The sequence below is a fragment of the Prionailurus viverrinus genome, chromosome B4 (genome assembly GCF_022837055.1).
Source record: "Prionailurus viverrinus isolate Anna chromosome B4, UM_Priviv_1.0, whole genome shotgun sequence".
NCBI classification, from domain to species: Eukaryota; Metazoa; Chordata; class Mammalia; order Carnivora; family Felidae; genus Prionailurus; species Prionailurus viverrinus.
The window spans coordinates 97,513,843-97,658,021 of NC_062567.1; the positions used below are offsets into that span (position 1 = coordinate 97,513,843).

Below are 144,179 nucleotides of genomic sequence, written 5' to 3' on the forward strand. Positions count from 1 at the left end.
ACATTCCACATAGCTGGGCACCCATGACACATTCTTTCCTGTTATCTATGCCTTGTCTCTATGTCACTCTCCCCAATTCAATATCTTCTTTATTCCATCTTCTAACTTTTTCACGATTTTTTACTCCTATCTTCTATTTCCAGTAAATCCAGGAAAAGGAGGAGCAAGATGAAAACTGAATTGCTGAAGTAAAAATTACTTCTGTCCATGTTAAAATGCATCTAAAAGCAGTTTGGAGGTCCAAAGGGAGAACCCTAATTCTGTCTAGTTAGGCATGCTGGGTAAAATGATCAAACTAAAAATCTTGGTTTGGGCTAGGACCAAAAAGAATAAAAATCAGCTCAGACTGAAATGAGAAAAAGCAGCAGGCAGTGCCTGGAGGGCAGACAAGCCAGCTGCAAAATTAACAGAGAACCTTGTTCTTCCCACAGCCATTCAGCAGCTGTAAAATGCTCTGTCCACCTCTCATACTGCTCTTTTACCAATGATCCCCAGGCTATCTTAGCTATTTAATAGCTATTATTAGCTATTTTTATTTTATTTATTACTGGGTGCACCCAATTAGTGAACAGCCCTCTCCTCATGACAGCATCCAATCCTTGGTTAATCCCCACTTTTCCAAATCCCACCTCACAAATAGCGTCCAATCCAGAACTGATTCCCGCTCTCCCCAGACCCTCCTGACTCCCTTTGGCGGGAACCTAAAACTTACAAAAGACATTTCATCCTCCAATTTCCTGGTTTCCACGCTTCCTCTGGAGTGCCCTTACTCCTGATTTACAAATAAATCTGATGTTAATCAGATGGCAGTCTTCTTCCCGGTGGTTCTTTGGCTGATTTGGCTTTAACAGGAAGCAAGTTAGTATCAGGATCATGTTTCATTACTTCTGCTAAATTTTCATCTCAGCAGTTAAGGTTTATAGTTTTTAATAGCTACAAACAAAGATACATGCTTTCTCTAATGGTTCCATAAGCACATTTCTAGGAAGGAATTTCCCGTATCCCCATCATACAGTCCTCTAATATCTGTTTAAAAATGGCTTTAGTCATTTTATCCGGTTCAAATTTCGGCGATTTCAGTTTAAGTGACTTCGGTTCTGAATTCCTGGGTTACATTAAAAGGTAGCAGATGGGGGTTGTTGGGCTTTGAGGGTGTAAATTTTTTATGTAGTTACTGTTAGCTCAATGAGGACGGGCTGGATCATTTAAAAAAGGCTTCTGTAAGAGGAAGCTCCAAGCTTCACCCGTGTTTTTCCGGGCGACCCCGGAGGCACAAATTGCCGGATGACCTTTTTGAATGTAGAGGAAAGGGGTGCGTCTGTCTTCTTCGGGAACGATGCACATTTGGATTCAAGCCTGACAGCCCAAAACCTTGTACCTGGAGCCGGGTGATGGTTCCACCCCGGGTCTCTGGGAAGGAGTCCCGAGGGTCTCTGGACAGGGTGCTCTTGGGCGTGGGCCGCCTCGGCTGCCCGAGCCCCCAGTTCTCCGCTGCGCGGCGCCGGAGCTGTGTCTTGCTCCCGCGCCGCCTCCAGGTTTCCCGCGTTATTGACTCAGTCCCCCCTTGGCAGCCTCCCTCGAGCGGACTGTGGCGCACATCTGCCTCGTGCCGGGGGCCCGCCCCCGGGCTATGCTGCCCACGCCCAGAGCCTTCCGCCCGTCTGGTCCGGCGCAGTGCAGCAGAGCGCGCTCCCGCTCGGGGCCGGCCCGGCTCGCGCGCACGCGCGCTGGGACCCCCGCCCTCAGAGGGGAGCGGGGCAGAGGGGGCGGTAACGGGGGAGGGGAAGGAGAAGGAGGAGGCGGCGGCCGCATCGCCTCCGGCGGGGCTCGAGCTCGCCCTCGCGCGTGCCCTCCGCCTCGCCCGAGCCCCGCGAGGGTGAAACGCTTTCTCCCGGCATGCAGCGGGAGGAGGGATTTAACACCAAGATGGCGGACGGCCCGGATGAGTACGATACCGAAGCGGGCTGTGTGCCCCTTCTCCATCCAGAGGTGAGGAACCGCGCCGAGCGCATTCCTCGCCCTTCGGGCCCCGACCGTTCTCCCCCGAACTTGCGGAGGGCTATGGCCTAACCGTGTGGGGGTAGTGGAACGTGCCGAAGTTGGGGAGGGCGGGGAGGCAAATCCAGGCCCGAGCGCGGCTGCGAGCGGATAACGGGGTGGAGATAGCGGGGCGGGCCTGGTCGGGGCGGGCTCTGGGACGCAGTCCCTGGCTGTGCCTAGAGGACAGAGGTGGAGATGTTGATGGTTCTGCTCTGTCGCCACGCTGCTCGCGGGTGCACAGGTGACGGGGGCCTAGTGCTGGCTTGGAACCGCAGCTTACGCCCCTAGTCCTGCTCCAAGCTTCTCGGGGGCGAGGACAGAGCGCGTCTGGTTTTGATTTCTTCCCCTTTGCTTCGCTGTGGTGAATGGTGGTAGCTCTTCCTCCCATTTAGCTCATCACTGTGGGTAGTGCAGGGTAAGAACACAGTTTCTGTATAAAGTGATGTCCTTCCAGGTTATGCCATAGGCAGCACCTCGGGCGCCTTGTGTCCGATGTCCTTATATGAGCGTTTGTCCTTATGCGATTAACGAGAGAGGTCAAAACTTTTGGGAATAGAGCCACGCTTACACTAGCTTGTCAAAGTATGGGTTGTTTTGGTTTGGGTTTTTTTTGGTTTTGTTTTTTGGAGCCAGGGGAAGTCAGTGCAACACGTTTCCCATCACAACAGGAGTATCTTCCCATGTAAGTAAACAGTGTCCCGCTCCAGGATCTGTCATATTCTGTACTTGTTTACTTCTTAATTTATAGCTGAGCTAGTGCTAGTTCAGTCCTGGAAGCAATTCGTGATGCATTCCAGTTTTCAATGATTCACAGTTAGGTGTGGGTCAGGTAGCGGCAAAGCTTACTGAAGAACTGTAGTTTTTATGAGGTTAAGGGATGAAGACAACCTTTGTGTTGTAGTGAGGGGAACCAACATGGAAGTGTCTATCTGGTTACTTTACAGTAGAATGATTCTACTTGTTTCTGAACTTTGGGCTATATTGCATGCTTTTATTATTTAGTAAAATGTAAATAAAGATACACACTTAAACATGTTCTGTATTAATACTCAATCACCCTCTTACTCATCACTTTGCTTTACCACAAACAGATGGGACCGTTTCTTAGGAATATGCCTGAGCCACTGTCCATAGAAAAGGCTTCTCTGGATTTCTGAGAAACAGAGCTGTCCAGTAAAACTAAATATTTTTGTGACCAAGGTAGTAAGGTTTTTAGAACTGTCATTGGAGCTTAGGCCTGAAAAATATACCAAGAAACAAAGTAGTTTTCAGATGATGCATTGAAAATAGTGCTAAGGAATATTTATTATTCGTCTATTCCTGTGAAAGTTTCAAATACTTAAATATTGATTTTATGTATTTTAACATACTGTTCTCTTGGTAAACCTTTGCTTTGTAAAATAGTACATTGTTTGGTACTTTGGTAATTATCCAGAGAGAGATTGCTTGGTATAATGAAATGGCCTGTAGGCTTGAAATTTACAGACCAGTCTTCCGGGTGCCATGTAATAGAATGTTATTAGAAAATCGATTGAAAGTGGAAGTTGATATCAATATCTACCATTCCTTTTCACCTAGCAAACACAAAGTCTGATTAGCTGTTATGAGTCTTAAGCTTAGAATTACAAGAGCTAAGGTCTTTCTGCATTTTTCCTGTGGTTAGTGTTGTGTGCATACCTGGTAAAGTTCTGCTTCCTTGCAGTATGTGCTCGGGCAAGCTACTTCTGAGTTCTAGCTTCATCGTTTATAATACTGGTTTGGAATAATAACTGATAGGCTATTGTGAGGATTGAGAAGATGTATTCTTTTTTTGTTAAAATAAGCAGTGTTTTCACCTTCTTTTGGAAAGAAACCCATTCTCTGCCTTGGTAAGCAAATAAAAATGCTTTTAACTTCTTTTAGAAGAGAACATAGACCTTTGGTCAGACAGACTTAGGTTCCAATCTGTATTTGTAGTAATTAGCCGAGGGACCTGAGACAAGCACTTAATCTCTTTAGGTCCCAATTTGTTCATCAGAAATGGAGATGTGGGCTAGTTCACTTAGCTGTAAGGGATTAGGTGAAGCTGTACGTGTTGAGGATTAAGAATTGGCACATTGTAGGTGCTCAGTTAATGTTACTTCTTTTTCCTCTACCAGAAGAAGGAGGGAGATGTTACACATTTTGGTTTTGTTAAATGGTTTAGAGACTTGTGTGGACTTTAATTTGTGGAATAGAATCTTGTAGGAACAAGTTTTATTTTACTTTTTATCTTAATTTAACACTGTGTCACAAAAATAGTTTCTCACTTAATATTTGTTGAACAGACGTATTATTATTTGTAGGATAAAGAAATAAGCCATTTTATAAACCTTCTGTTAGTATGCAAACTGTGCACTCTTAAAACCATTCTCAAGGGATTACGTAATTAGATAAACAGTGAAACCTTTTTAGAGATATTTCCTGTGAGAGAACCTTTTTAATTAAGTGATCCATTCATTAAGTCAGTCTTTTAAACATTTGTTTATTTTGTTTGGGTCAGGTACTGTGCTGGACTCTTAAGACTTTGGGATTTTTGTGTTAAATTCAGTGAGAGACAGGATAGGGTTAAGAGCCACTGGTGATAAGCAGAATTTGGGTTTTGCCACTTGCTATTATCGTGGTTCATTTACATTTGTAAAATTGGGTCAGTATCTCTTAGAGTATTTATTGTGAGTATTAAGTAGTATAATAATGTTTTTAAGTGTTTATATAATGTTTATAAAGCAGTCATCCCAGACTGAGGCTGCCAAACAAATCTAACCTTCTGAAAGTCCTGGCATGTAGCGAATACTGGTGCTATTACTTTGTTTTCTGATGAAATAGGTGATTATTCATTTTATCATAATGGAAGAAATTAGAGGTTATTTGGGAAAAGATGAACTGATTATCATGGGATTAGGGTGCTAATCCTAACTCTTGACTTTCGGCTCTTGTACCTTTAACTACTCTTAGTTTTTTTGCTTTGAAGATAAAAGAGTTAGACTAGATGATCTCTTAAGATTTCTTTAAACTCTAATGTTGTGATTGTATGTTGTGAGTTTTCAGAATCAGTAGGTTTGAGCATCTACTACGTGCATAGCACTGTGCTAGGTTATATGGGTGAAAATAAAATAAATAGGATAGCTCCTGCTCTCCAGAGTTAGTGATCTAATTGGGAATATATACGCTGTTAAGTGTGAAACACTTAACAGAAGGCAAATAAGTGCTGAATTGAGTAGTGTAGCCTGCAAGCAGTGTCAGATTTCTGTCATCTAGAATGGTTAGAAGAAAGACTTTAGCAGGGACATAGAGACCATATGTTGGTCTACAATCCAGCTGACTTGCTATCATCACTCTTCCGTTTCACCCGCTAGTATATCCTCAGTAAGCCTTCCTAACTCTTTCATAGAATGAGGCCACAATACCCCCCTTTGCCAGAGTATTATTATAGGGACTCTCTGTTTCATCAAGATCTGACTCAGAGCTTTGAACTGGATTGCCTAGATTATCTAGGGCTTTCATCTCTTGTTTTCTTTTTTTCTCAATTTAAGAACTTCTGTCACTGCCTTTTCTTTAGTTTCTCTTTTTTAAATGGTATATATATGGGTTTTTTTGCTTTACATTAATTTTGTCCATATTCATGTCTCATTTTTTTGTTTAAAATTTTAAGGCAAAATATTACTACGTCTCCTGCCTTCAGATTTAAAAAAAAAAAAAAACTCTTTTTTGAAGTTTTCTTTAGTGAAAGTGATTTTGCCTTTTTCCGTTACTATTTTTTTGCCCTATCATGTAGTTAGAGATACATGTGTACACATAAGTAAATTAATTCATTTGCTTTCAGAAAGTAGATAGAAAATTTCTTTGAAAATTGCTTTTCTTCTTCTGTTGGGTTACCGGCACACGCTTTCCCTTTAAAGTATGTCTTTCTGGCCGTCTTTAGAATCTGATGCTATAGGTCATGTAGTTGTAATTTAGATTTAAAAACACTGTACCTCAAGCATAGTAATCACTGAATCAATGTATATAAAATACAAATGCAACTGATTGGTGACCTCATAGATTGTGGCAAAGCCAAAGTTGCAAACTACTGACCTATAATTTAGCTGTGAGAAATTAAGCTGTGAGAAATGCCATTTTACAGTTTTGACTTCTTTGTTTTATTTTGCTCATTATTTTTATTTAGTTTGAGAGAATCATTCTAAAAATATTTAAGAACGGACTGTGGAGTGGATAGATATAAGATAGAGGTTAAAAGTGTGAGTACTATTGTATGGCTGCTTGAGTTAAAATTCTAGTGTTGCCACTTACTAGCTATGTGACCCTGGGCAAGTTATTGAATTGTGTCCTAATTTTCCAGATTTAAATGAGAGTATAATAGCACCTACCTCATGAAGTTGTTGTGAAAGTTAAATGAGATAATATATGTAAAGTTCTGAGTCTGGTGCTTAATAACACGATACATGTTAGCTGTTAATGTTGTGGTAAGAAATTAGTAATTCTCAAGCAACAGTAGTATACATTATTATTGGGTATGGAGGCAACTAAGTAGGTAAGAAAATTAAAATTGGGGATTGAGGAGAGGATAGGCAGAGGACTCTATTTTAAGCCTTTTTTATATTATTTATTTATTTTTAAATGTGTGCTTTGATATGAGGAGTGTTTGTTGAGCATCTAAGTATGATCTTGATGCTTTGATAGTCCACAGAGTAATGGGGAATATAAAATAAGGCATTGCAGAATAACAAAAGATTAACTGTAGGCCTCCAGATCCCTCACACTAGATGAAAGTGAGCATGTTAAAATTTTGTTAAAAGTTAAAAACCCAGGGGAAACCTCTTTTCCTCTAGAAAGTATCCTAAGGTTATGTTAGGGTAATTAGGATTAGTTAGTTAAGGCATCTTGATATAGTGTACTTTTTTAATGGAACCTCCTACAATCACACAATCCAAAAAACATTATTTCAATACAAGGTTACATGAAATTCTCTTTCACAGCATCATCTAACTCTAATATTATTTTGTAATTAGATTCTGTCGCCGATAGGTAATTTAAGAATAAAATATCAAATACTTAATTTTTTTTTTTTTTTAATGTTTATTTTTGAGGGGGAGAGGCAGAGAGAGAGAGGGAGACACAGAATCCAAAGCAGGCTCCAGGCTCCGAGCTGTCAGCACAGAGCCCGATGCGGGGCTCAAACTCGGGAACAGCAACATCATGACCTGAGCTGAAGTCGGATGCTTAACTGACTGAGCCACCTAGGCGCCCCAAATATCAAATACTTTAAACTTTGGAATTAGAAGAATTGATTCAAGGCAATATTGTATTTATAGAAAATGAAAGTAAAATTCTCACCCAATGTAATAATTTTCTAATTGTAGGATAATATTTTCTATTAAAATATCCTTAGAATAGAGCTACAGGCAACTAATTTGAAAGTACAGTGAAATTTAGCTTTCTGTGAAGGAAATATTGCAAAGAACTTAATTTCCTGAATTATAGAGGGATAAACAGAATATTTTTGTCTTCGGTTTTAATCGGTGAAAATTTGCCATATTATTCCATTTTCTAGGGTTGATACATACTAAATATGGTAGAATCTCAGATAAATTGCAATATTATAGTATCTTAAGCTTGTCTTTGTGATTATCAATGATTATTGAGGAGATGGAGATGAGGGGGTTAAATGTATCTGAAGGGTTTTTTTTTGTATATATGTTAGATAGCTTGTATCTTTTTTTAATGCTTATTTTATTTTGAGAGAGTGAGAGAGAGCCTGTGTGCACACGCCAGTGGGAGAGAGGGAGAGAGAGAATCCCAAGTAGGCTCAGTGCTGTAAGCGCAGAGCGTGACATGGGGCTTCAATTCACGAGCCCGTGAGATTATGACCTGAACTGAAAGAGTCGGACACTTAACTGACTGAGCCACCTGGGTGACCCTAAATAGCTTGTGTTTTTCAATTGGTTATTTAATACTAGGAAAAATCAAGTGAAAAAATAGTAACCACTGATTGAGAATTTACTGTACTGTACCCTTGTGAATTAAAAAAAAAAAATTTTTTTTTAACATTTATTTAGTTTTGAGAGACAGAGACAGAATGTGAGTGGGTTAGGGGCAGAGAGAGAGACACACACAGAATCCGAAGCAGACTCCAGGCTCTGAGCTGTCAGCACAGAGCCCGACGTGGGGCTCAAACTCAAGAGCTGTGAGGTCATGTCCTGAGCCAAAGTTGGACGCTCAACCGACTGAACCACGCAGGCACCCTTACCATTGTGAATTTTTAAAAATGACTTTTTGGATTACCAACATTTGTTAATTTATGAAGGATTTAATGAGGGATGAACAAACCTATCCCTGTTCTTATGATTGATAAACAAATAAGTAAGTCCTTCACTGAAAAGAGAAGTTATTTGTTGTGTAAGAATCCTTGAGTTGCAAATGTCTCCAACCCTTTAAAAATTCTTTTTAAAAATGTTTATTCATTTTTTGAGAGACACAGAGAGAGAGAGAGAGAGAGAGACCAAGTGTGAGTGGGGGAGGGGTAGAGAGAGAGAGGGAGACACAGAATCTGAAGTAGGCTCTAGGCTCGGAGCTGTCAGCACAGAACCCGACATGGGGCTCCAACTCATAAATCATGAGATCGTGACCTGGCTGATGTTAGAAGCTTAACTGACTGAGCCATCCAGGAGCCCCATGTCTTCAATCCTTTTAAAACTAACTTGGGCAAAAAGGAAGTTACTGATTCCTATAATTCTAACTTAGGATAGCAAGAGACTCAAGGATCCCTGGAATCTGAGCCAAGAATGTCAACAAGACTGTTTTTCCTCTATCCTCATCTCTGCCTTTCAGCTCTATTTTCTCCTAATGTAGGACAGCTGCTTCTCTGTAGTGGCGATATGGATGTGGACTTTTTTTTTTTTTTTTTTCTTTTTGCCATATGTCTCAAATATCAGCTAACCATTAGAGGGGGACTGCATGTTTTCCCTTTTCCACATTGGAATTGGGTTTTCCTGATTTAGGTTTTTTTCCATTCTTACAGCCATGAGATAGGACCTGTTATTTGCTAAGATCTCTTGGTTGGATTTGGGGGAAGAACAGTTTCCTTAAGGAATGCTAGCATGTGAAATTATTTCTGTCCTCTATACTCTTAATTTAAAGAACTTTTTGTTTGCTTTGTTTCCAGCCATCCAGTTTTGTTGTTGTTGTTGTTGTTGTTGTTGTTGTTGTTGTTGTTACGCTTTAAGAGATGTTGTAATAACATCGAACTCATTCTTAATGCCAAATGTTCTAGTTGGGTTACTGAATAACAAATAACCTAGACCAGGGGTTGGGAAACTTTTTGTAAAGTTTCCAGATAGTAAATGTTTTCAAGTTTGTGGGCCATATGAGTCTCTTTGGCAACTACTCAGTTCTGTGGTGGTCATATGAGAGCAGCCAAAGACAATATGGAAATGATTGGATGTGCTGCGTTCCAATAAAACTTTATATATAAAATCAGGTGATAGGCCAGATTTGACCTGTGGGCTAAATTTGCCGGGGCTATATTTGTCCCTTATCTGGGCAATGCATAGGTACTCCAAGAAACTTACATTAAAATATAGATTTCAGTGCATTGAATCCCATTAATCACTGGTATTCAGTAACTTTATCACAACTTGATTTGTGTGGGAGATGGGTTAGGTGAAGTAAGAATATGAGTGTGTGTGTGTGTGTGTGTGTGTGTGTGTGTGTGTGTATTAGAATCTTACTGAGAATTTTGTTAGAATACACTTATTTCCGTGCACACCACTCACAGTTTCCAATTTAGTATGTGGGTTTGTGGTATGCATATTTTGAAAAAGTTCCAGAGATGATTCTTATCTTATAAACTCTCATATTTTGTTCCCCGTTCAGTGATAAATACTTGATATGTGGGAAAACTTTTACTCCAGGAGGAGGAAGGAAGGTAACTTGACATTTAATATATGAGGCATTGTACTTATTGCTATTCATGTTATCTCTTTGGTTTGATAGATCACAATAATGGTAATTGCTAACATTTATCAAATTATAACCATGAACTAGTCACTATCCTGAAACAGTTCTGCATATATATTCATTCATTTAATTCGTACATTTTTTCATACCTATTTTATAAATGAGGAAATAGAGGCAGAGAGAGGGTAAGTAACTTGCTGGTAAGTGGCAGTACTGAATTTGAATCCAGGCTTACTGTTTGAATTTGGTTGCTCCTTTTTAAAAGTGCAGCACAGTGTGATAGTGATAATACAGTCATAGAGTTGATTGAATATTATTATTTGCCAAGGCACTGGTTAGCAATGCCCAGGGATTACAGATGCCCTCATTTACTTTTCAAAAATTCTTAAAAGTTTTTTTTAATAGACTTTATTTTTTAGACTAGTTTTGAGTTCACGGCAAAATTGAGCAGGAAGTACAGAGATTTCCCATATACTGGCTGCCCACACACCTGTACCACCCTCCCCATCAATATCCTGCATCAGAGTTACATTTGTTACATTTTATGAGCCTACATTGATACATCATCATCACTGAAAGGCCATAGTTTACCATAGGGTTCACTTTTGGCGTAAATTCTATGGGTTTTGACAAATGTATAATGCATCCTCTATTACAGTAGTATATGGAATAGTTGCACTGCCCTAAAAATCCTCTGTGCTCCACCTGTTCATCCCTCCCTTCCTGCTAACTGGCAATCACTGATATTTTTACTGTTTTCATAGTTTTGCTGTTACTGTAAAGCCACGTAGTTGGAATCATGCAGTATGTAGCCTTTTCAGGCTGGCTTCTTTACTTAGTAATAGCATTTTAGTTTCTTCCATGTTTTTTCATGACTTGACAACTCATTTCTTTTTTAATGCTGAATACTGTTTCATTTTCTGGATATACCATAGTTTGTTTATCCACCTACTGAAGGACATTTTGGTTATTTCTGTGTACTGCTCATTTACTTTTTACAGTTCTGAAAAGTAGGTATTATTGAACTGTTTATAGATTAGGAAGCAGAATCAGAGAGGTGAGGTAATTTATTCAAGTTCACATCATTAGCAGTTGGCAGAGTTTATATTAGAATCTAAACTCTGACTCCAAATTCATAATCCTCGTATATACTCTGCCATATAATTTAATAGGCCAAAACACAAATTAGTTTTGATTATATAATAGAAAAACTATCAGAGTTACTATCAGCTTTTGTTATTAAAGAAGTTAGGGGAGGACTCCGTTTTGGCAGTTGCTGTAAGGCTACTTTTTTGAATAATTGACTTGAAATCCTAAAACTAGATTTTTGTAAAAACACTGCTTCAAAATTTTTGTTAATTCAATTGATTTTTTTTTCTTTCTTCTGCTTAGTCTAAACTCATAAGGGAAAATATGTTTTCATTAATAAAATCCCTTGAAAGGAAATGAAATAACCCTAGGTATGGATCAGGGAAGGCTTTGGAGGGGTTGGAGATAAGTATTCTTAGCATTAAATCTATGGTAGTAGCTGATGAGAGGACAAGTGCTGGCTTGAGTCTAGGCACCTCCGGTGTAAAATTTTTTGAAGAGTCACACTATCATTTGTGTTATCACCCTTCACTGTAATTATAAATATTCACTACTCTCCATTTGCAGTTCTGTGACTATGGTCATGAATAAACTGTAGACATTCTTTCTAAGGGAATTTTCCTTTCTGATTGAACACTCATTACGAATATCCAAGATCTTTCAACTCTTTGTGTAAGAAGTTAATTAAGTTGATTTCATAAGTTTCCATTTTCTAAACTTGTTTTTTCCTTATTTGTCTTCTTTTTTTCTGTGGATAGTTGAATGTAACCAAATCCAAAAAAAGTCACACTTGGGGGGAAAAAAATTGACAAACTAGAATCTAGCACTATAAGATAGCAGACCAAATAAAAACTTAAAACTTTCTGAACTATCATCCTAACATCTGATTTATTCTATATTGTTGAATAATATATGTGAATTTTCAAGGTATCAGAAATTTAAATTCCAGTATGGATTTTTGGCTTTTAAGAAACACGGCACATGATTATTGTTAAAAATTTAAGGAGTACAGAAGGTGTATAGTAGAAGGTAAAGTATATAACTGATGCATTTTTTCTTAATACACTTAGGACATAGTTCCATCTTAGCATATAATTATTTTTACCATTCTTTGTAATATCTAGACCTGCCTTTTTTTTTAAGTTCTTATATTTAATGCAGTTTTATAATATTATTTGACTATAAACAGATAAGTTAAAGTGTATATTATAAACACAGACAAAGCCTGCTGAGTTCTGTGGTTCAGGTTGTGCAGATTATTATGTTAATCCTCAAATCAGTTTTCTAGGTGTGCAGGATGGTTTAGTGTTGATCTGGCTGTATTTCATGGATGTGATACACAAAAAAAACTTCCATGCTGTTCTGTCATCTTGGTTTCTCCTAGACCTGCCTTGTTAATGTGGTAGCTACCACCAATGACATGTGGCAATTTAAATTTAAACTAATTAGAATGAATATAATAAAAAGTTCAGCTTTTCAGTCACATTAGTCAGGTTCCAAGTGTTTATTAGCTATGTGTGGCTAGCAGCTACTGTTTGAGACAGCACAGAAATGTAGCATACGTCCATAATTGCAGAAAGCTCTATTGCACAACACTGGTCTGGATGGGTTTTTTGTTTGTTTGCTTTTTGTTTTTTTTGAGAGAGACGGGTGCACAAGTGGGGTAGGAGCAAAAAGCGAGGGAGAGAGAATCATTTTCAATTAAAAAAAATTTTTTATATTTATTTTTGAAAGAGAGAGAGAGAGAGAGAGAGAGAGAGAGAGAGAGAGAGAGAGAGACAAGCATGAGTGGAAGAGGGGCAGACGGAGAGGGAGACATAGCATCCGAAGCAGGCTCCAGGCTCTGAGTTGTCAGGATAGAGCTGGACAGGGGCTCAAACCCACAAACTACGAGATTGTGACCTGAGCCAGAGTCGGAGGCTAAACTGACTGAGCCACCCAGGTGCCCTGAAAATCTTCTTTTTTTAAAAATTTTTAAAAGTTTATTTATTTATTTTGAGAGAGAGAGAGAGAGAGCGCGAGCAAGGGAGGGGCAGAAAGACAGGGAGAGAAAGAGAATCCTGAGCAGGCTCTACACTGTCAGTGCAGAGCCTGATGCGGGGTTTGAACCCATGAACCGTGACCTGAGCTGAAATCAAGAGTCAAACAGTTAACCGACTGAGCCACCTGGGTGCCCCTGGATGATTTTTTAATCATGTGTATGTTTTTTAAAAATATTTTTTTTTACTGCAGAGCCATTTTTGTTGAGGTATATTTTATTTATGATAAATTGCATAAATTAAAAATTTTTAAGTTGATAATTTTTCTTTAACTTAAACTTTTTATTTTGAGATCATTTAGATTCACATTTGTAAGAAAAAGTGCACAGAGATCTTGTGTACCCATTACCCAGGTTCTCCCAATGGTAACACCTTGTAGAATTATAGAGTAATATCACAACTGGGAGATTGATATTGAATCACTGAAGATATAGAACATTTCCATCACCAGAAAGATCGTTTGTATTGCCTTTGTATATCATGCTCATCTAGTATCCATTTCTGTAGTTTTTGTAATTTTAAGAATGTTATTTAAATGGAATCATAATTGTTTGTAACCTTATGAGCGTGGCTTTTTTCAATCAGCATAATACTCTGGAGATTGATCTGGTTGTAGCGGACATCATCACTTTGTTCCTTGTTATTACTGGGTAGTATATGGATATACTACAGTTTGTTTAATCATTTACCTATTGAAAGATATCTGGGTTGTTTACAGCTTTTGGTTATTATAAATGAAGCTACTTTAACCATTTGTGTGCAGGTCCTGTGTAAACATAAGTTTTCATTTCTCTGGGATAAATGCCCAGAAGTGCAGTTACTGGGTTATATGGTAGTTTTATGTCAGTCTTTTTAGGAAACTGTCAGGCTGGTTTCCATAGTGACTGTACACAACCAGCAGTGTGTGAGTGATCTGATCTCTGTATCCTCACCAGCATTTGGTGTTGACACTTAATGATTGTAGCCCATTTTAATACGTATATGATTATAAGTCATTGTGGTGTTAATTTGCATTTCCCTAATGGCAAATGATGCCAACTATGTTTACATGTGCTTATTTGCCATCTTTATATCCTCTTGGGTGAAATATGTCTTTATATCCTCTTGGGTGAAATCTTTATATCCTCTTTGTTTGCTAGGGCATACAAACACCACACACAAGGTAGCTTAAATAATGGACATTTATTTTCTCATAGTTCTTGAGACTGGAAGTCCAACATCAAGGTATTAGTAGGTTTGGTTTTTTCTGAGGTCCCACTCTTTAGCTTATAGATGGCTGCTCTCTTGCTGTGTCCTCACATGGTTTTTCCTCTGTGCTCACAGTGCCCCTGGTGTCTGTGTCCAGATATCCTCTTCCTTTAAGGACACCAGTTAGATTGGATTAGGGTCCACCCTCATGACCTCATTTAAACTTAATTCCTTCTTTAAAGGGCCTGCTCCAAATACAGTAACATTCTGAGGTACTGGCAGCTAGGCTTCAACAAATTGATTTTGGGGTGACACAGTTCAGCCCATAACAATGTCTTGTGCCAGTTTTTTTTCAATTGATTCTTTATTTTACTGGTGAGTTTTGAGAGTTTTTAGTATGTATATTAGACACTAGTTCTTTGTCTTAGTTTGCAGATATTTTCTCCCAGTCAATAGCTTGTCTTTTCAATCTCAACAGGGTCTTTATTAGAGGATAAGTTCAAATTTTGATGAGATCCAGTTTATACATTTTTATTTTTATGGGCTGTATTTTTTTCTGTCAAGTCTAAGATTCTCCTTGCCTAGCCATAGATCTCAAAGACTTTCTTTTTCTTGTTTACAGTTTATAGTTTCGTTGAAATATTGAAGTTCAGGATCAGTTTTGAGGGTTTTTTTGCATAAAGTGTGGCAATTAGGTTGAGGGTTTTTGTTTTTTGGGTTTTTTTTTTTTTTTTTTTTTTTGGCCTGTAAAGGTCCAGCTGCTTCAATACCCGTTGTTGAAAAGCTTACCTTTCTTCCACTGAATTACTTTTACATTGTTGTCAGAAATCAGTTGAACATATTTGTGTGTGTTTATTTCTGGGTTCTGTGTTCAGCTTTATTGATCTATATATCTATCCCTCAGCCAACACTATACCATCTTGATTACTGTAGCTATATAATAGGTCTTGAAAGTGAGTCACTGCTTTCTTACTTTGTTAATCTTTTTTCGGAATTATTTTAGCTATTTTGCCTTCCTATATAAATTTTAGAATAACCTTGTCTACATCTACAAAAATTTTTGCTAGGATTTTGATAGGAATTGCGTTAAACCCATGTATCAATGTGGGGAGAATTGGCATCTTTACCATGTTAAGTCTTCCAATCCATGAATATGGTATGTCTGTTTATTTAGATCTTTGATTTCTTTCATCAGTGTTTTGTGGTTTTCAGCATAAAAGTACTGTATATGTTTAGTTACACTGATTTCTATCCTCTCAGACTGACTTATGGCATCTCTCCAGCAGTTCTCATACTCCTACTTCATCAGTTTTTAGCTTTATCAGATTATATGTACTAGTGATAATTTCTCCCATCCTAAAAAAATCCCCAAACCAAACCATATTTTCTTTTTATCCCATTACCTTCTGTCTTCTGCCCTAATTCTTTGCTCTTATTTATAGCAAAACTCCTCAGAAAAGTTGCTTATATTTGCTGTTCCCAGTTCCTTTCCTTCCCATCTTATCTTTAATCAGTCCAGCCTGGCATATGCCCTACCTTGTCAAAGTAAAGCAGCATCTATGTTGCTAAATCCACTGGTCAGCATGAGGCCCTTATCCTTCTTGACTTTTCATTTCCATTGATACAGTTGATTTCTCCTGGATAAACTTTCTTCACTTTGATTCAGGGAAATGCAGATCAAAACAAGGTATAAGTTTGGTACCCATCGGATTTCCTAAAAATTAAGTTTGGTAAATCCAAGTATAGTGAAAGGAAAACTGCATTGCTAGTGAGAGTATAAGCTGGTACTACCACCTTAGAAAGCAATTTAATGAAGTTGAAGATACTCAAAGTCCTTTTATCCAGAAGTTCTACTACTAGGTGTTTACCACAGAGAAACTTTTACTGGTAAGCTCTGTGTAAGATTGTTCGTGGTTTATAACGGCAAAAAGTCTCAGGGAAATGTATGGTATTTATTCATCTAATCAAGTACCATGTAGCAGTTGCATTGAATAAACTAGAACAACATGTATCAGCACAGAAAAATCTAAGAAACGTGATGTTAAGTGAAAAGTACTAGGTATGAAAGGACAAATGCTTTATGATGTATTTGTATATAATAAGATATTAAGTGAAACTTTTCTTGTCATCTAAGCATGTTTCCTGGAGCTCAAAGCTGAGGACAGTAGCTGACAAAAGATCCCTGTAGTGTAAACAGAGATGCTGAACTTGATGGGAAGTGGCCATGATTTGTCCTGGAACTCTATTACCTCCAGCTTATACAAAATAGAGACTTTACTGGGAAGAAGGGCTCTTTGAAGAGTTATCAAGGCAAAATGGAGTGATGTAGTGTTTTTATTGTCCTTTGTGGGTTGCAAACAATTTCTTTGAAAGGCGGGCACTTTTCAGGAGGGAAAATGTGTCTATAGCTGGATGTCTGCTGGGTTGCAAAAAATAGGCTTTTCTTGGGATGCTGTCTTGTTAAAGAATTCATGGAAAAGTATGATTTGGGTCCCCTGGAGTTTTTGAAGGCCCAGAGATAGGGGGCTGCTGCTGCTTTCCTGGTGAAGTATAAAGGTAAGGGATACATAAAATAGCCTTGCAGTGGAAGAGCCAGAGAGAGGGCTTCCTCTGTGTGTGCAGTGATGTTAAGAGTATTTCCTTTGGACCAGGCAAACACTTTAGAGGCTAGATAGGCTAGAGCCATCATGAAATAAACTTACCAAAAGAAAGTTTTCTGCTTGGCATAAGCAACCCCAGGGTTATACCACTAGCATAAGAGCTGAGGAGGAGTTTTAGAAATGAGCTAGAGAATGCCTATTTTATACCAGAAAATGTTACAGAGGGAGGTTCTGTCAGAGAAAACCAGAGCTGGACAATAGTTAGAATGGGAAAAATGAATTTCATTCAGGAACTATTACAATAGGGAGGAAAGAAGCCCCTCAGTATAGAACTGGGCTTAGTTCTGAATACAGCAGGGACAATTGGGGATTTATAACAGAATGAGGGGCTCAGTGGATGGGAATACTAAAAGGAGACATCAGGGGTAGGGGGATTCTTGCTAAACTAACTTAACAGAATTCTTTCCGAAAGCTAAACTGTGCAGTCCTAGTAAAGTTATGGGGAATAAGGGCGAGGCCTAGTTGAGAAGAGGGCCCAGAGGACTCTGACCAGAGTTTGGTTAAGAGTTACTGTTTGTCCTCATGGGGTGAATTTCAGAAATCTCAAAATGCTCCACAGGAGAGAGCCACATTATCACCAATGATTGAGGGTATTTGATAGCCAAGAGAAAACTACAGATAGCACCAGTTTATGTAACATGAACTTGCCTCTGTCCTATGGTAAGCAGAATGATGGCCCCCCAAAGATATCAAGTCTTAATCCCTGGAACCTCTGTTACTTTATGAAGGGAAAAGAGCCTCTAAGGATAATTAAATAAAGGGTCTTGAGATGGGGAAGTTATCTTAGATATCCAGGCAGACTCTGATTATAATCACATGTATCCTTATAAAAGGGAGGCAGAAGGAGATTTGTACACACACACATGCAGAAGGCTATATGAAGCAGACTGGAGAGATTCGGAGATGCTGGCCTGAAATTGGAGTGATATCACTACAACCCAGGGAGTGCCAGAAGCCACCAGAGCTGGAAGAGGCAAAGAATGGCTTCTACCTTAGTACCTCTTCAGGGAGCATGGCTCTGTTGACACCTGTGATACTGATGTTTGATTTTGGACCTCTGATCTCCAGAACTATAAGATCATATATTTGTGTTGGTTTAAGCCACTAAGTTTGTGGTAACCTATTACACCTGCAATGGGAAACTAACACACCATCACACAGTACTGTAATTATTGTTTGCAGAACACAGAAAACTGGATCACTAACTCTGCCTGAGGGAAACAAGGAATGTTGTAATGACATTTGAATTGTGAATTGAAGGATTTGTAGAAGTTTGCCAGACCTGAGATGGGGTGTGCCTTCTAAGTGGAATAGCTAACATGAGCAAAAGGACACTGAGGTTTTCAATATACAAAACCTTGGAATGGCTGTTAAACATACGGGATGTTGGGGCGCCTGAGTGTCAGACTTCTGCTCAGGTCATGATCTCACAGGCTCTCTGCTGTCAGCTCAGAGCCCGCTTGGGATCCTGTGTCTCCCTGTCTCTGCCCCTCCCCTGCTCTGCTCTCTCTCTCAAAAATAAATAAACATTTAAACAAACAAAAACATGTAGGATGCTTGGAAGGAAATGGTGGATACCAAAGCTGGAAGAAGTTGGAGCCAATTCATGCAATTTTTCATGATTACTGAAATGTTAGCATTTTACCCTATATACATGATTATAGATTTTAAGCAGGGGAGTGATTGGAACAGCAAGGTAGACAGACTATTTGAGAAGGTATTATAGAGGCAATAACAGAAAAGAACTGATGAATTTGTTTGGAGAAAAATAGTAAGACTTGGTAGCTAATTAATTACACCTGAAGTGCACCTGGGTGGCTCAGTTGGTTAAGCGTCTGACTTTGGCTCAGGTCATGATCTTACAGTTTGTGGGTTTGAACCCTGCATCGGCTCTGTGCTGACAGCTCAGAGCCTGGAGCCTGCTTCAGATTCTGTGTCTCCCTTTCTCTCTGCCCCTCTCCTGCTCACATTCTGTCTGTCTCTCTCAAAAATAAATAAACATTAAAAAAAAATAATAATTACACCTGAAATTTTGGGAGACTAAATCAAGATTGAATGAGATTTAATATGAACATTTTGGTAGTTGGAAATGCCTTCTAGTAAATCATACAGGAAGGAGGAAAAATGTATTGTGGAGGTGGTGAGGAGGAAAAAAAAATGATTAGGTGATCTTTTAAAATTGTACATCTGATTGGCACGAAAACAGACACTCAGATCAACGTAACAGAATAGAGAACCCAGAAATGAACCCACAAACGTATGGCCAACTAATCTTTGACAAAGCAGGAAAGAATATCCAATGGAATAAAGACAGTCTCTTCAGCAAGTGGTGCTGGGAAAACTGGACAGCGACCTGCAGAAGAATGAACCTGGACCACTTTCTTACACCATACACAAAAATAAACTCAAAATGGATGAAAGACCTAAGTGTAAGACAGGAAGCCATCAAAATCCTCGAGGAGAAAGCAGGCAAAAACCTCTTTGATCTTGGCCACAGCAACTTTTTATTCAACACATCTCCGGAGGCAAGGGAAACAAGCAAAAATGAACTATTGGGACCTCATCAAAATAAAAATCTTCTGCACAATGAAGGAAATAGTCAGCAAAACTAAAAGGCAACTGACAGAATGGCAGAAGATATTTGCAAATGACATATCAGATAAAGGGTTAGTATCCAAAATCTATAAAGAACTAATCAAACTCAACACCCAAAAAACAAATAATCCAGTGAAGAAATGGGCAAAAGACATGAATAGACACTTCTCCAAAGAAGACATCCAGATGGCCAACTGACACATGAAAACATGCTCCACATCACTCATCATCAGGGAAATACAAATCAAAACCGCAATGAGATACCACCTTACACCTGTCAGAATGGCTAACATTAACAATACAGGCAACAACAAATGTTGGCGAGGATGTGGAGAAAGAAGAACCCTTTTGCACTGCTGTTGGGAATGCAAACTGGTGCAGCCACTCTGGAAAACAGTATGGAAGTTCCTCAAAAAATTAAAAATAGAACTGCCCTACAACCTAGCAATTGCACTACTAGGTATTTATACAAGGATACAAGTATGCTGTTTCAAAGGGACACATGCACCCCCATGTTTATAGCAGCATTATCAACAGTAGCCAATGTATGGAAAGAGCCCAAATATCCATCAATGGATGAATGGATAAAGAAGATGTGGTATATATATATACAATGGAGTATTACTCGGCAATCAAAAAGAGTGAAATCTTGCCATTTGCAACTACATGGATGGAACTAGAGGGTATTATGCTAAGCAAAATTAGTGAGTCAGAGAAGGAAAAATATATGACTTCACTCATAAGAAGACTTTAAGACACAGAACAGATGAACATAAGGGAAGGAAGCACAAATAATATAAAAACAGGGAGGGGGACAAACCATAAAAGACTCTTAAATATGGAGAACAAACAGAGGGTTACTGGAGGGGTTGTGAGAGGAGGGATGGGCTAAATGGGTACGGGACATTAAAGAATCTACTCCTGAAATCATTGTTGCACTATATGCTAAATTATTTGGATGTAAATTAAAAAAATAAAATTAAAAAATAAATTGTACGTGTAATCTGTAATTTTGCTCAGAACTTCCTGATTGTTAACTACTGAGCTAGGTACCTGAGTGCCTTTGTTCACAATTGAAGATGTGATTTGTGAATTTCTTCTTTTAGGCTTTTCAGTGTTTCTTTGCCATGATATTTGCAATTTGGTAATTAAATTTGAAACCTAATGTACACGTGCACTTGACTGACACATTTAAAAAACAAACAAAACAGCTTACAGTGCTTAAGAGGTACTTCCTCAGAATTTGCCACAGATAGGACATTTTGTGTTTGCCCTATAGTTTTCTGGAGCCAAATTGGAAGTGTGACCAGCACTTGAGCTTGGACTACTGATGAGAAGAGTTGGCTGTGGGTGTGAAAGGCAGGAAGGAGAGAAGGTGACTTCCATAAGATTTTCAGGCCAACTAGGAGATATATTAAAAGAATGCTGGTCCGAATCCTGTAGTTGGAAGATAAAATTGAGAATCTCTAGTGAAATATGAAATTTGACTTGTTATAGTTTACAGTCCAATGGTCAAGAGAATGTTAGGGGAGGACTAAGAAGGGAATGCCTAAGAAAAAAATATCTGAGTTTAGTTAGGAAATGTAAGATTAACCTAAATGTTCAAGTGACTAGGAAATGTTTCAGTATATCAGTTTAAGTATTTTGTAGTGGTAAAAAGCGTTACTTATAAAAACTACCTGTAATGGTATGAAGAAATGTAAAATGGAAGAATATAAAATATGAGTACTATAATTACAGACTACATAAAAGTATTTGGACAAATAAGGATTGTATAGTAGTATTGAAAGAAAATTTAAAAATTAGGTTAAATTAGAAAACATTTTCTCCTAAAAACACATAACTCTAGTCTGACAATGAAAAAAAATCCAGACAAATTCCAGTCGAGGGTCATCTGTAAAATACCTGACTACTCAAAACTGTCAAGATCATCAAAAACAAGGAAAGTCTGAGAAATTATTAAAGCCAAGAGAAGCCTAGGGAGCCATGACAACTTAAATGTAATGTGATATCTTAGATGGGATCCTGGAAGAGAAAAAGGATATTATGTAAAAACTAAGGAAATCTGACTAAAATATAGACTTCAGTTAATAATAATAATAATGTATTAATATTGGTTCATTAATTGTAGCAAATATGGCATACTAATGCTAGGTATTCATATTAGAGGAAACTGGGTGTGTAGAATATGAGAACTTTGCATTACTTGTAAATCTGAAACTATTCTGAATAAAAATCCAAAAAATAAAGTTTATTCCTAAGAAGGTAGGAAAGGGGGGGGCGCCTGGGGGGCGCAGTCAGTTAAGCGTCTGACTAAAGCCAGGTCACGATCTCGCGGTCCGTGAGTTCGAGCCCCGCGTCAGGCTCTGGGCTGATGGCTCAGAGCCTGGAGCCTGTTTCCGATTCTGTGTCTCCCTCTCTCTCTGCCCCTCCCCCGTTCATGCTCTGTCTCTCTCTGTCCCAAAAATAAATAAACGTTGAAAAAAAAAAAAAAAGGTAGGAAAGGGAGAAAAATACACATGAAGGCATCTATTCATCAAATGCCTGTGGATAGAAAAAAACAGTATGCCATATACATATGTATATAGTTACAAATATTTGTATACATATGGATTCCAGAGGGAAATAAAGTGAAAACCAGTTGTTTGTTTATTTATTTAGTTTTATTATTGAGAGAGAGAGAGCATGAGGGGGGAAAGGGCAGAGAGAGAGGGAGACACAGAATCCAAAGCAGGCTCCAGGCTCTGGGCTGTCGGCACAGAGTCTGAGCCCAATGAGGGGCTCGAACCCACAATCTGTGAGATCATGAAGTTGGACGCTTTAACTGACTGAGCCACCTCGCTGCCCCTGAAAACCAGTTTTTAAAGAAGCTAGGTGATGAACATTTCCCACTCTAAAGTTTGTTGGAAGCAAGCAAGGTTAATTTGATAGTTGGATTGAGGTGATGGTGGTAATACTACAGTATGAGAGAACCTGTGGGTCAAATTGGATTCTTTATTAGAAGCATCAATTGTTAAAAAAAAAAAAAAAAGAAAAGAAAAGAAAGAGAAAGAATCAACTATCATGTAGTGTTAGCCAGGGATCCAGGACCACAGTAGAATATGTAATAAATGGGACCTGTTGCTTACTGAAAAAACTTGATTTGAAATCTTTCCATTGTATAATCAAATCATTTTTGTCTAATCTGTTAAGAGTGCAGCAAAAAAAGTTAGGAAGAATTGTCTTGAGTGTGGTGCCATCTGCTGGCACTATTACCTAAATACATTTCAAAATCATTTTATAATCTTGTAATGTCTACTGGTTTTCCTTATTCATTATTCCCTTGGTTATATTTGTTTTGTTCTTGTGCTGTCTTTTTGTTATATATAATTGATACTCCTTTTTAAAAAATCCTTATGGTATCCATAGAATTTAATTCATCACTACCTCAGGTTTTAAGAAGTTCTCATGTTTGGCTTGTCAATTTTAGCTGGAACTTAAAAAGTAAGTCAAGTGTGCATGGACCTTTTTTCCTTTTATTTGTTCTTGTCAGAAACCCTTTATAGTGCTCTAATTTTATCTCTCTACATTTAATGAGATTAAATGTGAGCGACTCAAAATTATATAATTAAGTACATTTCACTTCTTGATTCAGAGTCTATCCTATTAGAATTATACCTGACAGCAGACATTTACACAGTGCAAGTCACAAGCATATACTTAATCCCTGCTGGCTTGCTAGTTCACTGTGTATGTGGGCTGTGCACCAAAGACAGGCAGGTAACATGTGCCTTGTAGGTAACGTATACGCCCTAGAATGCTGTTAAATTGATTTCTCCCTCTTTTTGGGGGGGGGGTTAGAATTATGGCATCTTTTCATCTCTCTTGCTCCCTTTCTCTCTCTCCAGCAATTGTATTTTGCTCCCTTTGAATTCTCTTCATATCCTTTGCCTATTTTGTCAAATGTGATGTTATTCATGCTTTTCTCAGAGCTTGGTATATGGCCAGAGAGTCCAGAACAGTCAGAAGAGTCCAGGGAGTGCACACACTCCCCAAGAACAGGAAGATGCATCCTTCTCTCACCAGGTGAACGATCATTCTTTCACATTGGTATATGTATGTTTTTATGGGGAGTGTGGCTGACCTGGGAAGCCTTCATTCATGCTGCCCTGAATTCTCTGTGTGGCCCTGTTATTTTCAGACACATTTCAGTATCATCTGCCATTAAGGAAACTATATCCTTGGCTGTATTTGTTAGCATCTTTATATCAAGCATATTAGCCTTTATGTTGGAGACTGCTAATTTTTTTTAAGTTTTTTTTTTTTTTTTTTTTTAAGAAAAAAAGATTATTTTGAGAGAGTGTGCATGTGCACATGAGCAGGGAAGGGGCAGAGAGAGAGGAGGTGAGAGAATCCCAAGCAGGGTCCGCACTTTCAGCATGGAGCCAGGCTTGGGGCTCGATCTCACATACCCTCATGTCCCCCACAGATGTCCCCCCTCCCACTGCCGCTTTTAAAAAATGAATGTAACCTAGGGGCGCCTGGGTGGCGCAGTCGGTTAAGTGTCCGACTTCAGCCAGGTCACGATCTCGCGGTCCGTGAGTTCGAGCCCCGTGTCAGGCTCTGGGCTGATGGCTCAGAGCCTGGAGCCTGTTTCCGATTCTGTGTCTCCCTCTCTCTCTGCCCCTCCCCCGTTCATGCTCTGTCTCTCTCTGTCCCAAAAATAAATAAACGTTGAAAAAAAAATTAAAAAAAAAAAAAGGAATGTAACCTAAACGTTTAATAAGTCTGGCATTTAAAAAAAGTTAACTAGATTGCACACAGACAGTTGGTAACTAGTTAGTTGGTTATATTCCATCTGGACATGTGAATAAACGTGTATTGTGGCATCTATCATCTTGATACACAAGCCAGCATTTGCCTGTACCTGCTGTGTGAGTTTCAGTTCTGTCATGTTGATTTCTCTTTGCAGCAGTGTGCAGCAACTGAGCTCTCCCAGCTCCTCTCAGTCTTGTCTACTATGTCAGCATTAGATTGGGGAGGTGCTTTCTCATTCCAGTTCTCTTCAACAACACCAGGGTTGTAAAAACCTTTGGCTGAGAACTAGGTACTTTAAGGATCTTCATATGGCATAATTTCTTTACTCCAATACAGAAAAATCACTGTGTTAGCCTTAGAAGGGATCCTGGAGGACTTGTAATCTAGTAGTTTTTAAACTTTTTTTAAAAAGCTGCTAATGTTTTTTCAATTAAAGAAATCTTATATAAAACCTCAGTATCTAAAAGGCAGGGTAGATAACAAAATGCTTTGTTTAAAGAATTGAGAGTAATGAAGCTCTTTAACACCTTGTTGTTGGTCCTTGAGGCACCTCAGAGAAACTCTGACCTCATTTTATTCATCCTTCTCTTTTTTTTTAAAGTTTGTTGTTGTTTGTTTGTTTTGTTTTGAGAGAGAGTGAGAGAGAGAGAAAGCGCTCAGGTAGGAGAGCTGGAGAGGGAGAGTGAGTATTCATCCTTCTCTTTTCACAAATAAGGGACCTGAATCCTACAGTAGTGAATTGCCTCACTGGGTGTAGCCTAGATAAGAAAATGGCAGACTTTGGATTCAGTAGCCTCTCAGTTAAGGACTTTTTCTATTACACCAAGCTGTTGCTAATGGAATTACTGCATTTCTCAGTGCTCATGATAATTGTATTCTTAATCCCCTTGACCCATTTCACCCTCACCCACCTCCCCTCTGTAACCATCAGTTTGTTCTTAAGAGTCTGTTTTTTGGTTTGTCTCTTTGTTTCTTAAATACTACATATGAGTGAAATCACGTGATATTTATCTTTCTCTGACTTATTTCACTTAGCATTATACCCTCTCTCCATCCATGTTGCTGCAAATGGGAAGATTTCATTCTTTTTTATGGCTAATATTCCACTGTACATATATACCACATCTTTATTCATCTATCAGTGGACACTTGGGCACTTTTATTCTTGGTCACTGAATTTTTTGGCACCCTCTTAAACTTTGCACTGCCCTTACCATGTTCTGGCCTGAGGTTGCAGTACATTGTATAGTGCTTTATGTACAGCAGGCCAAACATGCTCTGTGTTTTGTTGTCATATAAAATAAACATAATTGTATCTTGGTGCTGTGTTATATTGAGGAAGCTGACTATGCATGACAAGTTTTGTTAAATACAAAATTACAACATACTAGCTTTGAATGGGATGTAATATTCTGTAAAACTGTTTAAAATTAGGAGTGTTGACCTTTTTAGAACTATTTAAGTAGATTTACATTTTATAAGAGCTGCCCCATTGTTCCTTACTCATCTCAACATAGATGCTTAACAAGCCCTCAGCATGAAGGAGTGTAAGAAAAGATAGTATCTGAAAATAATAGAAGAGTAATCTCTGTTGGTTTGTTTCTTTACCACCTTAGAGTTTATTTGGCATGTGATGAAAATTTGAAAATTAAAAAAAAATTTTAAATGTTTGTTTTTGAGAGAGAGAGAGCGCGTGCACGGGAGCACAAGTGGGGGAGGGGCAGAGAGAGAGAGGGAGACACAGAATCCAAAGCAGGCTCCAGGCTCTGAACTGTCAGCACAGAACCCCAGGGGGGGCTCGAATGCACAAATTACAAGATCATGACCTGAGCTAAAGTCAGATGCTCAACTGACTGAGCCACCGACTGTGCCACCCAGCCACCCCTAAATTGTTTTTTTTTAAGTTTATTTATTTGGAGAGTGAGAAAGTGTGAGCAGGGAAGGGGCGGAGAAAGAGGGAGAATCTCAAGCAGGCTCTGCACAGAGCCTGATGCGGGGCTTGAATTCATGGAACAGTGAAATCATGACCTGAGCGGAAATCACGAGTTGGACACTTAACTGACTGAGCCACCCAGGTGTCCTGTGGCATGTGATAAGGGTTTTAGAGTGTTAGATATGTACAAACTTGTTGAATCACTATGTTGTACACCTGAAGGTACTGTAATATTGCATGTTCACTATACTCAACCAAATTCAGAAATAAAAAATAGACTGCTCAAGGTAGAGGTTTTGCTGCAATAAAAGACAAATTGGTCTGAGAGAATGAGAGTTGAAGTTCAGAGTTCTGTGGAGCTAAAGATGAATTTCAGTTACAAATTTGTCACTCATCTCTAGTCTGGCAGCTTTTGTGTTTTGAGAGTATGTGCAGGGGTAGATCTATTTGAACATGCTTTTTCTCTGAAGAGGACATATTTCAGAATAAGGTAACAACCATTTCAATAATGAACCTTCTTCAAACAGTGCAAAACTGGTAGTAAAATATTGAAATGTTCTCTGTGTCTCTTTTCTGAACTTTTGCCTTTGTGTAATTTACTCTTTAACAGGAAATCAAATCCCAAAGCCATTATAACCATGGATATGGTGAATCTCTTGGACGGAAAACTCATATTGATGATTACAGCACATGGGACATAGTGAAGGCTACACAGTAAGTTTTTTGTTATAGTTGTTTTCTTCTTTGATACCTATATTTTAAGTAAAATATGAGCACATGTATTTCTCCTTATTGATAATTCTCTATTTGGTGAGATATTGTTCTCATACTTTAGCTCTTTGTACAGATTTACCATGGCTGATTTAAAGATTTTGTCTAGTTAGTCCAATGTCTGGGATTCCTCAGTGACAGTTTCTGTTAATTGCTTTCTGTTCCCCTCAGTGGATTATACTTTCTTGTTCCTTTGCATGTCTTTTAATTTTTTTTTGTTGAAAACTAGACTGTTAAAATTATATGAGGTCACAGTTCTAATATCAGATTCTCCTGGGGTTTGTTGTTGTTATTTGTGCCATTTCTAAATTAATTCTGTAAACTGTCTTTGTCATGTGTGGCCACTGAAGTGTCAGCTCAGTTAGTGGTAAGTAAATGATTGGACAGAAACTTTTTTTCTTTTTTTTCTTTTTTTCTTTCACCTTTATGTATTTATTTTGAGAGACAGAGACAGTGTGAATGGGGGAGGTGCAGAGAGAGAGAGAGCAGGAGAGAGAGAGAGTCCCAAGTAGGCTCCTCACTGTTAGCACAGAGCCCCATGTGGGGCTCAAACTCACAAAATTGTGAGATCATGACCTGAGTCAAAACTGAGAGTTGGCTGCTCAACCAACTGAGCCACCCAGGTGCCCCAGAAACTTCTTAAATCCCTAGAACCAGTAAATCCTGGTCTTTGTTGAGGGACTTTCTGTATGGTTTGGACACTCAGTACTCTTCCAGGCAGTGTTCCAATGCCTTAGCCTTCATTGTTTGCTTGCCTGGAACCTCAAAGTCAATCTGATATGAGAGCTTAGGGTTTTCTTAGGTTTCTGTTGAATATATGCACATAACCTTATGCTTGTGCATGGCTTTCTAGATACCCAGGAATATGTCTGAGCTTTTCAAAGCCCCTATGGATATCTCATTCCTCAGCCTTTGTTTCTTTCCTCAGATTTGTCTGTTTGCCCCAGCTGTTAGACATCCTCTCAAGCAACTGTGATGTTAAAACATTGGCAGTCCCCAGACAGAAGCTTTTAATTAGTTTAAGTTAGGTTCAGTAGATAAGTCTTTCAAGTGGACTCTTCTAGGGAACCACCAAACAGGTCAAACAATGACCTCTCTTTTGGAAGAAGGCTTTGCAAGAACTCCATCCCTGTTCTGCTTACTCTGGTACTAGTGTAAGGGAACCAGTGTGAGTTTGCTCCTTGGTGAGTCACAGATACACCAGGTGGAGCTGTCACATTAGTTAAACTTTATTTGCAGCAAATGAGATCATGGGAAATAACTTGCAAAGCTGTGACTCCCTGAGCAAGGGTGGATGGATTCCTTTTATTTAGTGTTAAGATGAATATTTAAAAAGGAGATCCTTGTCATCATATGTAGAGATGGGCATACGGTTGCACACACACCTTAAGGAAAAGGAAACCTGCCTGTATACACATTGTATGTTATGTAAAAGAGGCATGTGCTTGGGGTGCCTGGGTGGCTCGGTTGGGCATCCAACTTCGGCTCATGTCATGATCTCACGGCTCGTGAGTTCGAGCCCCACCTAGGGCTCTGTGCTGACAGCTCAGAGCCTGGAGCCTGCTTTGGATTCTGTGTCTCCCTCTCTCTCTGCCCCTTCCCCACTCTGTCTCTGTCTCTCTCTCAAAAATAAATAAACGTAAAAAAAAAAAAAAAAAGAGTCATGTGCTCCTCCTTGGGCGGAGATTTTGGTCTTATAATACGTAAAGGTAGTTGTCAGTCACTCTAGAGGTTATGCCACAGTCTGTGCAGGTGCGATTCAGAGGTTATGCTCAAACTGGTCTGGATGGTCTGGACTGGCTGGAGGTCCTGTCTGGGCAGTTGCTATTGCTTGAGGGGTGGTTTTGGTTTCCATTTCTGAGTTAAGAGATAAGCTGGAAAGAAGAGCTTAAGGAAAAATGTGGGATGAAGGTTGGTGAGTTCAAGCAATAAAGGTCAGGTCTTGGAGTCTAGCTGGTGATGTTGGTACCAGGAATACAAACATTTTTCAAGGCTGCTGGGGAGCAGAGAGTCTGGGACTGGGACTCAGGGACTCTGGGAGTCTGGGACTCTGTGTTAAAATACCACGAAATTCTCTGTTCTTACTGAAATTCAGCTGTTTTTTTGACTGAATGCTCTTTGGATTGTTGAAAGCCTTTTGTTAATTTCCATAGTTCTGAAAGTGTTAATTTTGACAGTTTTTGCCATTTTTTTCGTTTTTTTTTGTGGAGAGACAAACTTTCAAAGGTCCTTAGTTCACTGATGTCACTCTGCCTTCTTGAATGTTATATATAGTCAAATATCAAAGCACATTGTGCCCCCTGTATTTAGCAAACCGATTACACTGTTTTACATTCATCTTTCCTTTTGAGACTCCTTTTGATATCTCCTTTCTCTCATTCGTGATTAATCTGTCTCACCCAAATGTATCATTTCCATCAGCAAATATACTCCAGTATCTTTGATCTTAAGAAGAAAACAACCACCCTTTTTTATCCCTTACATACTCTTCTAACTATTCAATTTCTTGAAAAGTATCTGTCTGTAATTTCTATCTTTAAAAACGTTTAAATTGTGAAACATTTCAATCCTACAGTGTAAAGTGTAGAGAAGAATATAACTGTCAGATTAATCAGATGCTACTAACATTTTGCTGTAATTGCTACAGGTTGCTCAGTGTACTACTCTCTTCCTTCTCCTCAAGGGAACCTCTCTTGAAAGTGCTGTGAATTATTCTCACGAACATTCTTGTACATTTATTTCTACAAACATCTATAAAAAATATGCTATTGTAATATATACCTAAAATTTATATAAATTGTATGTTATTCTTTTTTTTTTTTAAGCTTATTTATATATTTTGGGAGGGGAGGGGCAGAGAGAAAGGGAGAGAGAGAAACCCAAACAGGCTCCATGCTGTTGGCACAGAGGCTGATGGAGGGCTCAAACCCACGAACATGACCTGAGCCAAAACCAAGAGTCAGTTGCTTAACCGACTGAGCCACCCAGGTGCCCCTAATTGTATTCTATTTTACATATCATTTTGCAGCTTTTTTTTTTAATTAAAAAAGCTATATACCTTTAGCGATTTATCAGTATTGATAAAGACCTGATTTATTTTGCTTTGTTGTTTTTTGAGAGAGACAGAGAGCAAGAGAGGGACAGAGGGAGAGAGGGAATCTTAAGCAAGGCTCTGTGCTGAGTGCAGAACCTGGTCTGGGTCTCGATCTCCTGGCCATGAGATCATGACCTGAGCTGAAATCAAGAGATGGCCGCTTAACCAACTGAGCCACCCAGGTGCCCCAAGGACCTAATTTATTGTTTAACTGCTTTGTCTTATTCTATCATTCTACTTACTGAAGGATACTTACAACTGCTTCTACAGTACTTTGTTAGTATTACAAACATTGCATCAATGAATATCCTTCTTCCTGTTTTCCTGAATACATAAATAAGAGTTCTAGGGTAGAAAAATCAAGTGGAATTTCTGGCTTCTTCAGTATGTTCCTTCAACCTTACCAACTATTGCCAAATTGATTTCCAAAGTGGCTGTGCCAATTTGTACTTTAACCTGCAGCAAATGCGTTCTTCTTTGACTGCTTCTTGCCAAATCCTAGTTTTGTCACACGAATAATTGTTGTCAGTTTAATGGTTGTGAAATGGTTTTCTGGGTTTTTTTTTGTTTTTATTTAAAGAAAAAAATTTTTTAATGTTTATTTATTTTTGAGAGAGAGAGAGAGAGAGAGGCAGAATGCTAGTGGGTTGGGGCAGAGAGAGAGGGAGGCACAGAATCCGAAGCAGGCTCTGAGCTGTCAGCACAGAGCCTGACAGGGCTCAAACTCACGAGCTGTGAGATCATGACCTGAGCCAAAGTCAGACGCTCAACTGACTGAGCCACCTAGGTGCCCTGGTTTTCTGTTTTGATTGGCCTTTCTCATAACAAATAGTGTTGAATATATTTCCTATGTTTATTAGCCCTTTGGATTTCTTCCTGTGCAAACACATGTTAAATCTTTTACCCATTTTGAGTTCTTATGTCTTTTTTGTAATTGATTTGTAAAAGTTCTGTATGTATTTTGATGGGAGTCCACAAGAAGTTAGTGGAATATATGTCCCCTTAGTGCCCTTCAAAGTCCTATTTTGCTGCTGTGCCAGCCCCTTCACACCTCCCAGACATGCAGCTCACCATTCAGTACTCCTCTCCAGTGTGTACAGACTTCAGTTTTTTTTCTGCAACAATGTGGTAGAAGTTCTCCTCTGGAAACCTGGATTTCCACAAGGCTCTCTCATCTGTAGGAGGTTGTCTAAGACAGTGTTGTCCAGGGTCCCCAGACCATTGCCAAGAAGGACTGTAACCAGGTCATGGGCCACTGCAGGATCCGTGGCTGGGGCACTGAGGTCTGTATGCCTATTACCCAGCACATGGATGGATGAGACTTCTCATCTCCCTTTTAGTGTGGTACTGGATCCCATAACTGCCGCAGAGGCACTTTTGTCCATGAGTAGATGCCAAATTATTGTTGGAAGGGGGACAAAATGATGGATGTCTTATACTACCCTGATGCTGACATCAGTCTGGTCCGTTTCATCTTGTATAATATATATTGTTTTAATCATTTCTTAGTCTTCACAATTGACCTAGCTATTTTGGCCTTTTACTCTCACAAATGAATTTTATTTATTTTATTTATTTTAATGTTTATTTTTGAGAGAGAGAGACAAGCAAACAGACATAGAGTGCAAGTGGGGAAGGGGCAGAGAGAGGGGGAGACACAATCTGAAGCAGGCTCTAAACTCTGAGCTGTCCAGCACAGAGCCCAATGTGGGGCCTGAATTCATGGACCGCGAGATCATGACCTGAGCTGAAGTTAGACACTTAACTGACTGAGCCACCCAGGCACCCCCACAAATGAAATTTAGGTTCTACTTGAGAAATTCACGAGATATTTATTTGGGATTTTAATTAGAATTTCATTGAATTTGTAGATTAATATGGGGGAAATTGGTGTATATATTTGTCATAAGTGTTATTTATAGTGAGAGCAGTGTAATTATATGTGCTTTCTCATTATTTTAGATGATTTAACATTTCATATTATAATGATATTGGAATCTGATCCTAAATATATTTTACTTGGATACTTTGTTTTAATGAATTTTTTTTCTGAAAAAAGATAACCTCACAAAGATACATAATTTCCTGATGGAAGAATTATAGTCTATGCTACATTGACTAAGTCACAGTAATTACTTTTTCAGTATTATTCACTAAGCAAATATTTTACTGACTTTTAACCTGAAATACCCATTTTTAATGACAGTTCTTGCAACCTATTCAGGTTCTGGCATTTTTACAATGACAATAAATGGGTTTATACGTATATGTTAGAGAATTGTGTCAAAAATTTTAGCATATCCACATGAGGAAGTTTTCATAGGTGATATACTTAGATCTTTCAGAAACTATATTATGTAATGATGCAAACATTTTCAACTATACAGTTTTTAAAAACTGTTCTCTTTATAGCAAGTTTTCTTCTAAAGTAGAAGTAGTTATTTTCTCACTGTGTCTAAAATACCCTTTTGCCTTGAAGAGGAACAGACTAAATATCTTTATCCATTTTAAGCATATATGGTTGATAGTATACTGTGCATTCATTTGCTGTCACTACCCCTCTCAGCGCCCACCCCCCCTCCCCCCCAAGCCAGTACATTTGAAATACTTTTCTTTTTTGTTAGAGGGAAAATGCAGTTCACTTCTTTGTATGGTTAAGAAGATTTTCGGGTCATCTGGTTGGCTCAGTTGGAGAAATGTGCGACTCATGATCTCCGAGTCATGAGTTTGAGCCCCACATTGGGTGTAGCAATTACTTACATACATACATACGCTAGAAAAACAAAGATTTTCGTGGTCATTTATCTCATTTAAAATGTGAGGTAGATTCTGTTCTTCAAGGTGATGTGTCTAGTTTACTTAACTAAGCACTTGTAGGCAGTTTTCTGAAAAAGAACAAAGAACTTAAGATACCACTATCATCTCTGAATTGTGAAACTCTTGCTCTTCCCTTTGGTTGATTACGTTGTGCACGTGTGTGTGCACATGTACATATACGGTACAGAGCCAGTGAGGGCAGCAATGTGAAGGCTCTGTTAAATATTAGTGAAGCTTGATTAATTACCTATGGCATTAATATAGTTAGACATTTTAGTGTTTGTTTCTAGTGCCCCATTATTGCGCTACCCCTCCCCCAACCTCACCCTGTGGTGTGCCTTCCCCATTTTGGAGACCGCTCTAAGAAATACAACTATAGTCAAAGCTCGTTAAATTTGTTTTTGTGTCTCATATTTCCAAGGACGTGATATTTTGTTTAGAATAAAGCTGGTGGTTCTTGAGGCTCCATGGTGGATTCTTGGTAGTTTATTGTACTGTGCTCTCCATTTTTGCTTATGCTTAAAATTTTCCATAATAAAAAGTTTAAAAACTATGTAGCCAAACAGTATTCAAAAGCTGAAAGGTGGGGTAGGATCAGGCTCTCTGCAAGTGCCTATCTTCTTTATCGAATAAAAACATCTTTCCTAGATCTCTCCCAGTGTACTTTGTCTTATGTCTCAGTGGCTTGAACTAACAGGACTCTTTCCCTACCCACCCTACTTCCTGTCCCCACATGTCCTCTGTCCTCTTTTATTTGCCCTAAGGAATATCAAAGCTAAATTTGTAAACAAAGAATCCTGAGGCTTCTGAAATATCCTTTCTTCTTTTTGTTCTTTTAAATCATTGATGCTTTTTGTTACTGCTTTTTTGTGATTTAATATTTTTTTTTATTTAAAAAAATTTTTTTAACGTTTATTTATTTTTGAGACAGAGAGAGACAGAGCATGAACAGGGGAGGGTCAGAGAGAGAGGAAGACCCAGAATCCGAAGCAGGCTCCAGGCTCCGAGTGGTCAGCACAGAGCCCGACGCGGGGCTCGAACTCACGGACTGTGAGATCATGACCTGAGCCGAAGTCGGCCGCTTAACCGACTGAGCCACCCAGGCGCCCCTGTATTTTTTAATATAATTGTCTGTATTTTTATAAGCAGCCTTAAGTGTTTTATAGACTAAGAGGTGATATTGATAAAAACAAGCAATCACTAGACATTTTATTTCTGGTATCCTTTTCTCTTCCAATTGATGAGATATTGCATTCTTATAGATAAGACATTTAAAACTGAAAATGTTGCTAACTGGATTAGGAAAAACTGTTGGAATATTGATATTTTTAAAGTAACATTTTACATTGAGAAATCCATTTTAATTTCCAGGTATCATAATAGAGCATTATTTTCTTCTGGAAATGTTACTTTCAGCTTTACATTTGTTGTAAAATAGTAATAACAATCTTATATTTTTTTCTTTTCAAGATATGGAATATATGAACGCTGCCGAGAATTGGTGGAAGCAGGTTATGATGTACGGCAACCAGACAAAGAAAATGTTACACTCCTCCATTGGGCTGCCATCAATAACAGAATAGATTTAGTCAAGTATGTATTTTTTGTATTTTAAAGTAATTATTTATTATAAAATTATTCTAAATTATAAAAATTAGTAATTTCTAAAATTCATTGCTTTTACTCTTTATTTTTTTAATGCTTATTTATTTTGAGAGAGAGAGAGAGTGTGAGTGCAAGTGTGGGAGGGGCAGTGAGAGAAAGGGACAGAGAGAGAATCCCAAGCAGGCTCCTCTGATGTCAGCATGGAGCCCGGCACAGGGCTTGAACTCCTGAATTGTGAGATCATGACCTGAGCCGAAATCAAGAGTCGGATGTTTAATCAACTGAGCCACCCAGGCACCCCCCCCCCCCTTGTTTTTAAAATGTAGATTCTATGTACCTTTTTTTCCTGAAAAAAAAATAGTTTTTAACATACATCAAACACTTATTTGTACAAGGTGCTGTGCTGAGTGTTTTTCCATGTATATTTCCTTTAATCTTAATTCTTGAAATAACCCTATGTGAAAACTAACAACTTTCACTGTTGTCTTGATGTGGAAACTGGAGCATATAAATAGGTTAAATAGGTTACTAATGCCATGCAGCTAATAAGTTGGAATCAGGAAATCAACAATCTAACTTGCAGCTCATGTTCTAAATGTGAATTCTTTGGGAAACAGCTACAAAAGAAAAGGGAGCAGTCACAAAGATAGTAGGTAATAATAATCTAACTATTCATGCCAGCATAAGTAATGAATATTTACTAAGTATAAATGATTTTTATTACTTACTGATAATCTGCTTTTTTAGTTTTAATAAGAGGCAGTTAGATAAGCAAGAGGTTAATAGAAAGTCTTTTTAGTGAATCTAGTTTAGTAGTCTCTGACAATTTGGACATAAGTTCTTTAGATAAAGATATGAATCTGAAGTAAACCAGTTGCAGATGTGCAGTTATGTACAGCACACAGAGTCCAGAGACAAATAGGATATTAATGCCAGGTAAAAGAATTTTCCATTTTGAGTATGAAAGAAAGGATAAGCAAGTAATAACGAAAGCATTGAACTTGAATGCTTTCTTCCAGAGAGCATATCTCTATTTTATTTGTTCCTTTTGTATTCTTGTATATCTCATCTTCCCTCTGCCTTCGATATGGGTCTCCTGATATCTAATTCTGTTTTTGTTTGCAGAAAATGTTTTTATTGCATCTTTATTTGTGAAGGAAATTTTCCCTATGTATAGAAATCTAGGTTGGCAGTTTTTGTTTTATTTTTGTGTTTTACTCATTGAAAATATCATTCCACTATTTTCTGGCTTCTGTTACTATTGAGAAATCAGGCTAACTATTGTGCTTTTGTGGGCTTTTTTTTTTTTTTTCCCTTTTCTTCCCTTGGCTGCTTTTAAGTTTTTTCTCTTTGTTTCTGGTATTCTGCAGTTTCATGATGATCTAACTAAGTGTGGATTTCTTTTTATTTACCCTGAATGAAATTGCAATGAATTCTTGATACTTCAGATTGACGTTTTCATCAGTTCTAGAAAAATCCCAGCTATTATATCTTCAAATATTGCTTCCATCCCATTCTTTTTTTGCTCTCCTTCTGGAACTCCAGTTAAACATATGTGTGACCTTTTCATTGTATGCTCTGTGTCTTTTATCCTCTTTTCTGTGTGTACTGTCCTCCGGTGTGCTTCATTCTGGAAACTTCTTACTTACCTTCCAGTTCATTTATTCTCTGTGTGTAATTTGCTGTTAAATCTATTCAGTGTGTTCTTAATTTTATTTTTCAGTTCTAGCATTTTCGTCATTTTATTTTTTAAGCCTGTATTACTGAAATCATTTGTGGCTGAAATTTTCAATCTTGTATTCTTGAACATCGTAAATAATTATTTTATAATCTGTGAGAAGATAGCATTTGTAGTTTGTGTGGGTCTGTATCTGTTAATGTTGTTTCTTCATGTGCTGATTGTCTTTAAATATGTACCACACAATGTGTTTGAAAAATTATTTGTTGAATAATTTGAGGCCTAAAATGAGATTTCCATTTGTTTCTGCTAGGCACACCTTTAATTTAATTTCAAGGCTTTAGATTTTCTGGATCACCCACGTGGCTAAACACAGGCTAGAGCCAGGTTTATTTCTGGTTCATAATTACTGCTACAGTGCAGCTTTTTGGGGTCTCAGCCCTTGTTTTGTTTTGCTTTGCTTTTGTCTGCTTAGCTTGCTTCTTGGCCAGCTCTTCTGCATCAGCAAATTGTCTCCAGGGCAGATGGTGCCCAAGTAGTTTTCTAACTTCGAATTTTAACGTCTCCTGACTTTTGGCCTGGTTAATGCTCTTAATCTTGTTAGGTTTTACTCTTTAGGAAATGTTTCTTATACTTCATTGAACTTTTTTAGTTTAATGGGAGGGTTGATTCAAATTATCTAGTCTTCTAAACCTCTGTTTGTTTTTTTGGTTAATGTTATTTAAATCAAAGTAGTGTATAAACAATTTGAAGACTCAAATAGTACTTAAAGTCTTACAGTAGGAAATAGCAGTCACTCCCCACCACCTGGGTCCTATAGCCCAGAAATAACTATTTTCAGTACTTGAGCTGTTTCTTTCAGTATATATGCTTTATTTTATATATTTATGTTGCTACTTTTGTCCATAAATCTATTTTCTTTACAAAAATGACAGTACTTTTTCTGCTTTTTCATTTAATATATATGTCTTCAAGATTTCTCATTGTCAGTACAAATAGAGCTGCATCATTCTTTTTAAACAGCTGTACAGTGTTCATTTATATGGATTTAATGTATTTCATGGTTTTCCTGTTGATGGATGTTTGTATTGATTTTGATGTTTCTACCATTACAGCCAGTGTTCTGATTGCTAATCTTGGTCATATATCATTTTGTTTATTTTTATATATACCTGTAATATTTCTAGGAGAAAAAAAAGAAGAATTTTGATTTTTTTTTTATGTTTATTTATTTGAGATAGACAGGGAGAGACTGCATGCAGGGGAGGAGCAGAGAACAAGAGAGAGAAAGAGAGAGAGAGAGAATCCCAAGTAGGCTGTGCACTGTCAGTGCAAAGGCTGACACGGGGGTTGATCTCATGACCCTGAGATCATGACCTGAGCTGAAATAAAGGGTCAGACTCTTAACTGACTGAGACACTCAGGTGCCTCAGATTTTGAATTTTAATAAATATTGCCCACTTTTATGCTGTTATTTCTTGATTTATCAATTATTATCTATTTTGACTTTCTATTTTAGGATAACTAGATGTCCTAGAGCTCCTCACCACTAATCATTCTTCCATCCTCTATTTTAGTATTAGTTAAGTCACTGTGCATAGTGTAAGTTGTGAGAATGTAAATTCTCACTGCTAAGCTCAGAAGTGTTCTATGATTATTTGTTCTTTCCTTGCAGAATTTTGATTTTTGTCTGAAGCAGCAGTTACTTCATTTTATTTTCTTCACTTGTTTAATTTTCTCTATATTGTAAGTAATCCTTCCCGTATCCCATACTGTTACAACCGTAAAACCCCTCTAGCTGCCAACAGCATCACCTAATTTATCTGTTCCATTTTTGGAGTTGGGAGGGGGAGGAAATCATTCCTGGAATTCTCCACTTTTTTGCTCCAACCCAGATTATTTGCTCTTTAGAACTAACATACAGCCATTATCTTAAGACTTTGCTTTGCCATTATTCTGGGAAATCCTTTTGCTCCAATGTTGGTTTCAGTTTCCTGGATTTCCTGTTTTTTGTCTCTTTTGGGTTGCTCCCTGATTTTAGTAGAGCACAATTTCTGATAGCTTTCTGAGAGAGACAGCACTTGGGAGGTAAATGATTTGAAGTTACAATTATTTCTGTCCTTACACCTTATTGGTTGTTCGGCTGAGCATGGACTTACAGATTAAAAGTAGTTTTCTTAGAATTTTGAAGCATTACTTCATCATTTTCTTAATTCATATGTTACAATTGAGATTCTGTTGGTCAAAAAATTCACAGTTGTCTTACGTGTAAAAATAAAGTCTGAAGTGAGAAATATAGACAAAAAGTCTTGATGCTGCCTGCCTTACAAGTGTTCCAAGCCACTTGTGGAATAGTGAGGTTATAGAGTAGTCAGTAGTTGTAGAGTGGGTTAATAATTAGTATCTGTGTGTATTATATCTTCAGGTGGGTAAACTTAATTTTTTATAGTGCATAATCTAGCAAGTTACTTTCCTAAAACAAACATGGTGATTAAAGGCAGTTTTCGATAACAACTGGTATTTATAGCCTCAAAATTACTTTTTACTACCGATCTGGAATTATACCCCCACTTAAAAACTACAGCCTATTCCTACCACAACAAATAGCATGAGCATCATATTTGCCTAGGGTCCTTGTACACGTAGGTCTTATGGGAGTGGCTTGCGGTTGTTCAGATGTATACAGCACACATAGTGGGTTTGTATTGCATCTTGGGGAATTCATTGCTTTTATAATAAGAGCAGGCTTGCTCTTTGTTCCAGAGGGAGACATTACCTCATCTCTTAAGGTTGCTGGATACAAACACAACTCTGAGAAATGACCTATGTAGAAGTGGTCAGGGCCTTGTATTCTTCGTTTATACCTAGCAAGGCATATGGAAACATGAGATACCCATGGAGAAATGTCTCTCTTAACAGTTATGTTTCATTAGCATGTATTTAACTACAAAGTAGTCGGGACACTTTCATGATAATAAGAAATAAAATAAGTATAATGTGGAAAGGAGGAGACCTTCACCTTAGCCTGGATTGTCTATAGTTCCAATGTTTTCAAGCGAAAATCTTTATTTCTCAGCTTTACCCTAACGTAATAAAATAGAAAGGATTAGCTCAAGCTCTTGTGTTCAACAGTCTCTTGTTACCTTAAGATTCTTCGTTAAGAGTAATAATAATACTTGTAAATAATACTTGATTATTATAAATAGTCAAGTAAGTAATACTTGAGTTCAAGTCAGAGCTTTATTAAGGAACATGGGGCTTTATTAAAAAATATAGGGTTCACAATTTTTTGAGAATACATTGTATGTGTGGCTTATTCTTCTTCCCTGGGAACATGTACTTTTTTTTCTTTATCCTTGGCTTTGTGAAAATTCACATTATTGTGTATTTTATTTATTTATTTAAGCATTTACTTACTTTATATCTAATTTATGGCCATGAAGTGGCCACTTTTAATCTGGAAACTTGCCTTTTTGGTTTAGGGAGGTATTCTTGCATGGTGCCCTCAAGAGTGCCTTTCATTTTCTCTGTTCCGCCCCCCAGGAACTTTTATTGTCAGATAATGGAACCAACCAGATTGATTTCTTTTTACCATTTATCCCAAATACTTTTTATCTCCCAGTATAGCCATTGTACTTTGGGGAGATTTTCTTAATTTATATAATTTATCTTCTAATCCTTTCTTTGAATTTGTAATTTTACCAATTGCATTTTCAATTTGCAAGTGTTTTTTTTTTTTTTTTTTGATCTCTGTCTCCTCCTCCCCTTTTAAAAAATATTTTGTTCTTCATATCATGAGTATATCATCTTCTCTTATTTTTGGAGGACGTTAATTGTAATTTTTTGTTTTTTAAGTTTTGCTTTATGTTATCTGTTTATTTTAGGCTTCTTCTATTTATTTGGTCTCCTTCCATATTTGCAACTTTCCTCAATTATCTAATCATATTTAGGAGAGACATAACAAAGCTGATTGGAAATTGTAGAACTTAGATCACAACAGGAACCTCTCAAATGTCTACTTCTAGGAGTTTTTCTCTGGCATTGTTCAGTGTCTCTTAGAGAAGAATCTTCTAATATCTTTGTAGGAGGAGCTAAGTATCTATCTCTGTCTGCCAGCTGAACTGAGCAAGGAAAGGGGTTTGGGGTTGTAGTTGTTGTTTAGCATGTAAACTTTCATTGAATTGCTATGTTTTCAGTATAGTGTCTCATATGGTTCTCTGATTTAATTCCCTGAGTCTCAAATTTCTCTGATGAAGGTGCTCTGAATGTACTTTTCAGCAAATGCTGAGTGGTTGAGTGTTAAAATCAGTATGAGCCTGAGGCTGAAGCCAGAAGTCATCATCATACAATGAAATTTAGAGATGTAAGAATGAATCTGAACTTTTAAGAGTTTGAGGTATTACAGTAATTTTGAAATTTTGAGGAGTCACATTTTGAAATTCAACATTACAGTGCACAAAGAAGTACTTACCTAGCACTGTCAGCTGCTTGTTTCCATCCATGTCACTAAAATGCCTGTTTGTGGTGCTAAATACTTAACTTTTGGCAAGAATGTAAGTTACAAAACAATTTTTTCAGTAACTTTTATTAACTTACAGCCAGTGTTTTTGTTTATAGTCTAGCTTCTTTACATTCTACAGAGGTAACAGTTACCTTTAATCCCTTAGTCTTTCCAGGGTTTTATAAACTCTGGATTACTTCTCATTGGTGTTCCCTCTGGAGACATTTGAGTTTTAGCTCTTTACTTTTCATCTTTCAAATACTTGTTAATATCTCTTGTTCATTGATGGTCCTATCTCAAAACCTAGGGATCATTAGTTAATACCTGCAGGAACATTCCTTGGTAACCTTCTTGTAGTATACAGGAGGCTTAAGTTTAAAAGTAAGAATTAAATGATCTTCTCAGAATTTTGTAGTTTTGAACTAGGGTCTAATAGCTATAAAGAATAACATGTTATAAACATTTGGTACTTCTTTTCCAGTAGTTTACAATGAAAAGGCAATAAAAGTTATTCTTCTTTAGCATACAGAAAAAAAAAAAAAGTTGTACTTTAGAACCAGTCTGGAAATCACTCATTGCCATAGCCCTAGCAAGGATTTGAAATGTGAGTAAAAATAACTTTCATGAACAAATATATTGACTATAGAGAACATAATATAAAATTGCCTTAAAAAAACATCCCAGCTCTTATCAAAGTTGTTCTTTGGCCAAGCTGTATTTCTCTTTGGGCTCAGAAAATCATTTTCAGCTATTATATAGTTTAAACTTAAGAAACAGTTTAGGAATAGTTAAATGTTTGTATGCAGACTAATGTCTGATATTTTGGACTGGAAATATTTTAGTCTGGAAATATTTTGTTAAGTTACTTAAACTATTTAAGAAGATACGGTAGAGTTGGGCCCTTTATTGTGTAATGTTTTAAAAACACCAGTTTAACAAATACATAAAGCAATAAATTTCTGAATCAAACATATGAGTATATTAAATGTTTAAAACTGTGTACATTAAAAGTGAATGTGTTAGTGATCTAAAGCAGTAATCACTTAGAACAGTTTAAGAATCTCAGTAATATACACACATCAAGTATTTGACATCAGAGGTGTGAAATCACTTATATTCAAGATTCATTATATTGATCAGTTCAAAGTAAGCATTATGATAAGCAGCTAAGTCCTGTTCATTTCAGAAGATATCAAGATGTTATAATGTTAATATATTAAGCAGTGAGGTTGCTTTTTTTTTTTAAAAGCAACATACCTTTAAAGGCATAACAAGGCATTCTAAAGAACCTCTATGTTATACTTACAATTTATAAAATTCTTGCACGTAAATTGTTTGATTTAATCTATAGTAATTTTGTGAGGAAAATAAAGCTCTAAAAGCTGAGCTTCTACCAATGGTAGACTAAGTGGCCTGTTCTACAACTTTCTGTGCTGTTGCTCTTTGATCCAAGTCTTAATGGTTCTCTCACCACCTTCTTTTTTTATAGAATTGTTATTTGGTATTACTGTTCTTTTTTGTAACTTTGAAAAAATTATTTTCCTTTTGCTTCTAGAACAAAAGAGAGTGATGTGTTTGATATAAATTCTACTAAGTATATTTTTTAAAGATCACAAAAGATTGTTTATCATAGAGACATAAACTAGCATGAGATCTACAATGGAAAACATTTTTTTCTTTATTTTTTACATAATTTCATAAAATTGAAAATGCAAGTTGTCTAAATTATTTAAAATTTTGTCTTATAGATACTATATTTCGAAAGGTGCTATTGTGGATCAACTTGGAGGAGACCTAAATTCAACTCCATTGCACTGGGCCACAAGGTTTAAATTTGCTTCTGGATTATTTTTTTCCTTTGGTTTCTTTTTTAGTCTATAACTAAACAATTTTCTTTTTTTAATGATATGCTAAAATGAATGGGAGAACTTAAAGTAATAGTTAATACCAACAGTGTACTAACGTATTGCCGTATAGTGTTACGTGCATTGGCAGCAGTTTATTGTCCCAGAATATCTTTAGGGAATTCACCATGCTGATGTTAATCCAGTTAGGTTAAGACTGAGTTTGTAAATGTAATATTATGCAGCCTCTGTATATTTACAATTAAAGAAGTTGCCCAGTTTCTGAGATAATTAAGATAATATTTGAATAGGATTAATAGAATATAGTAACTATTTATTACATATTTAAAGAAGTTATAACTATCTCTAAAATTTAAAAGACTTATTTCAGTTGAGACTTAAAAGCCTTAAAATCCTAAGTATGTCTTGACATATGCCTATTTTAAAAAACTTTTTAAACATTTGTATAATCTTTTCCACCATTACCCTATTTAAAAAAAGATCTTCCCGGAGATCCTGTTTGAAATAACTTTATATATTTAAGTGTTTATTCTTTTATGTTTTAGACAAGGCCATCTATCTATGGTTGTGCAACTAATGAAATATGGTGCAGATCCTTCACTAATTGATGGAGAAGGATGTAGCTGTATTCATCTGGCTGCTCAGTTTGGACATACCTCAATTGTTGCTTATCTCATAGCAAAAGGACAGGTAAAAAAAATTACAATGGTGTGGATTTTAATCAGATGTTCTTCATGGTTTATTTTGAATAGTACTCTCTGATGGATGACAGTGAATAAATATATAGTTAGTTTCATATTGAGGTAGTAAATGTAGTTAAGTTGAAAATAAGAAAGATAATCAAGAACCAGATAATGATCTATTAAATTGCATTTTTTATTTCTGAGAATGATAGAGATGAATCCTGGAAAGTAAGAAAATTTAAGTATCTATTTTTTCCCTTAATTACATCTTTTGAATATATCCTCTGAATTCATTTAAACTTTTTTGAACATATTTTACTGGTTATTTTCTCTATTAGGTACCTCTTGGAGAAGGGGATAAATTGTTTAGGATCAGTTTCTTGGTTTCTGCTGTGTAAAATAATGCTGCTTCATACATGTCAGAAAACTTCTCATGTTTAAGGGGTTCTTCCTGACTTTTTGAGTGTGTACTGACTATAATCGCATTAAATAGGTACCAGTTTATATATACCATGTTTTTGTGATAAATGTATTTCATTAAAATTAATGTTTCTCAGTTTTTGTTTCATGTGTTTTCTCTGGTCATACTTAAATATTAGTTTTATAGCTAAGGATCTCATCATAAGAGTAAGACAAATGATTTTACTTCAATGCTATTAACATTTATTTTAGATTAAAATTTTTATGCAGATTCGCAATTTGAATAGCATTTATCTTATGAATTGTTTTAAGATATTTGTTGTTGGCAGTGCCAAGCACTGACCCTTGTGTGTTGTGCTTATAGCTTAAGGAAAGAGGCGTAGACCGGCTACTTGCTAGTAGGGGAGGGGTTTCTGTTATGGTATTGACAGACTACCCACAAAAGCAGTTCTGACAGCTTTAGAACAATATCAGCTATTCCTTGGGTTGACTGGTCTTGGCTTGGTGGTTCTTTGCCTTGTGATAATGGCTGGGGCTACAGTCGTCTGGGGGCTTTACTGAGATGGAGGATGGCTCATTCACATACCTTGTATCTTAATAGGAATGGCTAAAAGGCTGGGTCCAGGTGGAATGCTGAGATGACTAGTCCTCTCTCTTTTTCTCCATGCAGTCTCAGAATTCTCTCTCCATAGCACCCTCCACGTAGTCTTTCTAGCAGGGCAACTAGACTTCTTGTGTGTTGGGAGCTCCCAAAAGAACAGAAGCAGCTCTGCCTCTTTTAAGTCTTAAGTCTTGAACTGACACAGCAACATTTGTGCTCCATTCTGTCGGTTAATGCAAGTAACAGGGCCAGTCCATGTTCATTGGGGGGACACGTGGATGTGAATACCAGCAGGTGAAGTTTATTGGGGGCCATCTTTGGATACCAGCTGCCACAGGAGATTACTTTTGTTCTCCCAGAGTTCCTTCTAGGCTGGGGTTTGGAGCAACAAATGGTGCTGTAACCCATGATAGTGTTGTTAGTGGCTTTTTATTTTGCAGGTATAAATTTATATTTGCTTTTTTTCCTTTTGTTTTTTTAACTGGGTAAGAAAAGTGGTATAAATTTTAGTCTTTTTGTTAGCATATTGATTTTGGGTTTTGGATGTTTTAATAATCTTTTTAATTCTGGCATAGGATATGGGCTATAAAATTCTCGGGGCAGGGATTTCTACCTGTTACAGTACCTTTTGTATATAATAAATGCATGATGATAACAAATGGCAGTTTGTTTTCTTTTTCATGAGTAATTTTTTTGCTACAAAAGTAACACACTTACTGTAAAATATTCAAACATAAGAGCAGAGTATGACTTAGAAAATGAAACCCCATGTCTTCCCTTACCCGCATCCCAAACTGAGATCACTTTCTTTTAATTGTTTAGTATATTTTTCCAGAATTTTTTTCCATCTATACACTAATTATAAAAGTAAACTTCTGTAGTGTTCATTACATCATACTTTGGGGTCCAAAGTCCTTCTTTGGCCTACAGAACCATGGGTTCTCCAGCCCATCTTTTGTCATTTCCCCTCAGTCACTCTGCTTTGACACACCAGTCTTCCTCCTGTTCCTTGAGCAGCTCTGCTACGCTGCTGCTTTAGGGCCTTTGTGATTGATCTTACCTTCTGCTTGGTAAATCCTTCCCTCAGATAGTCACACAGTTCTCTGTCTGTTTTATTTCAGTCAGATGTTTGCTCAAATTTTATTAGTTCTGATTAGTTCCCAATTATAAGTAATAATAAAATTACTATATTTTCATTTTTTCTTTTTCTTCCCTTTCACTGACTTTAGTCTATAATACTGTTTTTCTTAGTGTTAACTTCTTTCTGGTAGATATAAGTACATTTCCATTACTAGATTTTTTTTAACTATAATTAATATCCTTTGACTCATAGCTATTACAGATTAGGCACTCTTCACACTTTCTTTCCAACCTTCTTTTTCCATTTTTGTCTTCATTTTTTTCTCTATTTTTTTGTTAATTGTATCAGTTTTACATTCTTAGGGCATATAACATTTCCATTTAGTTTGTCATTCTGTTCCTCACATTTGTTTCATTTTAGCTCTATTGTTAAAATATATTTAGTGTTCACTACCAATTCTTTTGGATGATTTTCAGGAGAAAAGGGAAAATGCTAAGTTATGGAGCCCTGTTGATCATGGAATCCCCATAAGCTTTTGATCTGGGCTTGTTAATTCTTCCTAATAGAGAATACCCATACGTCCAGGCTGAACTTGGAAAAGAAGTACCAAGTTTTAAATCCTGAGCCAAAGAAAGAAAAGGTTGAATTTCATTTTTCTTTTAATACTCTAGAGATGTGGCATTATTTTACATTTTTAATTTCACTTATATTTTTTAATACTGTCACTTTAAAAGGATAGGAAAAGACAACTAAGAAGGAAGAAGAAACTAAAGAATTTACATGTCTGTCTTACTTGGACATCAAATTTAGTTGAGCTATCTTGAAATTAGGACAGTGAGAGAAGTAAAATAAGTTACAGTGCTTGACTCATATAAGAAACAAGGAAACTTGTCATTTCTGAGAAGATTTTCGTAAAGATTTTAATTGAAAAAAAAATTGGTGTGTATATTGGAAGTATCGAATGAGGTTACATAGGACATTCCCACCCACATTTAACATGAATCCAGAAATGGATTTATAATGGATAAGGCATGCCATTTGATTACAGTATTTACTACGAGGGACAAAACTGATGATATCCAAGGATGCGTCTAGTTTGTCTAATGTACTGTTTCCTCAACATTTTTTCTGCCTCCATACCCTTGAAAATGTTCACATTTGAGGCATATTCCCTCGATATCAGTGGCTCAAGAGAATTGCTACATAGAGTTTTAAAGTGTTTTGCAGTATACTCGACTATGACTCTGTCCTCTCTGCATGACTGGTATACTAGATAACACAACTTGGATTACAGCTGCTACTTTTATATAATCCAGAATTGGGCGATGGGGAAGGGAAGAAGAGGAAACTTAGTATCTGTTGAATGTCTGTTATATTCTAGGCTATAGAGTGCTTTACACACATAGGTGTTATATGTATAACACATAGCCTGTTATATTCTAGGCTATAGGTGCTTTACACACATTGTTCCATTTAATCATCACAGGGTTCTTAGGAAGCCATTATATATTCACGTTTTTAAATGAGGAAGCTGAAGCTCAGAGAATTAAAGTGATTTTGCCAGTCTTCTAGCTAGTAAGTGGTAGAGCTAAGAATTCAAAACCATGTCTGTCTAAAAGCCTATGCCTTTTCCAAACAAATAGGTAGATAAACATGTCTTTTCACTTCACAAATGGTTTTTGATCACTACACAAATGGTTTCACTCTGCTGGGCACTGAGAATACAAAGATGAATTTTATAACAATTTTAATCCTCAAAGAACTTCTCTTTAGCTAATGGGACAAATACCTCAGGCATAGAGGATAATTAGTCCAGGTTGGAGTTAGGAGAGATAATTTTAGAGAAGTGAAACTGATAGAATCCCTGATATATCAGGATGTCTTGAAAGGAGATTTAGGTAACTAGGGAAGAGTTTTGGTTAAAGAAATGGTAGTTTTAATTCTAATTTGTCAAAAAACTAAGCAAAGGGTGGGGGGGAAGTACCATTAGGAAAGCAAAAAGTTGGGTAGGAGAAATAAAATAATCACTATTTTGCTGGGAATAGTATTCATATACATTTGTAATGTAAATATCAAATATTTATAGAACCAAAAATACAATAGATCTCTTGAAAGAATAGAAAGGTGCATATTTGTTATGGGGCAGGAAGAGTAAAAAATTCTCATTTTGCATACCGAAGAGTCTCAGAAGATAATGCCTAAAACTGAAAAATGAAAAAGTAGTAATTCATGCATCTTACTTTAAGATGTGGAGGGTAAATACCAAAGCAATGAGCTAAAAGAGGTGAAAATAGTGGAGAGAAAGGCAGAGAACAGCTTTATCACCACAAACTTTGCAAAGTTATTTGACTCTAAAAATGTACGTGCATACCAATAAAATAAAAAGAAAGCGGACTTTTTTTGAGTTTGTTGAAAAGATAGGTCTTTTTATTCTTTGTTTTGAAATGGCTAGAAGTAAACAGGGTTTCGTTATTCCTTCTTATCACGAATTTGTATAAATAAGTTTTTTGGACACTTAAATCATTTAACTTCTTATTTGTGGATGAAAGATGAAGAGTAGGTCAGGATCTTTAAATGCAAAACATTGAAAGGCTGATTATAGCATCTGAAAACGGAAATCTATAAATATATGATAATTAAATACATATTTAATGTTTTGTCAATTAAATATATGCCCATTAATTAAAATATTTAGTAACAATAGGTGGTTTTATTTTAAAGTTAGAAAAAGTTTCATAAATGACCCTTGATTGAAGAGTGTTATATTGGCTTTTCCTGTGACATGCAAATTAGATTTTTCAAGTAAGTTTTGTAGGAACTTAGAAATTTTTACTGTCTTACTTTTTTCTTTTTATTTATTAGGATGTAGATATGATGGATCAGAATGGAATGACACCTTTAATGTGGGCAGCTTATAGAACACATAGGTATGTAACCATCATAAAATATTTATTCAGATCATTGTCAGCATAATAAAATGTAAAATAAATGATGGGAAAAGGCAGTTAATGTTCTATTTGCTAATATTTAGAATTCTTATTATGAGTACATAGTGTATGACAATTACTTTTTTGAATGTTTGAATCTTTGTGCTTACCTTCACCTTGGTAGTTACGGTATTCTTAATCTATTCCTCTTTTAGCAGTTTTTAAGAATGAAAGATGTTATCTTATTTTTAAAAATGATTTTTTTCACATTATTTGTATATCGACAGGGTTGATATATTAATTAGTAAGTAGCCTGAAAATATTTTTGGAACAATCCAGATTTTAATTAAAAAATTTAATTGTTTAATTATATAGGTATTAAGACCTCAATCCCTAATGGAAAACAGAAAATGTCAGGACCACGTATGCCTTCTCTTGGAACTTTGTATAGGTGTTGCACATATTTAATCCTTCAGATTAGAATATTGTCTCATTACTGATTATAAGGTTGAGTATAGGTTAGAATGGAAGTGTTCCAAAATGGGATGCAAATGCAACCACGATCAGTTTAGTATCTGTAATAATTTCTATAATTGAAATTAGGGTTGTTGTTGTTGTTTTTTTTTTTTTTCCTTTTCAGTGTGGATCCAACTAGATTGCTTTTAACATTCAATGTTTCAGTTAACCTTGGTGACAAGTATCACAAAAACACTGCTCTGCATTGGGCAGTACTAGCAGGGAATACCACAGTCATTAGTCTTCTTCTGGAAGCTGGGGCTAATGTTGATGCCCAGAATATCAAGGTAAAAATACCCTGTATTGATTATGTTATGTGAAATGTTGTTAAGATCTCAGTTCCTCAATAAAAAACTAGATTTTTTCACAGACTGTCAAAGATGGAAGAAACGTCTTATTTAAGCTCACACCCTTTGCTTCCATGCAAGAATTTGTTTTGAAAGATTGATTGATTGATTTACTTTTGTCTTGTAGTATTGAAGTAATTGTCAGATTTTGATGGCCTTTTCATTAGTGAATTCTTTCTTTTGAAAATTAAATTACATAACCCATATCTTCATAGGTGAAGGGAATAATTTTCTGGTTTCTTTAAGAAGACCAGTACAAAGAATCACATGTTTGTAGTTAAACCACATTATGCATAATAACTTTCAGTGATTCTTTGCCTTGTAATTGTCTTGTTTTAAAGATCAGGACCTTTACAGATTTATTAAATGTAAATACCTCTCCTGCGGATGTTTGGCCTGATCCAGGAAAAGTATACAAGAGTATCTAAGAGCAAAGCACAATTAATTAACATTTGCATTCTGAACATTTAGAAATTTGCAGACATTTCATGAGTAGTTGAAAGACAGTTCTGTTGGTAGTCTTAAATTTTGGTTAACCATTTTTATTTTTAAAGCTTCAGGATCCACCGTGGTGTTTGGCACCATTCTTTCTGTGAAATGACTTTAAACTTTGAAACATCATCTTTCAATAATGTGAATTCATAAATAATTTTGTGCCCTTTGACAAGTGTTCTTTAATTTTGACTATAAGCCAGAATACTTTTGGAGTCAGATCTCTTAAATTTCTAAGGGATATGTGCTAATTAAATTTGAAAGACATTTGAGCCACACAATATTCTGAAATGGCAATCAAAAAGTAGGTTATCTCCTGCTGGATCAGGGCATCTAATTATGTTCCAGTGAATAGTTCTTTCTGTATTCAATTACTCTGAGGTTAAACTGCTAAAATAATATAGCTTAGACTAGCTGTATGGAGCCTAATTTACTTAAAATTTTAACCAATTTTTAAAAATGAGTTTAATTAAAAGTACTTAGTTAAAAGTAGATATCAAATATCTTGTTGGAAACTATAAGAAATTGAGAAAAAGTTTCTTTCTTTCTTTTTTAAATTTCAGGTCTTTCTGTCTTTCCCCAAAGTGATCAGAATGGCTGAATATCTGACAATACAATATTGAAAGAGGAAAGTCAGCATATTATAGGGCCTGACACATGATGGGCACTCTAAATATTTTTTGACAGACTGAAGATTTATGTAGTCTTGAGCTTTACCTCTAAGCTAGTTTTTCTGACACTGCCATTATACCTCCCTGCCATTTCTGAAATTATAGAGAGAAAAGTTTGCTTTTTGAAATTTTTTTTTTAATTTAATTTTTAAAAAAAAGTTTACTTATTTATTTTGTAAAAGAGAGAGAGCACCAGTGGGATAGGGGCAGAGAGAAAGAGAGAGATGAGAGAGAATCTCAAGCAGTCTCTGTGCTGTGAGCACAGAGCCCAAAATGGGGCTTGATCTCACAAACCTTGATATCAGACCTGAGCTGAAACGAAGAGTCAACACTTAACCTACTGAGCTACCCAGGTGTCCCCCAAATGTTCTTAAATAGGAAGCTCAGAAACGTTTTTAACACTATGGTTAGTAAATTGGGCTAACCTCAAGGCCTAAAGGACAGGAAAGGAAGAGTTTGACTAAGGCTGACTAATATCCCCATATGAAAAAATTAGTGAGTTTACCTTATGTTTATATCTGTATTGCTTTAGAGCATTGTTTCTCTTCTGTTTGGTACTGGACAGCCATTCTTTCTTTCTTTTATAATGTTTATTTATTTTGAGAGAGAGAGGCACAGGGGAGGGGCAGAAGGAGAAGAAAGGCGAGAGAATCCCAAGCCAGGCTCCGTGCTGTCAGTGCAGAGCCTGATGTGGGGCTCACGAACTGCAAGATTATGACCTGAGCCAAAATCAAAACTCAGATGCTTAACCGACTGAGACACCCAGGCAGGTGCCCGCCTCCTGGACAGCCATTCTTAAAGTGATCATGCCCCAGGAATATATTTCAAAATATTTCATGTTACATTATTAAAAAGACAGAACCAATTTTGCTGTGTCAAATACTGAGTCTCCAGAGACTCTACCAAGAGCCTGTTGAAATTACAATAATACTAAAAATTGTGATAACATGACTGAACAGTTCTGGAATTTGAAACTAGTAGTATGTATTTTTAGACCATTTAAGAGTATATTTTTTATACATATAGACTTTTGGATAACTTCACTTGGATCATGATCTTTAAGTCTTTGAAGTGTAGATTGTAAATTTAATGTCTTTTCAAATAAATAGTGAGCCCTTGCACTTTGCATTAACCATTGCATAAAGATGAGATTATTTATGTATGTACGTATGTATGTATATTTTTGAGAGAGCAAGTGTAAGTGAGCGAGGGACAGTGAGAGAGAGAGAGAGAGAGAGAGAGAGAGAGAGAATCCCACAAGGGGTAGAGAGAGAGGGAGAGTGTGGAGCCTGAAGCAGGGCTTGAGGTCACCTGAAGCGGGGCTCAAGCTCACTTGATTGAACTCACAAGCCATGAAATCATGACCTGAGCTGAAATCAGATGCTTAACCGACTGAGCCACCCAGGTGCCCCATAAGCTTTTTTTTTTTTTTTTTTTTTTAAAGAGAGCATGCGCAAGCATGGGAGGGGCAGAGAGAGAGAGAGACAGACAGACAGACAGAGAATGAATTCCAAGCAGGCTCCACACTGCCAGCGTGGAGCCCCATGCAGGACTTGATCTTGTGACTGTGAGATTGTAACCTGAGCCAAATCAAGAGTCAGACAATTAACTGACTAAGCCACCCAGGCATCTCAACCATTGCATAAACTTTTATTAGACTTAGTAAAAGAAATAATCTGTAATGAATTTCAACAGAAAGGTAATGGTAAGAGAGATATTTGAAATGATGTAAATAATTTGAACCTTATAATTTTAATGGTTTGTAGGTTCAGGCATGTGAATTATTTGGTACCAAGATAGGATAAAGCTTGAATGTAGCTTTCTTTTTATTTATTTATTTTTTTTTTTAATTTTTTTTTTTTCAACGTTTATTTATTTTTGGGACAGAGAGAGACAGAGCATGAACGGGGGAGGGGCAGAGAGAGAGGGAGACACAGTATCGGAAACAGGCTCCAGGCTCTGAGCCATCAGCCAAGAGCCCGACGCGGGGCTCGAACTCACGGACCGCGAGATCGTGACCTGGCTGAAGTCGGACGCTTAACCGACTGCGCCACCCAGGCGCCCCTTGAATGTAGCTTTCTTAACTAGTGCAGTCTAGCGTCTACAGTGTAAAATAATTATCGTGCCTGTAGAACTTTTATTTAAATTCATGTTTGGTTTTTTTTATTTTTATTAATGTTTTAATTTTATCTGACATGTATAAGCAGGATTGGCTATTGACAAAAAGAAGTTAGTTTGAAATGTAGTTCCCTGATAGCTTCTGGAGTTACATCATCATCATCATCATCATTATCATTATCATTGTTATTATTATTTAAAATTTTTCTAAATTAAGGTATAGTTGGCATGCAGCATTTTACTAGTTTCAGGTGTACAGTGTAACCTGAACCTGTCATGAGAGACCACAACAGGTCCAATCAGCATCTGTCACAAAACTTTGTTTTCTCTTGTGATTGGAACTCTGAAGATTTGCTTAATCAGAAAGTCTTAGCAACTTTCAGATTTACAATACAGTAGTATTTATTTTTGAGACAGAGAGAGACAGAGCATGAGTGGAGGAGGGGTAGAGAGAGAGAAAGAGACACAGAATCTGAAGCAGGCTCCAGGCTCTCAGCTGTCAGCGCAGAGCCTGAGGCAGAGCTCGAACTCACGAGCTGTGAGATCATGACCTGAGCTGAAGTCAGACGCTTAACCGACTGAGCCACCCAGGCGCGCCTACAATACAGGAGCATTAACTGTAGTCGCCATGCTGTACATTACATCCTCAGGACTTAACTTATTTTAAAACTGGAAGTTATTGTTAACTTTCAGCTCCCTTCACCTATTTCACCCCCCCCAACCCCTGCTTCTGGGAACCACTGGTCTGTTCTCTGTATCAGTTAACTTGGTTTCGTTTTATTTGTTTTATTTTTTAGATTACAGATATAAGTGAGATCATACAGTATTTATCTTTCTCTGACTTATTTGGAGTGACATTATTTTTAAAGGAAATAAAGTTTAAGGAGTTGCTTCAGTTGCTCAGGGAACACTTACACTTTCAGAGGAAAACTAATCTTTTTATCCACACTGGTGGAAAAGTAGATTTTTGTTTTAAAATGCACTTTTTGTGGAATTAAAAAGATGAAGTATCAGATGCTTTTTCTGCTGGAATCTGGCATTCCAGATTCCATATGCTGAAGTCTAGTCACCACCTTCTAATGGAAACCATTCATTCATTCATTCATTCATTCATTTAACAAATATCAGTGCTCGGGAGTCCAGGCGTTTAAGATAGATGAAGTCTGTATTCTCTCAGAATTTGCATTGTATTAAGAAAATAGACAATAAGTAAAAACACATGCATATGCATCCTCATAGGCAAATGTGGTACAGTGATGAGGGATGAAGGGGCCACATGAGGTGAGAATGACTTGTGAATACCTCTGAGGAGATGACATTGCTTTCAGACTTGTCTGATAAAGGGATCAATTATGCAAAGACATGTGAGGAAGAAACTTTGCACGTAGATGAGCCTGCAAGTGCAAGTCCCAAGGTCAGGAGTAAGCTTGCCCTGTTAGAGGTGCAGCAAATGACAGCCTGGACTGAGTGCAGTGAGCACGGGAGTGCAGTCACTAAGGAAGGCAGGTGCCAGATAGTGCAAGGCCATGATAAGGTACTTTGTGTTCTCAGTCATGAGAAGCAGTTTGGGAGGATTTACATAGGCTGGCTTTATAATCTTTGTGTTTTAAATATTTTTAAAAGACTACTTTGGTTGCTGATGGAGAATGCATTGAAGAATTAAAAAAAATGGAGGGGATGGGTAAAGATCAGTTAGGCTAGTGTAATGAACCAGGCAGGTGATGTTAGTTTAGCCTACAATTGTAGGAATAGCGATGGAGAGCAATGAATGGATTTGGAAATGATAGTTTAGAGTAGAAATGAAAATGATAGTTTAGAGTAGATTAGATATGAGGGTGAAAAGAAATATTGATGACTTAGATTTTGGTTTGAATAACTGAATGTATTGTGATATATTCAGGTTGTGAAGACTGAAGGAGGAAGACTTTCTTGGGGTGAGGGTGGTAAGAATATAATTTGAGGTGTGGTGCCTTTTAGCTATGTGGAATAGCAAGCTAATTAAGTAAACTTAAGTTGATATGAATGTCAACAGGGGAAAAATTAATTAATTGAAAACAACGTAGATTCTTTGTCCAGGAATTTGACAAAGTTGATTTATACCTGTATATTTTTCCAGTTTTTATTTCGAGAGCTAAGAAAGAGACTAATTGATAATCATGAATTATAACAAAAAAGATATAGTCTGCAAATCTGGCTGTAATAGCTAATAAAAGTTGTACTTTTCAAAGAATATGAAAAATTATACTTTGTGTTATAGTTATAAAAATATTGATCCTGTTTCTTCTAAAATAGCTTTTCTAATTAAAATTAAAGTTTCTTAGAAATCTGTCTTTATATTATTTACCCTTATAAATTAGTTATTTGAATAAAAAATTCAATTCTTTTAATATGTAAATAAATGATTTTTTTTTCAAAATAAGGTAACTTTAAAATGACTATTTTGATCCTTAGAAGGATCAGGAATGGTCATATACTCTAGATTAGAAATTCTTAATCTGGGACTTACTAGTGAATTTTGGTTAGAGGGTGAGCCCATGAACCCCTGAAATCATTACCAAAAAATTACTTGCATCTGTGCTTTTTGGGGAGAAGGTCAATGGCTTTCGTGAAATATGACTCAAAAGAATTTAAGAACCGTGGCCCCACATAATAGTTACATGGAATAAATCCAGTCTTATTAAATGATAACAATAAGGAAGGGAAAAATGCTTTGGGATACTAAGGATTTTTTTAAAGTGACCTATGCAGTAATCCCTTTTTATTACAGCATCTCATTTGTGAATTTTTAAAAAATAATATTTTACCCTCTCCCACATGTTTTGGTTATACAGATAAATTTAGATGAATTGAGTTTTGGGAGGACAATTAATCTCCAAGTGCTGCCCAAGCATTTATCATTTTTCTTTCTAAAATTAGCAAACAGCATAATTTTTACCTTGTGCGGGCTATAAGATTACTGAGCTTTGTTAATATATGGGAAAAATCTTATATGGTTTCTTGACATGAGATAAGATACTTTTTTCTAAAAATACTTTTTATTACCTCTTAAGTAACTGCCCTAGACGGTCTCCAAACAAGAATTTTCCTAGTTTTAACAATGAAATTCAACCTCAAGCAAAAAGTGATTTTCTCCTCTCCACCTTCCATAGTGTTTATCTCACCAAAACCTTTGAAATATTTCTTTTATTACCAGTTACATAGTCTATAAACACTCCATGACTCTTGTTGTTATTGCTCTTGTTATTATCATTTACTGTTTGGGCTGACACATGGAGTAATCAAATATAGACTTGACTTAGAACCCTGGTTTTAGTTTCATTCTTTAAATTAATTGCTTGTTTATTTTACCAGCTGAATAAAAACTATACAAAAGCAGTCAGAAGACTAGAGGAATAGTTGAAAGATTTCTTAAAGCTCCCTCCATCTTTTTATCTAGGCAATCCTTAGGTGTCACATGGCCCTCTAGTGGAAGGGATGCTCAGCTGGACCGAGGCAACAGCAGGATATTCTCTGGGAATTGTTACCCAAGGGATTGCTTTTATTCAGGTAATCTTTATAGTTTGGATTAATTAGCTGGTTCTTACAACTTAGGTGATAGAAGTTTTGAATAGGTAAGGAGGTATTTTACAGTAAATATTCCTATTTGTGGAAGACTCACCTAGCTTAAGCCCGTGCCTTATTAAATACTATTGATCTTTTATTAAAGGATTGGTTGGGCATTTTGTTGTTATTGTTGTATTGTTACAGTTGTTGCTACTGGTGGTAGTGCTGTGTTTGTTTTTTTGTTTGCTTTTTATTTTTTAGTGTTTTTTTGTTTCATAGAGTGTACTTTATACTTGATAAATAATCATCCCTCATAAGTAAAGCTCTCCAAGGCTCCTTATTCTTTTGTTTTTATCTAGTTTTTCACAATAAAATTTCAGTATTTTCCTTTTTTAAGTAATTTTGAATATTCATCTATACATTCTTAAAATTTTGTCAGACACAATTTTTCACTTTACTTTTATATTTAAAGTAGATAAATAGTGTAGAATATTAAAAAGAATAGAAATGTAGGTGTCTCACTAAAGAGAAAGAAGATTTGAAATTAACAAGGGCAAAAAGAAGCATAGATCTAGAATTGGGGGCGCGTATATCTTCTTTCTTCCTTTAAAACATACTAGTTTCATTCACTTCTACTCTTTGGCATTCTTCTTCTTGAGATTAGAAGCTACAGGTCCATAACTTGAGTTTCACTATTTTTTGTTACTGTTCTCATTCTCTTTGGAAATTTCTGGATGTGTGAATGAATTTAAGATGATAGTACAACAGTAGGAGAAATAGAAGTTGACTTTTCTTCTTCTTCCCTATTCTCTTCAGACCTTTGTCATTATTGAAATTAAACTGAGAGGTTTCTGGCAATTTAGTATTCTAGTAGGATGTTTTGTAGTAATAAGTATTACTAATAAAACAAAGATATGAAATAACCGATAAACTTGATAGCCTCTGATCCAGCAGGTGCTGAAATACCTACTTTTTGATGTACTTTAATATAAGCCAAAACGCAAGCAAAAATAGAATTTATAGAATAAGATGAGTAAATACTCTTACTGATGGTACCTTGAATGGGAGAGCATAAGTAATATGTAATGATTTAGATTCTTTTAGTATTTGACTTTGCCTGATGTCAAAAGAATGTTAGTGAACTAATTGTTCAGTCAGTTTATTTTTATGGGAGTGCTTTGAAAGTTTTTTAAATATGAATTTCTTCTACTTATCAGGGTGAATCAGCACTTGATTTGGCAAAGCAGAGAAAGAACGTGTGGATGATCAACCATTTGCAAGAGGCGAGACAGGCCAAAGGATATGACAATCCGTCCTTCCTTAGAAAGCTCAAAGCTGATAAGGTAAATTCATGACTGAAGTTTTTCAGTATATAATCTTTTTAAGTAAAATTCATAGGCATGCCTTCTTACCTGAGCATTCATAGTTTTTAATTTTGCCATTGACCAGTGTGGCTAATTTGTCAATCATCAAAGGTGAATAGCATTAAGCCTTGAGTACCATTTTATTTTAGGCTGTTCTGGTGGTAATACTATTTACTTAAAGTTAATGTTGATCTATGTGTTATCACAACAGAATGACAAGTTTTGGACAAAGGGAAATGTAAAAGCATGCCTCATTTATTTATAGTTCAGACTTCCTTAACGCATTGAAAATTCATTGGTCCATTACTTAGACATGAGAAGAGTTAGATTTATAGTTTATAAACTTGCCTTTTTTCAACCCCACAGTTGAGAATAATGAGCAATTTTTGCATGTCGTATTACCTCTTTCATTTTACTACTAGATATGATATAGAGAATGGTTATTTTTTTATTTTCTTTGATTTTGCTCTGTCCTCTAGGATTTAGAGCAGTTTTTCTCAACATAGCAAACAAAGGCTGATGTCTCATAATAACTAAGCTTGTAACAAAAGAGTCTTATATTACTTTGGAAAGTCCCATAATCTTTATGCTTTTATTTGTTTAGTGTAAATATTATAAAGGATTTTTAAAAAATACATTGTCAGATGAAAATGACTTTGTAAATTCTAGATGTTTATTAATATATAGTTACTTATTATAGCAATAATGAACTAGATGCCAGGTTTATGTGTTTGAATGTGATTTCTTTTATTTTTTAATTTTATTAAAAAGATGTATTTACTTATTTATTTATTTTTAATTTATTTTTTAATTTACATCCAAGTTAGCATATAGTGCAACAATGATTTCAGGAGTAGATTCCTTAATGCTCCTTACCCATATAGCCCATACCCCCTCCCATAACCCCTCCAGCAACTCTCTGTTTTTTCTCTATATTTAAGAGTCTCTTATATGTTTTGTCCCCCCCCCGTTTTTATATTATTTTTGCTTCCCTTCCCTTATGTTCATCTATTTTGTATCTTAAAGTCCTCATATGAGTGAAGTCATATATATGTTTTTCTCTAATTTTGCTTAGCATAATACCCTCTAGTTCCATCCGTGTAGTTGTAAATGGCAAAATTTCCTTCTCTTTTGATTGCCAAGTAATACTCCATTTGTGTGTGTGTGTGTGTGTGTGTGTGTGTGTGTGTGTGCGTATATATATATATATATACATACATACATACACATACACATATACATACACACATACCACATCTTTATCCATTCATCCATTGATGGACATTTGGGCTCTTTCCATACTTTGGCTATTGTTGATAGAGCTGTTATAAACGTTGGGGTGCATGTGCTCCTTCGAAACAGCACACCTGTATCCTTTAGATAAATACCTCAGTAGTGCAATTGCTGGGTTGTAGAGTAGTTCTATTTTTAATTTTTTGAGGAACCTCCATCCTGTTTTCCAGAGTGGCTGCACCAATTTGCATTCCCACCAGCGATGCAAAAGAGATCCTCTTTCTCTGCATCTTCACCAACATCTGTCGTTGCCTGAGTTGTTAATGTTAGCCATTCTGACAAGTGTGAGGTGGTATCTCATTGTAGTTTTGATTTGTATTTCCCTGATGATGAGTGATGTTGAGCATTTTTTCGTGTGTCAGTTGGCCATCTGGATGTCTTCTTTGGAGAAGTGTCTATTCATGTCTTTTGCCCATTTCTTCACTGGTTATTTGTTTGGGGTGTTGAGTTTGAAAAGTTTTTTGTAGATTTTAGGTACTAACCCTTTATCTGATATGTTGTTTGCATATATCTGCTCCCATTCTGTCGGTTGCCTTTTAGTTTTGCTAATTGTTTCCTTCCCAGTGCAGAAGCTTTTTATTTTGATGAGGTCCCTCCCAATAGTTCCTTTTTGCTTTTGTTTCCCTTGCTTCCGGAGATATGTTGAGTAAGAAGTTACTGTGGCCAAGGTCAAAGAGATTTTTGCCTGCTTTCTCCTCAAGGATTTTGATTGCTTCCTGTCTTACATTTAGGTTTCTCATCCATTTTGAGTTTATTTTTGTGTAAATTTTTTTCAATGTTTATTATTTTTTTTTTTTAAGTTTTTTTTTTTTTTCAACGTTTATTTATTTTTGGGACAGAGAGAGACAGAGCATGAATGGGGGAGGGGCAGAGAGAGAGGGAGACACAGAATCGGAAACAGGCTCCAGGCTCTGAGCCATCAGCCCAGAGCCCGACGCGGGGCTCAAACTCACGGACCACGAGATCGTGACCTGGCTGAAGTCAGACGCTTAACCGACTGCGCCACCCAGGCGCCCCAATGTTTATTTATTTTTAAGAGAGAGAGAGACAGAGTGCAAGCGGGGAAGGGGCAGAGAGAGGGGAGACACAGAATCTGGAGCAGGCTCCAGGCTCTGAGCTGTCAGCACAGAGCATGATGCAGGGCTTGAACCCACCAATCACGAGATCATGACCTGAGCTGAAGTGAGACACTTAACCTTCTGAGCCACCCAGGCGCCCCTAATTTCTTTCAAAAAAGAGAGAACAGTTTAGCACAGTTTTATTAATGTTTGTATATTACTGGGATCAGTTCAGAAATTGAATATTCCTGTTTTTGTTTTTGTTGGGTTTTTTTTTGCATTAGTATTTGTAAATACACTACATTTTTAAAAAAGATTACTCAATAAAAATATATGATGGTTGAGGGCTTTGTGAAACGAAGTATTCGTAATTATGTAGATTGTTGTCTTTTCCTCCTATTAGAAATATTTAAGTCATAAACATGACTTGATTTGCTGTTCTGTACAGTATGTTCTGTATTTAAACAAGAAACAGTGGCATGTAGGATTCAGTAGTATTTTTCTAAAAATAAGTAAGTCATCCCAAAGGGGGAAAAATATTTTTGGACACTGCTAGTAGATTAGATAGATGCAGAGAAAATCTTGATTTCAGAAAACTGTTTTAAAAGTTGTTGGATTTTTTATATATTTTTTAATGTTTATTTTTTTTGAGAGAGAGAGAGAAAGAGCACGTGCATGCATGAGTGGGGAAGGGGCAGAGAGAGAGAGAGAGAGAGAGGGAGACATAGAATCCAAAGCAGCTCCAGGTTCTGAGCTGTCAGCACAGAGCCTGACGGGCTTGAACCCACAGACTGTGAGATCATGACCTGAGCCAAGGTTGGCCATTTAACCAACTGAGCCACCCAGGTACCCCAAGAGTTCTTGGATTTTTAAGGTTAGAAAGTTTTAGTTAGGCAGATTTTAATATTGTTTATTGATATATATGAAAATAAATCTGGGAAGATGGAGTAGATATTCTTTACTCTGTACCTCCCCACTAAGTATAACTGCAAAACCTGGACATTATGTACAAAATATTTAAATGTAGGAAGATTCTGGGAGATGGAGAGAAAAAGGCAGAGTGGTTAGGGAGCTCAGGACCTGAAGAATGACATAGTGGTTAGTTTCCTGTGTTTTGTTTTATTTTGTTTTTGTTTTTGGTTTTTTTTTTGCCTCAAATATCCCAAAAGTGGAGCTGACAAAGCCAACAACCTAGAATCACAAATGAATACAAAGTCTCTAGCAAAATCCTCCTGTTTAGCCAAAGAACCACAAAAGAGGCAGCTTAACAAGATAGAGATTTTTAGAAAATAAATTTCTGCCACAGCTAAATATTGCAAAAAAAACTGTGGCTCCATCCCAAATCATACCAGCAAAGGCCATCAGACTTCCACCCTTACCAGGCTGTAATGAGGTGTCCCATCTTATCTCCTGGGATGGTGTCAGAGAAGGCTAAATAAAGATTTGGCACTTTCATCCCCACTGGTCGTTAATGAGGTCCCATCCCCTGCTCTATCAGGGAAGACCACAGAGGAAACAATAATGAGGCACTTCTAACCCTCCCAGCCAGGGAGGTATAAGTAGAGGTATAGTGAGAATTGGAAGTTCCACCTTTGCCCAACAGTAATTAGGAGCCCCCCCTTCTCGGGTGTCAGTGGAGTCCAAGTTGAGATCTGAGCTTCATTCACATCACCTGGCAGTATTGGGAAAGTGCATCACTCCTTCCTTCTGCCATGCTGCATCAGAGGAATCCATCTAAAAGAAAAGGTTTAATAAGATCCAGTGTCTGATAATACCCAAAATCCAAAATGTCCAGGTTTCAAAGGAAAATCATTCATCATACCAATAACCAAGAAGATCTGAAACTGATAAAAAGAGAATCAAGTAGGTACCAACAACATGATGACAGAGATGTTAGAATTATCTGACACAATATTTTAAAACAGCCATTAAAAAAGACTTCAGTGAATAATTATGAACATGCTTGAAACAAAGGAAAAATAGTCTCAGCAAAGAAATAGAAATATAGAAATAGAATATACAGAAGAACCAAATGGAAATTTTAAAACTGAAAATTGCAATAACCAAATGTACAAAACTCAGTGAATGGGCTCAACAGCAGAATAGAGGGGACAGAGGAAAGAATCTGTGACCTTGAAGATAGAACAATAAAAATTACACATTCTGAATGACAAAAGGGAATAAATTGAAAAAAGTGAACAGAGCCTAAGGAACCTGTGGTTATAACACAGTATCTGATATTGATATGTTTGGTGTCCCAGAAGAAGAAGAGCAGGAGGGTGGAACTAAAAAAGTACTCAAAAGATATGATGGCCCATAAAACCCCCAAATTTGTCAAAAGACAGACCTACAGAATAAGAACTGGAACATACCCTAAACAGAATAAACTCAAAGAAATCCTGCCTGAACACATCATAGTCAAAATTCTGGAAACAAAAGACCAAAAAATAAAATTCTTGAAATCCCCTTACCAGCAGGGGTGAAACAGTTCAGACGACCCTGGAATTCTTATCAGAAACCATAGAGGCCAGAAGAAACTGGCACACATTGTTCATGTGCTGAATGGAAAGAACTGTCAACCCAGAATCCAGTATCCAGTAAAAATATCTTTCAGGAATGAAGGAGAAATCATCACCTTCCTCAGATAAAGGAAAACTAAGAAAATTTGTTACCAGCAAACCTACCCTAGAAGAATGGCTAAGAGAAGTTCTTTAAACAGAAAGGAAATGAAAAAAAAATTAGAAAAAAAAAAAGGAAATGATAAAAGATCTTGCAACATAAGATCATGATAAGCCAAATTATGGGTAAATACCATGGACTTCTCATCTTATACCTTCTAAATTATGTTTGATGATGGAGCAAAAATTATAATACTGCTTGATGTGTCTCTAAATGTGGGTAAAGAACATATGTGAGACAATTTATCTATTTATTTATTTATTTATTTTTAACGTTTATTTATTTTTGAGACAGAGAGAGAGCATGAACGGGGGAGGGTCAGAGAGAGGGAGACACAGAATCCGAAACAGGCTCCAGGCTCCGAGCTGTCAGCACAGAGCCCGACGCGGGGCTCGAACTCACGGACCGTGAGATCATGACCTGAGCCGAAATCGGCCACTTAACCGACTGAGCCACCCAGGCGCCCCAATGTGAGACAATTTATAATATAATCAGGGGTGGGTAGAGAGGCATAAAGGCAAGTAAAGTTTCCACACTTCTCTTGAACTGGTAAAATGATGACACCAGTATATACTAGGATAAGTTATGTTTATATAATACTTAGAGTAACTACTAAAAAAGCTATACAAAGAGATAAACTGAAAAACACTATAGATGAATCAAAATAGAATTCTAAAAAGCTTTCCAGTAACCCACAAGAAGGCAGGAAAAAGAAAACAGAGAAACCATAGAGAAGAAGTAGAAAACAAAAAATAAAATTATAGACTTAAACTCTAGCATATCAGTAATCTCATTACATTAAAATATTCTAATATACCAAGTAAAAGACACATATTGGCTTTCTGTATTATAAAACATGACCCAACTATGTACTGTCTATAAGAAACTCACTTCACATGTAACAATATTGGCAAGTTGTTTATATAGGCAGAATGGAAATGATATATGTTACCCTGATATCAAAATCACACAATGGCACTACAAAAAAAAAAAAAAAAGAGAACTATAAACCAATATCCCTGATGAATATACAGTTGACCCTTGAACAACATGGGTTTAACTGTGTAGGTCCACTTAGATTTTTTTTTTTTGATATAGTACTGTAATGTATTTTCTCTTCCCTAATGATTTTCTTATTGATATTTCCTTTTCCCTACTTTACTGTAAGAATACAGTGTATATATAATACATATAACATACAAAATATGTTTAGCCAACTGTTTATGTTACTTGGTAAGACTTCTGGTCAAAATAAAAGGCTGTTGTTAAGTTTTGGGGGAGTCAGATGTTATATGCAGATTTTTTATTGCATGGGGTTTGGTACCCCTAACCCCTCCATTATTCAGGGTTTAACAGTATACTCAAAAATTTTTAATAAAATGTTAACAAATAGAGGTCATCATTACATAAGAGGACTTATGTACCATGGCCAAATTGGGTGTATTATAAGAATGCAAGGCTCATTTATTTATTTAAAACAATTTTTTCAATGTTTATTTATTTTTGAGAGAGAGAGAGAGACAGAGTGAGAGCAGAGAAGGGGCAGAGAGGGAGGGAGACACAGAATCCAAAGCAGGCTCCAGGCTCTGAGCAGTCAGCACAGAGCCCAACGTGGGGCTTGAACTCATGGACCGCGAGATCATGATTTAAGCTAAAGTCGGACACTTAACTGACTGAAGCACCCAGGTGTCCCTGCAAGGCTCATTTAATATTCAAAATTATTCAGTGTAGTATACCATATTAACAAAGAAGAAAAATCTCATAATTATATCCATGCAGAAAAAGCATTTGATAAAGTCAATGTCTGTTTATGGTAACATTCTCAAGAGAACTACAAATAGAGGAAAATTTCCTGAACTTTATAAAGGACATTTCTAAAACCTTCAGCTAATATCATACTTAATTGTGAAAGACTGATTTCCCAGTAAGATCAAGGACAAGGCAAGGATATCCCTCTTACTGTTTTTATTCAACTTAGGGCTGGAAATTCTAGCTAGTGAAATAAAGCAAGAAAAGGAAATTAAAAGGCATATAGTTCGGAAAAAGGAAAAAAAAATTGCCCTATTTGTGGTTGACATGACTGTCAGTATAGAAAATCCCAAGGAATCTGTAAAGTAAACCCCTAGAACTAATAAATGAATTTAGTGAGTCACAGGATATAATCTATTTTATTTCTAAAAACTTTTTTAATGTTTATTTGTTTTTGAGAGAGAAAGAGCATAAACGAGGGAGGGTCAGAGAGAGGGGGACACAGAATCCGAAGCAGGCTCCAGGCTCTGAGCTGTCAGCACAGAGCCCAACGCGGGGCTCGAACTCACGGACTGAGATCATGACCTGAGCTGAAGTCGGATGCTTAACCAACTGAGCCATCCACGTGCCCCCTATTTTATTCTATATACTGTAATAAACATGCAGACACCAACATTAATACAGTATTACTTAGAATTGCACAAAACAATTGGGTACTTAAGTGTAAATCTAACCACACACGTAAAATAACTATATACTGAAAGTTTTTTTAAATGCCAATGAAAGAAATCAAAGGTGATCTAAATAAATGGAGAGATATACTGTGTTCTTAAAATGGGGGTGTCTGGGTAGCTGAGTTGGTTAAGTGTCTGACTCTTGACCTCAGCTCAGGTCTTGATCTCAGGGGTCATGAGTTCAAGCCCTGTGTTGCGCTTTGTGCTGGATGGGAAACCTATTTAAAAAAAATATGTAGGGGCGCCTGGGTGGCGCAGTCGGTTAAGCGTCCGACTTCAGCCAGGTCACGATCTCGCGGTCCGTGAGTTCGAGCCCCACGTCGGGCTCTGGGCTGATGGCTCGGAGCCTGGAGCCTGTTTCCGATTCTGTGTTTCCCTCTCTCTGCCCCTCCCCCGTTCATGCTCTGTCTCTCTCTGTCCCAAAAATAAACGTTGAAAAAAAAATTAAAAAAAAAAATATGTAAATTTTTAAATAGTAAATATGTCAGTTGTGCCCAAATTGTTATACAAATTTCAAGTAATTAAAAAATTCCAGCAAGATTTTTTTTTTCTGTATGGCCAAGATTATTCTATACAGAAAGGCAATAGATCTAGGATAGCTAAGACAATTTTGAACAAAAAGAATCATTCTGTGCAATTTTAAGACTTGCTATATATCTATAGTAATCAGGACTGTGTGGTATGCTTAGAGGAACAAATTCCTAGATCAGTGAAAGAGAATAGAGATCCCAGAAATAGAACCACAGAGATATATATGCCCGTCGACTTGATAGAAGTGCAAAAACAATTCAGTCGAGAAAATAAAACCTTTCCAACAAATGATGCTAGAGCATTTGGACCTGTATAAACAAAAAAATAAAATAAACCTCTACTCAGACTTCACATTGTATAAAAAAGTTAACTCAAGGGGCTCCTGGGTGGCTCAGTCAGTTAAGCGTCCGCCTTCGGTTCAGGTCATGATCTCACGGTCCATGAGTTCGAGCCCCACGTTGGGCTCTGTGTTGACAGCTCAGAGCCTGGAGCCTGCTTCAGATTCTTTGTCTTCCTTTTTCTCTGCCCCTCCCCTGCTCATGCTCTGTCTCTCTCAAAAACAAAGATTAAAAAAATTTTTTTTTTTTCAAAAAAAAAGTTAACTCAAAATGGTTCACAGACTTAAATGTAAAATGCAAAACTATAAAACTTTAGGGCTATGCAAGGAGTTAGACTTCACATGAGAAGTATGATCCATGAAAGTAAAAATTGATCAGTTAGACTTAGTGAAAATGAAAAGCTTTTGTCCTATGAAAGACCCTGTTAATTAGGATGAAAAGACAGACTACAGACTAGGAGAAAATATTTGCTAGCCATATATCCAACAAAGGACTAGGTTGCAGAATCTATAAAGAATTTTCACAACAATGAAGAAATCAATCCAATTAGAAAGTGGATTAAAGGCAAAAAGATATTTCACCAAAGAAGATATAAAAATGGCAGATAAACACATGAAAAGATGTTCAGTATCATTAGTTATTTGGGAAATGCAAATTAAAACCACAATGACTTACTATCATATACCTATCAGAATAACTAAAGAAGTTGCAGCAACACCAAATGCTGGTGAGGGTACAGAGAGATTACTCCACATGATTCCTACATTGCTGGTGGGAATGTAAAACAATACAGTACTCTGGAGAACAGTTTGAGAGTTTCTTTTTTAAAAACTTAATATGCATTTACCGTACAACCCAGAAGCTGTACCGTTATGTACACAAAATCCTGTACATAAATGTTTATCGCAGTTCTATTCATAATAGCCCCAAACTGGAAACAACCCCAGAGTCCTTCAGTGGATGAATGGTTAAACTGTGATACATTCATACCATGGAATGTTCTTTAATAATAAAAAGAAGTGAACTAAGGATATATGCAATAACATGGATCAATGTCTAGAAAATTATGTTGAATAAAAAAGCCAATCCCATAAGGTTACATACTATATCATTCCAATTATATAAAATTCTTGAAATGACAAAATTATAGAAATGTAGAATAGATTAGTGGTTGCCAGAGGTTAATATACAGGTGAAGGTAGAGTAGGAGGGAAGTTGCTCTAAAAGGACAACATGACCAGTCCTTGCAGTGATGGAAATATTCTGCATCTTAACTGCATCAATGTCAACATCATGATTATGATATTGTACAAAATATTGTACTATATTTTGCAAAATGTTAGTCTTTGGGGGAACCTGGGTAAAGGGTACTTGGGCTCTGTATTATTTATTACAACTGCATGTGAACCTATAGTTGTTTCAAAATTAAGTTTAATACAAAAATAGCTTACTGAATTACAGACTGTAGAGGGTAGATACAGAGGTATTCACCATAAAATTCTTTCAAACTTACTATATATTTGAAAGTTTCCATAATAAAATTCAAGAGAAAATAGATTTTTCATATCTACAAAAGCAGCACATCACCATTACATCTTTTTTTTTTTTAAATATCTTTACAGTATCATAAATAACATGGTAAGTAACATTTTGGAAAAGAAAAAGACAGCTCTGGAAACCCCACACATGGATATTTATCCAAGTGAAATGAATTTACATTCATGCAGAAATCTGTATGCAAATGTTTATAATGGCTTTATTCACAGTCCTCAAATTTGGAAACAACCTTTATCCTTGAGCTGGAGATGGATAAGTAAACTGTAATACATCCTATAATGGAATACTACTCAGCATTAATAAGGAACAAACTGCTGATACACACAACAACATGGGGGAGTGTCAAATGAATTGTTGAAGTGAAGGAAGCCAGACTTAAAAGAGTGCATCAGTATGATTCCATGTATACAACATTCCTGCAAAGGAAAAACTATAGGGGTAGAAATCAGCTTAGTGTTTGTTAGGGGCTGGGTCTGGGGGCATAGGTACTTCAGGACTTGATAGAACTGTTCTGTGTCTTAATTTTCATGCTGACATAACTGTGTATATTAATCTAACTTCAGAGTACCCAAGAGAGGGTGAATTTTACTGTATGTAAATTGTATCTTTATTTTTAATGAAAAAAATGTAGCTATTGCTGAGGGAGAATGAGTACCTTAAATCAAGGCAAGTTACAGATAATTTTAGAAAATACTTCTTTAAATAACACATCTACTTTCTCTGCCACCAACACCCACCCACACTTAACCATACACCCTGTCCTCCCTAGTTATAAATATTCCCTAATGTCTTCTTATTTATTTATTTATTTATTTATTTATTTATTTATTTATTTATTTATTTATTTTGAGAGTGAAAGTGTGAATGGGGAAGGGGATAGAAGGAGAGAGAGAATCTTAAGCAGGCTCCACATGCAGCATGGAGTCTGACACAGGGCTAGATCCCACGACCTTGGGATCATGACCTGAGCCAGTATCAAGAGTCAGACGCTCAACTGACTAAGCCACCCGGGCATCCCTTCTCTAATGTCCTGATATAAAATCCATCTGTGTTAGAGATGAAATAACAAATCAGAAGGGTTATTTTACTACAGCATAAAATTAAAACTCTGAAGTTAAGTTTGTTATTCAAGCTAAAATTGCACACACTATTTAGAAAATGAATTACAGTGGCTAAATTGGGAAAGATATGGCCATTTATTTATATGAAAAAGTATTTCATTAGAGGCCAACAGTATAAACAGGGTGCTACAAAAAATGTAATATCTTAGCTTTCAAAAAGGTAAATAGTGAGGAAAGTAATGTTTGTACTTTGACCTTTATTAAATCACAGCTGGAATATCTTAAATTGTTTTGTCACTTAAGGTTACTCCAGAGACTTGATAGCTGCCTATCAACTGTGGTATGTGTTACAAGGAAATAGGTTTTATACTTAGAAGTAGGGACTTTGTAGCAATTAGACTAGTACAAAAATGAAATGGAACTACCTCCAAAGTATTAAGTGCTCTGCTTTGATCTGTGTTCAGGGGCACATACTCTTCCTTCTATGGACTCTGGGACTCTGTAGACTGATTTTGTTTTCTATTTCATTTTAAGGTTTTTCATTTTTAGGTCATTCAAAGTATCTTCTTCAGGCTAAGCATCGGCAGGATTCTTTATCTGTTGTAGCTCTTAGAACATCAAGTTATTCTAGTTGGTCTTATCTCTAGTTATCAGTGGCCTGTTAATGGGGTGGTGTCATCAAGAACTGTTTTCTAGTTTATCCAAGTGTCGGCAAGCAGCAAATACTGCTGTCTTCTATTATCTGATATCTAGACCCACTCCTATAATTTATACTCTCATTTTCCACAATTTTAACTGCTTTTAAATTGTCTATAGAAGACTGAGACTAGCATCTTGAATAGTGCCTGCCCATAGTAAACATATTTGAATGAATGAATTTCACTTTCTGATGCATGTTTCCACGAAGATAACAGTGATTCACATTCAGATAACCTGAAACATGCAAACTTTCTGACTAATTGGGTTTTTTTTGTTTTTTTTTTTTCTTCTGTGCAGGAATTTCGGCAGAAAGTAATGCTAGGAACTCCTTTCCTAGTTATTTGGCTGGTTGGGTTTATAGCAGATCTAAATATTGATTCTTGGCTCATTAAAGGGCTAATGTATGGTGGCGTTTGGGCTACAGTACAATTTCTTTCAAAGTAAGTGTGTTGTTTTTAGCTATGTTTTTATCTGTACATGAAAAGATATAATTTGGATGCTGCTTTGTAAAATTAATGTTTTGTATGTTTAGAATACTACCTTTATGTAATATATTTCATCTTAATTTAGTGTTAAAGAATTTTGGCAGATTTATATCTGAAATCTTTTAAATTTTTAATGTTGAAATGTTGAAATTCTAGAGGTATATTCAATGACAAACTCTAACATATAATTTTTAAGTCTAAGATACAATTTAAAAACATTTCAGTAGAAGTAGATTGAGTTCGTTGACCTCTAATATACATATTGCTTATTTCTAGGTAATTATAGCTTTAGCTTACCTTTTCATAGGAGTTATATTTTCTTTGGTCATAAGCAATATGCAAGAAGGAGTTTTGATTTTAGTAGTAAGGTACAGTCTGAGCATATGAAGTACGCTCAGCCTTTTTATTTTCTCCTCCCTCTTTTTTCTTTAAAACATTGTGATCTTTCCCTTTTTTTTTTTCTCCTTAGATCTCATTTTCTAAAATTGCCTATTCAGCAAACCTAGGCAGTTGTCTATGATCTAGAACTTCCTACCTAATCTCCATTCCTTTAGTACTTTGTTTTCACCTGAATTTCCAACAAAAAAGAAAAAAAGAGTTCTGAAAATAATTCACATAGAGTATGTTAACTCTCAGGAATAGGCTTAATTCTAGGTAATTAATCTCGTTTTAGTGTTTCTAGGGGCTCCAAGGGGTCCTATAAATAGGAAGACTTCACACATAGCCTACATGGATAGTTGATCCTGCCTATGTTTAATAAAATTCATTAATACTTTTCCCAAATTCTAAATTCTGTAAATAATGACCTTCAAATCCATTAAATTGGCCAGTTCATTCTGTTTGAAAAGCTGTACTAAAAGCTTAATAGGAGTGTGTAGGTAAGGAGAAATAATGAAACAGAAAAACTTGAGGATTGCTTTGTACTCATTTGTCAAAATTATAATACATCTTTGATGAATAATATGCTAAATGATAGAGTTACTAACTATACTGAAGTGAATTATTGACTTAAGAGAATAGAAGTAGACTGAAATTCTGAGGCTGAAAAATGAATAGAATATAATTCTGTTGGTAAATTAGGATCCTCAGAATCTTGCTCACTCATTCAGCTGTAAACTCATTTATTATTGATTACCATGAAAAATGGTCTTGGTATTTAAGCATTCTGGATGTCTGGATTTTGGTTAAACCAGAGTTTACTATGTGGAACATGTGTAATTTTCATTTAAATAAATAATTCCTTTTTACAAGGAAATCTAGAGCTCAAATTTTATAAAACTTGTGTTTTGCAGATCCTTTTTTGATCATTCAATGCATAGTGCATTGCCTCTTGGAATATATTTGGCAACCAAATTTTGGATGTATGTAACATGGTTCTTCTGGTTTTGGAATGATATCCTTTGGTTGTAAAGGTCTTATCTAAAGCCATGTTGTTATTTAAACAAGTGTTTTATAATAATTTAACATTTGGGACTGAACTATCCATGATTTGTTGCAGTAGAACAATATTTCTAGAAAAATAACGTGTGAACCAATGTAAATATTGCTCTTAAATGTTTCATATTTAATAGATTGCTTTTGACAGCCGCTTTTAATAACAATATCAGAAATAATAATAGTAGCTACTATTTAGTATTTGAGTGTTTAAAGGGTATTTTCTTAAATACTTTGTACTCGTTTAGTACACATTCTATATGTTAATATTGTTATCTCCATTTCATACATGAGAAAATTTAGGCTTAAATAGGTTAAGCTGTTATCCTTGCCCAAGGCTACACAGCTAGTCTCTGGTAAGGCTGGGATAGAAACACATACTTGTCTGCTTCTATAACACCTATTCAAAACCTTTTTACTAAACTGTGATTTTCGTGTTTTAGTACCAGACTATGTACTCTAAATATTTTCTTAATATCACAACTTTTTATTTTGTTGTGGAGGATAACAGTTAATTTCCTTTTGCTTTATGAAAAAGCACACAGTGCTGTATCTTCAAATATTTGCTAATTATTTCAATGTAGTATACTTTTACAAAAGTAATATAATCTGAAATTGTAAATGTGTGTGTGCATGTGTGTGTATCAAAGAAATAAGGACAGGGTCACCTTTTGATATTTTTACATAGAAAAAGCTCAATCAGTAAGACAGTCTGTTTTATTAAAATAAAGGCACATGTTTCACAAATGTCTACTAAAATCATTTTTTAAGACATTACTATAAAAATATATAAAGTAGATTTTAAGTAACATGCAGTTTTTGGTGACTTATAGCTATTCTGAACGATTTTAATTACTATCTAGTTTCACTTCACAGTCGTTCATGTTATAACATTGTGTTCTTTTTGTTGTCTGTGTTTTAAACAAAAACAAAATACTGAAAAAAAATGCTTATTTTGAGACTGAGGCACAGTCTTACGTTTTTACAGCGTTATATGATTACTTACAGAAAGTGGAGTGCTTTTTAAATATTTTTTTAGCGTAAGTATCTTTTGAAATGTTGCCATGTGACAGTTTTCACTAGCTCATTCTGCATTGTACTAAACTTTGACATAAACATTATTCAAGGATTTATTAACCATTAGAATTATGTTATTGAAACATTTAGTATAAGTAAAATAGATCTTCTTATTTTCATTACCTCATCTATTTTAAATTTATAAAAAGCACTGACCTCTGAAATGGCTTTAGTATTCCAGACATACTTTCTAACTTTGTTTCCTAAATTGGGCAGTAAATTTTACATCCCGAAAAAAGTCAGATTGACATTTCAGAATAATTTTAGACTGTTGCTGTTCTCTTAATCTGTTGTGCATATAAGTGGAGAAAAGCTGGAAAATTAGTAAATTATAAATATTGAAAACTTCATGCCAGAGAGTTTTATGTAGTCTGATTTGAGTTTTTTGTTCCTTTTTTGGAGACAATAAATAGCTATGCAAGTTTCTAAGCTAGGGAGTTGAGAATGTGAGAGGTAGATTTTGAGAGGAAGGTCAGTATAATCAAATCTATTTAACTTGTTCTATTTGAATAATTGTGTCTTTAGAACAGATTGGCATATAGTTCATTTTTTAGATGCACTGAACAAATTGCATATATTTTTCAAATAAAAATTATAGTATGAAAGTACCAAGTTTCATACTTGTCTGCACAGGAGTGATGATCATAGTACTGTCTCACAGAAGTCTTGAGCATGAATGTAATAAAGCTTAGGATACCTGACATGTAACAAATGTAAATAAGTATGTGTTATTATCTTCTGCATGACTTTTTGGATCATTGTGTCTGTCTACATCAGTTTTAACTGTGCATTTATGGTTTCTTTTATTCAGATGTTTGTATATGTGTATATGCTACTCATGGAATGTGGAATGAAATCACAAATAACTTTAAATTCTGATTATAAAAAATTGTTTTATACTTATCTATGTTATAAAAGAACCATATCTCTAGACCTTATATGATATTAGAGCTATATTTTTTTGTTTTTAAGTATTAAACTTCTGAGACCAGAGATAGGAACTCAAGAAACCTATAGGAAGAAAATAGAAAGAACCCAGAATAATTTATAATGGAAGCACAAGGGGTGTTAGACAGGAAAGAGTCATGAGGTTCATGATATAAAATAATGATTAAGATATAGAGTTAAAATAGCAGCTGTTATCAGGGACTGCCTCTCGTATTGACCTCAGCCTCTCTGTTGTTGCTTGTACCACTTTCCTCATGCAACTCATGACTGCGTATGTAATTAAAACTGATTAGATTAGTTGTGGAAAATAAGAGCTACAGTCAATTTTTATTATTTGTAGTAATTATGTTCTATAAAGTTGCTGCAAACACTGAATTAGCAAATACTAAACCTATTGCTCCTGGAGAAGAAAAAAATGTCAGGCTCTGGTCACATTTTTGTCCATCAGTCAGTACATAACCTTGGTTTTATGTGTTCTGTTTCAGTACCAAATTTAAGATTTATCGTTGATTGATTAACATCGGACTTACAGCCAGCCGCACTATAACCCATACCTGAACAAAGCTTATATCTGATATTTTCTCTGTAAGGCACATCACAGCCCTCATGTGTTTAGGAACGTGAGATAACACCTCAGCACTTCACTAGGAAGCCATTTTAAACAGTAAAATCACCAACAAAAAACACAAAAAGGCAAAAGTGTGGCACAGAATAGACCTTTCAACTCAGCTGGCATTACGTGCATAGGGAGATACATATTTTTTGCTACTTTGCACATACCCATGATGACTAAAATACCGTGAATATTGATTTTAGGGTTACAAATAAATTTTATAGGAAGTAGGCATGAGGATCAACTGTATAAACTTTAGTTTCTCATAATATACCCAACTTAAGTGTTATTGTGGTGATAATGAATTTTATATTGATATAAACTATTCTTACAAGTGAGTTCTTAGTGTTTTCTATTATTCATTAAATAATTATCATCTCAGGGTCGCCTGGGTGGCTCAGTCGATTAAGCATCAGACTTCAGCTCAGATCATGATCTCACGGATCGTGAGTTCGAGCCCCATGTCGGTCTCTATGCTGACAGCTCAGAGCCTGGGTCCTGCTTCAGATTCTGTGTCTCCCTTTCTCTCTGCTCCTCCCCCACTCACACTCTGTCTCTCTCTCAAAAATAAACATTAAAAAAATAGTAATTATCATCTCCTATGTACCTTATATTTATTCAGCGCTTTTTGGTTTATAGTTCTTTCAAATCTATTATGTGACCTGGTTCTCAGAGCAATTCTTTGAGATTAGAAAAACCACACAAATCCTAATCCTGTTTTCCAGCTGATGGAAGGAACCCTTGAGGTTCAGAGAAGTTGTATGTCTTGCTCAAAGTCATATGGATAGGTTATCAAGAGTCTAGTATAGCACCCACCTTTTTGATGTGATAACAGTGTATCTTCAAATGCGAACATAATTTTAAGTTTTTAAACCTTGCTGGAAAGCAACATGTAGAAAGAGCTTTAAAGATATCCTTAACTGGGGTACCTGGGTGGCTCAGTTGAGTGTTCAGCTCTTGATTTCGGCCCAGTTTATGATCTCATGGTCCTGAGATCAAGGCCCTTGTCAGGCTCTGTGCTAGGCTTGGAGCATGCTTGAGATGCTCTCTCTCTCCACCCCCTCAGTCCCCCTCCCCCGGCCCGCCCCCCCCCTTCATGTGCATGCTCATGCTCTCTCTCTCTCTCTCTCTCTCTCTCTCTCTCTCTCCCCCTCCCTCCCTCCCTCTCTCCTTCCCTCCCTCTCTCCCTCTCTGTCTCTCTCTCTCTCTCTCTCTCCAAACAAACAAAAAACCCTTAAACATTCATAAGTAAATCATAAGAGACAAGATCAAAAATGTATTTACAAAGCTGTTTATCATAGTACTAATAGGAAAAAAAAATGGAAACAACCTGAGTATCCATCCTGAATGGGAAATAGTTTTTATCAATTAGCTATGTGTAGTATGGGATAAAATCGCCATTAATAATGCTTTTCTAAGACTTGATGTGGGCTTATACTTAGGATGTAATAAGTGAAAAAATAAATTATATTTACAGAGTGATTCTAATTTTAAAATGTGTAAAGGATAAGAGTTGAAAAGTGAGTACATGTAATGTTAACAGTTGTTATCTCTGTGTTAGATTCATGACTGATTTTATTTTGTTTCTTGTCCTTTTATTTGAAAATGTTGTTCATTGACCATTTTTCTCTTATAATCAGACAACTCCGAAATTCAGTCATAGCCAGTACAATCAGTTGTTTATTGTGTTGGCACCACTTGTGAAATGTTGATGATAGGTTATTAGAAATTTTAGGTCTAAAAATAAATTAGTTTTCAGTCAGACTTTAAGCATAAACTGAAGATAGATACGAAGCTCTTCTGGAACTGGGATGACTACATATATAAAAATGAAGACATTGAAGAATTCTTGTTTTCACCATCCTCTCCTATGCATTTTTCTCTTAAGCATTTTTTCCTGTAGTTTACTGTTAGAGGACTTCTTTAGTTTTTTTGTGTGTATCTTTTCTAGTTTACTTGTAATATTCTCTAAGCTTTTTAATGCCTATCTTCAGGTATCCAGTCACCACCAATGGTGAATTCTGACAATATTACTATAAATATTCTTGTATATCATCTCTGTGTGTGTGTGTGTGTGTGTGTGTGTGTGCGCGCGCGCTTGCAGGTGTCTCTGAAGTTATTAAAGATAATCTCTAATTTATTTCTTAATTCATGTGTATTTGACTACTCTGTATAATGAATGATGTGAGGGGAGCGTGTGTGTGTCTTCCTTTCTGCTTATTCGGGAAGTCATTGCTCCAACATACCCTTTCCTCACTCAGTTGTAGTATCAACCTTGATATTTATCAGTTTTTCTCTACTCTGTTCAGTTTATTGATCTCTTGTGCCAGTACTGTATTATCTTACTACTATATCTTTCCTTCCTTCCTTCCTTCCTTCCTTCCTTCCTTCTTTCCTTCCTTCCTTCCTTCCTTTTTCCTCTCTTTCTCTCCTTTTCTTCCTTCATTCCCCCCTCCCTCCTTCCCTCCCTTCCCTTTCTTCCTTCCAATACACACAGTTATATCAGTTTTAGGTGTACAATAATCGTGATTAAGCAATTCTATACATTACTCAGTGCTCACCATTGTAAGTGTATTCTTGATCCCCTTCTCCTGTTTCACCCCCTCCCACCACCTCCCCACTAAAGCTTTTTTCTTAAATCATATCTGTTAGGCCAAGTTTCCCAGCGTTTTTGTTTCTCAGGAATGTTTTAGTTTTTTGGCCCTTTGTGCTTCTGATTAAATTTTTTAGGATTAGCTGTTTAAGTTCTGTGAAAAGCCTAATGCAATTTTGATTGAAATTCTGTTTAAGCTATAGAATAATTTAAACAAAAGTGAATTCTTTTGATGTTTAGATCTTTGCCATTACAAAGTAACATAGACTGGCTAGCTTAAACAACAGAAATTAATTTCCTCACACTTCTATATCAGGATGCCAGCATGATTATATTCAGGTGAAGATTCTCTTCCTGTCTTACAGGTAGGCACCTCCTCCCTATGTCCCATAGAGCAGGGGGAGAGAGTAAGGTTTCTTTCTCCCTTTTAAATCTTACATAGCTGCAGTCCTATTAGATTAGGGTCGCACCCTTAGTAACTTGTTTAATTACCTCCTAGAGACCCTATTTCCAGAAACAGTTGCATTAGAGGCTAGGGCTTCATATGAACTTGGGGGGTAGGGGGAGCGGGGGGGACATGATTCAGTCCATAGCAGAGGGCCAGGGTGGGACTAATGGGAATTCTGCCTTTTTATTCTTATCCGCATGTTCCATACCACTTAATACAAATTAAGAGACAACCCCAAACAGCTTGCCTCACCAGAGTTGTTGTCTTTTCTTGACCTCAGGTTGAACTTGATGGTATAGTGTGGCATTTCCCCTTTTTGAAGCTGTCTCTGGTATTTTGTAGATAGTTGATTAATTTGATTTGCTGTTTTTATTTTATTTTGTTGGGTATTATGGTAAATCAGAGCTGCAGTTCACAGCAGGCATCAAAGTAACATCCAAGTGGATTAAAGAGTTAAATGTAAAACAGTATTCCATAAACATTTAAATGAAAATATTGACAACACGTACTTTTTTTATTTAATTAGAAGACTAAATGTAAAAGCAAAAGTACAAGTTAAGTCAAATAGAGCTTCTTTTACTTCTAAAATTGACAACTTTTCTTTGATGAAAATGTGGTAGTCAAGCAATATGTATTGTTAGCGGGATTATAAATTGGTATATCTTTCTGGAAATAATCTGACAGTATAAAGAATATACATCAAGCCTTAAATATGTTCATACCCAAAGATATTGTCTCCATAATATTTAAGGGCCTAGGATATTCTGCTGAGTGCTTTGGAGAAGCAGAATAGCACAGGTGTAAAAAGAGCCCAGATTTTAATATTTCCTCCACCTCTAATTTACTCTGAAGCTTTGGACTGTTTAGTTAACCTCTGCCTCAGGTTTGTCACCTGTTAACGTGGGGATAACTGTAGTATATATCGTAGTTTTCATGCAGATTAAATGGCAGATAGTCAATAAGTGTTATTTGTTTTACTAGTGTTCATAAAACACCATGGTCTCAATTTTGATTAAAAATGCAAAATACTGAATATAAAAGGAATTATCTCTGGATTGTGGAGGTATTTTTGCCTTTATACTTTTTAGTGTGTTTTTTTTTTTTTTTAATCAGGAAAAAAAAAGTTGTTTTAATCCTTTACAAAGAACAACCAGGCCATTTGTGGAGAGTTTGTAAATTTTTGTTTTTAAGTTTAAAAATTAACTGGTGTGACCTATTATTAAAGCTAAGTTCAAACTACCATTTGAAGATATCTAATCTCCACACTTTTAAAGACCAAGCAAAGAAATTGTTTAAGTTCATCTGATATTTAATTCTTGAATATCCCTTTCAAAACTGTAGACATTTATTGAGCTGCTGTTTAGCCCCCTCACAAATTTAGTCCAGGCTGTAAGAAGCTGAGCTATTTAGTTACATTTAGCACCTTTTGAAATTGTTATAGTGAATAAAGGTCCTGCTCCTGAATAGTACCAGACTTCGTATTCTTTGCATATACATTTACCCAGCTTTATTCTCGAGGTTCTTAGTTGTTGATACTTGTGCCAACATAAAATCTTGAAAATGGTATTTGAGTATTTCAGATATTTGTGTCTCAGAAAATTGTTGCTCTAGCAACATTATTTTTCTTAGTGTTATTTAAAATAGTTTTTGATTCCTCATTTATATTTATAAAGGTTAGTACATTTCTTACATTTTCATTAGGTAGAAAAATGTGAACATGGAAACTTCTGTTTTAAGAAAGTTTCTAAATAGTTTTCTAAAATTAAGGTCAATTTGTGTTCAAAAAAGCAATGGAAAGAATTTAAAAGCAGCCTTTTAAATGCATGGGTGTGATATCTTAAGTAGTAGATATATAAAGATTTTAATGCAAAGAGATAAAGCAATATATTAATATAACTTTGAAGATGAGAATTCCCTTCATTTTTGATCAAAAGGAGTAATGGTCATTTAAAAATAATGATTCACTGAATTTTTAATGCATCACTGACTTTTTTAAAGGGTCAGATAAGCCAATCCTACATGACTTAAAGTTTATAAAGAAATCACATTTTTACTTTTTCCATTCAGTTATGAACATAATTTAAAAGCATATTTATTTTGATGTAATAATAGATAAATCAGCTTGTATTTTTTTTTTATTGGTAGGTGTTTTGTGTGTGTGTGCGCGCATGTGAGCACATATGGTAAAATTTTACAGATTATAAGTTTACCTATAATAGTAATTCATTTATCATTGCTTTAGATTCCTTAACTTTAGTCACATCTCAATTTTTTATTTATCCATCTTCCATTCCTTGCCAATAGTGTTGCACTTTTCTACAATTTTGGAAAATCTTGGAAATCAGATCCAGGGATTATTAAAGCTACAGAAGAACAAAAGAAAAAGGTAGCAAGATAGAATCTAACTAGTCACATGTGTTTGTGAAATTATCAGTATTTATACCAGTTATTAGAGTACAAAGAAAGAAACTGTCTTTTAGAACATAAAAAAGAAGTTTCAAACCAAACTGAGATTGTGCGTAATTATTGCTCACCCTCGGTACTCCTGAATGCCTGTCCTTACACTTCCATGACATTTTTAAATTTCATGTTTCTGTCCTTTATAAGAATTGTGATTGCTTTGAGGGATGAGTACAATATTTTAAACATCTCTGTAAACCCTCAGCAAATAATAATGAATTCAGTAAATGTTTGTTAAATGTGTAACTGGAAGACCAAAAAAGTGGTTGATAGTGCACATATTTTGTTTTAATAATATTTTTATACACCACACACACACATTATATATGCATGTATATATGTGTGTGTGTGTATATCTATATCTATATCTATATCTAATCCACAGCACCTCTCACCTAAAGCTCAGGTACTTAGGAAACCAAATTGACAGTCTGAAGGTGTCACATAAGAGAATTAGACTGGAGGCAGTTAAATTATCTTAAGAGCTATTTTATCCAGTCTCTGAAAACAAAACAAATCCTAATGAATTATTTCTGTCTATGAAAGACTAGAGCACTAGCAAGTTCCTAGGGACTAATCCCCCCTTCTCTAGGCTGCAGAGAGGTTGCTACCCTTATATTTAGTTTTCTTTAGACATTACTGCTAATTCATTTGCTAGGTTTTCTTAGTCATAATCCAGTTCTGAAGATTTCAGTTCTTTATTGAACTTAAGTTTATTTTCATGTCTTAGTCATCACAGCCTATATAGTCCTGTTCTTAGGGTAGGTAACTTAGTTGTATTCTCAGAGGAGTATCCCCCTAAGTTTAGAGTTGTTTTCATATATCCAAGAAATAAAATTCCTGTGTTCACATTACAATGAAATAGCAGAAGTAAATGAATGAAAGATTTTATTATTTTGAACTGAAAACATTGGTTAATTAAAAATGAACATCATGTTTAGTGATTCATATTGATGGCACTATAGTTGGTGAACATTGTTCAGTTTGAATAAAATATATATATTTTTTAATTCACAGACAATAGTTGAACTTGCAGAGACAGGAAGTCTGGACCTCAGTATATTCTGCAGTACCTGTTTGGTAGTATTTTTTTTTCTTTATTCTTTCCTTTCTCTTCCCATGGCAGTGGCATAGCATAGAAGGGGTGGGGAACAAGGAGAACAGTTTCTTCTGCTGAGCACATTTCAGGCCCTCCACATTCCCCCACAAGTGCATTTTAGACCGTAGTACAAGAAGAAAGATGGTAAAAAGATGTCTCCTCCCAATCTGCTTATTCACCCTGGTGGTAGACCTGGACTATACTTCTGATTCGAGGCGCCATTCATTCATATTCATCCTTAATCTCTTTTTCTTTCTTAATATGTAACTCAACAAAGAAACTAAGCAATAAAGTACTAACAAGGTTTACTATGATTCTCTAATATTGTTTTCCCAGGTATTTTTAAGAAAAAATTTATTCTATTTAAAGGTCACAGTGGGAAAATCTGTTAGATAACTTTAAAGACAACAAGGCCTATAAAATGGTTCCGTTTGAGTAGTTATCTCTTTGTAGTAGAGTGTTTTTGCAGCTTTGAGCACTGTTTTGTCATTGATATGAAAAGTTGTCATCTTAAACCAGGTCATAAAGAAAGATATAAATGAAACTAAATAGCATTTATTTATGGAATCAAGTATAGTAATACTGACATTGTTTATTTTCATAGACATCCCAGATTTCTATAGCATAATACTGTTTTGTGTTTTAATTATTTTCTTAATATTTATGATTAGTTCTTGTGAAAAATCTATAGACTGCCACAGTGGTTAAACCATGTTTTCCTTTGTAAAAATAGAAATAATCCCTAAATCATACCTGAAACTAAATGCTCTTTTATACTTTTAAGATATACATTACAACTGAACTAATGTCTTAACATGTGAATAATAACAAGAGCATTGACTTAATTCAGGATTATGGAGTGGGTCTTTGAAATGGAGCTGTAACTCTACAGATCCTTTAAGTTGTTTCACCTAACATTCTTTGACCAAACAGTTATGATTTTCAGTATTCAGAATGTATACTGCTTTACTTTTGGTAACAACTTTAGGGTGCTGACTAGATTCTCTTGCACTTTCAATCATTCTTTATAAAAAGGTTTTTGTTTCTATGCTTTACAATGGTTAATTTACAGAATTGGCACCTTAATGTTCAGAACATTTTTATATTCCGCTGTTCTTTGGAAATATTATTTTGTTCTACAAAGCCAAGAATGAATTGGCTGATATGTTTGCCATATGGCAAACAGATTCTTTATAGAGTCACTCAGTATATTTCATTGTTAAATAAATATCTGATGGCAAGAACAAGACTATTTTTATTATCATAGTATAAATGTTTTGTTATATGTTGTGTTATTGTAAGCTGTGTACTTCTGGATAGATAATTCAAACTGACAGAGGTAGCTGTCATAATATCGGTGTCCTTCACTTTGATGAATAGACAAGTCCCTAAGAAGACATATATAAATCAGAATTTCCTAAAACTGAATTAATTACTCTGTAAGTGAACTGAGGAGCCTGTCATGTTTAGGAGCCTTGTGTCAGTGTTTGTTCAGAATTCATTGACAAGTATTGCCCAAAGGGGAAATGTAGCTGAGGGTTGGAGGTGGGGGTAGAGTTTGTTTAATACATTCTTCTTCTTTCTCCTAAATAGCTCTAGTTTCATATCTGTGGTAAAAAATAAGTGGCGCTTTTTTTTAAGGGTTCACAGATCACTTTAGTACATGTAAGGACCACATAGTCCACCTATGCTTTTTTCCTAGTACCTCAGAATGGTGTCTAACCTATTGCAAACTAGAAGAGAAATGGCAGCGGTTTTTTTTGAAACACCAGTGAAGGATATTATAGATTTTGTTTCTGGCATGGGTTGATAACTAGCTCTTGTCACGTATCCAGCATTAGGTCTGGATAGCCCTTCGGAGGTCACTAATGAGTTCTTTTAGTCACTTGACTGATTCAGAGTAATATAGAGAAACTTTTCGCAATACTTAAAATAGTATGGCATCATAAACATGAATTTTTTTATTACTTGTCAAGAGCTGAATAATGTATTTTATGTTTTTGCAAGTAATAGGGACTCCCTAAACTTGTTAAGCATGGTGTACTTTCTCAGATGGGTCATGCAGTTCAGCAGAAAAGATGCTGTACCTTAATCTCCGAGATCTCAGGAGCCACTGAAAGAGAAAGATATGTACACTTAATTGCTTTTTGCTAGATTTGTTAACTTTGGGAAGACATTTTATTAATCACTTTGAATTTTATTTTATTTTTAAAAAATTTTTAAACATTTATTTATTTTTGAGAGAAAGAAACAGAGCATGAGTGGGAGAGGGGCAGAGAAAGAGGGACACAGAATTGGAAGCAGGCTCCAGGCTCTGAGCTGTCAGCACAGAGCCGGATGCGGGGCTCGAACTCATGGATCATGAGATCATGACCTGAGCTGAAGTCCGACACCCAACTGACTGAGCCACCCAGGCACCCCTAATGACTTTGAATTTTAAGAGGTTCTTTTATTCACTTCGAACTTGACCTTCCTTTTACTAAGGAACAATTTCCTTTTATTAAACAAGAACCAGTATCATGACCATTAATCACAATAAATTTTCATTTGGAAGCCTGGAGAGTGATTTTTTTTAATCAGAAATGTGAGGGATGTGAATTAAATATAGTACCATTCATTACAATAGCAAATAGGTCTGTGATTCTTAATTACTTTTGTAAAGTTATGGTTCTGCCCCATTCTTAGGAGTTTATATTCCACACTAGCCCTATCCTGTCTTTTCTTTGTTGTTGCAGTTGAAATTCCATTGAAGAAAACAATAGTGGTTTTTGTTTTATTTTGTTCCTTTGGAAATAAAGTTTTGTTTTCTTCTTAATTGTATTTTGAGAAAATAAATGTTCAGCTTTCCTTTCTTCGGTATAATGCCTTTCATAATCTTTTAACATGCTTGTTAACAGATACGGAAACCAGTGAGGTCCAAACACTGTGGTGTATGCAACCGCTGTATAGCAAAATTCGATCATCATTGCCCATGGGTGGGTAACTGTGTAGGTAAGTTTTATTAATGATTTCTAGGTATGTTCATTTAAGTTATTCTAGGTAACTAATGAATTACAGTATTAAATTAGATGTTAGAAACTTCATTCCTACACCCTACTACAACCCCATTCCTCCCAGTTATCTTCTGGTTGATAAAACAGCAACTCAGCTGTGAGAAAGTTATAAAACCAGTGTCTAGGAATGATTGATATTTCTCTATCAGTTCTTTCTGGTGCCGCCTCTTTCCTGTTTTCTTTATTGGGTAATAGTGAAATCGATAAGGAGGCAGAATAGTATTGTGTTTTAGTTAAGCTGAAGAAAGTAAGGCAATAAAAATATCTGGAAGGATGTTGTGTACAGAAGCAGAGAGGGATGACCGATGGAATTCTGTATACCTCAGTGCTCAAGAATGGTGTGGTCCAAGGAGGTGAGCTAAGTGGTCTGAGAGATAACCCTAAGGATTTTATGAGGTGACAGCAGGGAAACATTACAGAGATTGCATAACCGTTGAGAAGAAGCCTTTAAAAAGTTGGATTATAAGGTTTATACAAATAAAGATAAAATAGAGTTATTTTAAACCTCACAAAACAAAACAGTACATTAAAACTCAGAATTGAGATTCATTTGGCTCATTGGGACTCTTGACTTCAGAATGAATGTCATTGCAGTCCTTATATCTTTGCGTGTAGTTACAAGCATTCTTATTTTAAGACTTTTATTAAAACATTTATTTTCCTGAGGAGCATTTAATCAAGTAAGTAATGTATGTGTTTATTGTCCAAATTGTATCACACCTTTCATGGCATTTGTCTATCCCCATCCCCAAAAGGTGTATTTCTAGTTGTTTTTTCTTAGCTGAAAAAAATTGCTTCTGTGTTGTTCTTTAGGTGCAGGCAACCATAGATACTTTATGGGCTACCTATTCTTCTTGCTTTTTATGATCTGCTGGATGATTTATGGTTGTATTTCTTGTGAGTACAATTAGCTTTTTACCTTCTTAAGACAATTGTATACTTTTGCGTATTACCATGTTAGCAAAATATAATGGTGATAAGTCTTTTAACTAAAAATTAACGGTTTTGGACACCTTACTGCACTGAAGCATAAGGAAAAAATAGATATAGAACTATAAACATACTCAACATATAGCATAAGCAACAGAATTATAGTTAATTCTGAAAAACATGTTAGCCTAATAGGCTTTGCAAAGCTTCTGGGTAAAATACATCAACATTTTTCACATCACGTGCTTGCCTTACTCTAGTAGCTTACAGATTTTGTGACTGTGCTAGTTGCTCTTCCTTACCAGACAGTTGGGAAAGTATAGTGAACTTCACACAGAACTTGAAATATTTTGAAAAGTAAGGTGTAATTATTGCCTACTGGAGAATATTAAAAGTTACTCTTTTAAGAATAAATTGCCATTCACTTGATCATATGGGTATAGAGGAAATGATGTTTTTGTTTTGTTTTGTTTTTTATATTGAGAACATGGTTTGAGAAGGGTTTAAATGAAGATGTTAGTTGCTATGCTTCAGGGCTTGGTGGTACTTATCATAATATATATTATAGCCTGGCTTAAAAATAGGACTTGGAAGGATGATTTCCTAGTCCTCTTCTCCCACAGATATTAAGAATAATGTCTGTTATTGCCCTGATGAAAAAGGAGGCTACTTCCTCAAATAGAGATTAATGGAGAGAAATATTTGATAAAAGATCTTGACCTAACTTCTGGCCCAACACACTAGAGAGAGAATACGGCCTAAAGCAGCAGTAGTTTTTATGGCAGCAGCTCTCAAAGAGGAGACTTTTGTTTTGGAAAAAGCCCCTCTCACGGAGGTGATCTCATTGTATTTATTATATGTTCCCCCCAAAAAAAAATTTTTTTTACTTATATGCATGTCACCTTGTCTCTGTATAAAGATGTTAATCATTATATGTAGGCAATGCCAATCAAATAAAAACTATACTATTTAAGTACAGTCGTTTTTTTGTTTTTTAAGATTGCTGCTTTGCCCATTTCTATCTTTGCTCTGATTTTTTCACTGATGTAGAAAGGGATTATTTAGAAGTATAAAAGTATAAACAATTTGTATCGAAAGTTATTGGTTAAATCTAGACTTTTGGATCATGTTTTCTAAGTGGTGCCTCTTGCAGTTGTCTTGTCTTCGTGAGGTGGTTGGATGATTACTGAGTAAATGTGAAACTTCTGTTCTCATTTTAGACTGGGGACTCCACTGTGAGACCACTTACACCAAGGATGGATTTTGGACTTATATTACTCAAATTGCTACATGTTCACCTTGGATGTTTTGGATGTTTCTGAACAGTATTTTTCATTTCATGTGGGTGGCTGTATTACTCATGTGTCAGATGTACCAGGTATGTGCAAGTACATGGCTGGTTCTTTAGTGTGCTGACAACTCTTAAAACTCCATTCCTTGTTGAAAGATAATAATGCATTCTGTTTCCAACCAATCCAGCTTTTCAAGGATTAAAATTTTCCACTCAGTTTCCTTCCTCTTCCTTTACTCTTTACTTTTCCTTTCTAGCTCCCAGTCTCCCTCCTCCTCTCCTTCTTATAGTATGAATTTTTTTATATTATGAATTTTCAATACTACTTGTGACAAAATGTATTTCTGTTGTTCCTGATTCAGCTATATCCATTTGGATATAGGTATGAGCTCAAATCGATGATGCCATTAGTTTTGTGTTTATTCATAATGTTTTATTACCTACAAATATCAGTATTTATTCAAGAGTCTTTTTTTAAATTAAGAATTTTTTTGAAAGCTCTTTTTTAAAGGGGCTCATGGAGAGGTGGTCTGTGTACATAGTGTCCATCTCTCCCCAAGCCCAATGCCAAATAACCTGTGCTTTAAACATTTTTCGTGTTTAACTGGCTACTTTTCACCAGAGTCAAAGTGATACCATGTAAACAAGCTTGATAATCTCCTAATGGAAAAACAGAAACAAATTTCACCACTTTTTCCCCCTTGAGAATTAACTTCTTTTACATTAAAACTTATTTTCCATCAGAGGGAGTTAATGGTTTGCTTTCTCTTACCTCCTAGATATCATGTTTAGGTATCACTACAAATGAAAGAATGAATGCCAGAAGATATAAGCACTTTAAAGTCACAACAACATCTATTGAAAGCCCATTCAAGTACGTACATGTTTATAAATTTAATATTTTATTTTGGCATATAAAATTCCTTACTAACCAAACTTAGCAAATATCTAGTGAATACATCAAAGAGAAATATTTTTTTTTAGGTATGTCAATAGGATATGAAACAGGGAATTTTTCTTTTGGTTAGCAATATGTAAAATAGCTTAGAAATCCTACTGAATTCTAAGATTTCTGCCAGACATAGCATTGGTTAGTTTACCATAACTTTAGAATTCATCACATTAACTGCATGTGAATTTGTAACATATTTTTTCTTATTTGCACAATTCTAACTCTATTCATCTACTAACATTTGGTATAAACAGAAATCTTTATACATTAACATTCAGCTTTAACATTGCCATAAGTTTTTACAAGTTTTCACTGATAAATGAATGTATCCAGAGAATTGAAATATGATTTTTAAAATATAATCAATTGAAATTTGTATATCGGGAAATTTTCTAGACTCTAGGGCAGCTGCTTTTCAGTGTGAATTATTTTATTTGTCCTTTGAATGACAGAAAAATTTCCATAGACATAGTTTTATTTTATATTTCCTTTTTTTAATTGAGGTGTAATATATAACATTTCAAATGTACAACATAATGATATTTGTGTATCTTGAAAAATGACCAACACCATAAGTCTAGCTAACATTTGTCACCATACATAGTTACAGAATTTTTTTTCTTGTGATAAGAACTTTTTAAGATGTGTCTTGGCAACTTTCAAATATGGAACATAGAACTACTAACTGTAGTCACAATGCTGTGCATTATATCCCCATGACTTATTAATTTTATAACTGTGTACCTTTTGACTCCTCTCACTTATTTTGCCCACACCACACCTGCAGCCCTCTGAGAATCACCAGTCTATTCCTTGTGAGCTTGGTATTGTTTGTTTAGATTCCATATATAAGTGAGATTATATGGTTTTTGTCTTTATCTTTCTAATTAATTTCACTTAGTCTGAAGCCCTCAAAGTCCATTCATGTTGTCACAAATGGCAAGATTTCCTTATTTTTTATGGCTGAATAATATTGCACGCGCGCGTGTGTGTTGTATGTACATACACATACCACATTTTCTTCATTCATCCATCAGTGAACACTTACGTTGTTTCTATGTCATGACTGTTGTAAATAATGCTGCAGTGAACTTGAGGGTACATATATCTTTTCAAATTAGTGGGGGTTTTTTTGTTAGTTTCTTGTTTTTTGTTTTTTGAGGTGTTTTGTTTTTTTTTTTCCCAGACAAATACTCAGAATTGGAATTGCTGGATCATATGGTAGTTCTAGCTTTAGTTTTTTTGAGGACTCTACTGTTTTCCTAGCAGCTGTAACAATTTAACCTTCCCACCCATAGTGCATAAGACATCCCTATTCTCCACATACTCACCAAACTTGTTAGTTCTTGTCTTTTTGATACTAGCCATCCTAGCAGATGTGAAGTGCTATCTCATTGTGATTTTGATTTGCATTTCTTTGAAGATTAGTGAGCATCTTTTCATGTATCTGTTCGTCATCTCTATGTTTTTGGAAAAATGTTCAGATCTTCTGCCCATTTTCTAATTGAATTGTTTTTTTCTTTTGAGTTGTATGAGTTCTCTTTGCTCTTTAGTTGTAGGAGTTTTTTATATATTTTGGATATTAATCCCTTATTGTATATGATCTGCACATACTTTTTCCCATTCAGTAGGTTGCCTTCTCATTTTGTCGAGGGTTTCTTTTCTTGTACGGAAGCTTTCTACTTTGATGTAGTCTCACTTGTTTACTTTGCTTTGGTTTATATTAAAAAATTCATTGCCAAGATCCATGTCAAGGAGCTGACCACCTATGTTTTCTTCTAGCAATTCTGTGGTTTCATATCTTGCATTTAAGCCTTTAATCCAGTTTGAATTAATTTTTGTGTGCAGCATAATATAGTGGACCTGTTTCATTCTTTTGTGTGTAGCTGTCCAGTTTTCCCAACATCATTTATTAAAGAGACTATGCTGTTCAGTAGTTCAGATATATAGCTCAAATAGTTCAATATATAGTTCAAATATATATGTATATATTTAATTTTACATTTAGTTTGATGCTGAAAAGTAGTAGTTTCCTAATTATATGAAGTATTTAAAACTTTTGATTTTTACTCAAGCTACTTGGCCTTCAGTTTTTTGTGATGCTATTAATTATTGCATGCTTCTGGAAAGCATACAAACCGTTAAATGAAAGCAAAAATAAGGGAGTTGGATAGTTTTGGGAATTCTCCCATAGTCACGATTATTATATAAAATGGAAAACTGTGACTGCTTTTCCAGAGGTATTCTTCAAGTCCTAAAATTCCCTGAACTCTTACCCTTGACATTTCTTTTCTTAAATTGTTACTTTTAGGTACATTGCCAGATTCATGCTGTTTGTAATCATTTTGCCTTTTACTTTCTCAATTTTGGATAGAGTTTATCTCCTTGCCAAAGAGCTGCCCATCAAGGAAGAGTTTTATAAAAAAAAATTACATAGGACACAGGAATGAAAGAAATGCAGATTTGAATAACTTTAAAATGTAATTGTGTAACCCATTAAATTAACAAAAGAGAGAAGAAAAATTAGTGTTGGCAGAACTATGAAGAAACATTAATGCATGTATATTTGGTAGAGTTATAAACAAACAGGTTCTTTCTGGAAAGTAACCTGAGTTTTTAAGTTTAGAAAAATATATATTTAACACCAAAATTAAATTAAACTCATATATCAAATTATTGTACTAATAGGCTTTTTCTTTTTCTTTTTGTTGGGGGGATATTTTAGCCATGGATGTGTAAGGAACATTATAGACTTCTTTGAATTTCGATGCTGTGGCCTCTTTCGTCCTGTTATCGTGGACTGGACCAGGCAGTATACAATAGAATATGACCAAATATCAGGATCTGGGTACCAGCTCGTGTAGCAACATCTTTATCCTATGAAGCATATTGCTGAGTGGTGCCTGAAAATTGTGTCTGTCCGTGTCTCTCTCACACTCGAATCCACATTTTTGAACAATAGCATGCTATACGTAGGGCTAACAGTGGATTTTACAGTCTTTTTTTCAACACTTTATTAACAAAAGTAAACATGGACAGAGCACACTGCCACTTCTGGGAAGAATAAAGATCATAAAAAGGAATTTTAATGGTTCGTAATGTGGGAATTCACAACATACTCAACTTTTTGGTTTTGTTCTCATAACATTTTTCACGAAGAAAGAGTGAACTTATTCTGAACTTATTCTGTTGATAGACATGGTATACTGATCAGAAATGTTCAATTCTAGCTAAAACTAAATTTATGATTTATGGCTAAATTTTATGATGCACTGTACTATGACTATTGCATTTAATTCCAGGAGAATGGTCTCAAATTGATTCAGACTAGTATTATGTACATTTTAGAATGTACATGTAAATACTGTGATCAAAATCATGTGGTTTTATTAGGGATCTACTGTAATGTGTCTTCAAGGGCACGAGAAAATAATGTTCACAAGAATATGTGCTAACACTATTTTATTGCCATCAGCTGTTGCAATGCTGATATATTTCTAGTTCAGTGAAATAATTTGTAGTAACCTTGCTCTGAGGTTTTATGGTCTGATTAATAAAGCACTTGCATGAGTATAGTAAGTCATGTTATTTTGTTCAAACTTAAAAGCCCTACTAAGTGCATGATACACCTCATAGAATACTAGCACATACTATCCAGTAAAGCATAAATTAGAATTTAATTTGATGTGCAAACAGTCCAATTTTTAAGAGTTGAGGTAATTTCAAAGCAGAACAAATAAGTTCATGCAAAATTCTCAGTAATAGAGATAAATGGATATACTTCTAGAATTCTGAGCTGCGAAATAAATTGTAAACAAAATAATGGAGTTTAGCTAAAAATGGAGCATGATCTCTGTACATATAGCACATGTGAATAAAAGAAAAGCTAATGGTATATTCTGGTTTTTAAAAAATGACCTATCAGAAAGAATTTAATCCTCAAGATTATTTCAATTTCCCCAATATTGAATGTTTTGAGGTTTGTTAATGCTGTCTGAAACCATTTCAGAAAGATCTTCTTTGTTAAATGTGATGCACTGATCAATTTTTGTTGCAGCATTTCCATACTCTCACGGTGAACTATTAGTCACTGCTTCCATAAATATTGTTTACAGAGTGAGACTTGGTTTAGTCCTCTTAAGTGCTGTAGCAAACTGTGGTTCGAGCAACCTGTGGGAAAGCTGTGAGAGGGAATGGGCTTGGGGGAGGGTGGGGAAAGGGTGGTCAGACTGATGACAGATCCTAGACCAGTGTAAAGATTGTGTATCTGTATATAAATAATTTATCAAATAGTTTTCTCTTTGTGTCTGTATGTGTTAGTGTATTCAAAGCTGCTCATTTCATTTTATCCAACCAAAAAGAAAAGGGAGATAACCTAATGAGCTTCTAGTGATGTTCAATATTGCTGTTAATAGGCATTATACCCTGCAAGTTCCACTGCATGTCTGAAGCTTGGTAAAATTAGTATTCTCTGTAAAATGCAGATTACAGGTATTAAAGCAATCTAGTGGTATACCCGCCCCTTGCCTTAGTAAGAGGAGCAGTGAAAATGTATATAGTTGATGTTCAGTATTTCCAAGTACCATTTTTATATAGTAGTTTCTTTGACCATAAGTCACACATCAGAAAGATTACCTTTAGTGTATTTGAGTGTTTTAATATTAGAAAATTGGCATACGTACTTTATTTTTGAAAAGGGAAAAGATGGGTGTGGGGTGGCAATAGCATTGTGCCATTTTGTCATAGAATGTAAAAAATTGGTTAACTTTACAAATGTCTCTGCTAGTTTTGACTACTAATTGGGGGAAATTTTAGATAATTTTTAAATTCAAAGTTATTTATAAAAGGCTAGAATTTGTTTTAATTTTTTGTATTTTGAGCCACTTCACGTGGAGACTCGGTTGCAATTTTTATTGGATACATTTTTATTAACAGTCGAATATAATGGTGGTATTCTCAAGAGTTTGGATAAGAATGTTGTTACCATGTTCTTTCTTTGTGGTACAATATTCTTTTCAGTGCAAAAGAGATGTCTTTCAGTTCAATAGAAAAGATACTCTAGATACAGAAGTACGTGGAAAATACTAGCAATGTTAATGCTTTCGTACTAACCATCTCGCAGTGCCGGTAAGATCTATAGTTTAGAGATGGTCAGGTGGTCAGATAGCCAGGAGCCAGCTATGCAGCAGTGTACTGTACCGTCCGTTTACTTACTTTATAAGTCGTGTGTGTGGAACCAGCTTAACCCAGTTCTAAAGTTGTGTATGAAGGTGACCCTTTGGGGAATAGTTCATATCAGCTTAATTGGATACTTCTAGCAAATAGGAACTTACTTCTCAGCCCGGAACATGAATTACTTCTTTGGATTTTTTTTCCTTCACATTTTTGTTCCCAGGAATTTATTTGAAATATTAATAGGCATAAAGCAGTATCATTATACTTAAGCTATGGATATTTTTATTTTATATTTTCTTTATTTATAACTGTGCCAAGTATTATTTTGCTACTTACCGTGTTACTCTGTGGAAAGAAAAACCTGTAAAGTGTTTAATAAATTAGCTCTCCTTACATAAATTAAATCTGTTAAAATTTTGTAAAATATTAATCAGAATAAATATTGACTCTTAAGCGTGTGTTTGTTTGTTATTTCGTTCAGTTCACTTCAAGAAATTGACGAGACACTGGGTAGTGGTAACCTATTATATTGAAAAGATTATTATGTATATTTGTATCTGGAACCACTAGGATTCAAGTGGGAGGACTAGAAATTAGCAAAAGTAAAAGGTGGTGGTAGTATTTTATTTATTTTTTTTTTTTTTTTATTTTTTTTTTTTTTTTTAAATTTTTTTTTTTTTTTTCAACGTTTATTTATTTTTGGGACAGAGAGAGACAGAGCATGAACGGGGGAGGGGCAGAGAGAGAGGGAGACACAGAATCGGAAACAGGCTCCAGGCTCCGAGCCATCAGCCCAGAGCCCGACGCGGGGCTCGAACTCACGGACCGCGAGATCGTGACCTGGCTGAAGTCGGACGCTTAACCGACTGCGCCACCCAGGCGCCCCGGTGGTGGTAGTATTTTAAAAAACTCTAATCCCGTGTCTATGTATATGTATGTAATTAATACTTTTTAAGTAAAAGGAAATTTTTCTTTAAGAATTTTGGATTCCATAGAGTAATTAGGATCCTCAAGGACTGTATGAATCTCCAAGTTTTAAATCTAAGTATTATCTAGAGACACTGTGGTAAAATTTTGGAAAAGGAAACCTACCAAACATTGATCTCAGTCACTTGAAAAGCTATGCATCATAACTTCTTTTTTGGGGAATTTAAAAAGGAGAAATTGTGAAGGTGCCTTTTCCTGCATGTGCATGTCCACATGATTGTTTATGGGTTGAGAACCCAGTGGTATTAAGTATTTTCAGACTGGAATAATTAATACTCATTTCATAATTATTTTATGATGTTTAAAGTAATGCTTCCAGAGCTGTGTAGAGCTCAAGGAACAATATTTTGAACAAGTATAAAAATAAAGCAAATTCTGCAACAAGCCATCAATTTTCATTCCGGGTATATTTCTCCCCTTCATTGTTGACTTACATGGATCTCCCAGCCCTTCCCAAGATTGGTAGGTTGTACCAAGATAAGGATACCAGATTCCAAGAGTTTATAGAGATAACTGGAAACAAGTGGTATATATCAGGACAAGAAATCTTAGCTTCTTGTCAAAAAGTAAATCTTCAGTTTCATAAAGTTGTTGGTATTAAGAGTTACTTATTAAATATCTTTGTGTGACTTTACAAAATGGAAAGTCTGTAATTCCAAGTGGGATATTCAGAATGTTCCTTTATCAGGGTCAGCTAAGTCACAAACTCAAGGAAACCAGATGTGCCTTTTAGAAAACTTTTTGCCTTTGGAGTATGAATTTTTTGCTTGGATAAATTTTACCTGAACATCTGTCATCAGACATTTACTTCGATTGAACAATACGTTTTAATAGCAGTGTTTCTAGTAATCCAAAAGAGGGACTGTTTCCATTCAAAGCATCAGAAAGCCTCATTGCTGCTGGCTTGCATCTGTAGGTTTACAGTTTTCATCAAATTTGGAAATTTTCAGTTATTATGTCTTCAAATATTTTTCCTTTTCCCTCCCCCACCCTCAGGAAACTCTAGGTACACATTGATTAGGCAACTTGAGATTGTCCTACAGCTCACGATCAGTTCATTTTTTATTTTTGAGAGAGCACGGGGAAGGGCAGAAGGGGAAGGAGAGAGAATCTTAGACTCCGTGCCCAGTGCGGAGCCCAATGCTGAGATCATGATCTGAGATCATGACCTGAGCTGAAATCAAGAGTTGGACACTTAACTCTGAGGCACCCAGGTGACCCAGTCAGTTCACTTTTTAAATTCTCTTTTTCCCCAGTATTTAGTTTGGATTGTCTTCAGGTCTTTAAGTTCACTTAAATCTTTTTCTGTCTAGTTTAGTCTATTGTCAATACTATTTAGGCATTTAGGGGATTTTTCATCTCTGACATAGTTTTCACCTACAGTGTTTGATTTAGACCATTTTTTATATCTTCTGTCTCTACTGTTTTGAAGATATGGATGGAGTACACTTATAATTAACTTTTTATTTTTTTTATATTTTTAAAAGTGAGAGTGAGTAAGCAGGGGAGGAACAGAGAGAGAGGGAGAGAGAATCCCAAGTAGGCTCTGCTCTCAGCATAGAGCCCAGCATGGGGCTCAGTGTCACAAACTGTGAGATCATGATCTGAGCCAAAGTCAAGAGTCACGCTCAACCAACTGAGCCAACCAGGTGCCCCATAATTAACTTTTAATATCCTTACCTGCTAATTTTCACATCTATGTCAGCTTGGGTTGGTTTTGATTTTTCCTCATTGTTACAGGTTGTATTTTCCTGCTTCTTGGCATGACTAGTAATTTTTTTTTTCTTTTCAAATTTTTATTTAAGATGACTAGTAATTTTTGATTTGGTGCCAGACACTATGAATTGAGTACTGGATATTTTTGTATTCCTACAAAAATTGCAGAGCTTTGTTCTGGGATGCAGTTACTTGGAGGCTTCAGTTCTTTCAGATTTTGTTGTTAGCAAGATTGGTTAGGCAGGACTGAGCAATGTTCAATTTAGGATTAATTATTCCCCGTTGTTGAGATGAGCAAGAGCAATGTACTCCATCGAAAGCCCCAAGAATTGTGTTTCCCCGTGTCACTGGTGGCAATGAACAGGAACTATTCCCAGCTCCATGTGAGCACCAGACTTTGTTCTAAGTCTTTCAGTTGCTTTTTTTCTCTGGTCTTGGACAGTTACCTCACAGGCGCTATCAGCACACGGCTGAAGACTTGCAAGGTGGGGGGTGGGTTGTCCTCTTCATGTCTGTGAAGTTATTTTTCTGTACGGCTCTCTCAGGTCCTTTGAACTCTAGCTTCCTTGGCCCTTCTGGACTCCACTCAGTCTCAACTTGGGGTGCCTCCCAACCCCACCTGTGTTTTCCCTCCTTGCACTACAGCTGTAGCTTGGAAACTCTCAAAACTAGTGAGACTGCTAAGCCTAAGACTGATCTCATTTCCCCATCACTGTTCTTTGTTGCCTGTTGTCCAAGGCCTGAAAACTTTTTTTTTTTCCGATGTAATTTGTGGTTTTGGTGTTTCAAGTGAGAGGGTAAATCTGGCCTGTTATTTTCATTTTGCTTTAAGTGGAAGTGTGAGTTAACACATTTTTAAAAATTTTGTTTTAATTTCTGATACAGAAAATATTGGTAGATGTAATTGATCATAAACAATAGCTCCTTGGGCTCCTCAACAATTTAAGAATGTAAAGGGGTCCTGAGATTTAAAAAAAAAAAAAAAAAAAAGTTTGAGAACCAGTGGACCAGATTCCCAGTGCTTCTTTTAATGTTAATGGTTCCATGTGCAACTAAAGGCTCTCGAGTTAAAACAGACTTCTCAACCACATGCTCTCAAGGCCTTCATTATGCTAGTGTGTCCTGTGAATCTACAGCTGTGTGTGTATTGATACAGATTGGTAGCAGCAACACTTGCTAAACTTAACTGATCCTGAAGATTTTTGGGAACTAGAGTTCCCAGCCCTCCTCAAATATACCAAACCACCACAAGGGACTGAAAACATCCCAGTTGGGTCACTTTAAAAATAAAAGTATTTATTTACCATTCAGCACTTTTAATAACACATTTGGATTACTTTTGGGCTACCCTGTTGACTTATTCCAAATGATGAAAGTGATTCCTCCCAGAACAGAGCCTAAACAAAGCCAAATTTCTTCTTCCACTCCTAGAACCACTGGTAGCTAATTTTACATTTTGGGGGGAGCTGTTTGTTATGGCTCCCAATTTAAGAATAATTTTGAGTAGGTTGTTTATTGGGTAGAAACCTCAAATTAGTAGGCACCTGGCAGCTTTGTTTAGAGTAATTTCCTTTCAGATATCTACTAATATCTCCAATATAATTTGGGAACCTTAGTAGGTATGGGAAATGTTGGTTCTGTGTGGGGAATGGTTTAATATTTACATTTGGGTTACCTGTAGCTACCTAACCAACCTCTCAAAAATTTAGTGGCTTAAAATGGTGTTTTTGTTCACAGATCTCTAGTTTGCTCAGGACTCAACAGGAATAGCTCACCTTGTTCCACTTGGTGTGGGCTGGGATGTTCAAAAACCGGGGACTGGAATAATCTGAAGGCTCACTCATGTCAGTTAATACTGGCTGATGGTCGAGATCTCTCAGTGGAGGCTATGGCTGTAATACCTCCATGTGGTTTGGACTTCCTCAGAACATGGCAGCTGAGTTCCAAGATTAAACTTCCAAAGGGAAAGAGGCAGGCAAAAACCATTGCCTTTTCTAACCTCGCCTTGTCTATCATATTGTGTTAAAAATGAGTCACTAGGTTGGCCTTTATTCAGAGGGAGGGGAATTAGTCTCCGTGTTTTGTTGGGAATGTCAAAGAATCTGTGGGCAAGTTCTAAAACTACTACATACAGATTTAGAAGTTATTCCATAACTGTTCTTCAATTCAGCCTATCTTCATTTATGGTTGATTAGCTTCCCCAGCCTGCTTAACAAAGAGGCCTTACCCTCTCCCACAGTGGAACTTGTCTTCTAAGACCACGTGAGGTGCTCAAGGCTATGATATAAATAAGCATGAATTCTTTCACCTAGTACATCCTCAGTTGATTTCTTCCCACTAAGTTTCTGCTTATGTTTTTGATGCCATACACAGCACAACCGCTGTAGCTTTTCAAAATAAGCAATACAGTATGTTAAAATAGGCTTTGGACAAGATGAAGATATGTTCATTGGTCATGCTGGTTTATTTTACCAATCTCACACCTTACCCCTGAAATTAAAGGTTAGATTGAGTCTTTGATAAAAGTTTCTGGGGAAATAGTGAAAATATTGTGTATAGTCTGGTGCCTCCTTTTCTACGTGAGCCAGCTGAATGTGTCAGGACACTGCAACATTCTTTGTAACTTATGCAGGATTGAAATGTTTGAGGAAATCACTTCAGTTTCCAGGGTTTAGTAAGTTACCATGTATCAGGTCAGAGTGGAGTCTAAAAAATGTCACACCAAGCCTCAGGTTCTGTAGTTGTCTGTAGGTAGCTGTTTGTAATGATCTTTAGACTTAGATGAATTAAATATTTCAGTGTTTGGTTTAACTGTGCCCACCACCCTAGGTCCTTGTGCCTTTCTGAGGAGCTTATTAGAATGGCTTCTATGGCCCTACCTCTAGAGTCTGCTTCTGTAGGGCCTGGGAATCTGCTTTTTAATACTCCTTGGTGATTCTAATGCAGGTTGTCTAAGGAGAATAACCACCAGCTAGAGTGGGGCGGACAGGTGGGTGGGGGATGCTGCCCGACCATCTCTCAAGAGCTGGAATCGGTTGCCAAGCAACCCTGACCAGGTTAAAAGAGATCTTCTCCAACAGCTGTGATGCAAACATTAGCCTAGTCGGTCAGCTGCATAACGGGGTGGACTCTAACCACTAAAGTACAGGTAGGGACCCAAGTGATTTTCCGCCAACTGAAATCACAGCAGCTCCTCCAAAATGTGAACAACACTGAGCACCTGAATCCAGCTGAAGTTTTATTTAAAATGTAAAAGAAACACTTCTTGACAATGCCGAGGAATAAAAAGCAAAGGGATACAGTGCTCTCTTCCCACTAGTCAGCCAGCCTATCCGTGTACGGGGCAACAGACAGTACGTAAGTGCCGGCAGGATTTCACAGTAGTTTAGTGTTAGATTATCTGTGCCTAGGCCATGTAGAGACTTTCCGTGTTTGATGTCAGCTCAGGGTCATGCCTTTACTGAGCATGAACAAGGGCTCCTGCTCCTTGACCATAGCCAAATCCCTTGGGCCCAAAGTTCTTTGCGTAGCATCCTAAAAAAGGAAAGAGAATTAGCAGAAGGTCCTTTAAGCTTTGCTAGCATTAAGACCCACAAAATGACAAACCCCTGTAAGTTTAAAAAAAAAAAATGGTTTGCCATGCCCAAAAAGAGTTCAACTTATTTAAGATATAAAATGAGCCACATAGCAAGTATCTGAGAGTTGCAAAGGTGAGTCCAAACATTCCGACCCACTGGAGTTACAAGCATACAAATCGGGCCGGGCAAGTTACGTGTTTGTCTGTTGTTACCTTCATACATTCATATACTTTGCTGGAAACATACAGTGTTTCAATGAGGTTTTTATCTTATTTGTCGGGGTAATTTTAAATGACAGTCAACTTTATTGTCTCAAGTTATCTCTGTTATCTGTGAGCATCTCTAGATCCTTTATTTTCAAATAGCGAGTGGCAATCCCTTGCTTTCCTTCCCGGTTCCTCTCCCCACTGTCACAGTACTTTCTTTTTCTTGTATGCTGGTGAAATTTCCTTAACCAGGGTGGGATATTCAGATGCACAGCAATAATGGAAATTAATTTTACCTTTACAATAGATTTCGCCTTCTTTCTCAGTCAGAGTTGTTGATTCAAGACTCTTGCCACACTTGGCACACCGGAAACAGTTTTTGTGCCAGGGCTGGAAGAGACAACTGAGTAAGTCTGAGAGGGTGGTTTCTTGCAGTACAGTGTAGACACTTTGGCAAGTGGCTCGCAAACGTCAACCCAACGCATACTCCTGACTGCTGTGCTTCAACTCCAACAAAAAGCCTGGAACTGGACCTCCCTGTGTCTACACAGGGTGTTGCCACCTACACCAGGGCTGGGTTCAAACTTCATTTACAGAAGACACGGGCTGTACCAGCCAAGGGCCATCTCCCCAAGAGCCGTCTCAGACCTCACCGCAAGCACAATGTGCTCCTTTAAACACTGCCTCTTTTATGGCTGAGAGCATTGCAGATGGAAGAGGTGAAGTGGTTAAGTAATTTGCTCAGAAGTACACCTCAGATTAGCATCAGGAGTCCCAACTCTGGTTTCCCACTACATGGAATAACCTGCAGAGTGCAGATTTAACAGTCGTCCTTTAACATCCTTGAGGAGCGCCCCTTATGAAAACAAGTTTCTTTCAAACATAGATGTGATTTGTCAAGTAAGGGCATCGCTTCAACAAGTTAATGATTCAGATGGAAATCTAAGAAAAATCTGAATCCAGGGCATTAATGTATTTATATAAGACAGCACGCCTGAAGGGGATGTGAGGGGGACGGGGGAGAAAGGGAGGAGAGAGGAGTCATTCACTGCTGCTAACTCAAGACAGCACTTTACCTTTCCAGCTCCGATTATCTTCTCAGCAGCATACACGGAATCCCCACATCGGGAACACTTCTCAGCACCTCCATACTTCTGAGCAAATTTAGAAGTGTTTGGATTTGTTGTAGGCCTATGAGGTTGAACACTTGAAGAAAGGGGGAAAAGCTAGGATTTACCGAAGGGCCCATTCTAATTAATAAGCCCACAAGACAGGCACAACCGAACTCTGGGACTTAACTGCTGTCTTGTCTCATGGCCAGAGGCCCTCACTGAACTACATCCAGGGGAAAGAAGAACTGTGTCTCAGGTGCTGGCCGGCTGGTACTTTAACCTATTTATGGGCTCATTACTGCCATAAACAGACGAAGCCCCAAACTTAAAAACCTGTCTCTGTGAGTCTAAACAGAATTCCTTGAATCCCCAGTGCTGGCCTCTATGAAACAATTAGGCTATGCTTTATAAAAATATACACTGGACATATTTTTACCCCATATTCATATCATTGTTCATATTACCACTGGAATCACAGAGAGTTTTTTACTTTACCAGAGTCTGAAAAATCACTGTTAGCCTAAGCAGTTAAAAGTTTCTGCAGATAGGTCAGTGGACTCAGGTAGAATTAAGAACGTTGAGCATTACTTACAGATTAATTTCCTAATATACGCTAAGTGGGGAAAAGTGTGAATTAACTACTTAGCTTCATGGAAAAATACTGTAGAAGGTTTGCCTATTACTGTATGATGTTTGCTTTTTCTGTGGATATTGTAATTTTTGTCACTTATTTTCAAGTCACTGGGTAACTCTCGCTTTCTTTAATTCCCCTTCAATATGTAGATGTACGTACAGTGCAGAACACCATTCTGGGCTTTGAGAAGATTTAAAGGCCCCTCTCAAACCTTGTAAGTCAGTCAAGCAGATAAGAGGGCAACAGCAGTTAGCTCAGCAAATGGTACAAGTGTCCCATTTTTCCTGTTGGAAAAAGTTTTCTTTCCTGACTCTAGTTTAAGTTACATACTTATAGAAAATAAAATGTTAGTTTAGAAATACTGCCTTTTCATAAAACAAAGGATTCAAACTCCTCCCCGGTATCTTCCATTTCTTCACCTCCAGTGTATCCATGTTTTAGTCATCTGTTTTCTGTACTTTCACATGAGGTGGCAAACATATAGCAGTTCTGGAGTCATGTTTGCTATGGCTGCTGGAAATTTCATTCTAAACAACAAATACCAATTCACAGTACTGATGCAAGCATTGGTGTTTCCAGTTGCCCCTAATGTACGAATATTTTTAAAAAACTGTACAACCTACTGTATGTACTTCCTTTGGAGAGTGATTTTTGATAGCTATTCACAATGATATCCAACATTTGGAGTTAGGAGTTTCCCCCCAAAAATGTCCAATATATTATGTTAACAAGAACTTAATGTAGATTATCTCCCACCTCCCTGCTAATGACATCGTGGGGTGTGTATAGTTGTTAACCTCACGAGAAATGAAGAAATAGGGGCTCCGACAGTAAATAACGTGAAGAGCTACAGAATTAGAAAATTGGTGAGTCTGAACTGACAGTTCTGCCTCAGTGAAATGTTCTGCCCACACAGTGCTGCCTCTCCGGGAGACTCCTGTGAAGATAATGTGGTCCCCATATGTTATATCGTTACCACATCCCACAAGGGTGCTCCAGACCACAGGTGCTCCCAGAGGTCAGTCATTAAGAGCAGAGAGGCTTCTGGAAAAGGAAGTCTCTACATCTGGCCCTAGTAGGTGGCCAGGCTAAAAAGGAGAAGAGGCAAGGGCACAGATCAACGGGCCAGCACAGAGGGCTGACCAGCTATTGGAGAAGATGGAGCAGCAGGAGGTAAAGAAGTGGGTCCACTGCCCTTTGTGACTTTAAAACTGTAGCCGCAATCACGGACTTAACTTTTGGGTTATGGATGAACGTGGTTTGAGGGGGGGTGGTGTGGAGGGAGGTATATAGATATGTGTGATTTGAAAGATTTGAAAGAAAATCTTAGAAAACGAGAAAGGATTTTAACAAGCTGGAAAAGGAGAGCAGAACAAGCACAATGAACTTCAACAAAGACCAAGGTAAGCTGGGCTCCTACAAGTGATGGCGCATAACAACGGACGAGCCAGCCCTTGTACAGCTGGTTGGCAAGGCACCATGGCTCGGAAACTCTGTGGAAAAAACCCAAAGAACAGACAGGTGGGCCTCAGTGCAGTGGAAAGAGCACAGGTTTGGGAGCCAAATGGGCATGCGTCAAATCCGGGCTGTGTCACTTACTTGTGTGACCTGAGCCTTAGTGTCCTGTCTATAAAATAGGGACAAGGTATCTAAACCCCCAGAGTTACTGTAAGGATTATGTAAAATGAACATAAATGTTCAGCAAACAGCAGGCACTCAAGTATTATTTCAAGCATACCATAATGCACCGTGCTAAGCTTTGGAGTTACACTAGGAGTTACATTAATTGCTGCAATTAGCTAGCAATGCGACTTTAGGAAATAGCTTAATATTTCATTGTCTACATTTGTTGAGTAAGATGGGAAACCCTACCCTGTAGGGCTGTCGTGAGGATTATGTGAGGTGATGTGTTAATATTGCAGGGTGTCCCGCTCATGGGGCATGATAAATGGTCTTGTCCAAGAAAAGACCACTTTATTGGAGTATCACACCAATTTTGGCCTCTTCGATATAAAACGGATGTGAAAAATGTGAAGTTCAAATGAGAGAATTAATCGGTCAAAAACAGGAATTAAGAGGAAATCCCAAATGAAGAAATTATGTAGCCTGAACATAAAATACTAAAGTTTAGCAGACTCAGTACCTTGCTATTTTGGCACTGGAACCTTTAAATTTTAATACTAATGTCTCAGCGAATCAAAAACAATTTCAATTTGAAGTAAGACTTTGTAAGTTCGAGAAAAGTAATTTCTTGGTGAAATATTCTTACATGGAAGGAGTGACTGAGAATTTTTCCTTGCTTAACTGCACATGAGAAATGTGTCTCATGATTCAGACATCACTTGATTTCATGACATCTGGTCTCCAAAACACTGTGAAATGGAAGTAAATGTAAACCATGTGCTTTTGAGAACATGAGTCCTTGATACACTGGAGCATGGCCCAAAATCAAGACTAGAAATCACTGGAATAATCAATAAGAATTCTATTAGGTCCCAAACTGTCCATTTCAAGCTTAAAGAATAGTCACTAGTTGATACATGAAAACCAAGAGTCCTTCTGTTTGCTTATTTTAAGCTAAAATCTGTCCCAGACTGCTATTTCACCAAGCAACATTAATTGTTATAACTCCGTTCTGAAGGTAAGAAACGTGGTCCTAACTCACCTCTCTGGCTTGATGCCCAGCCTCTCACCCCGGTCCATGTTGAGCGTGCCAGCGCCCTGGCCATAACCATAGCCTTTGGGCCCATACTTCTTTCCATAGCAGGATTTGCAGTAGATCTCTTCATCGTGAATTGCCACTGTGGTGCTATCTAAATTCTTCCTGCAAACCACTGAGGAGGAACGAGTGAGACCTTTAGAAACATGCCAGAGATGCCATTTCCCTAAGAGCAGTGGTGGCCCTGACACATGGTCTACAAATGGGAAAGGCACAGGCTCTCTCACGTTCCTATTTCCCCTGTGGTTTCCCAAAAGCCATGGGACAGCATCTGGACTGGGTCGGCTACAGCTGAGGACGATTTGCCTTTCTCCATGGATAGGAAGGGTGTTGTTTCAGAAATGTATCAGAATTTTAACATCCTGAAGCCTCAGGCTTTTCAATAGGCTTGGCCTCTCTGGCAGGACGGAGGGGTTTCAGAGAATTACACGGCTAGAATTACATGAACAAAAGGAACAAAACTAACGCTTGCTCCAACCCTCAGCACAGTCTTCCACCTCTTCACCCTAGTGGTGCCAAAGCACAACCTAACAAAGAGCAAAAGAGTGGCTGAGTGCCCTGTGGGGGCTGGCTCTGTAGCCCTCCCCTGAAGAGCACCCCCTGGCATAAAAACGGCTTTAACTCCAGAATTCCAGTTTTCCTCATGAGTCCGGAAGGGATAACCTATTATTCTTTCATCTCGCCACCGGCTTCTCCAGCAGTGATGAGTAGGTCTGAAAATCGCAAAGTGGTTTCAAGTCTGCATTTGTGTTTCCCTTCTGTCCCAAAGGAGAATGCATTCTTTCTTGATGGTTTTCTCGCCACAAGACATTTCCACGGATCCCACTTCATAAAACTGCCAAATGTCATCATGTTTTACCCAGACATTATTTCACTTTCTAAAACTTCAGTTAAGCTTGGAAAACACACACACACAAAACTGTGAGGGAACTTACTGGGCAGCTGGAAATCCGAAGTCAGTAGAAAGGGGGATTTTTCCTCCCTCCTACTTAAAAGGGTGGGGGAAGGGAAATAAAAGGAGGAAGAAAAGAAGGACATCAGGGAACGGCGACTGGCTGGTGTAAAACAGTTACAATTAGGAAGCTTCTATTAGACTAACACTTTCTCTGGTGGAACAGAATGACGTCATCTGCTCTGGAACCTTGCTGTTGAGGCTCAAGAACTGAAATGTGTTTGCTGAAAGACACAGGTAACCTAAAACCACACATTATAGGAGAATAAACACCCTTAATAGAAAAAATCAAAATACAAAAACTGTTTCAAAGACCACAGAGTTATTAAAGCAATTTTATGAAAATTTTACTGTATGACCATCCTTCCCTTCATCCTCATTCTCTATTCTCTACAGTAAAATTCTAAGTTTGCAAACTGTTCTGAATTATATCCTTAAAATTATATCCTTAGTCAGCAGAGACAGATACTAGGAAGTAACAGTAAAATTGCCAGTAAAGAAGTTGACATTGGGGAAACAGTGAGTTTATTATGGTGGAGAGACTATCCTGGCTTAACCTAGATGAAACTAATGTTTCATGAAACTAAGAACAATGTCTAAAGTATCTGTATTTCCCCTTTTGTTCATGTACTCTTGGTTTCAAACCTGCTGGAAAACAGATTCCTTAAAAAAAAAAAGTAACTTCTAAGAGAAGAAATGATGAAACCAGTTCCAAGAAATGGTAGCTATTATGGGGGCATACACAGTAAACATATGTTAGATTTTTATTCTTTAACTGCGACTTTCTGCTGTTTCTTGTTGCCTGCAAAGCAGTTAGACCATAAAAAGGTCCCAACATGTTGAATGCTGGTGCCTAGAGAGAAAAGGGCAACTAAAATTTGAGAGAGGTTTTTCTGGAGATTATTTCTTAACGTAACCCAACATATTTAATATATGCAGTTTCTAGCAATAATTGTCACTATATGGTACTATAGACACAGCAAGTATCTGCATGTACGGGGGGGGGGGGTCCTCATGTAACAATTCCTTCATCAAAGAAAATTTGTCCTTTGAATCAGAAGATGATGATTAACAAAGAGCTTTCCGAAGTGGCTTCTCTCCTGCTTGAAACTGAACACTTAGTTATCACTACAGTCTGCAGGGGGAGGGGCCCTGTGTCCGGTTCTGTTTCTCTTACTGTCCACTATGTACAGTCTTTCGAGCACAGACGTGTGTTTTATGTCCCTTTTCTTGTCTATATCAGACACTGATAATCTTCCATCTTTAAACAGTAATAATTCTCAACTTGCCTTGATGGCATTTTCACATCCTAAGCTCCTTTCCCTCCATTAGGATATCAATAACCCAGAAAAAACTGAATTTTCATGACCAGAAAAGATGGAAATGTAGCTTCTAGACATTTGATTTCAACCAGTAGTATGCCAAGAAACAAGCAAATAGGTTTCAAAGAGAAAGGCCCCTGCCAAAGAGAAAGCTGGGGTGGATGAGGAGGAGCAAACCGTTCATTCAGAAATGAGAGCCCAGCCCTTACAACACACCAGAAACTGTGCCAAGTGCCAGACTATAAACAGCACTGAGCTCTCAGTGAAGCAGGGGAATGGACGTGAGGACAAGTACAGTACAGCAAAGGCCCAGTGGAGGCTAAAAGCCGTGGGGACGTAGTACGGCCACATGCCACAGGTCAACCCTGCCGTCCTTGCTGCTAGGCTGAGCGTTCACGATGTCCAGGACAGATAGGCAGAAACCACCTAAGCTTCTAAAATCATCTCTGTGGGGCACCTGGGTGACTCAGTCGGTTGAGCATCCAACTCTTGATTTCAGCTCAGGTCATGATCTCACACTGCATTGGATCGAGTCCCGCCGACAGCATGGAGACTGCTTGGGATTCTCTCCTTCTCTCTCTCAGCACCACCCCCTGGCCCCACTCATGCTCTCTCTCAAAATAAATAAGTAAACATTAAAAAAAATATATTTGTTAACAAATCCACAATGTTTTTCCTTAAATAGGTAAACTGAAGCTTTTACATTCATTACAACCCATTCATTGTCGAAGATCGAGCCCTGGAAGATACTTACTGCACAGAAAGCAGCAGCGGTGGAAGCTTCTCCCATCACACTGCACCTCTTCTGCGTGGTACACGGTCCTCCCACACGCCCCGCACTTGTTTCCACCTCCCCACACGGGCATTCTGCAGGAATAAAGGACTCATTAGAATGTCCCCACACGAGACGAGATGCCTGCCAAGCTCCCGGGAGGGCTGTTTAAACCCCAGGGCCAGCTGCAGATTTTGTCTAAGAACTGCTCTAACCACGTCTTTAAAGCCCTGCGTTCCTCCAAAATCGCCTCGTCTCATCTTCCAAATTGCAGCTCTTTCCTTAGCAAACTCTGACTTGTCACGCGCAAGTTTTTTTTCCCTACAGGACAGAGGATCTGCATTCAGTAAAACAGTACAGGTCGCCAGGCACAAAACAAAACTATGCCACCAGAAGCATGATGAGGGTTGAGAAAGAAGTGTGGGAGTGGAAAGGCAAACACTGTCCGCCCCTGACACCCCCACCTTAAGGATGGGTTCTGAAAACTCAGCTGAAGAACATGCACCCGGGTGGAGGTCTTTATCATGTGTTCACTTCGTTGTAACACCGCCGATTTTTTTTTTTTTTAATGTTTGACAGAGAGACAGAGCATGAGCAGGGGAGGGGCAGAGAGAGAGGGAGACACAGAATCCGAAGCAGGCTCCAGGCTCTGAGCTGTCAGCACAGAGCCCGACGCGGGGCTCGAACTCACAGACTGCGAGATCATGACCTGAGGTGAAGTCAGACGTTCAACCGACTGAGCCACCCAGGCGCCCCTAACAACGCCGAATTCTTAACACAATCTACAAGAGCTCTGCCACTTTCGAGGGATGAACAGAGTGTTGTATTGCCTCGCGAGAACTAGTCTTATCTGTGTCTGCTGAAGTTAATGCAAGATGACGGTGTAAATAGTTGTGTCTGTGACTGGAAGAACCGTGTGTATGGAGCCCCGGCTGTAACCACAACAAACATCCATCGGGATGGCTACGATTTAGGTTTCTGTGCTTCACTAACCCCCAGCTCCTCTAGCCCAGCCGGTAGTAGTTTTTCCCCTCTTCGATAGGCCTGTCAGTCCATAGAGAATATACTACCAAGTTCCCTTCCCGGTGAAGTGAATTGTCTTTTGAGCACGTCTGCAGTTGGCCTGACTCTGGGGTAGTGCTCCAAGCTTAAATCCTGCTGTGATGTGGGGCCAACATGTTCTAACCTCTCTTCTCAATGAACTGGCCTACCTGGCCACGGTATCGAATGTCTACTTCTGAATGGCCAACGTACTCAGGTGCCTTAGCAGTACAGAAAGTTGTCCTTCAAGGATGGTGCCCTGCCCTGCCCCAAGTGGTGTCTAAAAACACAGTGAGAATTTCTTTCTCCTCCAGCCTCATTCTCACACTTCTCTTCTGTGAGTGGTATTTGTAGCCCTTGGTTGTTCAGTCTCCTTAGATGAGATGCACACCTCTCTAGGAAATAGCTGGATGAGAAAGTGGAGACCCCCTTGCTAACTCAGACTTGGCTAGCCTCATAAGGGAAAAGGAGGGCTGCTAAGCAAATAGACGAAGAATCTTCAATCCTTAAAATAAAAAGGAAGGCGGTCAATTCCCATCCTCCTGCCCAGCCTATAGCATTAAACGATCCAGAACCCAGTGACTTCCTTGACACTGAGATGAGGTCTTTCTAAAAGCAAGTTTTACAGAATCAATCAGTGTTGGGCACCTTTCTGGGATACAGCATTCTCTTGATCCTCTTGTAACACTTTCCCCCAGATGTTCTCCAGGCAAGTAACCATCTCTTTCTTAGTCCATGTGGGTTAGGAAGTACTTATTAAAATGTAGTCTCCTTGTGATGGTCCACCACATCTGGTACCAATTCAAGATGAAATGCAGGTGAGAGTTCAGAAACTTTATACAATTTTATGCCACAACAATCAAGAGCATGATCAGTGGACTCACCTTACTGAATAGCATAGAAGCAGAGAATCTGTGCTTGGAAATTAAACAAAAATGGTCCTTTACCAGATAGTGTGAGAAGTACTTGTTTAGAGGGTGTTGACCATACCCTCAACTCCGGGGCTGGGCGTGTGACTCGGTCATGACAATGAGGTCACTGCATCCCCCCCCCCCCCCCCCCCGCCTGCCACCATCACAGTGTCTGGTGTGGGAATGAGCACACGACCCTAAGGCAGTTCAGTGAAAGTTAAACCCAGGGCTATGTGGATGTAGGGGTGGAGCTGCTAGCAGCTGCCTAGCCACTGGAAGAAAGGAACTTAAGAATGAAGCTGGCCCAGAAGAAGAGAGATGGAGAGACTAGGTTTAGACACTTTTCAGCTGTGTCTTGTCTTATCCTATAGACATTACATGAGCCAGTACATTGCCTTTTCAAAGTCATTCTGAGATGGAGCTCCTGTTCCTTGAAAAACACACAGACCTGACTAATATGACTAGTTATCACCAAACTGTTGGTCTCAACTTGCAAAAAGCCTACTTCCTTATTCAGACAGGACCAAGGTGATTCTGAGGGTCCATGAAGGTAACAGGCTACTGTGAAGGCATCCACAGAGGATCAACAGCTAGCAGCAACGGGATAAATCCGCAAGCTTTCCTATAGTAGTTGCATAAATCTTTTATTCCCTTCCCTGGAGACAGGTGCTCCAATGTTTAAATCCACAGTGAAATTTGAGCCTGACTGTAAAACCTCAGACACAAAGCCTTGGCTCCAACAGCCTGCACTGGCTTGAGTCTAAAGTGCAATTAGTGATACTGACTTTGCCCCCCGGCTCCAAAGTTACCAGAGTTCTGGAATGTTCATGGATGCCACAGACATCTGCTGGAAGTACCCTTATGATTCTGGAGGAAACCTAAAACCCAACCCTGGCTTGTAGGTAATGACCTTACAATTAATTACTACCTAAAATTGGATCCCAGCATCAACAGCCCAGCTGGCTTCTAACATATTCTGTTATTGTCAAGGCATTTCTCATCCTATTAGAAACTATACTATTTAATATCAACCTAGTAGCTTATATTTTCCCACCTGTTTACTTTGGAGCTATCACCAATAAGGAACCAGATTTCTATGAAGACTAATGCCATCTTGGGTTATCTCTGAATACCATTTAAAAATACTTTTTTCAAAAACTAACTCATCACTTTGTTATTCCCTATTAAAGAGCAGCTTGGACTTTTCAACAGGGAAGGTCTTTCCTTTCTTTATGTAATTCACAGTTACTTAAATTCACTTATTGTAAGTCAAGTCTGATTTCTACGGCACAGGTCACACCAGCCAAATGTGTCATCTTTTCAGGAAATACCCATCTAAGTACTACAACATTCAGCTTACTATGTTAAAAGCTTTTTCCCCTCTAGGGTGGGGACCACATTTCTGTATTCCCCATACCATGTACCAGAGTGCTTGGCACCTATCAAAATAATGTCTGTTGTTTTAAAGAATTCTTCCTTTTTTAAATTGTACAATTCCCAATTCGATTTTATGTTTATCAAGACAAAGGTAGCACTGGTCTACTTCCCTTTGTCACATTTTTTGATTCTACATAAAATTTCCAAGTCATTAACTTTTCAAAATTTCCATCCAGTCTCAAGGCTTTCCTAAGGATTTCTGAATAACCCTCTCTGTGGTCCAAGCACATGGTGTAATAGAAAGAGCATCCTCACAAAGCTTCAGCTGGAGTAATCTTTATTTTTTTATGTTGGATACTGGGTAGTTGGGCGTTCCTTATATTATTCTCTACTTTGTATGTCTGAAATATTTCATAATGGAAAGAAGGGAGGGAAGGAGGAAGGTTGGTTTGGATAGATCTATTATTTAAGATGTTACTTAAGATGGTTGTGCAACCTTGGGCTTAGTTTTCTCATCTGTAAAATAGGGAAAGGCAGCCCTCTCTAACCAGTGGAGATACTGTGAAGATAAAAGGGGGTAAACAAATGCATTGGCAGCTGTCCAGTTAACTGTTTGCTTGAAAATGGAGGGGCATCTCCTAACTGTCCATCCTGCCAGGAGTACTCCAGTAGGAAAACCCACTGGCTGGCGCCTACAGAAGAACAGAGCTCAGAGCAAAAAACAGGGTAGAGAAAAAACTTAGCTGGTTAGTCACTCATAAACCTTCTTCTGGGATGTTAATACGCACTGCAGACAATGATAGTTCCATTTATGGTGACTAAGAAATGAAGTTCAAATTTACACTTTTGGGGTGAACCCCTGTGGACGTTCCCTGAATTTGGCAGGAGGAAGTGTGATGATCTTCCATTTCTGTCACTCTTGGCATTGCTTTGCACAGAAAAAAATTCTAAAGCTTCATGTTCCCTACAGGCCTTTGGCCGTACTACTCCACAACAGCTGACACTAATCACAGCAGACTGGATTTGCACTCCGCAGTCTGGGCTACGTGCCTCTCCCCAATCCTATGCATTAATTTACAGAATGGTGAGAGGAGAAAAGAAATCCCACTTTACACATATCTCGCCAAAGAGGCCAAACAGGCTTATTCTCGGTTTCTCAGTCCACTCTTTGTTTTTCAATGTCTGAAAGAGTTCTAATACTGGGGCACTGTGTTAGATTAAAAGGCTTGGTTTACATCTGAACACCTGTATGCGATTTCTCTTTGCTCCTTCTCCCCAGGCAAAGACACCACCCAGAATTTCATAAGACTTACCCCTAGGAGAAAATTACTGTCGTCTAAATCTGAGTCACTTGTGGTCAAGTTACCTCATTCTCCAGATAACCGGCAAGAACCGCAAAGTGGCCACACAGATCATTCTCACACTACCTGTTCTGCATTTGCCATCTTCTTTTAGGTTCTGAATGTCTTGAATCCATGAATCTAGACTCTACATGTCGCCACTCACAGTTTCAGTCACTCGCTCTGATAGCAAAGGTTTGGAATGAATCCGTCTATAAACCCGAATTCTAAATACTTCCAGAAGCTTTGACATTTTATTATTACATACAGGGTTTTCTTAGGACACTGGAACCTGGCTAGAATCCAATTTCCAGAAAGGGAGAATTCATTATAAACCAGTTTCATCTTGAGACACATGGAGAGGGGTCGCTAGTTAAAGAATATGTAAATTAGTAGCACTGTCCCGAATTACAATGATTTTTTAACAGAGCCAGAGTTTGAGAGTAGTAGTTAATTGGAAGTTAACGTGCCCATTCTAAAAATTTTTCCTTCTGCTTACCAAACAATCTGGTTAGCCTACTTCCCTTATCTAAGTGAATACCACTGAGCCAAGCACAGACTTTACATGTTAGTGATGAGCTACATGTTCCATTTGGCTCCTTCTACCAAAGCCACGACTTCAAGACAGCTCGGCCCAAGAGTCCATTAAAAGCATGGCTCTCGGAGTCAACACAGTCTCATTTCCCTCACATGTAAAAGGAGGATAATGTGCCTTTGTTACAGAGTTAAGAGAATAGGTTGAAGAAATGCTTATCGGAGGCAGTCTGTGTAGAACGATATACTCAACATACTCAAGAGATGATGTTTTGTTATCAGTTCTCACCTACACATCTCAGATAGCCATTCCTTCATTATACCCCTAATCCCCCTGCCTCTCCCCATCAGGGCAACTGACTTCCTGCCCTCCCTCATCCAGCTAAATCCGAATTCCTTTCCTGTATCTCAAGTAATTCTTCTAGGGTAAGGGCAGCTAATAACCACTGTACAATGCTTTACTGCATGGAGATTTCGTCTAAATGTATTAATTCCGCACTCTGTAAGCCACATCCTGGGTTAGGAACTGAGGCTAAAATAGCTGGTCCTAAGGAAGGGTGCCTGTTCCTCAGGAGGTCCTGCTTTGGTGCTAGCATGACATGAACAAAAGGCAATACGGTAGAAGCCATGACACAGAAGCAGGTAGAAAGGGATTCGGGAAGTCCGCAAGGTCTCAGGGATGGCAAAAACAGTTTCATCTCATAGATTTACTCACAGTGGGCTCCTGGAACCAGGTTCAAGATTCCGCATTAAAGACAACTGTGATTAATAACGTCTGCCACGGAAAATGCATTGCATGTGCCACCTCTAACATGTTCCTAGTATAAGAGAAAGAGCGTGGAGATAGAAGGCTGAAAGTCTGTTACTGGCTCTGTGATCTTGGCCAAGTTCTTTAACTTCGACATCCTCAGCTGCACCTTGGAAACGGATGAGAACGCTCGTCGGGTGGTTGGAGGATTTCACGAGATACCGTTTGTGAAGTACTGGCAAAGAGCCTGCGCTGCACAGACGCCGGCTTCCTCTTCCTTCAGCAGCGCTGCTGGGCCTGAATATGGCTACCAGAAGGTCGGCCGTTAGGTGACTTGCTGAGGTCAATGACCTCCAAACACCCAAAGCCCGGCTCAACCCACTCCTGTCCAACTCCAGAACCACAATCTCTTCCCCAAACTCCCATATCTGATTGAAGGGTTGAGACCATTCAGATCACCTGAGAATTATCAGTCCTTTGGTTACCAAATTACTTGTGCACAGGAACGCCTTCCTCTCTGACCAATCTTCAACCCTCCAGCTACCGGTTAGTGAGTGTCCTCTCTGTGCCTGGCTCATCCCCAAACTGCTACTTTCGACCAGAAAGCTCTCTGTCACTCCTCTCTGCTGCCCTAAGTCTATCCTCACTACAGAGAAATCCGTCCTTCTCTCCAGTAAGTTGTCCTGTGTTCACCTCAGCGCCACCATTACTTACTAATTCTATATCCTGTTTCCATTCATGTCTTCAACGTGGAGTACAGCAAAATCCTTGACACAGATTTCAGTACTACCTGCCAAGTCACATACTGTAATTAGAATGCAACTAGGCTATAGATTTGGTCACCGACCCCCAGCATCTGCCATCTCAATCCACAATCTGTGCGATCCACAAGATATTTAATTATTCAAATAATTTAATGTTGGTGTGATTTTTACATGGAGTCAGACGGAGATTTATACGCCAAAACTACTACTTATATGCCAAGTGATCTTAGGTTGGTTATTTGATCTGCTGGTTTTCTCATTTTAAAAAATGGAGGTAATGCTTATTTATATCATAAACTAGTTCTGAGATTAAAGAGTATATGGAAAGCATTTAGAATAGCGCTTGCCACGTGAAAGGTAACAATAATCACAAATACTCATGTAATACAAGCTCTTTGCCTGTATTACAGGCACAATGTTTATTTCACAAACGTTTCCATTAAATCCCCCGACGCTTACTACATGTGCCACTTATATTAAGTAGTTTACTTATGTTAACTTACTTAATCCTCCTAACAGCTAAGGTAGACATTATCATTATACCCATTTTATGGCTGGAGAAGCTGAGGTATAGAGATCAAGTGACTCATAACTGTGAAACCAAAGCAAAATTACCATTTCAATTGAAAAATGAACACCAATAAAATTCAAATGAACTACAGAGTTTGTTTCACTGATGTTTTGCTGAAACTAAACCACTGTTAGCAACACAAATATAGTAGTGACTTCTAGGCTCTGGCACAGGTTCTTTCCAAATTGGGCATTTCCTGTACTATGTGAAGACTGAATTCTCTCTTCACTTTTCTCTTTTAGAAGTACTATGAAGCCACCCTGAAACGTTCTCTCCTGTAGTGAACTGGGAAGGTATTTGGCCCTAATGTATTATATGGTATCTGTCCTCTTTTCATTAGTGAAGGACAATTAGTAGTTACTGTTGGCACAATGAGATAATAAAAAAGAGCAAGGAGAACTGATACCCTTTGCAAATGATTCACAATGTACTTGTTCCCCTGACTTGGTTCTTCCCTTGACTTACACAAAAACTTAAATTTTTTTTAATTTTTAATTTTTACTTTATTTTGAGAGAGAGGGCAAGCACGCATGTGAGCACGGGGGAGGTGCAGAGAGAGGGAGGGAGAGAGAGGATCCATAAGCAGGCTCCACACTCAGCATGGAGCCCAACTCAGGGTTTGATCTCACAACCCTGAGATCATGACCCGAGCTGAAAGAGTTGGACGTTTAACTGACTAAGCCACCCAGGCGCCCGCAAAACTTAAAATTTTTAACTATCAGAACTTGTGCCGGGTTCTTCCACAATCCAGTTTGAGAAAACTCCAAGTCAGGGTACTTAAACTGGGACCACAGATTCCTTGAAATAGCAGGGACTGATGAACTTGGTACCACGTACTTTATTTTATGCACTTAAAAACATTTTGAAAAGGAGTTCGGAAGCTTCACCAGACTGCCAGAAGGGTCCACCACACAATAACAGTTAAGTATCACAATTGTGGGTAATCAAGGCCCCAAGGGAGTCTAGAGATCCCCACCCAATAGAACCCCAAGGATGCCATGCAAATACCAGCCCAGGAAATAATATGGCACCTTGAGGAAACCAATGAATATCAGCAAAGGGAAGAAACCTGTCCTCATGGCAAGGCCTAATAGCTACTGGTAAGTCTACATCAGTGCCCTCCTGGAAGAGGCTTTCACTGATGACCATTTCCCTATATATTCAATAAAATTTACAATAGTGTCCAATTACAAGGAACCTCTCCCTGGCTGAGCTGGGCTTTGTACAAGGATCACAATCAACGTGCCTTATGACAACCCTGTTGTAGGTGCTGTTACATCCATTTTATTAGGTGAAGTAACTAAGACCAGACAGTAAAGATGCCCAAGGTCATCAAACCAATGGGTGCTAGTACTGGCATGTGACTTGGGGCATGGCTGGCTTTAGTCCTGTCGTTTTCACTAGGCCAGGACTCCTTCTCCATAGGAGGTTTGCTCTCCTCAGCTCTCCTGATTTACCTTATTTCTGGCAGAGAAGAACAATTAGACGTCCACATCTCCATGGCCATTTAGTAGCAATGTTGAGGCTGGACTGAGGCTTCTAAAGCTCATTTATTGCCACCCCCCTCTATTCTATGCCAACATTCTTGCTGTTTTGGTATAAAATGCAATTTTGCCAAAATCCAAGTTATTGCCAGTTTCATCAGATCTCCAATGAGTATTGCTTTCATCATAGTATTTAGCATATTGGTATTTGTGTCAATCAGTATTTGAATACATTTGGAGCAACCGTTAAAAATTTACAATCGAAACCTTAAGTCAAATTCGCTAATATTACCTACTGCCTGAGTTCAATTAAATATTTGTCCCCCACAATTGCAATCTTACTCCTTCCTTTCTTCATTCAATTAACCAATAGTGGCTCTGGTCCAACTGTGTTCAAGGCACGCAGGCAAGTACTGTGAGTCTCAAAGACTCGTGAGATGCAGATCTTGTCTCTTGTAGTTTTCACTCTAAAAGAGCAAAGAAAACTAGACACCAGAGTAGAAAGAACATTGAGAAATATTGATCAAGTACCAGCTGCAATCAACCTGAGACAGCAATGACCAAGGATAGTGAGGGCAGACCAGGGTGGACTTCATAAAATCACTTATGGTTTGGTACACAGTTTTGAAGTTATGTGATTCATTTAATCCATCGCCCATCTCTTTCCTGAAAAACCTGAGTCAAATTAGAGACAAATTTGTGATTGTCCTATTTGAATTCTTGTCATTTCATAAGTAGAGCTTTAAAACAGGTTAATTAGAAAAGAACCAATGACACCATTTTTACTGCCTGAGTTAAAAAAAAATTACTACCCCAAATTAAAATATTACCCATATTGAAAGCATATTAAAGGTGAAAATGTGCTTAATCTGCTGATGGCAAATAAAACAGGGACCACATTTTGGGTAACCATTAAACAAATATCCTTCAACAAACGTCCGGACTTGGGAGTGGGGGAGGAAGGTGAGTGTCTCCCGGCTTAGAAACCCCCTCCCCCAGGGACTGCCTACGTGGAGCTTTGGAACTCAGGATGTGATTTCAGGACCTGTTGCAGAATTTCACAACCAAGCATTCTTGCTTTCCCGTTTATACCTGAATCGTAGAAAGTTCCGGAAAAAGCTCGACCTGATGTTTCACTGCTGTTCTTTCAACATTTAAAGTTCAGTGCTTAGTGGGCAGAGACCACTAAACAATGGGGATGCCAGAAATCTGCACCGCAGCAGGGGAAGGATCCTGGGCTCGGCGGACTGTGGAAGCCCCCACCTCACTCCCAGGACTCCCAACCAGCCCCTGGTAAGGTCGCCCTCAGCGCAGCGAGGCAGAGGAGACCCCCTCCGGGCAGAGGAGACCCCGAGACTCGGAACCCACCCCACCCTCTTCTTGGAAAGAAAACCGGCTGCTGGAGGAGGGGGCCCAATGCTACCAAAAGGCGGAATAGCAGCAACGCGAAACTCTCGGCCCCGCCTCTCTCCCAAAGAAACCGGTGTGTGAAGCAACTGGTAGGGAGGTCACGCACGATTATTTATCTGCCCGAAGGGCCCGGGATCCAAGGACAGGGCCGCGGCTACGGGGAGCAGGGCAGGTGTGTGTGAAAGGGGGGTGGGGAAACCGGGGGGGGCAGGGGTGAGGAGAATGGCGGAGGGGAGGGCAAGTGGGGATCGAGATGGGGATATCGGAGATGGGGGGGGGGGCGCCGGCAGGACGTCCCGAGGAGCCCGGGAGGCTGTGGGAACCTTCCTCCCCCGGGGTGGGCGGAGGCGCCCCCACTGCAGTTACTCACTCGAGTCGGAGGCAGGACCACGCACCACCCGCGGCAAGGTCAGATCCCTGGGAAAGCTCCGCGAGTCCGCGAACAGCGACGAACCCAGAGCCCCCACCTTTTAAAGACTCCGTGATGGGCGTGGCCCTACGCGCCCCGCCCCGCCCCGCCCCGCCGCACCCGGCCGATTCCCGGACCCGCTCTGGACGGCCGGGGGAGTCTAGCGCGGGGGCTGCTTGCCGAGCGGCTTCAGGCGGGGGGCCGCGAGACAAAGGGCAGAATCCCGCCTCTTCCTGCTGTTTCCCGCCCGCCTGGCATCTTCCCACGTCCCGGGACCCTTCCGCCGGCCTTACCCCTCTCCCTCCTAACGGGATCCGGCAGTTTCCAGAAGTGATTAGCAGCTGGAAAAGGAGACTTTCTTACCCTTACAGAGGGACCGGGTCGCGAGACTGTCCCGTCGGGAAACAGCCCCCTCCACCCTGTGAGGTACCCTTCCCAAGGGGGGCACCAGGTCTCCTTCAGGAGGCCACAGTCCAAGGCCGCAAGTAGAAAATCCGCCAGATCGGGGGGTTTCCACCACCCGCTCCCTTGCCTTATCCTTATAAGTAAACTCAACGTGATTAACTTCCCCAGTGGACAAATAGTCTCTGGTCCGATTTCCAACCTCTGGGAATCTTCAACCTTCCTGTTCTTAAAGAGCAAAATATCTCATCTAGATCAAATAAATGACGTTACGAAAACGCCTCATTCCCCAAGTGTTTTTTGCATTTCCCACCACAAGGGCACGGTTGCACACACAGGGGGGAAGAAACATAAACCCAGCCAGAAACCAGGGCACCTAAGGGCCCAAAGATGCCAGTGACAATGCAGGGGACCTCATACTTGAGCTGCAGGATGATTTATTGTTTTAGATGAAAAGAAAAATAATGTCGGTTCTGTGCGGTTCACATCCTAGGCCTGCTGATGACCTCTGTGCCAGAAGCCATGATCCCTGAGAACTGTTATCTGGAACAGGGACCTCAAAAAAGGCTGTTACTGAAACTGTCCCTCAAACCACAAATGCAAGAGCTTGCTCTGGTCCAGAACTTCTCAACCTGAACACTTGACATTTGGGGCTGGCTGATTCTTTGCTCTGGGGGCCTGTGCTGTGCGTTGTAGGGCGCTTCCACCCGCTAGACGCCAATATCACCCTTCGCTCCACTTTGTAAGAGTCAAAAACACAATTTGACTTTGCCAAATGCCCTGTGGGGAAAGAGCAGAGGGCATTGGTTGAGAACCACCACCCTGGTATATATATGATATTACTATTGTTTTATTTCATATGCTGGGGCTAACCCAGGGTAAACTCATTATAATAGCAGCTTTACAGTCTCTGTCCACCAAGTACTGTGCAGAAACCTAGTGATGACTGACATCTCCTGATACTGTGGCCGGAGTCTGGAAGTATTCCTGCCTGCTGTGAGCTTTTCTAAATATGGTCAATCTGTGTTTTCATGGCATCAGCTAATGTAAAAGTGACATGACTCCTAGGGCAGACATGAAAATCCTGTCCTTGAGATTCTACACTCACTGTAGCTCTGTTGCTTACAATACTTACTTTGTCTTGCATAGATAGGTTTCTGTAAGTGTTTCTACTGAATGAAACGCTATGAACTTTTCTGCTGTACTGGTTTTCAGCAAACGATTGCTTTTTCTCCCCTACTCTTGGGTTCTTGATGCCTCCGGGACCTGACCTGTTTGCTTTCTGACAGGCTCATGTGGTCCCTAAATTTCACAGCCTCATCCTATCATTTGAAGTTGGGCTTACTTCTAACCTAAAAGTATTTCCACTATCTGTTCCTTTGTGTATTTGTCTCAGTGTATTTTACAGCAAGTTTGGGGATAATGTATAACATTTGATTTTAGATAAGTCTGTGTTTGTATTTAATTATCAACATTTTTTCAAAAGTATTTAATTTGCCTTTAAACATTTCTTTAAACTGTTGACGCTTTTTTGTTGTAAATGTTAAGGCAGTCTTTCAGATATTAGAGAGAATGGTGCAAGAAGAGAGTATGGGCTTTGTAACCAAACAGATGTGGTTTCAACATAGAGTTCTGCCACCTAGTAGCTCTGTGAGCTTGGCCTAATAACTTGATTTCTTCACACCTTTTCTTTATCTGTAAAATGATGATACTGCGCAGTGTGTAGGATTGTTAGGAGGATTACATCAGATTATGTACGTAAAATGCCCGGCAGAGCACCTGGCTCATGGTAAATTCTCAATAAATGATGGTTGTTATGTTGAGCAAGGCTATCTTGGTGTCCTTTTCTGCCTTGAGAAAGAAATAGAAACTGTGTTTTGGTGAGCATTCATCTTATGTTGCCTAATGAAAGGTTTGGTAGTGAGAAGGTATTATGTGTTTTCTAATACAATCAGGAGCCTTCTACTAGAAGGAAATTGTGTGTCTGGGGAAGAGCTAGTGGGAGAAATTTGCCCTCGTGGAGAAGAATAAGCCCTTCTTAATTCCATATGGTCCTAGTCGGTTTGATCCCCTCAAGCTTATAAAAGACAAAATTGAAGGTTAAAAGTGTCTAGCAGGATGTGTCTTTTTCCGAAGAAATGCACGTTATACTTGTAACAGTTCCTTCACTCTCTGGAATCCATTAAACAATTACCAATGAAAGTTCTTTGTCAAGGTCACTGGCCTGAGGCAAGTTGAACCAAGGTTGCCTTTCTTCATGACCTTGTGCTCAAGTTCAGATTTTTCAAATATTTTTATTATTTTTATTTCATGCTACTTTTTCTTAACAAAACTCTGAACCAGATGAGTGTGAATATAAACATAGGGCCTCTTTGTTTTATTTTAGGGCAAGGATTCCTTCCCAGAAGCCAGCTAGGCTATGGTGAAGAGGAATTTTTTAGTATATGTTAAATAAAGGAAAAAATAACTTCCCACTCTGCTAATCTACATGCTTAATAAAAAAAATAAGAAGAAGAAGAAGTAACAGCTGTTCCATCGTATTTCTTAGCCAAGATTTAACAGCAGTGGTAGGAATTAAAAATTACTCATACTCAATCCTAATAGACTGTGATGCATTTTCTGGCAGAGAAAAGAGTCATACAAGTCGTATATGCTTAAATTTTGAAAGGTAGATTAAAGTTCCTTATTCCTGATGTTTGCCATAGTTGCTTTTTTCTAAACTGACTTGTAACTCCCACTTCTCATAACTGGCATTATTTCTTACCTTTCTTTCTCCAATGAATACTATTTCTTTCAGTGCTATCACTTCTGTTACAAAATTATTGATGTTTGTTTTTCTATGAGAGTTTTCTGGCTTTTCTAGCTATGCTTATGTTTTCTTATTACAGCAGATTTGTCTAGCCCAACAAGCATATAAAATATTGTTAACCTTAATCTCCAAGACAGTCTATTCCACCCATCTTAACCTAACCGCATAAATGCCCAATTACACTTTTCTCACTCATGTTTAGTTAGTCACCTCTCCTCCTTCATTCGCGTTCATACCCAGAGCCAACATCCGGTCAGCCCACTTCCTCTAACTGGCGATGTTTTCTCCCTTATTTACACTTGCTGTCCCCTATGTCAGAAGGAGAGGTGGTTCTCTGACCCCTTACCTAGAATATCCACTGTGCTGGTGCCTTTGATCCAATTTTTCAGCATTCTTAGTTGTTATATTCTCTTGCTCTTCAATTTCTCAGTCTCTACAGCTTTCTTTGCCTTCATATTACAAAAATGCCGTGTACTCCGTGTTTTCAAAAAAGCTGGCAAAACTTCCGTGACTTTCCTAGGAGGCATTCATGATTGCCTCTCCGGCATCTATTCCTTGTTCCCAGAGGCCCAGGTTTCTGTTTGATGTCTGTGTGGTTTTGGGGATGTGCCTCCATAAGCCCTGGTTCGGGGATAGGGTACTGGAGTCACTTAAGGCCTTCCAACCCTGGTTTGGATGGGGTGGGGGTCATGTGACCTAAACCCATCCTATCAGAGTGTATCTCTGAACTCTGGGGAATGCTGAGACAGAGCCATGTTTACCTGTTCTGGAAAGTTCTGTGTGCATACATGAGGCCCAGAGGTGCTGCAGTCATTTTTGCTGGTAGGAAACCTGCCTGGGGATAATTCAACACAGAGAGGTTAGAGCAATGGAGCCAGAGCTCTGAACAAAGTGCTCTCGAAGTTCATCTACCTGCAGGATCTTTGAACTCCCATTGTTGTTTATTCGATTTTGAGATAGATTTTCTGTTACTTGCAATCAGGACTTCTGTTTGTGGTGTTTTAAAACTATGTCCACAAATTCTATGTCCATATTTCTCTGTTCATCAAGTGGAATTTAATTCCTCTCCCCTTGAGCATGTGCTAGATTTAGTGTCTTGCTTCCAGAAAATAGAATGAAGTGTACAATTCTAAGATTAAGTAAAAAAAGATATTGTGACTGCCTTCTCATTCATCCCTCTAGTGCCCTTCTATCTCTGTCTCTGTCTCTCTCTGTCTCATTACTTGCTCTGGGGAAGCCAGCTGCCATGTCAGGAAGACACTCAAGTGGCCTTGAAGGGCCTACATGATGAAGAACAGAGGCCTCCGGCCAACAGCCCCAGAAAGTTGAAGCCATCTGCCAACAAAAATATAAGTGAGATCGAAAGGTGAGTCTACAGTCTTATTAAGCCTTGAAATGAAAGTGCTGACACTTTGCACCCTTGTGAGAGACCCTGAGCAACTCACTGTGGTCATCAGAAAGTCCCTAGCTACTGAACCCATGACCATTTTTCAGTTCTTACCCTACTTAACCTCTTGGTTATGGGACAACACTGAATAAGTATATGATCGTGTATATATGCACAGAATGGAATTTTCTAAGAAAGGTCACACTTCGGGGCGCTTGAGTGGCTTTGTCGGTTGGGCGTCCGACTTTGGCTCAGGTCATGATCTCATGGTTTGTGGGTTCAAGCCCCATGTTGGGCTCTGTGCTGACAGCTCGGAGCCTGGAGCCTGCTTCGGATTCTGTCTCCCTCTCTCTCTGCCCCTCCCCTGCTCGCACTCTGTCTCTCTCTCTCTTTCACTCTCAAAAATAAATAAACATTAAAAAAAATTTTTTTAATAAAAAAATTTAAAAAAAGAAAGGTCACACTTCTGAAGTTTCACACACATGTTACCTTCGTTCTTACGATAGTATTCTGATGAGAAATGGGAATAAGTTCTCAAAGTCACAATCACTAGGAAACTTATTTCTTCCCTCCAAAAATTGTACTGTGAGGAATAGAGCATACTGGAGGATGTATTGAATAGTTTATTATCTCACTTGTCACAAGAAGCACCAGACACTTCCAGGAAAATAAAATATAAATTTCTTAACTTTTAACAGATTTTTTTGGGCTACAGATTACATAAAAATAAATGTATATTTTATCCGCCAAATTTCAAGGAAAATTTTTAGAATTTGCAGTAGGGCTTATCAAAGAATTTTTATTCCCCCCACCCTGTTCAGAGAAAGTCTAAGTAAATTAGTCTAATTTAGGATTTAAAAATTAGCATTTGGATATAATATATTTCAAATGTAGTTAAATAAGATTTCCATGTGTATTTTGATCACTGAACAGAGAAAGTCTCATAAAAATTTCCATTTAAAACGTCATTCAAATATATACATATATGTATACATATACATACATTTATGTGTATACATGTGTGTATACATATATATGTATAAATATACATGTGTCTATTTATATATACACATATGTAATGCTTTGAGGGAAGTGATGTAAGGAAGGTTAACAGGGTTTGGAAACAATGCACAGTTGCTATAATTGATAGGCACTTGATTATTTAAGCAAATGCCTGCCAGGATTTTTGTGCAATGCTCACATATGGGATTAAAAGTCATTTGTAAAATGAAACTTCTCTTGTAAAAGAAAAGAAAAACTGTCATGTTTCTGCATCTCTCACCTCATAAGAAAAGTGTTGAGCTATAGACAAAAGGTTAATACTTAAAAAAAAAAAAGCTCCTATAAATTCTGTATATGTTTATAAGGAACGCTGACTTAGATTTTATTTTAAACATTATTGACCTACCCCATTCCAAAAAGGATAGTGGGAATACCTAATTCCCATTCCTAATTCTTAAATAATGCCATGTGTTAAAAGACTCAAGTTTTGGATTTATTTGTCCCTGTGCTCACATCAACAGAAGACTTGAGGTGCTGAGCAGAACCAAACTCTATTGGCCTGGGAATGGCTGGGTATGAGCTCAAATATGCATGTTTACATGGACTTGCAAAACCATTGGAGTCCTCTGTGAAAGGGCATTGGGCTACCCTGGAGTGATCTTCGCCTTCTGTCCTAATTCAGCTGCAAAACCATAAATGGGGAACAGCCACAGTACACACCATTGGCTGTTGTTCACGCCGACTGCATATGTTGCGCCCCAATAACAATAACCATTTACCGAATGTCCCTTGCGTGTCAAACGTAATAGGAATATTTCTTCTGGGCCAAACACCAGCCTTTGAAGGTCATCATCTTTCTTTCCGTTTTACAGATAAGTGAGGCTCATGGAAAGTGAATAACTTGTCCCACAGCCACAAAGTAAGTGGCAGAGCTGGGGCTCAAATCCATCCTGGATCCAAACCTCTTTCTCTTTCCATTACCAAATGGTGCTTTCAACAATGATTCTTCCCTGTCACACAAGAAGAGCAAAAATGTAATTTTGCCTGACAGCACCAAGGACTTCTAGCTCCTTGGGAGCAAGTCTTCAGCCAGGCAAAGCAAGAGCAAACCTTTGCAGTCTGCAGACACGCTCCACGCCATGGCTGACTGGTGTGAAGGCTACGACAAGAAGTGGCTCCAGGAATAAGCCTAGTTGGTCTCAACCAGGGGAGGTAGGTCTGGGGATGGGGCCTGTGCTGGTCTGGGAGGGGTAGAAATGGTGGAGGATGTAAGAGGAAGGAAATGCATTAAAAAGCCATACACTCTGGGACACCTGGGTGGCTCAGTCGGTTAAGCATCTGGCTCAGGTTATGATCTCACGGTTCGTAGGTTGGAGCCCGCATTGAACTGTGTGCTAATGATGCAGAGCCTGCTTGGAATTCTCTCTCTCTCTCCCTCTCTGCCCCTTTCCTGCGTGCTCTCTCAATCAAAAATAATAAATAAATAAAAGGGCATCATAGTCTGACATGAGTGGTTTGGGCTAAAGCCTGCCAAATGATGGATGAACATACTAGGCAACTCAGAAACACCAAAGTTTAATTGGGGCACAGCCATTTTTGTCCCATCCCCTTTTTGGGACACAAGGATGGAATGAATTCCTTACACAGAGTGGGAGCCAGGCATGTGGCCTTCCCTCCACCTCTATCCATCTGAGGAAGCAGTGAGTTAACTTTTTAGAGCTTCATTTTCCTCTAAGTCTAGCTGATCACTATGGACCCGTTAGCTCTAAAATTCTATGATTATACTAGCAGCAACGAAATGATATTATGGTCCTATATTTTTTGACATGGAAAGGTGTTCACATTAGTTAGGCAACAGATATTTGCAGATAACAGAATTTCCAGGAGAAGCAGGAAAGCGAACGGTATGATAGAACTGGCATCAGTGCCCGACCCCAGCCTGGTGCAGTTTTCAGGGGACCCCTCTGCTGCCCAGGCCTGCCTCTCAGTGTATATTACGCCAGAGCCTGAGAGTGTGCATTCTACTTCAGGTACTGGAAGGTCTGCTGTCCCTGACCATGGCCGGCACCTCATGTTACTCACTTGCTTTCCAGGTACACACTCGGGGTATGTATCAACCGTTAGGACTCGGTGAGAATTTGGTTACATGTGGAACCCAAGCTGCAAGGGAGTTTGGAAATGTTTAGCTTTCCAGCCTCTGGGTACAGGAAGCCATGTCAGAAGTATGAGTGGGTGTTATGGTGTCTGCCACTTTGTGTTACGTTGTTGGGTGCAAAAAGGGGGCCTCTAACAGATGTCTATTAAAATACTACACAAAATGTTGAAAGGGTATTTGCTAAAATGTTAGTAACCTTGGGGCACCTGCGTGGCTCATTCAATTAAGCATCTGACTCTTAGGCTCAGGTCGTGATCTTATGGTTTGTGAGTTCAAGCCCCGAACGGGGCTCTGCACTGGAGCATGGAACCTGCTCAGGATTCTCTCTCTCCCTCTCTCTCTGCCCTGCCCCCACTTGCACACACACTCTCTCTTTCTCTCTCTCTGAAAATAAATACATATTATTTTTAAAATGTTAGTAATGTTTTGCTTTGATCAAAAGTATAACTACTCACTTCTCCTGACGGGTATTTCTACCATGAACGAGTATTACTTGTATTATTTCTTGAAAGAATGATCTTGTTTATGTTCCTGTGACTCTATACGAAATAGAGATGCTGTCACTGCCTCTTTGTGTTTTATAGATAATCTGTCTTCAAGATACAGGCTCACAGAATTAGACCTTGGAAATAGGTTGAAGGTCATGATATCATTATCCCAATTCAGATAGTGTTACCAAATCTCTGGATACTTGAATCACTTTTTTTTTCTTTTCTTTTTTTTTTTTTAAGTTTATTTATCTATTTTGAGAGAGAGAGAAAGCACAAGCCAGAGAGAGGCAAAGAGAGATGGAGAAGAGAGAATCCTAAGCAGGCTCCACACAACGAGGGGCTTGAACCCACCAACCATGAGATATGACCTGAGCTGAAGTCAGATGCTCAACCTACTGAGCCACCCAGGCACCCCTTGAGTCAGTTTCTTAATGAAGACTCATAGACAATATAGTAATGACAGGGAAGCAAAGTGGGATCTGAGAAAGCATTATTATCTGGGGGAGTTGGTTTTTTTCTAATAGCATGTATCTGATTGCCCATTTTAAAATAATGATAAACTTTCTTATGAAGTGAGATCTGCCATATTATGAAGTTTTAACAAAGATAAACCTGAAATACAGATCAACTGCACACACAGAAATACAGCTGTCTGGGAAGGGAGGTGAGAGCTAGATACACTATTTATTTGGGTCTTTCAGTGCTAGGTTAAGAAATAAAACTTGATTCAGATCTTATCTCCTCTAACTCCTTCAATGAGTGCTGAATTTTGTTTCAACCAGAAAATATTAAAATATATTTAATCTATTGCTTAAACTTGAAGATCCATTTTGAACTTGGAACAGCTTATGAGATTTCTAAATCAATGTGATTCATAAAAATTTGCTTAAATCATATGATTTATATAGTGCCAGAGAAAATATAGTGCCAGAACTATTTAGGTGTTAGATTGCTATAGTGCCTTTCTTATAAAAATCCTTGATGTGATTAATGTAGTTACTTAATCTAGTAATTTTAAAGCACCTGCTATATGCAAGGTACTTTGTTAGGCTTTAGGGGATACAGCATTCAAAGAAAATTTCTCTTCTCAAAGAGTTTAAGGTTTAGTTACGAGAGTCTAGACATCTATAAAACCCTGCAATAAAGAGCATAACGTGAGACATATTACAACATGGGAACACCAGAGCCCAGATGGGGAGCAGACCCTGACACAAGGATGCAAGAACAGGGACTTTTTTTTGAAGGTATAAGAAGGAAGGTGAGTGGGGAAATGAGGCAGATAAGAGACAGTCATGGACGTAAAATGCATTATCAAGCCAGTCACCACTCTGGGCAAAGGGAGCTTCAAACCCTGAGGAACCCAGGGAATGATATGGACAGAACCTCAGAGTTATAACACCCAAGGAGCAAAGGAGATGAGGTGCTTATTCACCAGGTTGAAGTCTTAATCCCCAATGTGATGGTATTGGGAGATAGGGCCTTTGGGAGGTAATTTGGTTTAGATGAGGTCACAACAGGATTAGTGCCCTTACAGGAGGAGACACCAGAGAGCTTGCCCTCTCTCTCTCTTCCTCATGTAAGAACACAGCAAGAGTCTACTGTCTCAAACCAAGAAGAGAGCCTCACCAGGAACCAAAGCAGCTGTCATCTTGATTTTGGACTTCCCAGCCTCCAGAACTAGGAGAAATGAATTTCTGCGCTTAAGCCACCTAGTCCATGATATTTCATTATGGCAAGCTGAGCACACTAAAACAGCCAACTTCCATCAGTCTTGGATCAGGGGATTTCCAGTGGAAGTTACTCCTTTTGCACTTCCAGACTGCCAAGCATGGGCAGAACAGCCTTCTCCAGGTTTGTGGGAGGTTCTAAACCAAAGACATGCTGCCCCTGCGGTGGGAAGCCCACCCGTGAGCGCTGAAGGTAAAGCTAGAGGCATATGGGTGAGAAATAGCAGCATCTTCTAGGAGGTTAATTCTGATAGAGGGATGCAGAAGTCTTTATACTTCAGGGAGGATGTAGTGTTTCAACCGAGCCTCAGATGTCAACAGAGGCAGGGAAAAGCCATTCCAAACACAGGGAGTGTCTAGAGCCTAAACCTGGGAAAGGCAAAGTTTGGGATACTTTAGCTGGTTGATACAATTGCTTTAACTCCATTTAACTTGTTTTTCTCCTTGACATGATTTAATTCGTGGGTTTTATGTCTAAAAAAATTGCATGTACCTCAATTTAAAAATTGTTTATCGCTAACAAATGCTAACCATCGTCTGAGCTTGCAGCGAGTTAGAATCACGGATCCCAGATCACCATGACAAATATGATAATAATGAAAAAGTTTGAAATATTGTGAGAATTACCAAAATGTGACACCGAGACATGAAGTGAGCAAAGGCTGTTGGAAAATTGGTGCTGATAGAATTGCTGAAAGCAGGGTTGCCAAAAAACTCCCAATTTCTAAAAACTGTAATATCTACAAAGCTCGATAATGCAAAGTGCAACGAAATGAGGTGTGCCTGAATCTAGATTGTTTTCAAGCTTCATTCTAAGGAATATTCATTTAATCAGTAGGTATGTATTCTACAATATGAAGATGAGCAAGAGCTGCCCTTATGAAGCTGACAATTTAGTAGGGGACGCTGTTGAAACACATTTACAGAAGATCAGTCTACAATAGTTCACAAGGCCTCCATCCTTGGGAGAGCAGGCAGGGACCTCCGCTGACTGTTATGAGGTCCTGGCATTCGGGGCACTGCTTCCTTACATTTAAAACCTCTATAACCATCATTCCATCTGGCCCTTAGTTGATACTGGGTAACGTTGGTCAAATTATGGGAGAATATGCCTAAGCATGGTGTGAACAGAGTAATAGGAGAATTGAGTTTAGGTTTTATAAAAGAATCATTGTGATTAGCCACACTTTTCTCCTCTACAACTTTCTGCATGTCCTGAGACATGAAATTTATTTCCCAGATACTTTCTTCTGTGGGGTCTTTAGCTTAGGATGAAATGCATTTCACTTCCTTGGAATGTGGTCAGTGAAAGCCACACCTCCCTTTTTTTAAGTCATAATATGGGAAGAAACTTCTCTTTAAATTCTAGAAGCAAACTTAATTTACCATGTAAGTGTCTTCAACTCAGATGGCTTCACAGAAACGCCTGCCCAGGTTTCTGGCTTTCTCTCGAGTTACATTTTGGTCAGCAGTTGCATGTGTAGTATTTTATCTTGTTAAGTTTTGTCTCTCATTAAAACAGTTCATGAATCACTTTTTATGGTTTCCATATAGGTTACAGAATAAGCTCATTTACATAGAGATCCAAGTCCCTGCCAAATTTAGGAGCCCACCTTTAAAATGTATCTCAAAACTTCTATTTTCTCGCTTAAGACCCCCTTTCTAATATAATGTCCATCTCTACCTCCTCTTTTTCTTTTCATACTAATTTCTTTCCATCACCAAAACCATCAGTTGACATTTTTCTCAGGGCCATTTTCACAAGTCAAACAGTTTGTTATTACTATGAAAGCTACTGCCTAAAGAGCAGAAAACTAGAAAGCCACATTGGGGTATGTGCTGTGGGCTATGGACTGAGCTCATTCATTAGCTGGGCGACTCACTCCCCAGCCTCCATCTTGTCCCAGCAGAATCCCAGATTACTACAGCAATGGAATGTCTTCTGCCAAATAGCTAACTCTGAAAATGGTAATCTTACAAATGCCAAGAGTTTGCTCCAGTATTTCCGAAACTGGCTTCCAAGGAGCATTATAGTTCAAGTTGCTAATGGATGTTTTACAAAATAATACAGTTTTGTGGTCAAATAAGTTTGGGAAACTCTTCATGTTCTATATTTCTCTTGGATAATTCATAAAATACATTAACATATTACAGGTTCCTAACCCTATTTGACCATAGAAACCTTTCACAAAGAACCTAATAACAAGTCACAGATTATTAATTTCCTAAGGAATATTGTTTGAGAAAGATTGGTCCATGTGGTTTCTATGGAGTTTGTTTCCTGGATTTCTCAGAAAAGAGAACATGAACAGCTGTTTTAGTTCTTGATATATGTGCCTCCGAATGGATTCAAATAACAGTATATTTACTGATGATTGTGTTTCTATGACTGACAAGCTTTGCCTTGATTATCAGAGTGGTTTACACTGTGTTATTTATTCATAGGTGATATGTTGATACTTGATATGTTCTTAGCTGAATAGTTTAACAAAGTAGTTCTCAAAGTGTGGTCTCTAGACCAGAAGCTTCAGCATCATTTGAGAACTTGTTAGAAATGCGAATTTTCAGGTCCCACATCTACTTAGTTAGAAACTCTGAGGGAAGTCTAGCAATCTGTGTCTTAACAAGCTTTCCAGTTAATTCTGATATCCCACTGAAGTTGGAGAAACGTCAGTTTAATACCATTTAAGACTTCTGCTTTTATCCTCTTATCTGAAAGAACTGAAAAACTGAACAAAAGATAGGAAATAATGGTTCTCAGACATTGGACATCAGGCAGCTCAGGATAGTCATCCTTGAGAAATGGAAAAAAAAGTGAAATGATCCCTATCACTGCTCTGGCTTACTACCTAGACAGAGTTTCCAGACTGAAGTCAGGGGGAGGGTTTTCAGGCAAGGGCTGGCCATCTCTGTGAGTTAAGGAGATGGAGCTGGGTGGCTAGATTTTTCAGGGCAGAATAGCAGATAAGAGAAAGCTACATAGAAAAAAAGACCTAGAGAGCTGCAAAGCGCCGCCCCCCCCACCAAGTCTGTGGCTGATTGCTGATCAGAACATGAGTCTGAGGAAACTACCTGAGGGAAAGATCTGCCCAAATGGAGCAGAGGAAATAATCCCTACAGCTCACACAGGGCTGGGGGTAGGTTGTGTTCCCACCATCTGGAGGCAGAACCTTCTAATTCACAGAGCACTGGTAGAATACCCAGAGGGTATTGCCTTAGTAGTGGGGCAAAGTTGGCCCTCGACTAAAGGCTGTTCTGGTCCTGGCTAATAAGACTTAAAAGTCTTGAAAGGATCAAACTATTTCCAAATAACATAACTGCATCCTAGAACAAAGCTCTAGGATATTGATAGGAAAACTTACAATGACTGGTATCTAATACAATCAACAATGAAGAGGAAAAAAACCAATTAATAGGAACAGATCAAAAAGTGACACAGACAATAAAAAGGACATTAAAATGGTTATAACTGCATTCATATGATCAGGTAGAGAAATGCTCGAGCATGTTAAATGGAGACATGGAAAATATCAAAAAGGCCTAAGTTGAATTTCTCAAGACGAAAGGTACAATGTGTAAGATGAAAACTGCTATTAGATGCAACAGAATAAAAAATTAAATAACTTAAAGACACAGCAGCAAAAACTACCCAAAATGAAACTCAGGGGAAAAAAGACTGAAAAAAAAGTGAGTAGAGCATCAGTGAACTGTGGAACAACTTCACATGACCTGATACATGTGCTTAGAGTTCCTGAAAGAAGCAGAGAATATTTGAGAAAATGATGACCAGACATGTTCCAAATTTCATGAAAACAAGTCTAAGTCCAAGAAATTCAGCAAAGCCTAGGAACAAGAAATATGAAAACTATACCAAGGCGTATTATGATTGAATTGCTTAAAATCAGCGATAATGAGACAATCTTAAAAGTTGTCAGAGGGTAAAATGCCACAGAATATGTGGAGTGGGGGCTGGCTGGTGGGGGTTGGGGGGAGGGGTGAATAAAAAGGTAAGAATTACAGCAGATTTCTTGGGGGAAACAATGTAAGCCACAGGACAGTGGAACAATATTGAAAAATCTTTCAAAAATGAAGGTTAAATAAAATTTCTTTCAGGCATATAGAAGCTAAAAGAATTCATCACAGCAACAGACTGAAACAAAACACATTTTTAAAAGAAGGCAGAAATTTTTAAATTTTCAGGCAGAAGGAAAATGATATTAGAACGAAATCTAGAGCTACTTAAGGAATGAAGAACACTGGAAACAGTACATAGATAAGTAAGTATAAAACACTCCCCCACCCTGCCTTTTTAAAAAATTCTGCTTAAAAGATAATTGTATGTTTAACAGAAAAAAAAAATACAACATATACAATGTACTGTAGGGTTCATAATGTGGAAATCAAATGTCAAATGTATGACACTGAGAGCACAAAGGCCTGGAGGTGGGAAAAGGAAGTGCGCCATTGTGAGGTTTTTATACTGTATATGAAGTGGTATATTATCACTTGAAAGTTGGCGGTAATAGAATAAGGACGTACACCATAAACTCTAAAGCAACCACTAAAACAAAATAAAATGGTTACAGTCAACAAGCCACCAAAGGAAAGAAAATGGAATCATAAAAATATTCCAAAAGAGAGCAAAGAGATATAAAAAAAAAAAGAGAGAATAACAGATGGGCCAAATAAAAATCAAATTGCAAGATGATGGATTTAGAAACCCACCGTATCAGTAAATACTTGGACACATAAACAAGATTTTTTTTTTTTGCCTATAAGTCTTAGGCAAATAAACAAGTTTTATCTCCCATCAGCATTAAATTTCTCTCTTGTGCCGTGAAAGATTAGAAAGTTGAACTAATCGTGGTTATAATAGCAAAATGATCTTGGCAGTGATTCCTTTCTGAACTTAAGCATATCACAGAAAGATGTCTAACAAGTTCAGCCAAGAGACACTGCTGAAGGCACTTTTCATTTCTTACTTCACAGAGATTTATGTAACTCAGATTGCTATAGGGTAACGATCCAGGCATGGAGGGCTTGAAAGGGATTTATTGCTCACAAGGCTGGGGCTTAGGAACGCTATTAAAAGGACTTTCCTTTGTTCCCCTGAGACTCAAGGAAACTCTGCAGGCTTTTGGAGCCAACTCTCTTGTTTGGTCAGTGGGGTCTGCTCTTTTGCAGTCCACTGCTTGAGGAGTCCCTGGGACTCTCCTCTGCCTCATCTGTGTCCTGCTTCCCTCCCTCTGATTACACCTGCTGCTTTTTAGTTCCTGCCTCCCTCCAGGCTCGGGCCTTGTCCAATCGAGGCACAGGAAATGAGGGAAGGACAGCAGGGATGTGAAGTGGGGCTGGGAAGAGTTTTGTTGGAGACTGGTTAATAGTCTGGGCAGAGAGGCACTGGGACGTCGTGGGGTGTGCGAGAGATTGAGAATGAAAGAAGGAAAACAGAATATCAAGATGTGTGTCTGTGGCTATGAATTGAATCCCCTTGACAATCATTGAGAGGCACCGTTAAGGAGAGAAATTGCTTTCAGTGGAATTGTGGCTGCTATATTTGACTCCAGGAATAGGAGGGCACAGACAGACTAGACCACATGGGGCATATTAGTGGACAGTGGCTAGTGCTCTTTGGCTGCCAGTGTCCATCCCCCCTCCTTTTAGTAAGGCACCCCCAATTCCTTCTGAGCGCCAACTCTCTTCCCCAGTCTCAATTCATGGGCTTCTCCTGGAATTGGCTCCACCTCCAAGCCCAAGGATGAGCATGTGACTTAGGCCTGGCCAATCAGAGCACCACATTCCCCTGGCCAGGATGGATTTAGGGAGTATGCATAAGTTCTCTTTTGAACAGGGAGAGCCATGCCCAGGATATTTGCTGAGGGAAGAGAAATACTTCCTTTACTACTGGGTTTTAACATAGGAATGAAGCTGAAATGTAGGTGAACAGGGCTGACGTAAGGAGACGGGAGGTCCTGGTAACATTGTTTTAGCTCCTACACCAACCCATGCCTCAGCTAGCCCTCAGCTTTTTAACTACATAAACCAATAAATACTTTTTTTTTTTTTTTTTGATTATGGTAGTGTGAGTTGAGTTTTTGGCCACTTGGAACTATAAAAGTCTAAATTACATAGCATTCAACTTATATCTGTGTTACATTTGTTTAAGGCCTGTCTCCATGACTGTACTTCATAAGGGCAGGGTCTGTGTCTTTTTTGTTCTCTACTGTATCCCTATCACCTTGTACAGTGTCTGGAGTATTCATTGGGTAAATAATTAGGGGCATCTTTGTGACTGGTTATTGTCTGTTTTCCTGCTAGACTTTAAGCTCTCTGAGGGCTTTTGTATATATAATATGATATATATAACGTATATATATATTTTTGTCTCGTTTATCTTAGGCTTTCAGCCTAATGCACAAGCCTTGGCATCTATAAGGTACTTCACAAATGTTGGTAGAATGAATGAACAAATACAGGAAAAAAGATATAAACCCAAAGCACAACAAGGGATTAAGTGCCCATCATGAAAAGGTCAATTAACTCTTTGTAACTTGATTTCCCAGATATGCAATGCCTATGAAGTGAAAACTTGTTTTGTTTTGTTTTTATTTTTTACATATTTTTTAATTTTTTAGTGTTAAGTTTATTCACTTATTTTTGAGAGAGAATGCACATGCGTAGGGGAGGGGCAGAGAGGGGGAGAGAGAGAGAATCCCAAGTAGGCTCCATGTTGTCAATACAGAGCCCAATGCAAGGCTGGAACTCACAGACTGTGAAATCATGACCTGAGCGAAATCAAGAGTCAGATACTTAACCGATTGAGCCACACAGGCACCTCCTTGTTTTGTTTTTTTTTTTAAATGTTTATGTATGTATGTATGTATGTATGTATTTGTCTATTGAGACAGAGAGAGAGAGAGAGAGAGAGAGAGAGAGAGAGAGTTCAAACAGGGGAGGGACATAGGGAGAGGGAGACAGAGTCCCAAGCACTGGCAGTGCAGAGCCTGATGCAGGGCTCAAACCCAGGAACCATGAGATCATGACCTGAGTCAAAACCAAAAGTCAGACACTTAATCAACTGAGCCATCTAGGTACCCCAAAACCTTGGTTTTTATGACAGATTTAGAAGACTGGGAATGAATCAGGTAATCATCACTACTATATTTTCCTCTCTTCTCTTCTACTTATCAAAAGTGATCATATCTTTTTACTTCATGCATGCTTCTCTGACCTAAGAAGGCCTAAGCTTGTGTATAAGACTTAGAGTAGTGGTTAACATATCATTATCATATAGTTTATGAATTTGCAATATCTAGAGAAAAAGACGTAGGGCTCTACAGTAGTTACAGTATCAAAAGGTAGGGCAGAAGTTCAAGTCACATAAGCTATATTTCTAGGTTATTTAAAATGGTCACTTATAAACAACAAAGAAATGAATATCTGGTAAAGATCCTAAAAAGCCCACAAGTGATTCTAATCCCTACTCATGGACCCATGCAAGCAATGAGTCTATTCCAAGACCAGGAAGAAAAGTTTTCATCATTTCCTCTCCCTGCTTAAGTATTGTATATGATTCAACAAAGAAAGCAGAGTTTTCTGAAAAAGACTTGAATGCTATGAGTTGTCTAAACCATCTTCAGTGGTAGGAAGGAAAGGCTGTGATTCCAGAAAAATGTGGTTTTGCCTGGGCCATCTTTTTTGTCAGGACAGTGCTGGTAAACAGGCTTCCGGAATGAGCAGAAGCATTCCTTTTCTCCGGCAAGAACAAACCCAAGCCAAGCCCAGGCCTGAGAAACAAAAGGCAAATAGGGAGCAAAACAAGACTTCCTTTGCTAGTTTCTGACAGTCTTCTCTCATTTGTTCCTCTTCCCCTGCCCCTCCTCAGGTGAAATGACCCATTAAGTTCACAGAGTTGAGCATTGTCATGCAGAGGAATCTCAGATTTCTTAGGTTGATTTTATCAATTAACCAATGCATGATGTTGTTGGAAATTGTGGGCGTTGGCTCGCAGTATAATGAGCTCTGGAGAATATAAAAAATTTCAAAACATTAACTTTCTGTCAATGAACTCATGGTTAGAAAACAGGTCTGAAAGATTGAACTCAGAAACAGGGAAATGTTTCCTTCTTCATGTTAAAGTCTGGAGCAAGGATTTGAGAATTTATACAACATAGGAAGAAGTGAGGTGCTTCTTTGACACTGGGACAAAAGAAATGTGTGCCCTTAGCTACTATCCAGCTTGACTCCCCCCTCTACAGGAAACAATTATGAAACTATAAAGTAACTCTTTTTTTATAGAGAGACATGAAAAACTATTTGTCAAACAACAGGAAGAGAGTGTTGTGGTCAGATCAATAGCACACTGACATTGTGGGTATTCTGCTATGACATTTATAGATCTGCACTGTAGTCTTTCTTGATAATGGTGTTTATTATAATGGGATTTCATGTGTGCTATTAAAGTGATAGTGTCGATCATCTAAATATTACTTATATCCTAAATATGTAAGTCCTAATGTATATCCTTAGTAGCTAGTATACTATGAGTACATAGCATTTGTTTGTACCGGATATATCATAGGTGCTCATTGAGTGTTGAAATAAAAGGATAAAATGTTGATTTGTTTTAGCGAGCATTTATTTTAAAGTTTCTCTAAGTTCTTATCTGGAGTTTTTGGTAAGAGTAACCTGATATGACTCAATGTGTTTATACCTTCCCAATGATGTACACAGAGATCCCACAGATGTCTGGAAATCATTGAATAGCTTCTTATTATTACAGTTAAGCACTCCTTAGCTCATATGATAATTTTAATAGCCTTGGATGCCCAAATTAGTGGTTCTTCCCATGCTTCATACATAGGAAAGATTGTTTCTCTATGTGTCACATTCTCAAGGCAAGGTTTGCAAATTGGAGAGGAAAAAATCTGATCAAGTTTTTTTTTTTTTATCATCAACTAATACTATAAATGTGAATCTATGTCGGGGGTGCCTGGGTGGGTCAGTCGGTTAAGCGTCCAACTTCGGCTCAGGGCATGATCTCACCATTCCTGAGTTCGAGCCCAGCATCAGGCTCTGTGCCGACAGCTCAGAGCCTAGAGACTGTTTCGGATTCTGTGTCTCCCTCTCTGTCTCTGCCCCTACCCTGCTCATGCTCTGTCTCTGTCTCAAAAATAAATTTAAAAATTTTTTTTAAATGTGAATCTATGTGATATGTATAGGGGAAATTAGAAGAGCTGGTTATTCAGGAGCACCTGGGTGGCTCAGTTGGTTAAGCAACCAACTTTGGCTCAGGTCATGATCTCGCAGTCTGTGAGTTTGAGCCCTGGGTCAGGCTCTGCGCTGACAGCTCAGAACGAGGAGCCTGCTTTGGATTCTGTCTCTCTCTCTCTCTCTCTCTCTCTGCTCCTCTCCCACTGTCTCTCTCTTTCAAAAATAAATAACCATTAAAAAAAAAGAATAGCTGGTTATTCAATTATCAGTTCTTTTTTTGCTAATATGTGTGTGTATATAAATACATAATATATATATATATATATATATAATGTTTATTCATTTATTTGGCTGGGGGGGGGGGCATGCCTGGGTGGCTCAGTCAGTTAAGAGACTGAATTCAGCTCAGGTCATGATCTCACAGTTCATGAGTTTGAGCCCAACATAGGGCTCTGCACTGACAGCTCAGAGCCTGGAGCCTACTTCCGATTCTGTGTCTCCCTCTCTCTCTCTCTTTCTGGACTTCCCCCACTTGTGCTCTCCTCTCTCTCTCTCTCTCTCTCTCTCTCTCTCTCAAAGATAAATAAATAAACATTAAAAAGAAAAAGAAAAAAAAAAGAAATTCCCAAACTTTAAAAAAAGAGAGTGTGTGTGAACAGTGGAGGGGTAGAGAGAGAAAGGGGGAGAGAGAATCCCAAGCAAGCTCTGTGTTGTCAGCACAGAGCCCAACACAGGGCTCGATCCCATGAACCATGAGATCACAACTTGAGCTGAAACCAAGAGTTGGACACTTAACTGACTGAGCCACTCAGGTGCCCCTAAAATGTATCTTCGAGATATATATTTTTTAATGTTTATTTATTTTTGAGAGAGAGAGAGAGAGAGAGAGATACACAGAGTGCAAGCAGGAAGGGGCAGAGAGGGAGACATAGAATCTGAAGCAGGCTCCAGGCTCTGAACTGTCAGCACAGAGCCTGAGGTGGGGCTCGAACTCACAAACCATGAGATCGTGACCTGAGCCAAAGCTGGATGCCTAACCGATTGAGCCACCCAGGAGACCCAAGATGTGTTTTTTTGAGAAAGTTTGGATAGTGCTAGAACTGTTCTCTTAACCTTACAGTTCCTCTGGATGTTTGCTGTCCCTGATTTTAACCATACAAATTAATCGTGTAAGGATTTGAGATACAAGGCAGAATGTATTTTCCAAAGATGGTCACCACAGTATATCCCACCCCTTACAATGTGATGTTGATACTGCTTCTATTCAGAGGTGGCGTCTGTCTTTCCTCCCCTTGAATCTGATGGGCCTGTGACTATGATAGAAATGACTCTGATTTTTTTTTTTTATGTTTATGTTTATTTATTCTGAGAAAGAGAGAGGACGAGCGGGGGAGGGGCATGAGAGAGAGAGGGAGAGAAAAAGAGAATCCATGCTGTCAGCACAGAGACCGATGCAGGGCTCAATCCCATGAATCTGGGAGATCATGATCTGAGCAGAAATCAAGAGTTGGATGCTTAACCGACTGAACCACCCAGAGGCCGTGACTCTATGTGATTTCTAGGCAAGATAGCTTCTGCCTAGTGCTTCTGGGTCACTTGATCTTGAATCCCAATAGACATGTGTGAAGAAGCCCAGGCCACAGGCAGAGGCTGTGTATGGGTGTTCGGACTACAACCTTGACTGACTTTCCTGCCAATAGCAGAATCCACGGGCTATGAGAATGAAGAAACCTTCAAGATGGCTTCAGTACGAAAAACTGTCAGACTGCATAAGAAAAAAAACTCCAAGAAAGAATTGCCCCCTATAGCCAAGTAAACCTTCACAGTTGTGAGCGTCAAATAATAATAAAATGTTTTTTTAAGGCACTAAGTTCTAGGGGCATACATTATGCAACAATAAATAATTGGAACAAATAGAATGAGGTTCTCTTCAATTCCCTATGTGGTCTTTTGTGGTAGAAGAATTCACAGCGTTCTCTTTCTGGAAATTTTCCTTCTGATTACCTAGCATCAAACTATGGAAAGAGAAGTCAGACTGGACTGCCAGTCATGTAGCAATCTCTGATCATCTTATCTTTTGGTGTAGTCAAGACTACTGGGAAAACTACAAAAGCCTGACAATATGAAAAGTATAGTATCATTTTGGTTTGGGTTTTTTTGTTGGTTTTGTTGATTTTTGGTTTTTTCTTGGTGCATAACTGAGCTCATTGAGGGCATAGATTTTGTCTGTTTTCTTTCTTCATGCTGTACCCTCAAAGCCTAGAATAGTGCCTAGCAGAGAGGCTCCCTAAAAATATGTTGGATGAATGAATGTAAATGCATTGAACAGAGTGAGCACCAAAATTTATTTCTGGCAGATAGAATTATGTATGATTTTCTTCTTTGTTTTTCCTAAATTCTCTACTATGATCATGGATTACTTGTATAATGTACTTGTAAAAGTTCATGGCATTCTATTTAGAATAATAAAAGCTTTCAAATACTTAAATAGAAACATATTCAAATCTTTTTATAAGCAAAATATCTTCTTGGAAAAAAAAGGATGCATTATAGTAAGTCTCAAGAGAAAGCTTTGTGTTGTATAGGCAGGGGCAGTAATAAATGCAGATTTTCTTAGTTACTGTATGGATTCTCTACAAGGTATCATAGAAACACAGATTTCTGTCAAGTTTTGAATTAATTAGTTGGCTTATTTTACTGTCTTGTTATAATTTATTTAGCTCAACTGGGACTAATTTTATCCATCAATTTAAAAATACCGGATTATCACCTTGTGCCAAAAAGGCCCTGAGAGAAAGTCCTTTGCCTTTACAATTGTTCAAATTTAGGATGGAAAACAGATACCCAATTCTGATCGACTGTGCTGGAGATGACCCAGTACACCCTGCAGAAAAGGTAATGACGATGCCTAGTTGATTAGCAATGTCTGCCATGGATCAGGTGGAGTAGAGAGCAGGTGTGATGGCCCGTGAGTGCAGGCCTTTGTCAATGACTATCTTAATCTGTCTTGTACCAGGCCCTACTTGTTTACAGACTCTAGGGCAAGTTTAAAATGTGATAGGCAGAATAACAACTCTGAAAGATGTCCACATTCTCATCCCTGGAATCGGGATCACAGTTTTGACTGAACTGAGAGATAAAAAGATCACTGATTGCAACACAATTGGCAGTCCAGTTAGACTTCTCTTTCCATAGCTTGTCTTTGTGAATATGTTATGTCCCATGGCAAAGGGGAATTAGGGAACAGGTGGAATAAATTATCAGCCGGCTAACCTAAAATAGGGAGAGTTCCCTGGCTTATCCAGATGGTTGCATTTTAGTCATAAGGGTCTTTAAAAGTGGAAGAGGAAAAAAAAAAAAAGTGGAAGAGAGAGGCAGAAGAGTCAGGGTTGGAGGACGATGTGACTGTGGAGAAGAGAACTGGAGAGGTAGTTGCATGAAGGACTCTGCTTCTGGTTGGTTGCTGGCTTTGAAGATGGAGAAGGGCGCTGGGAGTGAAGGGTGGCAGACTCTAGAAGCTGGAAAAAGCAAGGTAAAGGGTTCTATTCTTGAGCCCCCAGAAAGCAGGGTACCCTACCAGTACCTTGCTCTTGGCCCAGTGGGATCCACGTCATATTTCTAACTGTAGGGAGCAAAAATAATATTCCCTTTACCTTTCTGAGTTCATGGATGAGCCCTTCTGTACTAAAGGATTAACAAGAAGTAAAAAAAAAAACACAGTTTATTAACATGTATACTTTATGTATATATGCTAGATGTTAATTTGGGATTAAAAACCATCTTAATAGGGAAAGGAAGGGTAGATATATACCTCCTAAATGACTTTTGTGAAAGAAGAATGTTCCACACCCCTCTCCCCAACTGCTGACCCATTGGTTTTTTAGATCTCACTTTAAAATTCACAGCCAGTTTCTTCTAACAACTTGAGCGTCAGGTCTCTCAACTTAATAGGTGATATTGTGTGTGAAGCGAGCAAGTTTTAACATTGCTGATAAATGGTCTAATTTCCCTTTCTTGCAAATGATTTTTGTCTAGAAGAATAGATGGGAGGTAAGATAGTCTGAGGCAAAGTCTGTCTGGGTGTGGTGTCTACCTCTGGCCTCAGCAGTGATAAGAGTCGGCTTCCTTGGTTAATGAAACGCCAAAGAAGGGGTTTTATAACAATTGAGCTCCTTTTGGAGGAAGGGGAGATAAGGGAAGTTCAGAGAAAGCCTCTCTGTGCATCTGCTCTTTTTCAAGTGCCTACAGATCAAAATAACCAGTATGCCAAAGCCGCACATTTTGGGGCAGTATAGTTCATTACCTCTCGTAAACTACAGACTTGTAAGATGATAAGTTTGTGTTGTTAAGTTAGTGGTAATTTGTCACAGCTGCAGTGGCAAAGTAAGACAATATGGGCTATTCTACCTTTAAAAAAGAAACTGCTGTTCCACAACCCCCTCCCCAACTGCTGACCCATTGGTTTTTTTAGATCTCACTTTAAAATTCACGGCCAGTTTCTTCTAACAACTTGAGAGTCAGGTCTCTCAACTTAATAGGTGATATTGGGTGAGAGGCGAGCAAGTTTTAACATCGCTGATAAATGGTCTAATTTCCCTTTCTTGCAATTGATTTTTGTCTATCCAGCAAGACCACATTCATCGAACAATTAGAGAACAGTACAAAATAAAGCATTCGAAATTGGATTGCTGTAAGGAAGGGGAGAGATTAATGTTAGCTAGAAATATTGACTATGGCTTTGAGGAAAAACTGTAATCACTGAATACTGGATTTAAAAAAAAAACTACCACTTAGGAAGAACCAACTATTGCTTCATATACATCATCTTATTTCACCTTTAGAACAACTTTCAAAGGGAGAGATTGTTGTCTCCTTTTACAAATGAGGATATCAAGGCTCAGTCCAGGAATTAACTAGTTCAAGTCCAGGACAGTGTAGAGGGTCCCTTGATGGATCAGATAACATTTTCCTTTGTGATAAGATTTGCCCTGTGGCCTTCTATTGTCTCAAATCCTTAGTTTGAGGACCTGATACACCCTTTTGGAAGGGTTACTTGCAGACCCTCTCCTTCCAGCTATGGGGAAAAGCAGATGATTTACTTTGCTCTTAAGAGGTATGATTGGCTTTAAGAAACAATAGTCCTACAGGGCGCCTGGGTGGTTCAGTGGGTTAAGCATCCAACTTCATCTCAGGTCATCATCTTGCGTGGTTCGTGAGTTTGAGCCCCGAGTTGGACTCTGTGCTGACAGCTCGGAGCCTGGAGCCTGCTTCAGATTCTGTCTCCCTCTCTCTCTGCCCCTCCCCCCACTCCCACTCTGTCTCTCTCTGTCTCTCAAAAAGTGAATAAATGTTAAAAAAAAAAAAAAAAAAAAGAACAACAATAGTCCTAATATGTAAGTATAGCTGACGTAATGTCTACAGCAGTGCTTCTAAAGTTGTGTCATATGTTAAAGCACCTGGGGAACTTTAAAAAAATCTCTATACAGGCCACACTGCACACCAATTACATCCTAAACTCTTGGAGTGGATTTAGACAGTGATACTTTTGTTTAAAGCTTCTAAGGCGATTCCAAGTTTAGGAACTCTTTTATTTATTTATTTTTAATATTTTTAACTTTATTTATTTATTTAGAGACAGAGACAGCATGGGGGGGGGGGAGGGGCAGAGAGAGAGGGAGAAGAGGGAGAATCCCAAGCAGGCTCCTCACCATAAGCACAGATCCCAACATGGCGCATGAACCCACAGAGCTGCTAGATCATGACCTGAGCCGAAACTGAGAGTCGGACGCTTAACTCACTGAGCCACCCAGGTGCCCCCCAGGTTTAGGAACTCTTGATCTGCAAACTAGAACCTCACCGTGGTTGTTACAGCCCCAGCATTGACTGGTTTATGGTATGTAACAGTTAAACGAGCACACAAGTTTTTAAATGAGTATTTTGAGAGGCTCGCCATAAACTTGGTTCCTCAAAGTTAGAAGCTTAATGAGATTCAGGTTGTTTTAAACCACAGATTCATTTAATAGACTTTGGGTGTCTGAGCATATTGATGAAATTTCCTTTTTTCTAACTTTGCATATATTTTTTCTATTCACAATTCTTCTAATGCCTTCATTTTCTGGAGCTTCTCTATTTATACCACTATACGTATGTAGAGAGTGTCTACCTTTCCAGCCTTCGACTACTAAGGTGGTCATACTGTATTGACTTTAAGACAAAAACTCAGAAGCAGGAAAACCTTTTAAAATGTAATGTAAATAAAGGAAATCCAAACAAAGACACTACCAGTCTTGTGATGTGTGGTAGAAAACGCCTGTCCCAATGGGGCCAGGCAGGAAATCTAAATAAACAAAATGGACTAGTGTTGTTACAGAGAATGGGAGGCATGGAGAGGGGGAGAACAGAGGGAGTACACAGTATTTTCCTCTTTTTAAAGAGAAGCCAAATCAGGTCTTTTTAAGTGCCTATATATTTCTTAATGTCTGCTCAAACAATTTTGAAACACTGTGTTATTCAGACAAAACGTGTGTGCTTGGGACTCAGCCACACCGGCCTCTGATACTTTGAAGCACGGACTATGGTGGATTTATGGGGACACGTGTCCTCCAGTGAGTCTCCTTGGGATCCAGCCTTGACTAGAATGATAGCAAATGGTGCAATCCTGAATTTTTTTTTTTTTTTTACCCTAGAGATAAGATCATTGGCCGTTGATTGGACTGTTAGTCATCATTAGTTATTATTGGACATTGAGATAAAAATGATCACAAAATTGAACAGTTCTGTAATAGTTAATAGCATTGACTGGAATACTATTTTTTGTGTACTCTGCACAGCTATTATGTATTATTTAATAATAACATCTATCAGTAAAGAATTAAAACTAATCCATGGCTGTGGAAGAGATCATGGAATGGTGGTAAAAGTGGCTTTTGAGATAGAAAAAGTGTTGAAGGACAGGGTGTAAGATGAAGAAAGATGAGAACCCAGGGAAACTGCATTTGTATCTCTTTGTGGGAAACTGGTAGAATTATTTACTTAAAAGAGGTTTTGATGAGGATGGAAGAATTACAGAAATCCATTTTTATAAATACTTTGATCTCTTGCTTTGTTCTAGTTATTAGCAAACTCAAAGCAGAGATTTCTTTTTGCTTTGTTGCTTATTATTTGCAAAGCATGTATAGGCCAAATTCACTGTATCTGACCTTCTTCCTCTATGTCCTTTCAGCTTTCATTTCCTTTGTGTCAGATGCTTTGAATTACATATAGTAATAGAGACTGGCTACAGTTGATTAGTTCTGGAGAGTGGTAAGATTAGTCACCTGCAATCCACAGTGGCTAGAAGCATACAAAATCTTTTAATTTGCTTAGCTTCTGACTTACAAATATGCAATTTCTGGATAAACCTGATACTTTCCTTTCAACCCCACCCTCTGTTCAGTTTCCTGAGGTTTGTTAATGGAAAAATTCTTAATCCCATATAATAAAAGAAATAATCAAAAAGGCCAGTTGATGTTCGCCCCTGTTGTTGTAAACAGCTGCAGCTACCAAAGGTGAAAAGGAAGTGGTGGTGATAATTCTGTATTTTTTTTAAGATCACAGAATTTGATATGTGGCAGGGATTAAAACCTATTGGGGTGCCTGGGTGGCTCAGTCGGTTAAGGGTCCGACTTCAGCTCAGGTCATGATCTTGCACTCCATGAGTTTGAGCCCCACGTCCGGCTCTGTGCTGACAGCTCAGAGCCTGGAGCCTGCTTCAGATTCTGTGTCTCCCTCTCTCTCTGCCCCTCCTCTGCTCATGCTCTGTCTCTCTCTGCTCTCAATAATAAATAAATGTTAAAAAAAAATTAAAAAACCCTATCTGGGCATGCCCTTGTTTTTACAGTGTGGGTTAGTGACTTGGCCAATGTCACACAGCTAGCCAGTGGAGGCACTAGACCCTAAGCCATATATTTTGACTTTGATCTCACTATAAAGCTCCTCATAATTTCTAAGACCTTCTCCTATTTGGTCCTTATAACAGCACGATGCAAGAGCAGGGTAGGAATTCCCATTTCATTTTACAAATGATTAAACTGGGTCTCCAAAGTATAGAATTATCTTCAAGGTCAAATAACTAGAAGCCAGAGTTCTCCATCATATTCAGGACCTTTCAGAGGTTTGAGATTGTCTAAGCTAGTTCCATTTCTTGAAACTCCCATTGTCTTTAAAAATTCCCAAACAAGATCACCTTTATTTTAAAGGTTTACATTTAACAAATCATTTCTTCTAACAACCCCCCCACCTCCAAAGATTACTGTAAGTCAAAGTTCATCTGGAGAAAATATCTAAAGTCTACATTTCAGACTTCAGTGAATATGAGGGCAAGGCTAATTTGTCCTTTTGAATGACCCCCTGACCTTGGTGGAGAAAGGAAAGGGAGACAGGCATAGAGATGTGGTGAGACCATAGCACCTGCCTGAAATCAGTTAAAACTTCGAGTTTTTTAGGCAACCCCATAATTTCTATATAGAAAGGCAGCAATTGCTGGAATCTCTGGTTTGAAGCTGCATGTGCATAATACTTTAAGAACATTGATCAAAGAACAGAGATCTCAGAAGAGGTAGGAACTAGCAGATATTATTGGTTGTGGAGGGAGGGGCTAGGTGGGAAAGATTGGCCAAATTATCCTTGGCTTTCTGCACCTATTATTTGATGCAGTATATGAATCATCAGTGGACTTCTTTCACAGAGAAGTGAATAAAAT

The 144,179-nt window shown here is 37.9% G+C and overlaps 2 protein-coding genes across 6 annotated transcripts; one reads left to right on the plus strand and one right to left on the minus strand.

Moving 5' to 3' along the window:
• The first annotated feature begins 1,773 nt into the window (after positions 1-1,773).
• ZDHHC17 (zinc finger DHHC-type palmitoyltransferase 17) lies at positions 1,774-106,904 on the plus strand. Of its 4 annotated transcripts, none has more exons than XM_047866619.1 (18): positions 1,774-1,989; positions 23,555-23,650; positions 26,926-27,029; positions 34,468-34,590; positions 42,530-42,607; positions 43,192-43,336; positions 48,294-48,358; positions 48,999-49,161; positions 57,263-57,388; positions 69,406-69,548; positions 70,886-70,986; positions 78,968-79,092; positions 80,184-80,246; positions 83,163-83,256; positions 84,132-84,215; positions 85,469-85,626; positions 86,319-86,413; positions 105,578-106,904. In XM_047866619.1, exons 1-18 carry the CDS (start codon positions 1,897-1,899, stop codon positions 105,579-105,581), a joined length of 1,860 nt encoding a protein of 619 aa, XP_047722575.1. In that variant the 5' UTR covers positions 1,774-1,896; the 3' UTR covers positions 105,582-106,904. The 4 variants fall into 4 exon arrangements, with proteins under 4 accessions (XP_047722575.1, XP_047722573.1, XP_047722574.1 ...); XM_047866617.1 differs by lacking the exon at positions 105,578-106,904 and adding an exon at positions 89,217-92,119; XM_047866618.1 differs by lacking the exons at positions 23,555-23,650; positions 105,578-106,904 and adding an exon at positions 89,217-92,119.
• Positions 97,590-116,732, minus strand: CSRP2 (cysteine and glycine rich protein 2). 2 transcript variants are annotated; one of them, XM_047866622.1, is made up of 6 exons: positions 116,617-116,732; positions 105,647-105,759; positions 102,565-102,733; positions 99,230-99,359; positions 98,450-98,543; positions 97,590-97,903 (listed from the first exon to the last, which is right to left on the minus strand). In XM_047866622.1, the coding sequence occupies exons 2-6, from the start codon at positions 105,756-105,758 to the stop codon at positions 97,827-97,829; spliced, it is 582 nt and encodes a 193-aa protein (XP_047722578.1). In that variant the 5' UTR covers position 105,759; positions 116,617-116,732; the 3' UTR covers positions 97,590-97,826. The 2 variants fall into 2 exon arrangements, with proteins under 2 accessions (XP_047722578.1, XP_047722577.1); XM_047866621.1 differs by lacking the exon at positions 116,617-116,732 and adding an exon at positions 116,215-116,333.
• Between the last annotated feature and the right edge of the window lie 27,447 nt (positions 116,733-144,179).

Excerpts from the sequence above, each read along its gene's own strand:
- CSRP2 (XM_047866622.1), bottom strand. The coding sequence starts at position 105,758 with ATGCCCGTGTGGGGAGGTGGAAACAAGTGCGGGGCGTGTGGGAGGACC. Across the intron at positions 102,734-105,646 it reads CCGCTGCTGCTTTCTGTGCA|TGGTTTGCAGGAAGAATTTA; the intron begins GTAAGTATCTTC and ends GTTCCTCCTCAG. Across the intron at positions 97,904-98,449 it reads AGGCGAAATCTATTGTAAAG|GATGCTACGCAAAGAACTTT; the intron begins GTAAAATTAATT and ends TTCCTTTTTTAG.
- ZDHHC17 (XM_047866617.1), top strand. The coding sequence starts at position 1,897 with ATGCAGCGGGAGGAGGGATTTAACACCAAGATGGCGGACGGCCCGGAT. Across the intron at positions 79,093-80,183 it reads CAGAAGAACAAAAGAAAAAG|ACAATAGTTGAACTTGCAGA; the intron begins GTAGCAAGATAG and ends TTTAATTCACAG. Across the intron at positions 86,414-89,216 it reads TCTATTGAAAGCCCATTCAA|CCATGGATGTGTAAGGAACA; the intron begins GTACGTACATGT and ends GGGATATTTTAG.